This window comes from Pteronotus mesoamericanus, unplaced genomic scaffold (assembly GCF_021234165.1).
Source record: "Pteronotus mesoamericanus isolate MK-2021 breed Mesoamerican mustached bat unplaced genomic scaffold, CSHL_Meso_final contig_56, whole genome shotgun sequence".
Lineage (NCBI taxonomy): Eukaryota > Metazoa > Chordata > Mammalia > Chiroptera > Mormoopidae > Pteronotus > Pteronotus mesoamericanus.
In genome coordinates, this window is record NW_026555201.1 from 21594718 (window position 1) to 21738896 (window position 144179).

At 37.1% G+C, this 144179-nt stretch overlaps 2 protein-coding genes and 2 pseudogenes across 2 annotated transcripts; 1 reads left to right on the forward strand and 3 right to left on the reverse strand.

The window, feature by feature from the left end:
* Positions 1–13972: 13972 nt before the first annotated feature.
* CCDC59 (coiled-coil domain containing 59) lies at positions 13973–22837 on the reverse strand. The gene is made up of 4 exons (XM_054580168.1): positions 22647–22837; positions 21367–21676; positions 18563–18662; positions 13973–16494 (listed from the first exon to the last, which is right to left on the reverse strand). The coding sequence occupies exons 1-4, from the start codon at positions 22798–22800 to the stop codon at positions 16333–16335; spliced, it is 726 nt and encodes a 241-aa protein (XP_054436143.1). The 5' UTR covers positions 22801–22837; the 3' UTR covers positions 13973–16332.
* Positions 22838–22916: 79 nt separating this feature from the next.
* Positions 22917–111551, forward strand: METTL25 (methyltransferase like 25). The gene is made up of 12 exons (XM_054580169.1): positions 22917–23245; positions 45300–45464; positions 45944–46050; positions 52122–52721; positions 55109–55256; positions 77226–77320; positions 80741–80770; positions 85201–85274; positions 94624–94717; positions 108838–108912; positions 109475–109546; positions 111319–111551. The coding sequence occupies exons 1-12, from the start codon at positions 22987–22989 to the stop codon at positions 111409–111411; spliced, it is 1812 nt and encodes a 603-aa protein (XP_054436144.1). The 5' UTR covers positions 22917–22986; the 3' UTR covers positions 111412–111551.
* Positions 32515–36612, reverse strand: LOC129075927 (protein BEX1-like; annotated as a pseudogene).
* Positions 111552–123389: 11838 nt separating the features above from the next.
* Positions 123390–123667, reverse strand: LOC129075928 (60S ribosomal protein L37a-like; annotated as a pseudogene).
* Positions 123668–144179: the final 20512 nt, after the last annotated feature.

Genomic DNA, 144179 nt, shown 5'->3' on the forward strand with positions numbered 1-144179 from the left:
TTGCTCTGGGGGTCTTAACTCAATCAGCCGGACCTTGGGAGCGCCCAGTGGCTTACCTGTCTAAGCAACTGGATAACGTTGCGGCCGGGTGGCCCCCTTGCTTGAGGGCAGTTGCAGCCGCGGTATCCCTGCTACAAGAAGCGGACAAATTAACTTTGGGGCAGGAGACCACTCTATTCATTCCCCATAGCATCCATAGCCTCCTGGCAGGACAGGGGCACCGATGGCTGTCCAACCCCAGACTGACACAATATCAGGGCATACTCCAAGAGAATCCTCGGGTCCAGGTAAAGACTGTAAAAAGATTAAACCCTGCAACCTTCCTGCCGACCGAACTAGGGGACCCAGACCACTGCTGCCTAGAGGTTACTGAGGAGGTCTATGCCAGCCGACCGGACCTGCGGGACCAGCCTCTGCCCAATGCTGACGTGACCTATTTCACAGATGGCAGCAGTTATATGAGAGAAGGGGTCCGAGTGGCAGGGTACGCAGTAACCACGCTTGACCAGGTGGTAGAAGCCAAAGCCTTGCCCTCTGGATGGTCGGCCCAGAGAGCGGAACTCTGGGCCTTAATAAGAGCACTGGAGTTGGCCCGGGACCGGAAAGTCAATATCTACACTGACTCCAAGTACGCCTACGCCACCCTGCACTTCCACGGGGCCATCTACCGAGAACGCGGGCTGCTGACAGCAGAAGGAAAGGAAATTAAAAACAAGGCAGAAATCCTGCGTCTCCTCGAAGCAGTGTGGGCCCCAACTGCGGTGTCCGTCATCCACTGCAAAGGCCATTCCAAACAAGACACCATACCGGCCCGCGGGAACCAGAAGGCAGACTCGACAGCAAAGGCTGCCGCAGTATGTGGTGAGATGGCAGAAGTACAGCCCTCCCTTCTCGGACCCCTGCTGGGGAACCCCATTAACCGTCGGGACTATGAGCCAGCAGAAATGAAATGGGCCCAACAGTCCGGAGGACAAGAAACCCCCGAGGGAACTTGGAGGTTACCTGATGGGCGCGTATATGTGCCCCAGAGCCAGGCCAGCAATTTAGTCAGAAACTGCCACCATCTGACCCACCTGGGTAAGACCTCCCTGGAAAACTTGCTCAAAAGGTATTTCTATTTCCCCAACCTGTCAACCCTGTGCTCAACAGCCTTGGCTCAATGCGTTACCTGCGCAAGGAACAATGCAGCCCCACATCAAGGGGCCCCACCGGGAGTCCAACACAAGGGGTCCCAGCCCTTCGAGGACCTCCAGATTGACTTTATAGAAGTCAAGACCAGCCGAGGATTTAAGTATCTCCTGGTCCTGATCTGCACCTTTTCGGGTTGGGTAGAAGCCTTCCCCACCAAAACTGAGAAAGCTCAGGAAGTAACCCAAATCCTACTCCGGGAAATTATACCCAGATATGGGCTCCCACTCACCATTGGTAGTGACAATGGCCCGGCGTTCATCGCCCAGGTGGTTCAGGAGGTCGCCCGGCTCCTGCGCATCGACTGGAAGCTACACACGGCCTATCGGCCCCAAAGCTCCGGTAAAGTGGAACAAATGAACCGAACTCTCAAGGAAACCCTAGCTAAGTTCCATCAAGAAACCGGCCTGCCATGGACAGACCTGTTACCACTAGCCCTGCTACGGGTTAGGAATGCCCCGAACCCCTCGGGGTATACTCCCTATGAGTTGGTTTTTGGAAGACCCCCACCTATAACTAGAATAGGAAGTCCCAATGACCTTCGACAGAAGGGGGAGTTACAGCAGACCCAGTACTTACAACAGTTGGGTAAGACCCTAGACAGGATCTACGGGGCCCAATTGGGCCAGGAACCCAAACCCCGAGGGAGGCCAGCACACCCCTTCCGTCCAGGCCAGTATGTATGGGTAAAGGATTGGAAAAAGGAACCACTCCAACCCATTTGGACGGGCCCACATCTAGTACTATTAACCACCCCTACTGCCCTTAAAGTTACAGGAATAACCCCCTGGATCCACTACACTCGGGCCAAGGCAGCAGCAGATCCAGACGAGCCAGGACTTCGGAGCCACCGAACCTCCACCTCGAAGGGAGCCCCCACAGTCCGGCTGAAGAGAACTGAAGGACAGTGGGCCGTCTACCCGAGGAACCAGACTCCCGACCCAACCCCAACAGAGTGACCACCGTGGCTTGTGTGATGATGCTAAGACTCAGGCCAATCTCGTCTAGCATCAAAGGGGGGAATGATAAGGGCAAGATGACTTAAGATGAGCAGCCTAGCCAGAGACCCCTCCCAGGTTAACTGTTAATCATTGCTTATCTGTTCCTGTAGCCCGTTTTCACATCCCTTCCTCCGCCTGGGGTAGCACACAACCCCACCTGAATGCTAATCCCTTCCGCCCATCCGTTTCCCGCCGGAATGCTAGGGCTTATAAACCCCTATCTAACCCCGATTCGGGGCTCAGAATTTGGAGACTGCCTCCTCTGAGCCTGCGCGTGTGAATAAAGGCTTACTCCGTTCCCTGAATCGTGTCTTGAGTCTGGCTTTCCGTAACACTTCCTCCCCTCTTTCTTCCCGCGTGGCCTTCACACTGTTCCCCAGAGTCTGTGTCCCTTTGTCTCTCCTGCAGGCCCCTGTCGCTCCTCCTTCTCTCCCAGTTACATTCTGTATTAAATCTTTTAAACCTTCCTGATTAGCTTTGGTAATATGCCAAATAATCCTCTTTGCAAACGAGGAACGAAGCTATCCTGTTATTGACATGCAAACTGACTTCTCAATGGCCCTGCTCAAGGCTCCCATCCCCACCCCCATGGCGGCCCTCCCCGGGGTGGGGAATATATTTTTCCTGGGTACCCCAATCTCTGGACCCCGTTACAAATACACTTTTGGGGGCCCTGGCTGTGCCCCGTTAGAGAGGGAGAGGAGAGAAAAGGTCTGGGAAAACTACACTTTTGCTCCCAGCTAGATTATTGCTTTCTCATCTCTAGAACTAAACCTAGGTGGGAATGTGGTGCAGGGCTGGGACTCTGAATGCTTTTACAGTGTCCCGCTCGTTGCATGGACTTTTGCTTCCAGCTGGCGGGAGACCTAGTGTTCTGTCTGGGTCCACGTCCGGCTTATCCCTTCACGGGCGTCTTTTCTATGTGCGAGCGCCCTATCGGTGTTTACGTGCTCAACCCGTGCCCGCAAGAGGCAATTACTCAAGGGAGAGATCGCAAGACTGCAAGGAGTTTTAGGATTCAAACTGAACTGCCAGATGATATCTGAGGAAGGGAAAAACAGGACAGAAAATTGAAATGGACCCAACAGCCCTAACGAATAGGCGCAAGAGGTGGTCCTAAAAGAAATACCCCTCCCCTTGAACATCACACACACGCAGCCTGACCGCAAAGCGATGGGACTGTTGAGTCCCTTACCGGGGATGAATGGCGCGCCGAAACTCCCGTCCTGCAGGTGTGAGGTCCGTGATGGTGGCTCGTGCTGCTGGCCGATCCAGGTATCTGAGGGTCCCCATTCGGGCGCCATCTGTGACGGAGACAATAGGTTGCAGGGAGCTCTGCAGTGGAGCACGGGGCTCCTGGATCTTAGGGTTACTCTCCGGAGCCAGCTAAGGAGGGAGCGGGGCTCTGAATCCCACACAGCCCATTCCAGGGTTGTCACGGATGGGGGGAAGAAACACGAGTTGTTGCAAACACTCCACAAGAGTCTGATCTCCAAAATATATAAATAACTCACATAACTCCGTTCCAGGGAGACGAACAATCTAATTAAAAAATGGACAAAAGACCTGAACAGATACCACTCCAAGTAGGATATACTTAAGTCCCAAAAGACATATGAAAGGATGCTCAGCATCACTAGCCATCAGAGAAATGCAAATTAAAACCACTTCACACCTGTCAGAATGGCCATCATAAACAAATCCACAAACAACTAGTGCAGGCAATGTTGTGGGGAGAAGGGAACCCTTGTACACTGTTGGTGGGGATGCAGACTGATGCAGCCACTCTGGAAAACAGTTTGCAATTTCCTCAGAAAGCTACAAATGGAGGTGCCTTTTGACCCAGCAATTCCACTGCTGGGATTATACCCTAAGAATCCCAAAACATCAATTCGAAAGAACCTATGCACCCCAATGTTCATAGCAGCACAATTTACAATAGCCAAGTGCTGGAAGCAGCCTAAGTGCCCATCAGTAAATGAGTGGATCAAAAAGCTACGGCACATTTACACAATGGGATACTACACAGCAGAAAGAAAAAAACCCCTACCCTTCACGACAGCAGGGATGGAACTGGAGAACGTTATGCTAAGCAAAATAAGCCAGGGGGTGAAAGACAAATACCAGATGATCTCACCTATAAGTGGAACCTAATCAACAAAACAAGCAAGAAAAATATAACCAGCAACATTGAAAGAAACAAGAAACAGACAGTAATGAGAGGGAAGATGGGAGGGGGTGAAGGGGAAGGGTCAAGTCAAGAAACATGTATAAAGGACCCATGGACAAAGCCAAAATGGGGAAGGATTGAGGGTGGGAGGTGGGGGTGGGTGGGGCAAGGGAAAGTGGTGGTGGGAAAATGGAGACAAATATATTTAAACAATAATAAAATAATTTTTAAAAAGCGCTGAACTCTTCATGTTACCAAAATGATCTCATTTGTCTTACAAGAACCCTATAGGATTGCGATGTCCTGTTATTATCTCCACTTTACAACTGACAAAATGGAAACTCAGAGGGCTTAAATAACCTTCCAAGGCCACCCAGCTAGTTAATAGTGGAGTAGGGAGCTGAGTCCAGGCAGTCTGACTTTACTACGGCATGTACTTAAAATTAGCAAAAAGAAGTGAGAACAGGGAAAAAAGTATCACAAAATGCTGGCCAATGAAAATGAAAACAACACACAATATTTAGCTTTGAGATTATTAGCAGAAATGCGGTGAAGAATACATAATGGGTTTAAATAGCTCTGACTCTCAAGTTATATAAAACATATTTGAACATCAGTGGAAATATTTTTCTCCCTGGCCTTGGGTTTTGAAAAGAGTTTGTTGAGAAGGACTTTGAGTTAATTCAACAAATGTCTCAAATAAGACTGTTTAATAAGAAATGCAGAGGTGGTCCACACAGGGCTAACCTCTGATTTTACTTTTGGGGCAAAGCCCAGGGTGTTATGTTAGGAGTGTTACTCTCTAAATATAAACAATTGGGTAAAGATAAGGAAAGGATAGAGGGACAGGATCTGGGTTTGTATCCCAGTATTTACTGTCTCCATCCTCTGCATTCCTGTTGCCACTGCTAAGGTCCAAGTCCCTATTGTATTGACTGGTTTAATGCATAACCTGACTTGTTTGCTTGCTTCTGGTCTCTCTCCCCTGCAAACTGCCCTTCACAACTTCCAGCCTAATCTTTTCAAGACATTGCTTTTGCAGTTTCACTCCTCTGTTCGAAAATATTTCAGTGGTATGCAAATTGATTACAGTATAAAGTCTAAACCTATTAGTTTGCTGTTTAAAGTCTTTTACAACTAAGCTTCATGTCTTATCACCTTCCATTCATCCAACAGTGCTTCTCAAATTGAAGGACTCATACTCTAGGGGTGTGAAGGGGCTGGCCAGCGCTTGCTTGAGTGTGGGGCGGAAGGGGTATTTTGAAGCAAAAGGCCAAAACCTAGTGTATCTTCCTGAAGTGTCAAGTTAACCAAATGACAATTACTTTAAAAGACTTTTTATGATTCCCTGCCCGGGAATCAGCACCAGAAGGTCCCAATTTGTTTGTGGGTAGCAGAAGAAGTGACCAAAAGCCCAATGAGAGTCAAGCAAGCATCATTGTTCCCTCTTGGAACCCTCCCCAACATACAGAATTGCAACGCAGAGACAGGGGTTGCTCTGCCCTGGAGAATGCCTAAGGCTCCACCTCTTCCAACATAACAGGTGAGCTGAGACAAAGAAATGTGGCCCAAATGAAAGAAGACACCAAAGCTCCAAAAATGGAACTTTGATGAACAGATAAGCAACGTATCAGATGCACAGTTCAAAACACTGATCATCTGGATGCTAACAGAAATGGTTGAGTATGGTCGCAAAATGGAGGAAAAAGTGAAGGCTGTGCAAAGTGAAATAAAGAAAAATATACAGGGAACCAACAGTAAAGGGAAGGAAACCAGGACTCAAAATGATTGGGAGCAGAAGGAAGAAATAAATATTCAACCAGAACAGAATGAAGAAACAAGAATTCAAAAAAGAGAGGGGAGGTTTAGGAACCTCTGGGACAACTTTGAATGTTCCAACATCTGAATCATAGGGTTGCCAGAAGGAGAAGAGGAAGAGCAAGAAATTGAAAACTTATTTGAACAAATAATGAAGGAGAACTTTTCCAATCTAGCAAAGGAAATAGACTTCCAGGAGATCCAGGAAGCTCAGAAAGTCCCAAAGAAAATGGACCCAAGGAAACACAACCAAGGCACATCATTATTACATTACTCAAGAATAAAGATAAGGAGAGAATCTTAAAAGCAGCAAGAGAAAAGGAGACAGTTACCTACAAAGGAGTTCCCATAAGACTATCAGCTGATTTCTCAAAAAAAACCTTGCAGACAAGAAGGGGCTGGCAAGAAGTACTCAAAGTCATGAAAAGCAAGGACCTACATCCAAGATTCCTCTATCCAGCAGAGCTATCATTTAGAATGGAAGAGCAGATAAAGTGCTTCCCAGAGTTTATCGTCACCAAGCCCTTATTATATGAAATGTTAAAGGGACTTATCTAAGAAAAAGAAGATCAAAACTATGAACAGTAAAATGACAACAAACTCACAATTATCAATAACTGAACTTAAAACAAAAACAAACTAAGCAAACAACTAGAACAGGAACAGAATAACAGAAATGGAGTCAGAGGGAAGGAGGAGAGAGGTGAATGGGGGAAATGGTACCAGGAATAAGAAGCATAAATACTAGGTACAAAATAGAGTAGGTTAAGAATAGTATAGGAAATGGAGAAGCCAAAGAACTTATATATACGAACCATGGATATGAACTAAGAGGGGGAGTTGGGGGAAATGCTGGCGGGAGTGGGGGTGCAGGGTGGAGGGGAAAAAAGGGGAGATATAATGGGAGAACTGTAATAGCATAATCAATAAAATATATATTAAACAAAAATTCCCACACCCTGGCTTTTCCATAGCTTGTAACACTGGCTGCTCTCTGTGAAAGCCCATCTCCCAGAAACTGTCCCTAACACTCCTTGATCCTGCTGGAAAGTCACACTGAAACCTGAACAGCTGGAATTCCTGCTGCCTGCCACCCATCAGACCCAATAAGCATGGACAAGGACTGAATCTTTATGGGCACTTTATTCTGATGGCCAGCGATCTGAGAAGATGGCAGGTTTGTACCCAAACAGACCGTCTTAAATTCCATTTTCAACCGACCCTTTCATAAGGAGAAGAAAAGTGTACGAAAGGGGTTTTAATTTGGGGAAAAAGTTAATCACATAAAAAGCTGCAGCATTCTCTCACCTGTGCCCTGCGAGGTGGTCTCTAGCTGTGCCCCAGGCGGTGGTCTTATCTGCGCCCGGGGCACCGGGCGTCTCACCCTGGAGCACAAGGGCTCCGATACCCCCCCCCCCCACATTGCAGCAGCCCCCCTGAGGCCCAAACGTGGAACTGCTTTTGGGCCCCTGGAGTCAGTGTGAGTCATTCCGTCAGTTCCTGGAACGATAGCTTTTTACATGCATTGATTACTAAGCTTATTAGCTAATACGTGAAACTAGAAACTTTCTAATGTTTGAGTCCCTCATTAGCACCAATTACCGTTGTCATTTTCTGGTGGGGAGGCACTTGGCCTAAAATGCCCCCAATTTTCACGTCCTTAAACCACATTGTGATATTGTGATCGGCACACGTGGTATCCTCCTCTAACCCAGGGTTTCGCGTTTTGAAGCTTCACTTACCCATGGTCCACTCTGGTCCTAAAATAGTGAATAGAAAGTTCCAGATATAAAGAGTTTATAAGTTTTAAATTGCATGCCATTCTGAGTAGCGCAATGAAATCTCATGCTGTCCTGCTCAGTCCCTCTGGGGACATCGCCCGTGAATCACCCATTTTCCCAGCGTGCCCACGCTGTATCCACTCCTGCCGGTTAGTCGTTTAGTAACTTTCACAGTATTGCAGTGTTTGTGTGCAAGTAACCCTTATTTTACCTAATAATGTCCCCAAAGCCATTCACATCAGTTTTATTAACTTTTCTTACAGTGCATTGTCATAACCATTCTATTTTATTATTAGTTATTGTTGTTACTCTTTTACTGTACCTAATTCATAAATTAAACTCTGTCAATGTAATAAACATCTAAAATGGTAAGAAGTTTTATGAGTTTATTTGAGCCAAACTGATGACAATTGGCTGGGAAAAAAAACCTCAACGGATTGAGAAAATGCTCCAGAAAATGGCAGTACTGCACCCTGCTTCGTACATTACAATCAAAGCAGAGGACGAAAGCGTGTTACATGAAATTCATTGGTGATAGTTTAAGGAGGCAGGAGAAAGCAGAGCAGGAGTGGAGAAACTTTGAGATTGGTAAAAAGTAAAATGATAGACGTACTTCTTTACATAGGTGGGTATAGGATAGTTAATAGTCAAAATTAGCATGACAATAACGATGCAGGGATTGGTGGTCTCTATTCTGTTGTGGTGGTTGTGCCCAGAGGGGTCTGGAAAAAGGGAAGTTACCTTGACTTTTCAAAGGCATGATAGCATCCATGGAAAAAGAAAACAGACAGGCTCCATTAAGGTAAAGATTGACTTTTGTCAAGGAAGAGTCGAGCCTAGGACATGACTGCCCACCATGAACTGCTTTAAGTTAAAAAGTTTTAATTTCAGACCATCCTGTAGTTACTTGAGGTGTCCGAGCCTAAACATCATGGTCAAAGAGCCCCTTAGTATGGCTTTTAAACCTGTGCATGAATCCTCCCCCACAACCCCATCTCTAACTCCTTCGGCAGGGGCTGCAACTGGGGCAGCTGCTTCCCAGCTCCTTCCTGGGTTAAAGTTATTCAGACCTTCCTGGTTAGCTTTGTTGATATGCAAAATAACCATCTTTGCATATGAACTAGGAAACTATCCTCTTGTTATTGACATGCAAAATGACTCTCAATGGCCTTGCTCCCTGTCTCCCATCCCCCTTGGCAGCCCGCCTGGTTTGAATATTCTATATTTTTCTTGGACACCCCAATTTCTTGATCCCATTACAAATCCCCTTCGGGAGGCCCTGGCTGTGTGCTGTTACAGGTTCAGCACTACCCACAGTTTCAGGCATCCTCTGGGGGTCTTGGATCGCACCCCCTAAAGATATGGGGGGATTGCTATATTTGGTCTTAGTCCCAGTTCCTACCACAGATTTCCTAAAACCCTTGGAATTTTTAAAGAGATTGACATAGATGTCTCTTGTTATGTTAATTCGGTGATTTTTGGAAAGCTCGTAGGTCAGGGGTCCTCAACCCCCTATGTGGCATTCCGCACACTCCACTGTCTTAGCTCCACCTTCCCTCTGATCAGCAGCTGCATTAGATTCTCATAGGAGCTCAAACCCTACTGTGAACTGCGTGTGCAAGGGACCTTGGTTGCTCACTCCTTATGAGGCTCTAATGCCTCATGATCTGAGGTGGAGCTGAGGTGGTGATGCTACTGCTGGGGAGCAGCTGCAAACATCATTAGCAGAGTGGTATGACTGCACAGAGACCATAATATATCAGTTGCTTGCACACTCATATCAAAACCCTATCAGTGAGTGGCAAGTGACAATAAAGCTGTGTCTGGTGGCAGACTATAAAGCCACACCCTCAAGCCCCAGTCTGTGGAAAAATTGTCTTCCATGAAACTGGTCTTTTGTGCCAAGAAGTTTGGGGACTGCTGCCTTAGGTTCCCAACCTAATGATGGGGACCTGGTTGTCAGGGGAACCAACCAGCGATTAGAGAGTTGGAAGTTTTAGTCCCACCCGCAGACCTCTGGGGAGAGGAAAGTGGCTGTAGATTGAGTTTGAGTACCAGTGTCCAATGATTTAAGTAATCATGCCTATGAAATGAAGCATCACACCCAAAAGGAATAGGTTCAGAGCTTCCAGGTTGGTGAATACGTGCAGGTGCTTGATGAATGGTGTGCCCAGAGGGTGCAGAAGCTCTGCAACCTTCCACATACCTTGCCCCGTGCTCCTCTTTCATCTGGCTCTTCCTGAGTTACTGCCTCTTAAAATAAACTGGTGATTTAATGAGTAATATGCTTTCCTGAGTTCCATGAGCAAATTAATTGAACCGAGGAAAAACTCAGGGGAACCTCCATCCACAAAACGCTGCGCGCATAACACCCCTCCCAAAAAAGACTATTGCTTGATGTTGGGAAAAAAACACACACACACTGGACATACTATCAGACACTCCTACTCAATACCCCCCCGACCCGCACGGGCCCCAACCCCATCTGCCTCTCCAACCCTACTATCCTCTCAGGAAAGGGGGAAGCTTCTCTTCTCACCTGCCCCCCCTGCAGCCAGCCACTGGGGCCAGCCGTACCCCCACTCTCTGTCCCAGAAGAGTGAGACCCAAGGAGTTCATTGAGCACCTCTTTTCCATTTAGGAATCTGGCCCCAAACATCAGCTGATAATCTCTTGGGCCAAAACACCCACACAAGAAAGAGTCCTCTGGAATTAATTTCTCCTCCTTCGGCCAAGCCCCCCGCTTTGGTTCAGTTCCACCTCTGCTCTGAGGCAGGCAGCACTGGGGCTCCTTTGAGCTCAGCTCCCACCATTCCTTATCCTAATGTCCATTCCTGCACCCCGAGCCCCACAGGATGCCGAGCCCCCAGCCGACTTAGTTCAGTAGGAGTTTGGCCTGGGAGGAGGGAAAGTGGGGAGCCTGAGATGCCCTCTGAGTGTCTGAGGGGTGTGGTCGGGTATCTTTGTTTCAGAGACAGGAGAGCAAAATCAGGACTTGGGGCAAGCAGAGAGCAAGAGTGAATCGTGTGATGCCAACTCGTTCTATAGAAGGACCTTGGAGATTGGCAAGGTGAGGGGGCAGGGCCAGAGACAAAGTGGGGAGAGCCTCAGGCTCTCACTTACCTGCTGTTACAGACTCCTGGGTGGGACTCTTTGATCCCATCTAGTTTCCCATTCCATTCCCAGATGTGAACTTTTCCTTTCGGGAGAATTTTCCTACCGCATGCTACCATTTCTTCCCCTTGAGCATCATGGTCCTAGTCCTTTTCTCTCCTTCTCCCCAGAAGCCTTTGCTTCATGCTAATGATGTTCTGTGAGCAATGTGTAGACTCAACCCGTGCCTCAGGGAGATGTCACGGAGCCTGTGAGCCCCAGCCTCCTCTCTCCGTGCTCTGCCTCTGCAGCCACTGGCCTCTGAGCCCCATGTCACATCTGAGGTCAGTGCGTTCTCCGAAGCATGGTGCGGGGGCGAGAGCGCTGCCCTGAGGGCCAGGAGCCCTGGGCTCCCCTGGCTCCGTTACCAACCAGCCCGAAGGCCCCGGCTGTGTCCCTCTCCTCGGCTGGTTTTAATACACGCCCCCCTAAAATGCAGGCTCGCGCTACAGTTTCTCTGTGGTCCCAGGGAGCCCTAGCATTGTAATTCTGAGCTTGTAACTGCAGTGCCTCCCACCTGGGCGGCTGATTCCTCAGTCAAAGGCAAGCATGTGCAGCAGTGTAGGCACCGCTGGGGGTTCATCCTGCTTCCCCGGGGCGCCAGCGGGCCTAGGCCTCTGTGACAGGTTAGGCTGTGGATTGCAAACAAGCAAGCTCACGGAATATCTGACCTTTGCACAAATTTTCTTTTAGGCTACCTTGTAAAAAGGAGACTTTTTAGCATTAAAAAAAATCTACATTTCCTACTTCACTGAAATAAAAAACTACAAAGTGGAGTCACATAGGGTAGCTCTCTTGAGTGGCCACCATTCCACTTTTATGTGACTTGCCTGGTCTAGGAAGCAGAAATGGCAGGACAACCTGAGTGTGTCCTTGAGGAACTACACTGCAAGGGGCTTCCCAGAGGCCCATCCGCTAGAGAGCTGAGGGCCAGGTGAGAGCCCTGTGGTCCTTCCACATCCAGTGCCACTGTCCCTGCAGTTTCAGGAGCGGACGCAGATCCCAGCTGGGAGGGCAGGCCTGAGGTCTCCCGAGCTTTTGCCGTCCTGGCTCCTGAGAAGCCCGGGAGCTCCTCCGTGGATCAGGGCTGTGGGCGGGCATCTGCCACAGTGGGGCTCGGTGTGAGCTCTGCAATTGCTTTTGTGGCCCCTCCAGGTCTGGCCTCTGGCACCCAGAAGTCTGCCTTGAGAAGAGAGTCACTGACAGGGTTGCAATCAGCCCCCCTGGAGCTTGAGGAGTTGGCAGAGAGGGAGGAGGAGGGAAGGAAGCAGAGAAGGACTGGCTGAGGTTCCTCTGGCTCTACCCTGTAGGTAGAAGAGGTTGTGGAGCTCATCCTGGGATGGCTCAAATTGCAGTTGGAGCAGTCATAAATTGTGGTGTGGCTTAATTGAGTGGAAAAATACACAGGGTTCTCCGGGTTAACGAATTCTTTTGGAGGTCTGTTAGAGCCCAAAGGTGTAACTAGGCATCTCCTAGCACCTGGTAGCCAAATAAAATAATTATAGGTCAAGCAGCTGGAGAAAGTAGGCAGCCTCCTGAATGTTGGCTGGGCAAAAGCAAACATAAACCAACAGTAAATACCCCAACGATATGAAAACCTTGCTGACTCTGAGTACAATGAGGATCTTTTTGCAGGTGGACATGTGTCAGATGCCATACAGAGTGCCTGAGAAGAGCAGGGTATCGGGGAAAGAGCACTGCACGGGGAATCAAAGACCTGGGTTCTTGTTCTGGTCCTGCCGCAACTGGCTGTGAGGCACTGGGTGAGTTACCTCCCCTCTCTGGCCTAGGCACGGTCACTTGTACACCGCAGGGGCTAGATTAGACCATCTCCGAGGGCCCTCCCAGCCCGAAACTTTGAATCCAATACAATTTCCTTGGCAGTTCAGGAGCTCATCACATAAACAGAGCTGCTGTTTTCCCAAGACGGAGGCTTGCCACAGTTTAATTTCATGATGAAAGTAAAACATGACCAGCAATGTGGTCTGCTCTCAAAGACCTGCCAGGATCAGTGAGAGCAAAACTGTTTTCATAACGCTGGGATGTTATCTGCCTTTGTCACTGTGTTGACACTAATGGTGATAGGCGGGCAGACGTCTGTGCCTGAGCTCCACGCGGGGCCTGGCTGGCCACAGCGGTCCCCACAGTGGGGCTTGCAGAAGAGAAGCCACTTCCACTTAGTGCTCTCCTCGATGAAGCAGTAAACATTAATTTTGTTAAATCTCAACTCCTGAGTACTCTCTGTAAAAGATTCTCTGTCACAAAAAGGGAAGCGCCCACAAAGCCCTTCAGTTGCATATAAAGTAAGGGGTGGTCTTGGGGGAAAGCTCTTGGGCGGCTGTGTGAGCTGCAGGCGGTGCTGCCACTTTTCACAGGGAGCATCATTCTTACTTGAAAGAACAATTTACGGCCCTTGATGATGTAGACCTTGGTATCTGGCAGCCACCTTTTTCAAAAATAAACGAGCCAGTCACTTCAACAAAAACGAATACAAGTATTATTTGCCAGTGACAAAATTTGAGCTTCAAAAGGAAATTTGAATTTTGGAAAATTTGCATCTGCCTTTGGGACCTTGATAGCTTTCCAGCACTTCATTTTTTCCTAATAAAATAAATAGTAACAAATGTATTTTCTTTCATATTGTATAATGAGTTGTGTCAACATTTAAAAGAGCTGCATAAACATTTTCCAAGTAATGTTTATGTTACAAAAGGGTAAAAGATCCATTCAACGTTTAAGATAAACATATATTTTAATATCACAGAATAGGAAAACTTCATGAATAGGTTTCAGATTCCATGTTACAACTAACCTTTAAGAAACCACTTTTTTTTTTTTTTTTTTTTTTTGTAGTGGGAAAATGGAGACAATTGTATTTGAATAGTGAAAAAAAGAAAAGCACTTTTCAAATTAAAAAAAAACCTTTTTTGTCGTTTCATTGTAGTATCAAAGAAAACTGCACATTTTTAAAAGCTATTTTTCCCTTTTCAAACTACATACCTGGGTAAGGCTGTACTTCACATACTTCAATCAAAACAACACATTGCAACAGACTATAGAAGCAAAAATAAAAATTGAACTGTCTTCTATTTAGACATTGAAAAGACTTGAAGAAATGTAAAACAGTGGTTTTCAACAGTGTGATGTTGTCCTCATCCACCCCTTAGGCGCCAGGGAATTTTTTGGTTGTCCTAACTGGGAGCAGGGAGTGCCACCAACAGCCAGTGGGCAGAGGCCAGAGATGCTGCGAAACATCTGCCCCTCCAGGACAGCCCATGACAAAGAGCTCCCTGGTCCAAGCTTTCGGTAGTGCCAAGGCTGAGAAACCCTGATACTGAATAATGCCACTCATACTAAGTTTTTTGCTTCAAAAGTATTGGTGTTAACATGTAACGGGCTTGTTATTTTTAAGTGACTTTATAGTTTTCTAATTTGTTTGAATTTATAATTTAGTTACTATTAATAGATGTAACCCACATAAACAAAAGCTTTTTTGGTGTCTTCAATGACTGATGAGATAATAAAGGATTTCTGAGACTAAAAAGTAAGAACTCCTGATACAGGTAATACAGTGTTATAGTTTACAAAATTAGTTTGTTGAGCAGCCCTACACCTCAGCCACTCTAAAGAAAATTATTCATTGCAGGGCTGCCCACGGACATGTAGTGTCTTTTCAAGGAAGGGAGGTATTTAGAGTGAGGCAAGTAAAAAGGTCAGAGTGCTGAGTAAGAAACAGCAGTTTTAGCCTCTTGTGTGTCAGGTTTTCTGATCACTGCTAGGAATGCCGCTATGAGTAAAATGCGGTCATTACTCCCCAAAAGCTTACTGTCTCCAAGGGGAGACACAGTAACTGAAATTTTAATTGAAATATGGGTGGGAAGAGAAATACATGCATGCAGTGTGTGAGACCAGTGGGGATGAGCCTTAGGTTAGGGTTGGGGGTGAGGGCGGTTGAGACCAGCAGGGCTCCCTGGAGGGACACCTGAGTTGAGTTTTGACAGTAGGAATTTGGTTACTAGCGTGGGAGGGACACCGCAGGAGAAGGTGGTGTTCCAGGTGGTGGGAAAAGCATAATCAAAGGCACAGAAATGAGATAGCACGGTAGATTAGAAAAAATACGAAAGGGTATAGCCAAATGCAGGTTTCCTGTGTTGCTTATTTTAAATGCAGTATTATGTATTGCAAACTTCTAAGCATTGCTTTTCTTGGCAATACAGAACTACCTTTCTTTAGTACGTTGGTTCCTCAGTACCTCCTCTTGCACTTTTAAATGCTGAGTGATCAGCAGAATGCAAGGACTCTCTAAAACCTCAATGTAATTTTAGACTGTATCTATTATTTTAAAAACTTCATTATGCAATATTTTACAAGCATCATTGTACAATCGATTGTCTAAAATGACAATAGTCAAGCCTTTCTCATTTTGCCGATGCAGGGAGGCAGGAGCACTATTTAAGTACTTCATCTTGGCTCACCATTGTACCGAGAGTACACCAGGATCGTTCCAGTGACAGTGTTCTTACAGAGTAACAGCATCTGGAAAGCTTAGTTCTTGCTCTGACAATGCTGGGCTCCCAATATCTTACACTGAAAACTACGTACGTCCGCTTTTGAAATGTTTATAAATACCCGGCTTTCTGAGTTGTTACAGCAAACTCTCCTTTATGAAGACCCCACAGTTAGACAGTGAGGGCGAAAGGTAGTTTCAGCACCTAGGTTCTGTGCTCTCAGGCTTCAAAAAGTCCATTCCCCTGTGACATGTGCTTAATTTAAAATAAAGAAATTAATTACGTCCAAGAAGAGTCTTTGTCTCCACTATTAAAATGAATTTTGAAACTGTTAACAGTTGATTACTAAATTGAAAAATTTCATGGTAATGCTTCATTGGAAGCTCTGCTCCCTTATTTTTCAAACATTTTATTTCATCTGAACTGTATGTGGCACCAAAAATATTGAGTGCTTGAACCTGTCATTCAAATAGAAGATTCTTCCAGTTATTCAGGCCACCCTTCCTTCACAGGCAATAACAAATCATATTATATCGAGTACATACAGAAAAATTTCCTTTATATGAAAAATATTTGGACATTTTATATCTAGTATAGAACAGCAATCCAGTTTATGCTGACAAATTCAGTGAATTGTTAGGAAGTATATTTATTACATATACAAAATAACTCGATAGATCTTTTAACCTTTGACTGAGAAGAAAATGTCCGACTTAACTGTTTTCTTGTATTTTTTTAAGAAGATACTCCATCTGTAAATTTAAGTTTGGCTGGCCCTTTTTAGTTTTTTTGCTCAGTATTTTAAACACTTCCATTTTCTTCTTTTTGTAGCGTCTTTGAGCTTCTTCTCTCTCTTGCTTTCTCCTCTCAAGTTCCTGAAATTATCAACATACATAATTTTCATTAGTAACAAACAGTAGATACAGTCCAGAAATTGCAATGAAACAGGTATTACCATGCAAGCACTTTAGGTTTGTCCCTTTTATTTTCAAAATATTGTGTTACTCATTACAAAAGGTAGTGTACTTTTGCATTTGCACTATAATACATGCTATAACATAAAGTTATTAAACAATTTTAATTATCTGTATGCAAATAAAGTTAGAGCACAGGAGAAGACATTTTTATGAAATGACTTCATCATTTAATTAGACCCAATGAGGAATTAAAATGGACTTTAGAGTTTTTCTAGTCCATGTAAGACTAAAATCTTCATTTCTAGAATATTTGGTATTCTTTTTATTTTGCCATATGACAGATTTCATTAAGGAAAAACCTTTGGCTACATACCATATATGTGCAAAACACTGCACTAGCCATTATGATTTTTAACCATTTAAGAATTAACATGCTCATTTCATGTGCTAGGACAAAGACTCAAGTTCATTTGAGTCTAAAGAAAAATATGTCAAAGCTATATAGTGTACAGACCTAAGAAACACTACTTGAAATGCACGGTAATATTTTTATTAAGTCAAATACAAAGTTAAGTAAAAGTTTTTAAAACTGCATTATGTGCACTGTTTTTCAATTTCCCCTGTAACACATACAGCCCCAAAATGACATAGCCTTAAATTTTTTGGTGACTTGTAATTAACCAAATGTACTTTCATATACATCACAGTACATTTTATTCTTTAAAATTTTTATGCTAGCTTTTTATCATCTTACAGACAAGGAGGCAACGCTCAATGACATGGGAAGTGATTTGCCCAAGAACCCAAATAACTGGTACAGCTACATCTCATATCCAGATCTTGTGAATTCAAAGTCTGAGCAATTTGCTACGCCATTATTGCTTAAACTTATGTTCTCAATATGGTATGATACCTCATTTATTTTAATAAGCACACAAAGGTCTGGAACTTATTTGTGAATTTAGGTATCTGGAGTGTAGTTTATACTTATGGAGTTTCACTAAACAAAGTAAAAAAAAAAAGTAAGTAGTCTTACTATCTATTATGGGTCCTTGTTTAATTTTCTTAATTTTGATTTCTCATGCTGGTTATTAACATTTGAAATCTAAGAGGCTGTCAATTTTCATAATTACAAAGTCCTAGCATTTAACTATGTAAAGGAAATTTCAGAACATTAAACTTTTTCCAGTATAACGGTCCTTACTGTACTTCAGCTGGTATACTATATTTCCAAAGGTGGCAGATTATCAGATGATCGATTAGAAAGAAGCTATGAAACAAAGGTCCACTATTTCAATGGAGAAATGTTTCTGCTTCACCTTAACGTGCCACCAATTTAAGAATGATCATGAAAATTCTGGATGTAAAATTTCCAGAAATTTGCAGATTTCTTAATTACACAAATTCTAAAGCTAAAACAAAAAACAAACAAAAAACACTATGTGCCATCTTTGGGGAATTTAAAGTGATAAATTTTTGAAGCTATACATAATTTTGTTTTCTTCATTTGAAAAGTCTTTTAATTTTGGGTTTCTTAATGATTATAGATAGTAGTAACTTTTTGCTAAGTTAATTTAGTAGGCTTTTTAATTGGCAAGACCAACTCTTTATAGTAAAAAAAACATTTACTTTCCCTCTAGCTTTTACTTGCTTCAATGTAAAATTATGAAAGTCATCTATATTTTTCTTATGTCAGTGTTTCTCAAGTTGTATTATACATAACAATTTCTTGAGTTTCTTGTTAAAAATGCAAGTTCCTGGAACAAACTCTTAGTAAACATTATCCCAGAAGCTCATATGATTAGCCTATAAGCAATATCTTTAAAATCCTATTCTTGACCACCTCTCTAGGGTAATATAAATAATCAAGGAATTTGAATATGTTGAAATTCTCCAATTCTGCTCATGCCATTCACTTACTAAACAAACATTTACAGGGGCATACTATGTGCCCCAAACTAAGAAACAGTTTCTAAATACATTGCATAAATAGGAAAAATGAATCTAAATTTTTTAAAGGTCTTACTTGTTTTTTAGCAGCACGCTTAGCTTGTATCTGTTCATATTCTTCTTGTGCTTTTTGATTTGATGTTTTCTTTTTATTTTTCTTTGGAATTGCAACGAAGCTTTGTAAGATAAAGAAATAAGTAACAAATATTAAAAACAACATAACTAAAATTATGACAAGTTTGTCAACTATAGTACTGTATAGTAAAAATCTAACTAATGCAAATTAATAGAGGGGAAGAGAGAATAGGAAAGAAAGAGGACCTTAATTTCATTAATAAAATATAAAGATAACATTATTAAAAATATAGTTACAGCTTTCAAGATAGATTACAAGGTGGTAAGTGGAGACTCTTGGAGAAGTATTTCAATCAAGGAAAATACAGAAAGATATGAAAGATCCTGGAATGTTAAAAACATTTTTTTAAAACAAAAACCAGGAAACCAGCATATGAATGGCAGGAATGACAGCCTAAAGAAAGCATTAAATTGAAGGACATAATGGAAATTGTGGGAATACGTGAATTTTATCCCAACGTTCTTTGACCACTTAACCTCTACTCTACTTCATCTGTTTAGTCATGTGACCACACCTCCACTGAGAACTGTCCTATCTTGAAGTACTTCTCATCTCTCTGAAGGGTGCCACCCCGCCACTGTTAATTCAGCCACTTAGGCCCAGACTCCATGTCCTCAGGCTATCTGATTCATTAATAATCTTCATTTTTCCTGTCTCTCAACTTTTCACTACACGAACTCCATAAACACAGTATAAAATATTTCAGCAGCTACCTTCTTAAAGTAAACAAATACATAAATTACCCATCGCCAAATTCTAGATCCTTTCTACCAATCTCTCATTCCCCATCCTTTCATAGTTAAGTACCTAGAAAGAAGAGTGAATAGACTAAGATAGTCACTCCACATTCACTTCCTAACTCTGCAATCTGATTTCTGCTCTCACATTGCAATCAAACCACCCATGCCAAAACAGTAATGACCTTCTAGCCGAATATGATCATCACCTCAACGGGCACTTTTCAGTCTCATTTAATTGACCATTCACTACTTTTGAAAATTCCATTCCCTTAGTTTTGGTGACATTCTATGCTCCTGATCCAACTGCCCCATCTCAGTGTGCCACGCTAGAGCCTCTTTCTCTTTTAACTCCAGGTTTTCCCCCACCTGTTTTTTGCTTTGGTCTCCACATTCTTCTTGGATAGTCATATCCATGACCATGGCTTTGGACGCTACATATAAAGGTACAGCTTCATCAGAGTTATCTACTGAAAATCTTCTCTCCACGGTCACTAATGACTGTTTACACCACACATACAAAGACCTGTTCTCAGTCCTGTTTTTCTTGGACTTTTTTAAGTATTTGAGAGTTGACTAATCCCCTACATTGCATTTTCCTATACTGACATGGCTGTCATTGCATTTCCCTCTTTTTCCAATTAAGGCAGTTCTAATGAACTTAAATGATAACTTTTCCCCACTTTCACTTTGAAATAAATCTTAAAAAATATTATTTTTACCTAAGAAGATCAGAATCTTATGCCATAATTAAACCCTCCTCACTTCAATTAACACCAGAAATGATTCATTCTTACATTTCTAATGCTAATTTTTTGCCTGAGTTTTACATCCATCATTCAACAATATGATGGACAAACCTACATAAAAACTGAATTTTTAGTGTCTCTGTCTTCATTCCCAACTACACTCTTTCCTGGGGTCCCAGTTCCTATTATGTTTAGCACAAATAACTCACCATTTTAAAGGACAGAATTTTAGTGAAGTAAACAGTTACGGTCCCACCCTGGCTAGGTAGCTCGGTTGGTTAGAGTGTCATCCCAATACATCAAGGTTGTCGGTTTGATCTCTGATCAGGGCACATACAAGCAGCAACCAACAAATGCAGAAATAAGTGGAACAACAAATTAAGTCTGTCTCTCTCCCCTCTTTCCTCTCTCTAAAATCAATAAGTAATAATTTAAAAAAAAAAAAAAAGTTATGGTCCCAAGTAATACCTGGGTCCTCTGCAAGTTTGGATTGTAGCATTTTTTTTTTTAAACTTGGGATAAAAGCCGAGAAAGCTTTATAAGCTAGCACTTATACAACCTGAAGTATTATGGAGTTATGCCACTTCTTTTTAAATGAGACTAAGTCAACATCCTTTGGGGGAAAAGATAATCTGGACTGCTAACGGCAGTGGCAACAGTAGTGGCTAGCACTCCCGTAGCACTTCTAGCACTTCCCATGTACCATATACTTTCTAAAGTACCTTAAAACAAAACTCATCTAGTCTTCACAGTGTCATGATAGGTCAGGGACACCAGAGTCTGAATAATTCCCTCTGGTGAGGTACAACATGGCAACTCTGAATTAAATACTCATTATTATCATTTCCATTTTAAAGAAGAGGACAGTGGGCACCAACATCTTAAGTCCAGCTCTAGAGTCCATCCATCCATGTTGTTAACCACCACACTATACCGCTCAAAAATTAGTTTTTTTAAAAACATATATTAACAGCAGGCATTAACCACAGTTCCAGTAAGTTAAATGTTCTTGAGGCTGAAATCTAAAACCCAGATATTTTAATTCCCATTCTATTACTTCTTCAATTAAGCTAACCTCGCCTTATTCTATCGTTTAACATAAAAAGAAAGCCTCCATGAAAAAATTTTCACCCAATTACACTATGACTTCTAAAATTTCTCAAATAATAATTCTAATTTCTACATAAATTGTCCTATAATTTTTCATAAACACTACTTACATTTAAAACAAAGGATTTCAAAAGAAGACAATACATACTTTACCCTTTCTTCTTTACACTGTTCTGGCTGTGTCTGGTCAATGCTACAGTGTTCTTCAGATAAAGCCTGGTCACTGTTCCACTGTTCTGCTGGCAAAGCGTGATTAACTTGTTTTGACAAAGGCTGGTTAACTTTTCTAAGTTGCTTCCTGAGTCTTTCCTCTTCAGCTAAATAGAGATGTTTCAGATGATCAGGGTATCGATCTCTGAATTGGGAATCCTGTGAAGTCTGGTCCTTCTTTTCCCTCCATAGCAATTTCTTGTAATTTTGCTGAATCTTCAATTTTCTTTGAAATGCAAAGCCTTGTCCTACATTGAAGAATATCAATCATTAATTACCTTTTCAGAAAATAAGTTGCATGAAAAATGTAGCTGTTAATTTTAAGTGGAAAACGTTTTCATCATCACATTCAGATGCTAGAATTACTTGGTTTTGCTTTGAAAAGTTACTGCGAGAAAACAAGTTTAAGCTAATGGAGTGAATAGTAAGTTGGTTTTCTGCAAAAACACCAGGAAACATTAGTCGTGCAGTCACTTCAAGCAAGAATCTCAAGTAAGGTAATATAATTAAGGTGTTGCACAACTCCAGGTTACTGAACTCACAAATGAAAACAAACTCACTAATTCACCTACAAGACTTAATCTAGGTCTTCAATCAATACTTAAGGAAAAAAACACACCTCACAATTATTATTTTATCTTAGAGAAACAACTACTATACGACTTATTTTTAAAAGTAACTCAACCCAAAAGAGAGAAGCTACTGTATGACTGTCAAAACAGCTGACTGAACTTACTTACTATTTATACATTACAAACGGGATCTCACGGAACTTACCAGACAAGACAAAATGACAAACAACCTAAAGCCAAAGAAAGGATGATCAATAAAAGATTGGAGGGCTGTGGGTGATTTGTAATCATCAAGCATAGGGCAGATTTCAGGTCCTATCCTTCTGTCTATCCTTTTCCATAATACATGCACAGATGAACCTGTAAATGCTCTCTGCTTACGGTTTCGTGGACAAATATAGAAGAAGAGTTCTGATCAAGAACGGGGTCAGTCGGGGAAGATGTTTAAAGACACAGCGTTAGCAACACTGCATCGCCCTCCCACTCGGAGCTGAGACACCCACGGACTCAGCTGGCTTAGGACTGACTTCCTCTGCCCCAAGTACGCCCGGATCTGGTTTCTAAATCCTGCTTCCCTGCTTCGGCAGGCCGCGTATTTTAAGACCTCACAGTCCTGAGGACTTGTAAAGACTGCTTGCTTACATACCCTCACGAACGCTTCCCACGAAAGGCTGCCGATGGTTAGGTCGCCATGTCCTCTGTTTGACGTTTTTATTTTTGAATTCGACCGAGGAACCTTCTTCATTCTGCGTCCCATAACTTCCCTTCTTCCACCTTGCTGCGTGCTTCACTGGCGCCATGGCACACTAACAGCGTCGCCCGAAAACCACCAGAGGCGCTGTCAAAATACGTCATCAGGCCGAAGCAATCAGTCGCCCAACTCCAGCGTGGATCAGAGCTCTATTTATCCGGCCTGTGCCACTTTCAGGGGAGCCCTCGCCTCACCACCAGATTTGCGCCACCTACAGCTCGGGAGGGTGAGCGTCATGGCGGCTTCTTGCCCGCTCCCGGTGACCCAGGACTTGTCCACGTTGCATGCCAAGTTGCAGGGGCTGCTGCAGTTCCTGAGGGAAGCCCTGTCCATTTCCAATGCACATACAGTGGATTTCTACACGGAGTCCTTGTGGGAGAAACTGGTCGACTTGCCTCCGGAAACTGTGCTGGAGGTGCTGAAGAGGTCGACCACGGAGGCAGAGGCCCGGCGCTTGGACGCGCGCCCCCTGGTGGAAGCCGAGAGAGAACCAGGTGAATAGCGGGTGGGAGACCGAGAGGTTGTCCGGAGCCCGCCCAGATTGCCCTCTAGCGGAAACGGAGCACAATTGGATGAGCCGCGGGGCGGGTCCCCGAGGCTAGCCTTTGGGGAAAGCCTAGGTGGAGATCAGGTTACCGGAGGGGCGGTGCGGGCACTGTCCCGGGATCCCACTTTCGTTCCTGGATGCTTGTGTATTTTCTCAATTTGAAGAGAACTAGAAACAGGCAGGGGCGTTCAATCACTTAGTAATTCAGCAATCATTTTTGACTGGGAGGAAACAAGAGAAACAGTGTTCTCACAATACTTTATAGATGCCTTGTGGAAACACTGCAGAATGTAAATCAACACTTAAGACATCAAGATAATTTCTAATGATGATAATGGGCCAAGAAGAAAATAAAAGCAGGCAAATATGATAGCAGTTGTGTGAGGAGGCTCCTTAAACTTAGGTGGTCGGGAGCATGAGAAGACGACAGCCCACAGTGAGCCACGGGAAGGGATTTCAGGACCTGGGAACCGAAGAGGCCTTGAGGCTGGAAAGGGCGGAGCTGACTTAGGTTCTGGTAGAGGCTGAAACCACTAGCTGAGCAGCGGCAGGTGCAGAGGTCTGGGAAGTAGGCAGGGGCCAGACGCGCAGGGCTTTTTATCTAGCTTTGGGAGGATATTAGATCTTAGGTGTGATGAGACACTTTGGAGCCATTTAGTCAGTATAATGACCTAACTTACATTTGAAAAGATAACTCCGATAGTTATTTGAAGAATAGACTAGTGGGGCAAAAGCTGAGAGGCTAGTTAGAAGAGATTTTCAGTACTATTGAATACAAGAAAGAGATGGTTATATCCTGGACTAGGATGGTGGCAATGAAGATCCGGAATATATACTAGTTCATTTGAAAATTGTTTATAAAGTATCTACTATGTGCTTTGAATTTTTGTAGGCTGTGGAGTTTCTTAACCTCAAGAAACTTAGATTCGGCCAAGACTCATATATTTTGGAAGTAGAATGTTGAGAGGACACTAACGGGCTCCTGGGTTTTCTCTTACTTTGCTTCCAGGTGCTCCTAACCTTGCCCATGCTATTCATTGATCATTCTCTGAATGCAAAGCACCACTAGGGGAGTCTCCTAAAATAGGACTTGGTAAATACTGGTTTCCTTCGAGTGATAGTTCATTGTTGAAAACTTAGGCACGTCTTCAGTTTGCTCTCCTAATATCCACTGCTTACGATAATATGGCAACTTGAACTCCAAAAGAGCAGAGACCATGTTTGTCCTATAAACAGATGTTTTCCCAGTACTTAGTAAAATAACTGGCATGCATTAAATACTCAATGAATATTTGTTACATGAATGAATTAATGAATGACTCATAGAGCTTCCCCACAAAAGAAACTTTTTTTTTTTTAAATATAAAGCCCAAAACTTTCATGTGGGTTTAACTTTGTCTTCTTGCAATGGAAGAATTAGATTATTTTACATATTCTAATAATAATAATAATAATTGGCTTAATTGATAGTTATTTACTCTGCAGTACACTAAGCGTTTTCTCTTTTAATCTTTACATCAGCCTTGTGAGATGGGTTCTCTTTCTCTCAGGTTATGAAATTGTAACTTGAGGAGTTAATTTGTCAAAGGCACAGCTCTTCATGGAGTTTCAAACTAGGTCACCTGACTCCAGAGTCTGAGCTCTGCCACCATGATAAAAATCTACTCTGAATTACTTAGGAACGGATTCCAATGGTCATGATTATCAAAACTAATATTTTTATGACACTAATACATTCTTTTTTTTTGTTTCATTTTATTTTTATTGTTTCCCCTTCAAGAATGTAAGTATAGTGTTGTTTACTGCTGTATACCTCGTGCCTGGAACAACGCCTGGTCAGAGTAAGTGGTTAGTAAATATTTGGCAAGTAAGTAAATGAATGAATGAATGAATGACACCACTTATTTACGCTAGGAATAAATTTCTAACATCTTTTGGGAAAACATGTCGTTCAATTTTTGATCTATCCAACAAAGATAGAATCTAGGTTTAATTGTTCACCTATGAAATGTCTTTGGTCCTGCAAACTTTTTTATACAAAATATTCAATTTTACAGATGGTCACTTGCCTATACTGCTAAAAAGAATGAATTTTTATAATTTATTTTTGTAAGGAATTTTAATTTTTTTAAGTAAAGATTATTTTAAAGATGTGTATTTTTCTCTATTCCTATATACAGTCTGTTGTTTGTGTCAGAGAAAAGCAGTAGAATCCTTTGACCAGATGTGTATTTTACGTAAGAATTGTTAGCTACTACATGCAGTATAATTTAGCAGTTAAATTGTAGACTTTTGAGTCTGATATGGTTCAAACTCCAGTTCTAACACTTACTAGCCGCTGTGACCTTGTAGAAGTTCATTCATTCAGTAATTACTGAGTGTCTCCTGTGTGCTAGCACTTTTCTGGGAGCTGGGGATATAGCAGTAAACAAAACCAACAAAAATCTCCACCTTTATCTTGCTTGCATTCTAGAGGTCAGAGTTAGACCCCAAAAAAAAAAAAGTGCCAGAAAAATTAAGTAGAAAAGGAAGGAGTAGATAAGGGGACATGCAGGAGAAAAGTATGTTTGCAATTTTATATAGGTTGTTTCAGCAAGACTTCATGGTGATGACTCTGGAAAAAATCTAAAGAAGGTAAAAAATGAATCATGGAGCTATCTGGATGGAAAGCAGTCCAGATAATGAGAACAGGGATCGCAGAGACCCTGAGGTGGGAGCATGCATGAAGACTGGAATGGATTTCCATCAGGGACTCACAAGGAGTATGGTTTTGTATGAGGAGTTACAAGTAAACACAATTCCCAGAGCTGCTACGAGTTAATGCACAGTGGATGGAAGTACACTAACAGATGTTTGGCACAATCATTTGGTGTTTTACGAGACCGAGTTTTTTCTGAAAATCCTCAGTGTAGCCATTTTGATAGATTTCTCTTGCCAAATGATCTTCTGGCCCAGTCGGAGTCCTGAAAGTTTCTTCTCCGTTCAATAAAAGACCTAGCTGAAAAACAAAATCGTGATTCTCCACAATAAAAAAGATGTTGAACATAACTACATTTCAAGGGCATAAAGTATAGGTGTTACAGATTGAATTGTGTCTCCAAATTTCTTATGTTGAAGCTCTAATCCCCAGTGTGACTATTTCTGGAGGTGGGGCCTTTGAGGAGGTAGTTAATGTTTTAATGAGGTCAGTCAGGTGGAGCCCTAATCCAACAGGAAGAGGAAGAGACAGCAGGAGGGCAACATGGAGAAAAACAATGTGAGGGTATTGTGAGAAGGCGGCCATCTCTAAGCCCAGGACAGAGGCTTCGCCAGAAATGAACTCTGGCAGCACCTTGATCTTGGACTTTCAGGTTCCAGAATTGTGAGAAGGAAAATATATTCATTGTTTAAGTCACCTAGCCTGTGGTATGTTGTTATGACAGTCTGAGCAGATGAGTACAATGGGCTTTGCAGACAGACTACCTGCCTGGATTCAAGTCCTGGCTCCCCTACTGACTAGCTTTGTTAACTTGGGCTTTCACTGTTTGGGATAACTCAAGTATCTACTTACTGGAGTACTATGAAAATTAAATGAGTTAATACATAGAAAGAGTTAAGAATATGCCTAAAAAATAGTAGCACTTAATTCATTCATTTATACAACTCATGTTTATTGAGAACCTTCTGCCTACCAGGCCTTGTTCTGGGCCCTACAACTATGGTTTCGAACACAACAAAGTCCCTGCCCACGTGAAGCTGATGTTTACTGAGGGTGGATACATAATAAACTCTGTATGTAATGTTAGGTAGCGTAAATACAATGAAGAAAAGCATGGCACGCAAGGGGTAGCGATGGCGAGCAATGCTATTTTGGATACAGTGATCAGCAAGGGAAAGCTTACCTATCAAGACAACTTGAACAGAGACTTGAAGACAGTGAACAAGCCAGTCATGCAACTATATACGGAAGAACAGGTACCCAACCTTCAGACGCTGGGTTGCTGGGAGCGCGGCAGAGCTGTTCGAGTTAGACTGGTAATAGATACGGTTTGAGAGGTGGCCTGAGGCAACTTCAGGTAGTGCTTGTAGGCCGTACTGAGGGCTTGGCTTTTACTCTGAGTGAAATGTCAAGCTCTCTAAGGATTTTGTGTGATGGTATGTTGTGATTTATGTTTCAAAGAGATGACTCTGACTACTGTGTGGTGAAGAGCCTATTGGAAGATAAGGGAGGAAGCAGAAAGACAAGATAGAAGCTATTAAAATAGTCCACGGAGGCTTCAGGAAATGGCAGCTTGAAGAGGTCAGGCAATTTGTAGCAGATAACTGATCAATTCTGGCCAGGTTCCTTGGGGTGAGCATCTGAGTAATTAATTTACTATATTTTAACTGAACAATACAGAAAGTGTATACCAGTGATTATTATTTTGTGGAGTTTTCTCATAAATTATTTTTATTGCATTTAGTAGAAAAGAAATTAAAAATTTCTTTTTAGCCATCCTATGTAGTTTTTGTTGGTGGTGATGATGGTAGAGACTGGTGCATTGAAATTGTGCTCATATGTAATTTGGAACACATGGAGCCAGAAAGCATGTTGGAAATAGCAAGTGAGAACAGAGAAAGAATTAGTGTCATCTGTTATGCTCTATTGTACTTAACTTCTGTTTATTCATTTTCCTTATATATTTTATCCTGGGTTACAATTGTGATTATAAGTGAAGGTGAGCAAAAAATGCAAATAAATATGTGGAAACCTAGGATAACTTGTCATCATACTTTGTTTATTGATTATATAAAAGTGCTTTTATATTTTTTTGGATGAGACCATTTAGAGTTTGAATTTATATTCTAATATTTAACAGTATAAACCCATTTCTGTTCTCCACCTCACCCTATCCCTATACCTTTGAAGTATTAAAAAGTTCAGTAAAACAAAGTTCATGGAGAGTACGCTCATCTATGGCATTTCCCCCCTCATTCTACTTAAATTATACTTTTGTTTAGCTAATCAGAACAAACTTGAATATCCATTTTATGTTGTTGTTTGTTTAAATTATGTCAAATCATTAGCCTTGCAGTTATAGTAACCAATCTTCACGGTTTGTCATAATTTAAATTCCTTCCCTGATTCACCAAAACCAAACAAACAAACAAAAAACAACTTGCCTACATGGCTTCAAGACTACTAGGGCTTATGTTTCTTATATTTTTTCATCTCATCACCTCAGTGACCTCTCCTCCATAAACGACTTAACAGCCTTCCTGTTACTCAGGCTCCTGATTTCCCCATTCTTCTGCCTCTATTTCTCTTGGATTTGCTGTTTCCTCTTCCTACAGCAAATAGTTTGGCCCTCTCCTTTTTTAAACTTACAACAGAATTTTAGCAATCAGTCTGAGCTGTTATTCTTACCTTCGGACTCTATATTTCATTCAAACTGACCTTCAATTATCTGTCAAAATGATAGCTTTCGTCTTATTATTCTTCTGCTCAAAAGCCATCACAGGTCCCCATTTTCTGCAAAATAAAGTTCTTCATCTTACGGTCTTGGCTGCTATTGCCTCCACCTGGAACCGCCACTATTAAGGTAGGCAAACAGGGGGCAACATAAAAGAATATGGTTTTCGTGGTTATCATGTATAGTTTTGAATCTTTGCTCTGATCCTTTAGTGCTGCATAATCTTGTGTAAAATAGTTAAGCTTTTGAGCCTCAGTTTTTTTTCATAAAAAAAAAAGGTGAATCAATTCTGCCCTGAGTGGGTAAATGAGATAGATGTTAAAACCTACTCAAATAAGTGAGTAGGCTTAATAAATATTAGTCATCTCCACTGTATTCTGCTCCCCTCAGGTAGAGGCAGACGAAGCTAGTGTCAGAAGACCTACTTCTTTCCTTCTCTAATGCTGATTAGTTGTTTATCTTGCACAGGATGTTTAACTGTAGTCCTCAGTTTTCTAATCTAAGGAAGTAACTGCCTAGGGTGTTCCAATAACTGAGGTGGAAAAATATCCACCCCCTAGTCTCACATGGCTTTAAACATGTCTTATATGACCCATTAAATGTTTATGTTTTTTAATATTTTCAGCAAACATTCTAAAATTGACATATACACAAATGTGGAATTGCAGCTTCTCTTGAAAAATATCAGAAAATCTGGCCATTTTGTTATGTATCTTTGTGTGGTAAATACCTCCCTTTGTGAAGGTGTATCCTCTTCCCCTACCTAGCTTCACAAACTGAAATAATCTTCCTGGCCCCTCACAGAGTTAGAGTTTATGGCTCTTGGTTTGTGGGCTTCAGTCAGTTTGAAAATGAACTCAGGTGTTTGCCTCTCATTTTCAAAAGAGACTGAGAACTGAAAATAGTTATGGATCATTTGACTAATAGAAATCTAGGGTTGCTTCCAGTGCTCAGATCCTACAGAAATAATAATAATTTAAAGTTTTTACTCTCCATACCTTAAGTGTCCCTGCTGTTAAAGCCAGCATGTTGAGGGCCTAGATCAACCTGAATCTTGGGATGAAAGAGCCTATGATAAGTCATTATTGGGTCAGCCAAGTTGATAAATGATTGAACTTTCTACATGGTCTGACTCTAGATCAACTTTAATCATGATGGTGGCTGAATTAGTTTGATGTCAGTTCTCAATTTTTAAGATATATCTTCGACCAAAGTTGAAGGGAGAGAATATGAGGGAGTGGTAGACCATTATCAATGCTTCTTTTGCCATCCTTGCTGTACCCACATACCTTATTCTTCAGCTTCCTTGTCTCCTGATAATTCCGTACATTTTTTGCCTCTCTGATTTTCTGCATGCAGTCCTCCTTGCCTGGAACTCTCCCACCCCATCTATTTAATAAGCATTTACTTATTTCTCATGTACTTTCAAAGCCCAGGTCAAATTATACTAAACTAATAACCAGAATAGTCATCTGTAGATTCTTTTATTCCTACCATTATTAGAGCACTTATCACATTGTCTTATAATGATTTATTGCCTTTGACTCTCTGGTCTAAGTTCTGGTATCTAGTATATACTAAGTGCCGCATAGTAGAATCTCCTTCATTAAATGTTTGTTGAATTTAATATGGCTAAGTAGAGAGTATATAGGCCTTCCAGGTAAGTAGAACAGTGTAAGCAAAGGAGTGAAGATATTTCGGGACAGTAAGGAACACAGGGCAAAATATTCACAAATTCATAAATAGCTAAAAATAAGGTTATAAAAAATATTGTAGCCAATTTCAGGAGACTGGTCTGTTAAATTGTTTGGAATCATCCTTCCTTGGGGGCACAGGTTAGGATCCCTTAGTGATAGTCCCGAGATGAGCGATGTTCCTGGGGCAAGATGGAAATGGAAAGGGGGTGGTAGGGACTATCAAAGGGAAAGGAGGGTGGGGGAGGTAGAAGAAGGTCAAGAGGGATAAATGGTGGTGGAAGGAGACTTGACTTGGGATGGTCAACACACAATACGATATACAGATGTGTATTACAGAATTGTCCACCTGACACCTGCATAATTTGATTAACCAATGTCACCCCAATACATTCAATTTAAATAAGTAAATAGGATGTGATAGTTTTAAAAGATATTGTACAAAGAAAGTTGGTAGTTATTCGTGACTGATATTTATATAGAGTTCAAAGAAATGGAGGAATCAGAGAGAATTCCAAGATTTTGAATGTGGAAGTGTGTTGAACAATAACAATGAGTAATACTGTTAGCAACGTTATTAAAATCAGCTGAGGAGCTGTTTGGGAAAACCATGCATTCTGTTTCAGATATATTGAATTTGACGTAACCCAAGTGGAGCATCTATACTTACAAATAGGCACAAAATTTTACATACCGCTTTAGGTGATTCATAGGGTTCTTTAGCTTTTACACCTCAGGATAAGAGGTTGAAAGCCTTATTAGTATCACAAGATCTGTGCTCATTCTTCATTTTCTTGTAACTGTTTGTTCCTTATTATGTAGATTTTCATATTTCCAAGCATTTATTTAACTAATTTTAATCAAATGCAGAAATAGTTCCTCTCTCTGTGAGGGGAACCAGCACCAGTTGTCAATTACTAGAGCTTAATTCTTCCCTCTTATTTGATTATTTAAATCAAAATGGCAAATTTAAACCTAAAGCTTAGGCTAGCTTTTATAAGTTTATTCTCTATACAGCAGCCACCTTGAATAATAGCCCCTAAAGAATAAAATTGATTTTTATGAATTATGTACGTCATTATAAAAATTAAGTAAAGGACAAGATCTGGAGGTACAGTAGGAGCTAGATAGAGAAAAATGTATATTTAATGCAAATTCCTTTTGCATGTTTCCTTTACTTGGCAAATGATCATAACTGTATTTAGTTATGAGACAGTAGAATTACATACACATGTGTTTTGTATTAATGTTGAAATGTAAGTAATGGAGTTTAGAATAACAAGAAGTTAAACTCAAGTTAATGAATGATATGCACAATGGAAAAAAGTAGTTTTAAGGGAGAGTTGTGACTTAATTTTATTCTCTCAAAACCTCTTTTTAGTAATTTAATTATACTTACAATTACAGTTTACCTGGGACGGAAAAGTCTTTTGTGTGTCTTGCCTCAGTAATAAAAAAACTGAAAAGTCTCTTTTATTCTTGAAAGCCTGGAAGTCTAGGCCCATGTCAATGTATAGAAAAGAAATACTGGTCTTCTCAGTAAGAGATCAATCACAGAGTTAGTTACTAAGATACTGACATTGTTGAGGCACCGTGGGGAGTGGAGCTTGCAGCGGTGTTCAGGAACGACAGTTGACAGAGGAAAGATTTCTGTGGTAGGAACAAGCAAAGAACAAGGAATCGACTTCAGAGCACTCACTGCACTGAAATAGATAACCTTTAAAGTATCCTTTACAATTATAACATCAACTTTCTGAAGTTATACAATCTAGAACTTATTTTGTTTTTTACTAACAATCACATTGATTTATTAACTTTAAATTTATTTTTTGGAAAATAGTTACTTAATTCTTAAATACTTCTAATTTTTTTAAAACTGCTTTATTAACTTCACAACATGTAATGAGCATCTTTCCATGCAATAGGTAAAACTTCCCTGCTGACAGAAACTTATAAATTGGATGAAACACAACATTCAGTTAGAAGCTGGTAAGAGGAGACCCATAGGAAACAACACGAAAAGGTTTACAGCAAGGCACATCACGAACATGTAAGTTTAGGAAGGAGGTGTGTCTCCCTATTAACCAGGGAAAACATCAGGATTCAGGGCATAAGGCAAAATTCATCATGATGGTCATGGTGAGGGGGGTCAGTGCTACCTGCCCGTAGGCTATGACTTAACTGCTTTCCCCTCAGCTTTTCCATCAGCTGTCTCATACCATCCCCAGTTCTTTCCCTATTTTCTTGTCTCATCCTTGCCTGTGGCTCTCCAAGCCTCTGACCCCCATCCCATCTATACTGCAGGAGGGGGTTGCCTAACACGCAACGGCCTGCGATTTCCTCTAGGCCCAGGATATTCACCATCTTCCAAAGGGAGAGCCAAGCGCTCTCCTTTAGTAGCATCTTGCCCCTTTTCATCCTTTTTGTCATTTTCCTGGTTGGTATTTTCCATGTTGAGATTTTTTACTGCTTGTTTTCTTGGGACGCCATTGCTCCTGGGCCTATCCTTGGTGTGTGCTCCTTGTCCGGATTCTCGCCACGAGTGCGCCACTGCGACACTTGGACTCACAAACCTGCTCCCCTTCCGCTGTCTCATCTTGAGACGCCCCTGGTCCACGCGCCCTCAGGTCCAGTGGCAGCAGGAAGCGGGAAGGGTGCGAGTGACCACGGGCTCTGACCTAAATACTTCTAATTTTAAACTGAGTTTGAAATTGTTGAATTTCTAGCTATCTGCTACCTCTTGGTTTTGGTTATTTTCTGAAAAAAGACACTTGATCATAGGAAATTAAAACATTGTAATAATGCAAACTTGAAACTCTTCATCAGGTTTTTAAGGTGTAGTGAAGTTATAACCTATTTGCCAATTTTCACAAAAAATTCGGCAAGAAATACCATTAGTGCTAAAATTCTCTCCTGTACTTTAAAGCTAATTCTATAATGGTGCCCAGTGCTAACCACTGGGCTCCCAAACACTAAGTGAAAACACTTGCTTTCATCCTGTGTAGAATGTAGTACTCAGTGTTGACTACTGGACACCTTTGTTTTATCTCAAGTTGCAGTTGTGCCTTCATTCTAATGATCACGGTCTTCCAAACCGCCTTTCTCCTCGTAGGCCCTGCATTTGGAAACTGAATATCTGTATTGATCTTGGTTTCAAGGATTTTCTAGTAGCCTATGTGATGTTCTAGGCCTAAATATTTGAGCATGTTCTACCTCATAGCCCAATGAAATCCTAAGGGTTACGATACTCAGTTACTTAGTTTGGACATCATGATTTGGGGGCTGCCACTATGTTCTGGATTCTGTGTTAGGATAGTGTTGTTTATGTGTGCACGTGTGCACGCGCATAGTCACATCTGTGTGTGTAATTAAATGTGTGTATATATACATTATGCGTATATATACATATGTATATATATGTGTGTGCAAGGGTGTGTATATTCTTTAAAACATCATTATAAAATAGGTATTTCCTCCTATGTTATAGATAAATCAAGTATTAGAGCAAATAAATAAATTGCTCATGGCCACACAGGAATAAACAGTCTGAAAACCAGAATTCAAACTGAGTTCTTGCTCATTCATTTACTCATTCACTCAGTGAGTACTTACTGAGTACCAAGCATTATTCTCAGTTCTGTAAGTACAGCAATAAATGAAAACCTGTGTTCTTTTGGATTTTACTTGCTTTGTCAGATGGTGTAAGAGCTATAAAAATTTACAGAGGATCAGAGAGGAATGAGAATTGAGTGGGGATGTGGTGTGAAATAGGACTGTCAGAGAAGTTTTTACTGAAATGGTGACATTTGAGCAAAGACCTGAAGGAAGTGAGAGAGTGAGCCATAAAAATATCTGATAGAAGACGGTCTCGGACAGAGTTGAAAAGAAGGGCAAAGGTCTGAGTGAGCGCATCCCATGTGGCATCTCAGTACAGTTCTAACTGGGAATCGCTGATTCCCCCTGGAGTCCACACCGAACTCCAGTTGTCCACATGCTTTGCAAATGATAATTCACAAAGTCTCATAGATGAATCACAAATTGTAACAAATTAGCTTTATTCAGATTCAGTTTTTACAGTGCACATAGCGTGTGTCTCTGAATTGTTTCTTTTTTACAAGTTTATATTTCATTTAGCGAATCAATTTCCAAATTGCTGAGATTTTTGTGTGCTTTATTTTTCTTCAAATTAAACTGTGAAAAGAGGCTTCGGAGTTAAAATACTGTGGTTAGATTTTCCTATTTTTATATTTAATTTTATTTTTTATAAATAACAGTTAAATGTGGAAACTGCTTTTGAAATGTTTACAGGTGCTTTATATAGTCAATCTAATGTTAATATTGGCACAATAAGGACATGCATGTCAATTCTTTATATCTTATAGTTACTAAGAGCATAGTTTACATGTTGAAGTAACATATTTTTTTCATTTTATATGCAGCCATAAATTACCCTAATATAGCTTTGACAAAAAGTTTCATAGCACATAATTGGATGATATAAATTTATTTATTTAATTATTTTTGAAATAACAGTATATATTCTATTTTCTTCCTCATATAAATGATAAGATTATAGATAGATTAAACATTCATAAAATTTAACACAACCCACCTATAATTTTCATAGTTCAGCAAGTCAGACTCTCACTTTGCATTTAAGTCTACTAAGCCAGTAAAAAGACTTGAAGCCTAAAGTCAACAGAATCCAGAGCTTTAAACTGTGTTATTAAATTTGCACTGAATCTAAGTAAATTGCCATTTTAGAAAACATATCTAATTCAACTCAGCCAGCACTTACTGAGCATTGTGCTATAGGAGTGGTTTTTTTTTTTTAATTCTATTTTATTGTTTATGCTATTACAGTTGTCCCTACTTTTTCCCCCTTTGCCTGCCTCTACCCACTGCCCCCCTCCCTCAGGAATTTCCCACACTGTTGTCTGTGTCCATAGGTCATGCGTATAGAAGATCTGTCTGGAAAAAGTCCAGCCATTGTTAATATAACGAGAATGTTTTGCACAACATCAAGGTAACCTGGCAGCCAAGGAGAGTGGACTGGAATGAGTGTGCATGAATAATGATGACTTGACCGTACTAGTCAGGGGCTGTGGTAGACGCTGTTGAGTGAGTACGTGTACTGTGTGGTTGTGGCATTCAAAATGACTGAGCAAGTAGAGCAATGCATGTGCGTCAGATTTTGTATTAAGCTTGAACATTCCTCTGCGGAAACTATTTGGATGGTTCAGAAGGTCGCAGATGGGCAACTGCTGATTGGCAGCTTTATCACGACAGTGTACCCACTCAGGCATCACGTCTGGTACAGGGTTTTTTGGCGAAACATCAAATCACCCAGGTGACTCAGTCCCTGCTCTTACAGCCCAGATTTGGCACCCTGCTGCTTCTGGCTTTTCTGAAAACTAAAATCACCTTTGAAAGGGAAGAAATTTCAGACCATCAGTGAGATTCAGGAAAATACTTCAGGGCAGATGATAGCAATTGGGAGAACCATGTGCAGTCCCAAGGTGCCTACTTTAAAGGGACTGAGGCATCATTGTCCTATGTGCAATGTTTCTTGTATCTTCTTCAATAAATGTCTCTATTTTTTCATAGTACCTGGCTGGATACCTTCTGGACAGACCTCGTATGTTCTTTTGCTACTCTCTCCACCTTTCATCCTATCCCCCATCACCCTCCCTTCTGACAGCCGTTGGTCTGTCCATGTATCTATGCCTTTGTTTCTCTTTTCTTCATTAGTTTATTTTGTTCATTAGATTCCACATGTAAGGGAAATCATATATTTGTCTTTCATTAACTGGCTTATTTCACTTAGCCAAATACTCTCTAGATCCATCCATGCTGTAGCAAAAGGTAAGAGTTCTTTCATTTTTGCTGCCATATTATGTGCATTGAGTAAATGTACCCCAGTTTTTTTATCCACTCATCTCCTGGTGGATATTTAGGCTGTTTCCAGGTCTTGATATTGTAAATAACACTGCTATGAACATAGAGGCACATACATTCTTTTGAATTGGTTGTTTTGGGACTCTTAGGATATATTCCCAGAAGTGGAATTACTGGATCAAAAGACAGTTTCATTTTTAATTTTTTGAGGAAATTCTATACTATTTTCCAAAGTTGCTACATCAGGCTGCATTCTTACTACCAGTACACTAGGGCTCCCTTTTCTCCATATCCTTACCAGCACTTGTTGTTTGTATATATATTAATGATAGCCATTCTGGCTAGTGTGAGGTGAAATCTCATTATGGTTTTAATTTGCATATCTCTGATGATTAGTGATGTTGAACAGTTTTTCCTATGTCCTCCTTGGAGAAGTGTCTTCTCAGGTCCTTTGCCTATTTTTTAATTGGATTGTTTGTCTTCCTGGTGTTGAGTTATATAAGGTCTTCATGTATTTTGGAGACCAAACCCTTATTAGATTGATCATTAGCCAATATGTGCTCCCATACAGTGGGTTCTCTTTTCATTTTAATGATGGTTTCTTTAGCTGTACAGAGCTATTTAATTTGTGTAGTCCCATTTGTTTATCTTTTCCTTTGCTTTCCTTGCCCTAGGAGACATATCAGCAAAAATATTGTTATGCAAGATGTCTGAAATTTTACTGCCTGTGTTTCCTTCTAGAATTTTTATGGTTTCACAACTTACATTTAAGTCTTTTTTCCATTTAGAGTCTATTCTTGTGTATGGCGTAAGCTGGGGTCTAGTTTCATTTTTTTTGCATGTACCAGTCCAGTTTTCCCAATACCATTTATTAAAGAGACTGTCTTTATTCCATTGTATGCTCTTGCCTACTCTGTCAAATATTAATTGTGGGATAATTTCTGGGCTTTCTGTTCTGTTCCATTGATCTATATGCCTGTTCTTATGCCAGCACCAGACTGCTTTGATTACAGTGACTTTACAGTATATCAATAGTTTGATATTAGGTATTGTGATACCTCCAATTCTGTTCTTCCTTCTCAAGATTACTGAGGCTATTCAGAGTCTTTTTTGGTTCCATATAAATTTTTGGAATATTTGTCCTAGATCTGTGAAATATGCCATTGGTATTTTAATAGGAATTGCATAGAATCTATAGATTGCTCTGGGTAGTGTGGACATTTTAATGTTAATTCTTCCAATCTGTGAACATGATATATCATTCCAATTATTCGTATCTTCCTCAGTATCTTTCTTTAGTGTCCTATAGTTTTCTGAGTACAGGTCTTTTACCTCCTTGGTTAAATTTATTCCTAGGTACCTCATTTTTGTTGTTGCATTTTAAATGGAATTTTTTTCTTTCTTTCTCTTTCTGATAGTTGATTAGTGGTATATAAAAATGTCATTAATTTTTGAGTATTGATGTTGTTTCCTGCTACTTGCTGAATTCATTCATTAGGTCTGGTACAGCGATAACCAATCTTTTTGGCACCAGACACCAGTTTCATGGAAGACAATTTTTCCACAGACTTTGGGGTGGGGAGAAGATGACTTCATAGCCTGCCATTGGACGGACCTTAATTGTCACTTGCCACTCACTGATAGGGTTTTGATATGAGTGTGCAAGCAACTGCTATATTATGGTCTCTGTGCAGTCACACCGCTCTGCTAACGATGATCTGTGTTTGAAGCCGCTCCTCAGCACTAGCATCACCACCTCAGCTCCACTTCAGATCATCAGGCATTAGAGCCTCATAAGGAGTGAGCAACCAAGGTCCCTTGCATGTGCAGTTCACAGCAGGGTTCGCACTCCTACGAGAATCTAATGCTGCCGTTGATCTGACAGGAGGCAGAGCTCAGGCAGTAATGTGAACATGGGGAGCAGTGATAAATACAGATGAAGCTTCACTCACTCACCCACTGCTCACCTGCTGTGCAGTCCAGTTCCTAACAGGTCACAGACCAGTACCAGCCTGTGTCCTGGGGGTTGGGGACCCTGGCCAAGTATTTTTTTGGTGACATATTTAGGGTTTTCCATGTACTATATTATGTCATCTGTGAATAATGACAGTTTTATATTTTCCTTTCCAATTTAGATGCTTTTTATCTCTTCTTCCTGTCTGATTGCTATGGCTAGGACGTCCAGTTCTATGTTGAATAAGAGTGGTAAAAGTGGACATCCTTTTCTTATTCCTGACCTTAGTGGGAAAACTTTTAGTTTTTGCCCATTGAGTATGATGTCGGCTGTAGGTTTTTCATATATGGCCTTTATTATGTTGAGGCATGATTCCTGTATTCCTTCCCTACTTTGCTGAGAGTTTTTATGATAAATGAGTGCAGGATTTTACTAAATGCTTTTCCTCCATCTATTGATATGATCATGTGTGTTTTATCTTTCATTTTGTTTATGTGATGTATTGTATTTATTGATTTTTGAATATTGTACCAACCTTGTATCCATGGAGTAAATGCCACTTGATCATGGTGTATGATTTTTTTAATGTATTGCTGGATCAGATTTGTTAACATTTTATTGGGGATTTTAACATCTATGTTCCTCAGAGATATTGGCCTATAATTTTCTTTCTTTGTTGTGTCCTTATTTGGTTTTGGAATTAGGATACTACTAGCCTTATAAAAAGAGCTTGGAAGTCTTCCCTACTCTTAAATTTTTTGAAGGAGTTTGAGAAGGACGGGTGTTAGTTCTTCTTTAAATTATATGCAAAATCAACTGTGAAGCCATCCAGTCCAGGACTTTTGTTTGCTGGGAGTTTTTTAATTAACTGCTTCAGTTTCATTAATGGTTATCAGCCTATTCAGGTTTTCTGATTCTTCCTGATTCAGTTTGTGAAGATTATATGTTTCTCAAAATTTATCTGTTTCACCTATGTTGTCTACTTTCTTGGCATATAGTTGTTCATAGTATTTTCTTACAATCCTTTGTATTTCTATGATATCAGCTGTTACTTCTCTTTCATTTTAGATTTTATTTATTTGGGTCCTCTCTTTTTTTCTTGATGAGTTTGGTTAAAGGTTCATCAATTTTGTTTATCTTTTCAAGGAACCAGTTCCTGATTTCATTGGTATTTTGAATTTTTTTTTTAGTCTCTATGTCATTTATTACTGCTCTGGTCTTGACTATTTCATTTATTCTACTTACTCTGGGCATTGGTTGTTGTTGTTTTTCCAGTTCTTTTAGATGTAGGGTTAGATTGTATATTTGAGATTTTTCCTGCTTCTTGAGCTAGGCCTGTAGTGAAATTTTACTGCCTATGTTTTCCTCTAGGACTTTTGTGGTGTCATGGCTTATGTTTAATTCTTTTATCCATTTGGAGTTTAATCTGGTATATGGTGTAAATTTGTGGTCTAGTTTCATTTGAGATTTTTCCACCCTCTTTAGGTAAACCTGTATTGCTGTGAACTTCCCTCTCAGGACTGCTATTGCTGTGTCCCAGATTTCAAGTTGTTGTTTGTTCATTTTTGTTTCCAGGTGTTTTTTATTTCTTTCTTGATCTCATTGACAACCCACTTATTTTTCTAATAATGTGCTATTTAGCCTCATGTATTTGAATGTTTTTGAGTTGTTTTTTAAAATGAGGGTTGATTTCTAGTTTCATGCCATTGTGATCTGAGAAAATGCTTAGTGATTTTAATCTTGAATTTGTTAAGACTTATTTTGTGTCCTAATATGTAGGCTATCTTTGAGAACATTCCATGTGCACTTGAGAAGAATGTATATTCTGCTCCATTGGGATGAAATATTCTGTAAATATCAATTAAATCAAATAATATGTCATTTAAGGTTTCTGTTTCCATGTTGATTTTTTTTTTTTTTTCATCTGGGAGATCCTGTGATGACAATGGGGTGTTAAAATCCCCTACTGTGCCTGTTACAGTAGGTCTCTTCCTTAAAGTCCACCAAGAGTTTCTTTACATATTTAGGGGCTCCTATATTGGGTGCATCAATGTTTGCAAGGGCTATATCCTCTTGTTGGATCGATCCCTTTAGTACTGTGTAGTGACCTTCTTGTCTCAAGAGACAAGCCTTTGTTTTGAAATCGATTTTGTCAGACATAAGTATGGCTACAGACACTGTACCTGCTGTGTGTGGGCTCACCCTGTCCTTGTCTCTTTCCATCTTCTTCTGTGCTTCTGTTTATAAATTTCCAGGTGAGTTGCACTTCAACTGGTTTTTCAAGATGAATACTCAGCAATTTAGCTGCAAGTCTGGTCTGGGTCTGGGAGCAAGGAGATGGAGCTTCTGACTACTCTGCAGCCATCATGGATTCCCTGTGCTATAGGAGTTTTATCATCAGGGGAAAAATCTCTATGAAACTCTCGCAGGGGCACTGGTGAGAGTTAATAGAGTTGGAACCACTGCGCTGGTAGTGTGTGGTGGGGGGGTTCCCCACAGGAAAGACCTTTTTACAGTAGGATTGATGGGTGGCTGGATATACGGGTTGAAGGCACAAGGAGCCTTTAGAGTAATGAAAATACTTTTATCTTCAGCCCTGGGTGAGGGATGACGCTATTAAAGAGCATAAGAAGTAGAAAGATTTGGCAAGCATGAGAATGTTCAGTTCAGTTTTGAACTTTTTGAATTGCAGATATCTCTAGGACATTTATGTAGAAATGAATACAGAACATTTTTATGTTCTTGTGAAGACTTATTAAGAGGGTGCTGTTGATTTCTCCTTGAAATTATAGGTGTGAGACTGTGCTAGGCTGAGTTATAGTAGCAATAGCGACCTTCACTCTAACCCCTGTAACACAGTAAAACCTCAGGATCAATGCATAATTGCATTACATTCTAAAATATTCTAAGTCACTCGTTTCTTCGTGCTGCAATTATAAACATTAGGGCTGAAATGAGGTTTTCTGCCGCTGTAACGGGCTCTGCAGTGCTAGCGAAGTCCTCCTAGTGGCTGCAGTGATCCTGCCACCACGGAATCTTAGAATTTGTTTCTCCCAGTGTAGCTGGAAGTGCTGCCATCGTAAGTGAGTTGAAGAATTGTTTTTATTCATTCAATCATTCATCTAGTCATTTTCTACTAACTGAGTGCCTGCTGTATGCAAGGTGGTATTGCTTTTCAGCTGGGCATGAAACAGTACCATTGTTTCGTTTCTAAAAGTAGATACCACAACAAAACCTCATCATAAAATTTTTATTTTCTTCTCAGAGACTTATCTGTTGTTTTAAATGTAGAAATTACTTTTTAAAAATTTCTTGAAACCTTAGGATCACTTCTGGTAGAGAGGGAGATGTTGAGAGGAGTAAAGAAAGTGAAAGAGTTAAGAAGACAAACAAAATGAATATGAACTAGTTTAAGAGCTTACATGTATTGACCTCTGCCCGAGGCAGTTCTTGCTAGGCCTGATTCTAACAGATGTGCCCAGCACTTTTCTTAAGTTCTGTCTTGCCTGGTTTCGTTTTTTGCCCACTGAACCTACTGTTGTGGCATGCTAGTCGAATGTGGGAATTAAGAACAAGGTCAAACATTGCCTTGGTTCACATCTTGCTACTTAGTGTCTGTGTGATCTGGATAAAAGCCTCTCTGAGTCTCAATTTCTTCCTCTATAGCTGGGGATAAGAGCACGGTGTAACTAGTTTATAGGACTATCCCATTTAATGTAAGGTGTTTGTCATGGTGCCTGGCACACAGTATATGTGCAATAAATGTAGCAATTAAGCAATAATAATGATAAGTTTTTGTGAATCCTAAGAGTACTCTTGACTTCCTTTAAGTGTTAGGTAACATTCTAGTAAACTAAAACATTTAGTTTTGAAATTTTTAAAAGGATTTTATTTAATAATTTTTAGAGAGAGGGGAAGGGAGTGAGAGAGGGAGAGAAACATCAGTGTGTGGTTGCCTCTCATGTGCCCCTGCTGGGGACCTGGCCTGCAGCCCAGGCAGTTGCCCTGACTGGGAACTGAACCAGTGACCCTTTGGTTCACAGGCTGGCACTCAATCCACTGAGCCACACCAGCCAGGGATAGTTTTGAAATTGAAACATAAATATTATATTCATTGATTCTATTTTATTTTTTGTTTTGAGACATTATTATTCATTCTTATACCTTGACATTTTTATAATCCAACATGTATATATAATTTCTCTATCTTTCCTTGTACATTAATCTCTGCTCTTTAATAAAAAAAGAAAGAAAACTTATTCCTGATTTCATCTTATAGAAAGTAACTTCTCCTCTGGCTATTTGCTCCTCTTGCTTCCTGATGCCAAATTAACCTATCTTATAAGAAACCTCTGCAGAATAATGATATAAGGTGCACAGAAGCTAAGAGTAAATAAAGACAAAGCGTGTAATAAAGCAGAACAGGTACTTCCAGTAGAGGGAGATGTTAGCAAAATAATCAAGCCACATAATATGCAGGTGCAATAGGCACCGAATTTAAAAACAAAGCTTTCCTTGTGTAAAAACATCTAACTAATTAAGAATTAATTAATATAAGCTCAGTAGCACCATGGATTCTGTTTTGCTAGTTGCCAAACCCAAACTCTGTATACAAGTACCTAGGGAAGCACTATGAGGAGTATACACATTGTTACCATTCCACATAGCTTTGCTCACAAACTGTTTCAGGATGGAAGTATAGATAAGATCTTTGACACCTCCCCCACCCTCCTTCCATAGAAGTTATAGGCTGGATTGCTGGAAAACAAAAAAGTATAGATGCTATATATATACTTCCATAATTTGAAAAGATTTTTTTCACAGAGTTCTAGATTTACTGAATAAACTGATGTAGCTCCTAAGTGACATAAACTAATTGATTGAATAAGAACGCTATCCTTTTTATGAAAGTAAACATTATTAAAAAGATAATATCTTTGTAATTTAGATCTCCAGAATTCTGAAATTACTGGGAGGGCTGTAATTAAAAGCAAATTAACAATGTTTAATTAAGCTTGAATTGGAAATTTCTCAAGTACTTTGAGTAAGATAGTTAAATAGATTTGAACCTTTTCTTTTCCAACAGAAACATCACATTTCTTTCTGTTGGCAACATTGTCCAATAACTGACTACTATAATAGTCCCTCTGCACTTTGAGATTTAATGTTCTTATTCTATCACACTCTAAGAATTGCTGCTCTGAAACTTGGGGATGTTGAGACTGCCCTTAAACCTGAGAGTCTCACTTAAGAGTTGACTGAGTTTCCCCTCTGTATCATGCCTAAATATTTTGATGTGGATTTTATTACTTTTGGCTACATTATTAAATTCAGTTTGTAAAATGTCCAAAGAACTTTATGTTATACACAAAATATATCTTAAGTAAATCACTGTAGTAATTTTGCAGTTTAATTTTACATTTAGTTGATTCAGAAATGGAAATAATGTATCTCTGCCAATTTTAGTCTTATTAATTAAATTAGTAAATAATACCACCAGCAACTTAGTAGATATAGATATTAGCTTTAAAAGCTACTATCTTAAACGTACAATTTTAATTTAGAATTCTGCAAGCTTTAATCAGCCTCCTTGCTTTTAACTTTTTCTAAGGAGCAGCATCATTCTTTGTTTTAAGTGGATTTTGATAATTTTCTAAGTAAGTATGGAGGATCAGCTATCATAGAATAGACTTCATAGCATGTAGTATGGTTTTTCTTGTATGACCACGGTTGTTCCCTGGTTGTACATGCTTTTGTAAAGTTAAGATTTTATATACTTCATTTAACTACTAGATGTGTGGCTTTCTTGAGTTATTTAAAAATAATTTTTAATAAATGGACTTCATTGGACTACCCTGTACAAAGACTGTCTTTGAACCACTGTAGACAAATTGGAACTGTTTTTCACCTTTGTTAATAAAACATGTATTAAAAATGGCCATAGGAAAATGAGATTGAAAAAATAAAAAGTAAATTATCAGCCTGTTTATGAGCATTCATTAGATTAGGCCAGTTTATGCTGCAGTAATAAGCCTAAAATCTCAGTGACTAAAAAGAGTAAAGTTTACTTTTCATATTTGCTGCACGTCCATTATGCTTTGAAAGCAGTGACGTCTTTGTTGTAGTCACTCGAGGAGCCGGGCTGAGGCAGGCCCCATCTTTACATGTGCTCCGGCTATGACAGTTAGGGGAAAAAGAATGTGTAGTGAATCTTCAGTACTCTTAAGACTTCTGTCTGAAAATGACATAGTGCACCCTGGCGTGATGTGGCCACACCTGAGTTCAAAAGGCTGTATTATTCCTCACACAGAACGGGGCACTGAATGTTGCAGACACTACAGCAGTTCACCAGACTCTTCTAAATGAGCGAGCGTTTGGGGAACTAGCAGTAACCATATAGAATGTCTGGTTTAAAACTGACCATGGGGAGAAAACAAAATGTTTTTCACCTGATCATCATCGGATTAGCTTAGAGCTCATATTGGGTTCAGTGCACTGAACACATACACCCCCCGCCAACACACACGCACACAACAATTCTATGTAGTTCAAATAGTATAGGAACTGCTTCACAGAAACATTTCTATCACTGGTGGTATTAGCATTATTCTGCATGCAGCGTGAGCAGGGAATAACAGCGTTTCAAGGCATGACCTGCTTTAAATTCATATTTGTAGGTTAGCCAGGACCATTCATAAATTTCATGACTACATTACAGTTTAGCAGGATTTTAAACTTTTTTTTTTTTTTTTGTCTCATGGGGGGAAAAAACGACCAAATTTTATCTTGGAGTTTAAACATATTAATTGTGTAGTGTGTTCGGAAAAAACTGAGTGCTACAAATATCTGACAGTTTAACAAATATAACTGAACCATTTAGAGATATTGCCAAAATTCACACTAAAATGAAAATGTTGTAATTTGTTGTAAATATCCAGTGTTTTTCATTTATTTCTTTAATCTCACACAATTACTATTATTTAATCATTGCAACATTTCCTGGTTTTTTGTTTGTTTGTTTAGGTATTACAGATTTTCCTAAAATATTTTGTGAAACTTCCCAGAAGCTGGTTAGTGTGGAAGCTTTTGCTTTGGCTGCGAAATATTATTCTATACAAAACTTGGGAATATGTACTCCTTTTGAACAGTTGCTTATAGCCCTCCAAGGAAATCAAAAACAGAAAACTGGTAGGTTTGTTTGTGCATGTGTATGTATGTTTTTTAGGCACTTGGAAGCAGTATATTGTTCATATATGTATATCTTTGCAACATGTTTTTAATTTAGTGTTAGACCTTATGTCATGAGCCCAGATAGGCTGGCATGTGCCAAATGGGTTTTTTCATGCACCAAAGAAGACAGAACAACTTCAGGGTGGATCCTCACATTTCTTTTCTTACGTTGTAGTTCAGTTATCAGTCTTTTTCTTGATAGTTAATTGTTTTATGTATCAGGGCACATTTTAATAATGTTTCGTGGGTCTTATTTATTTTATTAATTCAAATTTGATTCACAACAGCTAAACAAATAAGGATCTATTATATAGACATCACAACAGAATATATTTTTTTCATACTTAGTTACAGAAAACTTAGATATCAGCTGATGGTTCCTATAAACTTTTGTTTCTTTAATAGCAGTATTTTCATTTTGTTTTATATTTACTCAGGTGAAAATGTGAAGCTAGATGAGTTTATGAACTTGAAAAAATCTCATGAAGTTCAGGCAATGTCGGAGCTGATTTGCCGTATTGCTGATTACTATGGAATAAAGCAGGTAAGAATATTTTCCTTTATTTTCAGGTTTTAAGATTGTTGTCATGTTTTTGTGTCATTCAAATTCCTTTTTTAACTATCACTATCTAACCTTTAAAATGTCATTAAATAATAGCTGACATGAGATATGTCAGAGCCTTTAAAAATGCACTCTCATTTACCAAATACACTCTAATTATAACAAATCTATACTGAAAATAAGATATCCCTATTAATATTTTGCTACAAATTTCACTCTTTTCAGAGTGGACAGAAGTTAAGAATAACCCCCTTTGATGTGTTGTAACTCCAAGTAGTGGCAGCATCATGATAGCAACGTTTTGTGAAACTGCTTGGCCTGAGGTGTTGTGAAGACCTGGCTCGGGCTGGAGCTGTGATACAGGGCACCCACCTCATTACAGTAACACAAAGAAACTGTTTTAGAACTTGGATTTTTTTATACCGTCAGAATTACAATGCATTCCTGTCATGAAAAATAGCTTTTGTGTAAGGTAGTGATGTATGAAAACAGATGTTAAAATAAAATCAAAGATTGCCTGGGCCTATAAAAATAGTAAGTTATTTTTTTCCCCTGGCTTATAAAAATAGTAAGTTATTTTTCTTATCCCTGTGAGAACATCTATGGGGGTAATGAGAGACTTTCCCTCCCTCAATTTTTATTAGGTGCTAGAATCTTTTCCATGGATTCTTCCAGACTTGAGGAGAGTTTGAGGATGATTAGAAAATTATCACAATGTGGGTTAGGTGTGTGGAGCCACTTGTGACAACATAGATCTCTAGGGTAGGAGCTAGAGGCATGTGCTAAGGTAATAGTTTCTAACCTTTTCTCCAGTGTATATACTGCAGTGTATCATACATCCAGTGTAAACAATACCTTTCAGGATTAGTAACAGGCTCACCATGGTGGTGATACTCAGATCAACCAGAAGATGAATATTAGAAACATAAAACTGAACTGGAAAAAAGATGCCCTTTGCAGAAGACTACATATTTTATAGTAACATTTTAAAAAAACTCTAAAGCAAAATAATGGCATTTTCTTAATGCAAAAAAATTTAAGAAAGAGCTATTAAAGAAGGAATGGAATCATAAACAATAATTTGAGACTAGTTATTACCTCTAGTAGGGGAAGGAGGGAGGGAGATGGATTATGGACAAAATATATAATTAATGCAGTGGAAATACTAATGTTCTAGTTTTCAGGAAAGCTGGTATGTTCATGGGTATAGCAAATGCTGTTGGATGTGAACCCAAACACTCTTGGGTCTTACCATTTCATAGTGTGCCTGCCTGCTTTCTGCCTGGCAGTATCTGCATTTCTTTCCCTGTGGGTATTCTCTGGCTGCTGAAACAAAGCGTGGCCTGCATGCAAGTCCTGGGAATTAATTCCTCTCTCTGAGCAGCCTTGAATCAATGTTTGATACAAGTTGATAGACAAATACATCAACTCCCTGACATTTCAGGTAGATGATTCTGAGGTATGTCTTCTACACTAGTTCTCAGTTTCCTAGTGCATTAAAGCCAAGATGCCCTAAAGTGGTATCTTAATTAATAATGCACCTTTTCTCAGGCTGCCTTCCTTTTTCTTTTTCTATTCTTCACTTCCCTACCCTTCTTTCACCTCCCAAATAAATGATTCACACTTACATCTTTGTTGTAGAATCTGCTCTGTTGTAACACAAAAACTAAGATGAGGGGTATTCACTGTGCTTCATGACTTTACATCCAATTATATTTATTCTTTTATCTATATGAAATATTACCTAATAATAAGTAATTTTAAATTAATAAAGTAGATTTATTTCTAAAGAGCAGAGAAAAAAATTTTGAAATAGCTTAATGTATCATGTTAGGCCTGCTTTAAGGGAACTTTTTCAAAGCAAAGGAGATTGTTCCTAGTGAATGAAATCACCTAAAATAAAGATATTTACATAGTCTTTCTTTCTTTCTTTTTCTTTTTTTTTTTTTTTTTTTAAAGATTTTAGTTATTTATTTTGAGAGCGAGGGGAAGAGAGGGAGAAAGACAGGGAGAGAAATATCAGTGTGTGGTTGAATCTCGCGCACCCCGTTCTGGGAATTTGGTCCACAGTCCAGGCATGTGCCCTGATTGGGAATGGAACCGGTGACCCTTTGGTTCAAATGCTGGCACTCAATCTACTGAGCCACACCAGCCAGGGCACCTTGTCTTTTAAGTCACTTATCTCACTTATCTCATAATAGTTCAGTTGAGAATGGTTCAGTTTGAAAATGTATATTTATACTGCTTTTACTTTTAAAATGAATATTTAATAAATAAAGATTTCATAATGATAGGTGAAAACCCAGAATATGAAATACTTGACTTTACTAGTGACCTTAGTTATCATTAATTGTGATAGAGAAAATTTGGGGAAGGGAAGAATTTACAGAGAATATCAAGGACTTAGTTTGGACCATGTTAAATTTGAGATGTTTATTAAACATTTAAGTGGAAATGGTAGGTAGACTGTTAGATATATGAATATGAAGTCAATGGAAGAATTCTATGCTACGGTTATAAATTTGAAAGTCATTAGCCTAGAATGGTAATTAGATCTCCAGGTCAGTCAACAAAATATACCTCTTCTATCTGTAGTATAGCACCATACTATTAAGAAATATAACCACTATGTGTACCGAAGTGTCTATGAAGGAAGTGTCCTAAACAGAATTAGGAGCCTGTGAAGGTAAATCATACCAGGCATTGGACTAGAAACTCTGTTCTAACCTATAAGATGATCCCGGATGGAAAAGACTATTGTGAGGAAAAGGTAGGAGATCCGGATAGCGGAAATTTTGCAGTTCAGACCAGATACTTTGAAGGCAAAATATTTTATGGCTTATATAACTTTTAATTGTTGTTCAGAATTTTCCATTCTATTGCTAACTCTACATATGTTACTAAAAAGCCAATTTGGAAATGGATAAAAGTCAACTTGGGTCAATGAGATGTAAATATAAGTTGGCTGACAGATTTTCTAGGAAAAGTTACTCATCACTGAAAATGTTTTTAGATAGGATATCATGAAGACATGATCCTGAGCGTTTCTCCAGTCATCTTGCAACCATACAAATTACAAATAAGACAGTCCAAAAGTTTATTTTGCTTTTTAGATTCCACATATAAGCGATATAACATGGTATTTGTCTTTCTCTGACTTACTTCTCTTGGTCCATTCATGCTGTCACAAATGGTAAGTTTTCATTCTTTTTTATGGCCAAGTAATATTCCATTGTATATCTGCACCACATCTTTTTTATCCACTCGTCTATTAACAGGCATTTGGGTTGCTTTTATATGTTGGCTATTTTAAATAACTCTGCAACAAATACAGGGGTGCATATACTAAGGTGGTGTGTCATCGAAGCTCTGAATGGTTCAACCATTCTACTGATAGATTTCCTAAGTTAAATGAATTTTCTTCATTGTTCAGAACTTGAAGTTCTGTTACTTGCCACCAGAATTTTTCTGATTCACAAGTGGAATTGTCATAAACGTAACTGGAAACAAAGTCAGTTACTTCTTGGTAACAAAACATTTAAATTGGTGGGAATAAGTATGCTGATGTTTATATCAGCCTAATAGTTGCTAACGTTAAGTTTGTCATTGACATTAGTGACTATGTTTTGTGGAAGTGAAGGAACATTTTGCTCTTTCTGGAGATTTCAGGTATGCAGCAATTCATTAATAGAGTTTCTACTGTAAAGCTCTTACATTAATGAGTATTGGTATAACTTCAATTTTTTTAGATTGTACTTTCTTAAAATCAAGATATATTATGCTTCTGTGTTTCCCACAGTAGCTAGCCTAGAGAATAACATAAAAAGGGTGTGTAGGAAATTATTTGTAAACTAGTTATTTCTTTAAGAGGCATTATTTATTGGAGTCTTACCTATGAACTACTCAAACCACAAGACCCCTGAATTTTTGAGGATTTAATTAATAATATGCATTACCTTTTCAAATAAGGAGTTTCCTTCGGTGGCTCATACTTATGACAGGGTTTAATCGATTTTTGAAATTAAAGATAGATGTAGTAATATTGGATAATAATATCTTATGATAGCATTTCTGTAATTATCTATTTCTTACAAAGAGGCATGCCAATAAAATAATAATTGTGGTAATTTTTCTCTTATCATTTTTAGTTTTATTCATATATTTTCCAATCCTAGGTGTTTAGTTTGACAAATTTGGTAATTGTATGCCATTGTGTAACCACCACCATAAAAAAAAGATTTCTCTCATAATAAAAAATTTCCTCATGCCCTAGTGCAAATTATTTTCTTCTCCATTCTCAGGGAACTACTGATTTGCTTATAGTTTGACTGTTCTGAAACATTGTATAAGTGGTGTTTTGTGTTTTGACCTCTTTCCTTTACAGCATAGCTTTTGAGTGTCATCAGTGTTGTGTGTATTTACTCTTTGTTCCTCTTTCCTGGTGAGTTGTATGCCATAGTATGGTTAGACCACAATTTGTTTCTCCACTTACCAGTTCATGGCCATTTGAGTTGTTACCATTATTTGGTTACTATGACATTCACTTGCAAGACTTTATGTGGACATGTTTTTATTTCTTTTGGATAATTAGCCCAGAGTGATATTGGTAGATCCCATAGTGAGTGTATGTTTTAGCTTTATGGCAAACTGCCAGTGTTTTCCAAAGTGCCTGTACAGTTTTATAGTTGTGCATATTTCATTATGATTTTAGTTTGCATTCCCCTGATGACTAATGATGTTGGGGGATCTTTTAATATTGGCCATTTATGTGACATTTTGTGAAGTATGTGTTCAAATAATTTGCCCATTTTTAACTGATGGCTTGTCTTATTATTGAATTGTAAGAGTTCTTTATATATTCTGGACACAAACTATGTTTCAGATAAATGATTTGCAAATACAGTATTCAGTAGTTCTTTACCTTTTTAACTATGTATTTTGAATAGCAAAAGTTTTAATTTTTAATGAAGTCTATTTTTTCAATTGTTTCTTTTATAGTTATGCTTTGTACATCCTACATAAGAAATCTTAGCCTCTCCCAATGTTACAAAGATTTTCCTATGTTTTCTTTCACTAGTTCATAGTTTTTATTTAACATTTAGATCTGTGATCTGCTTTTAATTACTTTTATATTTGGCATGTGACAAAGTTCATTTTTCCATACAGACATCCAGTTACGCCAACACCATTTGTTGAAGAGACTGTCTTCTTTATTGAATCACCTTAGCAGTTTTATCAAAAATCAATTATCTATAAAAGTGTGGGTCTATTTCTGAACTGATTAATTTATATGTCTATTTTTATATAGCATAACACTGTTTTGATTACTGTTGTTTTATATTGATTCCCAAATTGTGTAAATCTTTGAACCTTATTCTTTTTCAAGTGTTTTTGTTATTATAGGAACTTTGCCTTTCCTATACTAAATTATAGTATTGACCTGTCAATTTCTTTAAAAAGCCCTGCTGCAATTTTGATTATGATTGCATTGAATCTGTATGTCAGTTTGGGGGAATTGCCATGTTCAAATTGAGTCTGATATTCTGTGAATATTGTATATCTTTATTTAGATCTTTTAAATTTTTCTGTGCAGTTTTATAGTTTTCAGTGCATAAGGATCTTACTCAACCTTTTATATATATATATATATATATATATATACACACATATATATATTCATTATTAATTTCCAATGATCCTGGATTCTGAGACATTGTTAAATTCACTTGTTGTATTAGCTTTTTTGGTATATTCCTCAGGATTTTCTGACACACAATCATGTTAATTATGAAAAAAGACAGTTTTATTTCCAACATTTGTGACTTTCACATCTTTGCCTTGACTTATTACACTGATTACACTGTCTAGAACCTCTTTTAAAAAGTTAAATAAAAATTATTAGAGTGCTTGATTTTTGATAGGAATCAAAAATTAAAATAAAAAATATAACGAGTTGTATAAACTATGCAACCGTTTACTTGCTTTTTAAAAATTTATCAAAAATGCTTTTTACTATTGACTAAAATCCTTTAATTCATTCTGTTTTTCTTTAGATAATCGACCTGGGTTCTGGAAAAGGCTACTTGAGCTCCTATTTATCTTTGAAGTATGGCTTAAAAGTTTATGGAATTGATTCTTCAAATACCAATACTAATGGAGCTCAGGAGAGAAACAGGAAGTTGAAGAAACACTGGCATGTCTACCATACTCGGTCAAAATTAGATGTCAATGAATTGGCATTAAAAATGGCAAAAGAAAATAAAATGCAAGATCAGATTAAAAATCAAGGTGATATTGAGGGAGTGCGTAATAATAGTCCTGCAGATCAAGAAATGATGTCTACATCAGATTTTTTGCCAGATTTTTCAAGCTCTGTAATTTCTGACATCAGAAAACAAATGGAAAATCTACATGTTTATTCACATCGAGAAGAAAATTTGTGTTTTGAAAATGCCTTTTCTCTTATAGACCTTTTGCCTATTAATGCCATAGAACCTACTTCTTCACCCCAAATACTCAAGAGAAGAATGTCGGAAGCAAATAAAGAGAGAGGAAAAACAACATCAGAGTCAAATGAAACATATATATATTCACCTTTAACGTCTTTTATCACTGCTGATTCAGAACTACATGATATTATTAAAGATCTGGAGGTGACTTCACTTTTGAATTCCTTAATTTGGTCTGTTAAACTGCTTTAAGACATAGAATTGTGTTAATAGTAGCTTATTTAACCTACATATCTTATTTGGTTGCATTAATCTAAAGGACTAAGAAAATAAATTATATGTAGACTTTTATGATTCTCACAGTTATCAAAATCTGATAAGGCTACAAAATCTGACAATTACAGTTTGCCAGAATACAGTACCCTCCATTCATTTCAAGCCTTCTAAATCAAACAGAAGTCCTAACACAAAAGCTAGTAAACTAAGTTTTCATTATGTGATTTAGGGATTGTTAAAATTCCAACCTGAGAAAACTCATACATTTTCATTAATATGTGAAGTTAAGAGATATCCAGGGCAATGTTGTATTGAATGTTAATTTTGGTAACCAAATATGCAATTTTTGAAGCAAGTGTAGCTTCTGAATATTCATAAAGAAATTCAACTTTTCCTACACCTCAAGTATATAAAATTATGTAATTGAAAGGGAATATATCTTAAACAAAGGCAACATTGTATATTAAAACACTATTGTAGAGGAACCCCTGCAAATTATTTGGCCTAACACATTATTTTAAAAAACAAAGTAGCCTCTGAATGTGTAATTTTCTACTCATTAAATTTTTCAGAACTTCTTTTTTTAAATTAAATGTGTTGGGGTGACATTGATTAATAAGATTATATAGGTTTCAAGTATACGATTCTATAATATGTAATCTGTATATTGCATTATATGCCTACCAACCAAAGTCAGATCTTTTCTTGTCACCATATACTTAACCTCTTTTGCCCTTTACTAATCACTAACCCCCTTTCCTCTGGTAACCACCATAATGTTGTCTGTGTCTATGAGTTTTTGTTTGTCATCTTGTTTTTCTTATTTGTTGCTTTCAGTTTTATATTCTACATATAAGTAAAATTATATAGTTCTCGACTTTTTCTGTCTGACTTATTTTGCTTAGCATGATACTCTTGAGATCCATCCATGTTGTCACTAATGACAGTATTTCATCTTTTCTTATGGCTGAGTATTATTCCACTGTGTGTGTGTGTCCACACACACCACATCTTCTTTATCCAGTCATCTATTGAAGGCCACGTTAGTTGTTTCCATGTCTTGGCCACTGTGAATAATGGTACAATGAACATAGGGGTGCATATATCTTTGCAAATAAACATTTTCAAGTTTTTCAGGTAGATGTCCAGAAAAGAGTAATATATAGTAATATGATAACTCTATTCTTAATTTTTGAAGAGTCTCCATACTTTTTTCCATAGCGGTTGTACCAGTTTACATTCCCACCAGCAGTGAATAAGGGCTCCTTTTTCTCCACAACTTCTCCAACACTTGTTATTACCTGTCTTGTTGATAATAGCAATTCTAACAGGTGTAGGGTGGTATCTTATTGTAGTTTTGATTTGCATTTTCCAAATAGCTAGTGAAGTTGAGCATTTTTTCATATATCTGATGGTCATTTGTATGTCTTCTTGGGAGAAGTTGACATATAAGTCCTCTGCCCATTTTTTTTTTTTTAATTGTGTGGACATGTTTTAATTTCTCTTGGATAATTAGCCTGGAGAGGGATTTATAGTTCATGTAGTAAGTGTACATTTTAACTTTATGATAAACTGTCAATGGAAAGTGCTTGTACCATTATTATCATCATTTTACAGATGAGGAAATTAAGGCACTAAAGAATTAAAACAAACTTGGTATATTAATCAAGATTCCGTGAGTACTCATTCAGTATGTGTGTACATTAAAACTTGGCCTTGAAACAGTTTGTAGGAGAATGTTTACACAAAGTTGATGTTAAAAAATTTAGAACAAAAATTTTTTATTGAATTCTAAATTATGATATTTGATGCAAGGAATGAACTAAGTAAACTTTTTTAGTGTTGGAGTAGAAATGTTAATTTGGCACCACTTGTTTTTATAACATTTTTTAAAATAAGTTTTGATGGACAATTTGTGAAGAAGTGAATTTTAAAAATTGACTAGTGAGGTATAAATGTGTCAAGGCATAAGTTTGTCCTAGTAATGCATGCTACCTTTGATTAGTTCAATCTTACTTCGGCTATTGTTAAGCAAATATTAGTTATAAAAAGAAAAGAGAAAATTCAAATGGGTGAGTAACTGAAAACAGTAGAAAAATCAACTCAAAAGGTTGTCAGTTGTGATAAATGATCATAGTCATTTTGTCCATAAAGGGAATGATTATTTGTTATGAAAATAAGAAACAATATTTTCTAGGTAGGATTTGGTCATTTTTAAAAGCTTTCATATTCTAATGAGCATTTAAAATCTTTACCTAAAGTGCCTTTTAGCCCTCCTTTTAATTGCCAATATTTTTATTTCTTCTCATATTAAGGATTGCTTGATGGTAGGTCTACATACTTGTGGTGATCTTGCTCCAAATACTCTGCGAATATTTACTTCCAATTCTGAAATCAAGGGAGTTTGCAGTGTGGGATGTTGCTACCACCTCTTATCTGAAGAATTTGAAAACCCACATAAAGGTACAAAGTTCTCCATATCTCAAAATTTCATTTATTTCATAACGATGGCTGCTTTCCATCTCTCCATCTTTGGTTGACATTATTGTCATTTTGAATTAACATTTAAAATAATGTCTGATATTCTTACAATTTTAGTATTGTATCAATTGAAATTTGATGCACAATCACCTTATGCATTTTATTATAGTTTCTTTGATCATTAAGTGATCTTAATGAATGCTGAAAACTGCAAATATTTGAACATTTTATGTGGTTTATCTTTTAGAGAACTTCTGTTTAAAAACACTTAATGAGATAGACATTTACTAAAATGGTAAAACTTACTTTGTTATGAATATAAAGTTGTATGGTTTGCTTTTGTTTTCAAAACCTTTTCCATTTTGTAAGGAATGTTGGTATTTCTCAAGTAACAATTCCTACTGCATGTTGAAGAGTCAACACACTGTGATTTTAAAAAGCTGCAAAACTGTGCAGTTGCACTAAAATAATGGTATTGGAGCTGTGCTCCCTGGACTGAGACGGTGCCTGAAGAACAAAGTACATAGGAAGATTTAAAGCACCCATATACCTTCATCTGGAGCAGCTCTTTCTCTGTTACATCTCTTAATAAGATATGGCTCCAAAACTGCTGGTTCAGATTAGATGGTTTTTTAGTCAATTTAATAGTAACAGTTCTCTTTTCTACTAGTTTAATGATGTCTTTATCAATATCCATTGCCCCTTGCTAAGGATTTTTAAGCCAGGAAGTTGCGTGCATATAGAGGTATTGTTTGTTCTTTTCTCATTTTTAAAATCCAGATGAATATGAAATTTATATTTTTTATTTAGTTGTGTATAAGAGGTAAAAATTATGATTATATAATTCTACTGAAATTTGGGTGAAACAGAGGTCATCATTAGAACTGGCAAAGGTTTATATAAAATAGTCCATCAAATTTGATTTTTTTATGTCAGGGTTTTAAAAATATCCTTTAGGAAAGATGCACAAAAGAAAAATTTTGAATATATAGAGATATACAGAGTGAGAGAAAGAAAATTGGCAAAACATTAACAATAGTTTAATTTAGATGGAGAATATATGTTTTTCTTGCATTATTTATAACTTTATTCAGAGTACAAAAATCCTCAAGATAAAAATTTAGAGAAAATAGTGAACCAAAAAATAGAGAAAAGCATTTATACTGAACTATATACCCATATATTTATACTGTATTACAGTCTTTCTGTGCATCTGTTCTGAAAGAAAGAAAACCTTTCATACAATTACAGTTTTACAGCTTTTAAAATACAAAGTGTGTAGTGTTTTCCTGGACCAACAATAGCATAACATTTTGTGTAGGGGAGGTGCGATTCTTAGTTCAAAAACTTTCTCTTCTGTAGGTACAATGTAATGGGTTTTTGTTGTTTTTTTTAATAATTGGCTCTATTGGGAGTAGGTGTAGACAGTTGGTGTGCCTTTTAATTCAGGGGTATTGTCCTGCAGTATATTTAACTTCAGCTGCCTGCTTCCTTCTTTCCTCTTTATGCTCCCAAAGATGCCTTTTCCTTCCAAACGGCCTCCCTGACTTAGCACCTTTTTAAGACTCTCACCTCTGGTCCTGCTGGGCTCTTGCAGCCATTACACTGTCATTGGGTCTCAGACTTAATGTCAGTAGTTCCCACTATGGGACAAATAATCTCTTTTGAACAAGTGACTAGGAATTAAAAAAAAAAAAAAATCACTGTTTCTGCATTGGCAGCTGCATTTCATGCTGATAGAAGATGATAAGGCACTGTGCTTGGCACTTTATGTACAATAAAGGGATATGGGGGAGGGGTTCATAGAAAGTCAGTAATTTGGGGAAGAAGACACTGAAACAGATGAAAAGCAAAGTTCAGTTCAGTTCAATGAACATTCATTGAATGTCAACTATGTCGCACACTGTGCTAAATAAATAAGGAGGGTGATATAAAAATGGATATCCCATCTTCACCGTCAAGAAATGTAAAAATAGCCCTTAATCCCAAGAATCAGATAATCCCTGTTAATAATGCAACATTTTCTATTTGTAGGAAATGATTTAGAATAGCAAATTCAAATAATATAAAAAGATTTTTAAGAGGAAAGTAAAAAGTTCCCATACCCATATTTTTGGTTTCTTATGTATCTTTCCAGAAAAGAAAATACATACATACCCACTATATTCTTATGTGGTGTCCTGGGAGATCAGTGGAAGTTAACAGACAAAGAAGTAGGAAGGGTATTACAGACAGAATAAACACAAGTTTGGGTGATAATTGTTCAAAATCAAGTTTCCTTCTTTTTGCCCTCCATAGTCACTGTTTCTCTTTGAGTCTTCTGGGAAAAAATAGTTTAACAAAATAACTCCCAATTTTTACACTCGAAATGGAAGCCTCTCAGTTGACAAATTCTCAAGTATCAGTCTTGGCTCAAGCCTGGGTAAAGGCAGTTTCACCTTCTCTGGAGGGGAGGTTGGCGCTGTTCACTGAGTTGACAGGACATTTTTGGTCCCAGGATTCAGATAAGAACAGTGTTGGAAGGCAGTGTTACAACAGTGCCTGGCAGCTACAGACTCTCATTGTTCCTTCTTGTAGGCATAGTCAGTTCTTGGAAAGGCCGTTCTGTCAAAAATATCTTAACCAATAAGAATCATTGAGATTGTCAGGTAAACAATACTAGGCTTAAGTGGCAAAAGTTACTATCTTAGTGTTACTTGCTTTCCCCATACATACCTGAAATGAACAGAAAGTTGGGAGGAAAACAAAGAATAAGCAGGAAGAAACAGGACTGGTGATATGATAAAGTAGGTGGAGATATATGAAACATGAGTAACTTCAGTTATTTTGGAGGTTGAGAAAAGAGTAGGAAAGCCAAAAGATAGGAGAAAAAATGTAGAAAAATAAGTCATAGGAATAACAAAAGAAGTCTCTGTTTATGCTGCGGTTTGCCTTGCTTTGGTCTGTCAGATTTTTTCATCTCAAAAAACAGATAGGGAAGGTAGCTTACTCACTTGTCTCTTTCCCATACTCCAATCTCCATTTTTCTTGCCTTAACATTGGCTATACTAAAAGGAGGAGATATGAACCATCTCTTGCAATTTTTGTCAACACTTTTTCAACTCTGGTTGCCCAGCTGTATCAAATATGTTACTTTCAGTATGTAGGACCTACTTCTGACCTTCTGAAGTATATAATATTTTGAATATAAGAATTTTTATTAAGCTCTATAGGGAATTCTTATGAACAACATAGTTAAAAACAAGGCATTTATTGTGGTTCCATAAGAAGACATACAGAATGCTAGTTGTTTTGTAGAAATATATTCAAGATTATTTACAGCTATTTCAGCCTCTCCCATGCAGAGACTTAGGTGGACTCTATTTATGTACTAAATAGCAGATCTAAGCCAAAATCTGAGCCCAAATGGTCCCAGGAGGGTATAATCAAAGTCCAAAGCTAGGATAAACAACCCCCAACAAATCTTTGAAGTAGAGAGAACAGAATGAAAACCTGGGGAAACCAAACATAGAAGGCTGGAAACCAGGTCATATATGCACAGTGAAATTAAGAGTTAGAAATTAGACAAATCAAGGAGGAAGAAAATCTAGAATGACAAGTGATGTCCAAGATAATTATGAGTATCACTAGCATTTTGATAGCTTACCTGTATTGATAAGCAGGGGCATGTATGTGTGTGTATGAAGGCAGATGGTGGCAGAGTTTTTCTGTACTATTTACTGTGACTATTTAGATAGATGGAATATGGATGTTGTCTAGTTTTGTATATACAACATATGGGGTAGACAAAAGTAGGTTTACAGTTGTTTGAATGGAAAATAATACAATAATTAATAAGTAATGATACAAAAATAAATTTTCACATATGAACAACTGTAAACCTACTTTTGCCCACCCCCATATACTATACAGTACTAGTATTCCTTACTAAAGTAGAAATCCACCACTCTTAACTTTTATCATTATACTTAACTAACTGATGAGGCCAGATGTTTGCATCCACAGGGTTAGCATGTTTCCTGCCATGTACTCAGTCCTAGGAGCCATGGAGTTATATCTCTAAATGATCAAATATGTCCTGTGTCTCTCCCTTCACATCTTACACACCTGCCCCTCAGCCTCGCTTTGTTTGCACAGCTGTTTTTGAGTTTGAATTGGGGCAGTGTTGCCCTTTGGGATGTAAATTTGAGTTATTAATAGTCCAACATAGTATACTAGAAAAGTCTGGTATGTACACTGCAACTTTTTATGATGATATGTACTATGTAAACATTATGCGTTTTACATGAATATGTTTACTCAACATGCTGTGGTAGCCGTAGAGGTGGTCTTTCATGAATGCCAATCTTCAAAAGCGCCTCAAAGCTCTCTGAGCCATTATGAATACCGAAGTTATACCGTGTTTTAAAAACTGCTTTTAAATATTTATACATTATGAGCCAGTAGTTCCTAGGAGAACACGAAATACCAGAAACAGTTTTATTGCAGTGCTTTATAGAATATATATATATATATTTTTCCAAGCTTGACACGTTTCATTGTTTTGTCCTAATATTGATTATTACTATAAATAATTTTTCGATACTTATATTATTTCTTCCCCTAGAAGTGGGAGAGAGAATTTTTTTTGTTGGTTTTTCCCAGGAAGGTAGAAACATGCTGAAGGAAACACTACTGGCTACCTACCCTGACCTACACATCACTTCTAACTGACTGAACTATGATTTTATTTAGGCATCAATTATTGGGAAGCTTGAGTCCTTCTGTAACCTCAGAAATAGGTAAATCAAAATCTAAATTACTTACGGTAATTCCATTACATGGTAATGGATATGAGACACAATTCTTAACAATGAGGCATGAGGAGCATGTCTTCTAGGGGGTTTCCTGGAATTTTTGTTTTGTTTTGCTGTTCTTAAAAGTGAACAGAAGACAAGAATGTCACTTTTTTTTCTCTGCCTCTGGACTTCGTCATCCGTATGTGTTTGTTCAGCCTACTGTGCATTCTTTTGGAAATTGTTAGCGCTCTGAGTCCTGCAGGTCCAGTCTGAGGGATGAAAGGTAATTTTACTTTTCCTGTAAGTTTATCTGATCATTTCAGAGGCTTAGGAGACCAAGAGGAGTAGGGGAAAAGGTGGGACCCTATAGGGTCCCATCAGGTGATATCGTAGAGCTTCTTCCCTGGCCTTTGTAGGAGCCCGTGCAGGAGCAACCCTTGCCATGAAGTAGATTTGTGCTTGGTCTTCCCCTAGCTCTTCTCAGCCTAATGCCGGGGAGTCTTCTAATATTGTTAGTGCCCTCCAAAATACTGCAGATGATCAGAGTCGGTATAAATGGTGTAATCCTTGAAAGCCTTTAGCATATCTTCATGTTTGTTGTTCATTCCCAGCCTTAATGTGTTATGGGGCATTAAGGCAATTCGCCCACAATTCCCTCCATTTACTTTTTTTTTTTTTTTTTAAACCAGGGAAGGGCTGCAGATCATCTTTTAATGGCATCTTTCAGTCTGGTCCTGCCATATTGGTATCAAGCAAATTTGTCACAGGCATATGATATCTATCCTACTGTAGATTGTATCTCAATTTACATACAAGTAGGAATTTTAGGGGAGAAGCTATAACCATCTTCATTGTGTTTGAGGATCAAGAATTGGTTTCATTGCTTTAAATTTAGAGGTACTTCACCTGGAAAGGTGTCTGGAGGTCGGTATGTTGAGCATATTATTTGAAAATTTAACATACTACTTAAAAATAAGCTTATCTTGTATTTTTGAAACCTGATATCCAGTATGTAGTATTAAAAAGCCTTAAAACAGTATTAGCTAGTTCATATTATCATTAAATCATGTATTATATCATACAGAAAGATATGACTTATTTCTTAGTTAATAGTGAATTAATCCTATTATTGCAACAGTGCAATTGCTGCCTTTTAGTAAAGACGTGAAAGTATTTTCTATACCATATAAATTTCTTTAAATCTTTCTATTTTGGAGGATACAGAGGAGTAAAGCATTATACTGCTTTTCAAAAAAACATGTATTTGACTTCCATTTTCAGCACTATGGGAGATGTGATTTTCTTTTCCCCCCTGAGGAACTCTCCTACTACAGTTCAGCTAGATTCTGCCTGAATTAGAACGTGTGTTTTTTTTAATGCATTGTCAAGTCTACGAGTAAAAGGCGGAGGGAGATTCTCTGTGGATCAAGAAAAAATCAAAACCTAAGAGTTAAAAGGAGAGAAGGGGAAGCGGGAGGACGAGGAGTTGAAACCGGAGCACAGAACTGCAGGCCCTGGGTTATAGACAGTCACACTGCAGTTTAGAGACTAATATTGGCCTTTTGCATGGGAGCTGAACCTGAAAAGCCTGTGCTAAGCCATGAGCCTGAGTGAGATAAAGCAGTCTTCATTCAGCTCCATGTAGAGGCAAATTCAAATCCTATGGGGGGACTACTTCCAAATTCAGGCCCTTACAATTTCTACAGATTAAAATCTAACAAATAAAAGTTCAAAACTAAATATAAAGGGTCAGACAAAAGTAAGTTTACAGTTGTTCATATGGAAAATAATACAATAATTAATAATGTAAGAATAAATTCTGTTTCATGTGCTCACAACTGTAAACCTACTTTTGCCCCCCACTGTATGTATGTACCATATGTCTGTGTGTACGTATATTGTGTATGTATATATCCTGTCTGCCCCCGTTCAACAAAAACACCTGGATATTAGTAAATTTTCTTTCTTAAAAGCATTGAAATACTGGACAGGTTCATGGTACTTATTAAAACAATACATAAGAGAATGCAGGAGCCTGCAAAGATGATGGAAACACTGAAGCTATGAAGGGCATTTGTGTACCATGGCAAACGTGAGCTTTGCTTTTATAGCCTTACTAGGGGTAGGATGCAAATGATAAAACCTATACGCAGGCACACAGAAGGGGTCTGATAGGACTCATAGAGCATAATCTCATAAATTGAGACCACAAAGGCGAAGATTAAAGTTAGGATAGCAGTAGTAGGAATAGAGTAAATTAGAAGAATTCCAGAAACTCTTATGATTTTTTTAAATGAGTGGGAGATAAAGGAAAAGGAATTATCGAGGGTTATCGGGGTTTTTGTTTGTTTGTTTGGAGCCACTGGTTAGGTGATCGTGTAACATACAGGAAAGGAAACACTAAGGAAGGACCACGTTTTCGGCCAAAGTTTTGAACATGTTTAATATTTTTCAACCGCTTTATGTATGAGCAATCGTATTTTGGGTAGGTTTTATTGATACAGACTTCTAAATACATGGAAATGGAACTATTGTAGCATAACTGTGTAGGATTTATTTTCTATTATTTTCCAGAAAAATCTGTAAGGTACAGTGGTAGCTGACATTGGTTTTTATGATTTGAGAGTGTGAGGGCCAAGGTCTCTGGAGCTTTTTGACCCTTTCACTTATGGTTACATAATAGCTGCTACTGCTCCAAACATGGCAGCCTCAACGGAATGAACTATGAAGATAGAAGAGCTTCTCTCATCTGAGACAGTGTCCTTTAAAGAGTATTACAGCTTCTAATGAAATCAAGTTCTGTGAGTGACAAAAAAGGAGAAACTGAGTATCGATTGGCAGTTAGTGTTCTCTGCCTGTGTGCGTGTGTGTGTATGTGTGATATTAATGCATCAGTAAGGCACTGGAAAGAGGAGTGTGAGGAATGAAACAGCATGTATATGTAACAGAATGTAATTGTATCCATTATCTACTTCCTTCTTTTAATAATATAACTCCTCTTAGTTTTAGGAGAGCAAATATCACTTAGCCACACAGCTAGAGTACCTATCTCCTATGTAAGTCAAACAGTGTGTGCAACTTATTTAAAAGGAGCTGCTTGCTCCCCATTTTTTCCCCTTTCCTTCTGGCTAAGAAATAGCAGTAACCTTGATACCAAAGTTGCTAGTCCACTCTTAAGGTTGGCAGAAGAGCCCTACCCATCTGGGTCTGGATAACATGCTTCATACTGTCTGCTTCCTCTATCCAAGAGGGAAATAGACTTCTGTGTAATATATGGACCTATGTTCTGAGATCCTTTGTGACATCCTCTCTAGTACAGGTGAACCTGAGGTCTTGTTCCAAATGCTTCTCCTTTGTGGGAAACTTTTACCTTAAAACTGTAACTCTACTTATGCACGATGAATGTATTATACAACAAGCCTACAATAATAGCAACAACAATCAATAACAAATTATATATGACTCAAATTCCATATGAATAGGTATGATTTATAAATTATGTATGACTGTATGTGATTTCTAAGTGATTCCTTCAAGATAAGGAAAAAAGAGAACGTGGTAAGTGTTAAAAGAGCCATTCCAGCTAGAAGGTAAAGATTGTTTCCTGTTAGGAGAGCAAGAGAGGCTCTATGAAGGTAGTAACTTTCAAATTGAGATTTGTAGGGTAGGATTTAGAGAGGCAAAAATGTGGACAGGAGCATTCTAAGTATAAGGAACATAGTGAATTAAGTAGTGGCAGGTCAGTCAAAGATGGATGAATTAGGTTACTACCTAATCTAATTCATCCAAGGTACAGAAATGCAAAATAAGATGGCAGATAAGGGCAGGAGTCAATCCATAAAACCCTCATATGAAAAGTCCATGGAAATGAGAACTTTTGAGCAGAATAATAACATTACCAAGAGAACAGGCATTGCCGGAAACTGTGATTCTCAACCATGAGATTCACAGGGACCCAGCCTAACAGTGGAACGATGGAGAAAAGAGAGTGAACCAGGAATCATGGAGCCAAGGCCAAGGGAACAAACCTAACAGAAGTGTCTGCCCCAGAGAAGGTAGCCAGCTGCTTACATTGGTATTCAAAAGGTTAACTCTGGTCAAATATGAGCAGGCACCTATTTTCAGAGGGTCTTATTGGAAATGTTGAGCACATGCAGAGCGAGTTTCTGATCAGGTGCAAAACTACCCATGTGGATTAATTATTGTTAATCTTTTCATGAGCACTTACTGTGAATGAAGCACTATTCCAAACACTGTACTTTTATTAAATCCTTTATTCCTCATTAATACCCCTATAAAGGAGTACTGTTTTTATTTTGACCATGTTCACATGAGGAAACTGAGTCACAGAGAGGTTGAGTAACCTGTCTAAGATCACAGTTAATCAGTGAAGAAGTTAGCATTTTGGCCTAGTCAGTCTGGCTTTAGAGTCACACTCTTAGCATTCAGCCTCCCATGGAGATTCTGTTAAATTTTAAAATGCCAAGTCTACAACCCAGTGTATTAGCATTCTGGAATGGGTTCCAGTCTTATCAGAGAACTAGAATCCAAACCAGAACCTGAGACAAAAGCATAGCAGACTCTGTGAATAACACGAGGGGAAGCTGCACCTCAGGGATACACAAATGCTGTCTTTTCCGGGGTATATAGAGGCCAAACATGGAACAGAAGACTAATTGTAGTCCTCACCTGTTTTTAAGGACAGTGCTCCTTAAATATGAACAGCTTGATTAATTTGAGTTTAGAAACTGAGTAGGGACATTGACTTTGGCAGAGACTGAGGCAGCTTTGGGATTGGTAAATCGATCCTCACTGACACTGGGTTAAGACCATTTTCTCTGCTCCCTCTCTTGGCTTTTGTGCCCTATAACATGTTTAAAGTTGAATGAAGTGGCCTGGCACTTTTTTCTTTCTCCGGAATATGTTAAGGGTGAGGCGCCTGTCCGGGTGTGCCCCGTGCGTATGGAAGTACTTACTCACCTTTTGTCTTTGGGGCAGCACTTTCCTTAAAGGCCTCCACTTTGTGTTAAGGTGCAATAAGTGAATGTGCTCATTATAAGAAATGTGGCATCTCCTACATTCTGTAAACTAACTTTTTATGTAGGTATCAGCTCTTTTGTTTCCTAGGATTAAGATTCTATTAAACTGGCATGATTTTAATAGCTATATTCTGCTGTAAGTTTTCCTTTTCCACCTTTATAATCTTTACCGTATAATTAACTTCTTCTTCTTCTTACTTTTTTTTTTTTTTTTTGTATTCATTTTCTATTTGTGTGGGCCACACAGGCCTTGAGGGAAATGAGATTGTGAGAGTTTCAGGGTAAATTCCACCTGTGATGTAGGGGGCACTTCTGAAGAACCACACATTGGAAAGAAAGAACAGTGGTTAACCATACCTAGCTTCTAAACCAGAACCTGAGTTTTAGTGCTTTAGACTGTAAATAATAGCAGATTCATCTAATAGTGGCATACGCAATGAAGCCATCAATTTCCTTGCATAACCAAAAGTCAGAAAGTAGCAGATCTAGGGTTGGTGTACTAACTCGGTGACATCGGCACACTGGGATCACACCCAGATGTCGCTCTCCTGGCTGCAGGGTGACTGCTGCCATCCCCCGCGCTCTGTCCTCCTGAGAAGTGGGACTGTGTTAGAGGCTTCCTCCGCACTCATTCTCTGGTCAAGGAGAGAAAAATCTATCTAGCAATTTCTTAGCAGAGTTGTTTCAAGTCTTTTTGTCCAGATACGGTTCACTATATAACTTCTAGCTACAAGGGAGTCTGGAAAAGTGACTATTTGACTTTCTTAGCTTTTGTGGTGAGACAGGCAATGTAGACAGGTGTTAAGAATGACTGTCTGACTGTCAAATTGTTTACTTACAATATCCAGTTTCTTCTTTTCACTGGCCCCTCCTCTTCCTTCCTCTCTTCTGTGTCTTCTCTCTTATGTCCTGAATTTGAGGGTTAAGAAGAATAACATAAGAACACTCTCAAAAAGGAGAGGTGCAATGATTTCTTCATATGTTTTTGTTTTTGTTTTGTTTTGTTTTTGCTTTGGCACCCACCACACTATTTAATCAAGACTAGTTTAGTATTTATTTCTCACAATAGACACTGAGCAACTTTAAGACCAAAAGCTTATCTTTAACATTTTTTTCCAACGCCCATTTTTTTTTTACCATATTATGTGATATGTAGCAAGTACTCAATAAAGGAGTAACACAAAATAAAATTATAAATTACGAAAAAACTGATTCAGCACTGGTTAAAAATAAAGAAAAGCCAAAGGTATTTGATAAGACAGCTTGAGATGAAATAATCATGTTGACAAAAGTAGTTGGGGAATTCTCAGCATACTGGACTGGCTGTGCTCTTCTTAGCAAAGATAAGAAACAGAAGGTCAGAGAAGAAGGTTTACATTCCAGAGACTACTGGAGCAAACCGATGGAAGCACACTACTGTGGCGAGACAGAGGTCTTATTTAATTTGAAATTTACACAAACTCAGATTCCTTTGTGATCCTAAATTATAATTCCTCTCTTTGGTATTCCTTGAGAAGAAACAAAGAGCTTTCAAATATTCATTTATTAACTATAAAGTTTTTATTTCTCTTCCAAGCAGGTGATTTTTAACCACAAAGCATATAATTACGACAAGGTTGTAAAATATATTTGTGTAAGAAAATTATATTTGTTTTGAATAGAGTAGTAGTTTTACATTTTTAAAACTCAGATCTATATTAAAAAAGCATTTTACATCACTATCTACTATGTGTATAGATAATAGACAAAACTGGTACTGAAATTTTACAAAAAGTACTTACTCTTTATTTGTTGTTAATATTTGTTCTTCGAACAGTACTGGCTCTTATACAGTGCATGCTGATGTTTTTATTCTATTTCTTTCTATTAAATTTTTTAAAATATTGGTCACAACCCCACTGAATTGATTTTGTGACCCGTTACTGGGTCATAGCCAGTGGTGGCATGGTTAATGTCTAATGGTTGGCTCTGCCCCGAATAAAAACCCTTATTCAGTGTTTCCCGAGTTCCATGGTGTAAATACACCCAACTTGGCCAGTTTCAAGCTACCAACCTGGTGTCACTGAATGCTGCACCAGAAAAAGATGACACAGTCAGCTTTCTCTGGAGCCACTGCAAGCCGGCTTCATCACACCACTGTCTGTAACCAACCCACAATTTAAACTAAATTTATGTTTGTTTTAAGTAAGTGAATATGCTTATGTAAGCTGTAAATCACCTTATCTGTTAAATGTCCCAAACAGTGTCTGGTGTGTAGCAGATGCTGAATACATTTTTGTTAATGTATGAGTTGCCTTATTTTGACAAAGATAAAAGAGTGTTTAGCCCTTGCTGGTGTGGCTCAGTGGATCAAGCAGTGGCCTATGAACAAAGGGTTTTTGGTTCAGTTCCCAGTCAGGGCTCATGTCTGGGTTGTGAGCCAGATCCCCAGTAGGGGGCACATGAGAGGCAACCACACATTGATGTTTCTCTCCCTTTCTCCCTCCCTTCCCCTTGTCTAAAATAAATAACTAAAATCTTAAAAAAAAAAAAAAGAATGTTTATGTCTCTCTAAATTAGTTTCTTTTTCAGTCCAGTGTTTTACTTAAGAATTTCAGCTTCTCAACTGATTATCACAGGGATTCTTCAGATTCATAAACTTCAGAGTTGGAAGAGGAAATATTTTTCTTCATTTTTAAATTATGTCCACCACATCACCTATTTATTACTTGAATTTTTCCTAAGAATTCTAGCATACAATCTAAGAAAATAAAAAGTTAACAATAAATTATAAGTAATTATATTTCAAAATAATTCTTTGAATAAAATAAACCTTTAAAACCAAATGCATTGTAAATGATTGATTATATTTGAAATTCTTTTCAATGAACTTGTTTTAGTCTTTCTATAAATCATTCATATTTGATCCAGAATCTGGATATTGGGGCCTAAAAACTCCTTAGCAGCTCCTACTAGTTTAAAACGAACTTGAAATTAAAATGAAGACTCTAAAATTATAAGAACAGAGCAATTGATTTAGTAACAACAGCTTTAGGCATTGAGGCTCTCAACACACATTTATTCAACATAGAATGTGCTGAAATTTGGGAGACACTCAGGAAACTGTGTACCCGCCAACTGCCTACTTTGCTAGATACCAGGGATTTCTAGATAAAATGATTTAAAGAAATTTGCAACCCAATGGAAAGAAATATAACAAGAAACAGTTGTAATACAGTATGGTAAGTGCTATGTCCAAGTTATGTGTAAGTTCCTTTGAAAGCATAGAGATAGTGATATCTAAGTGCTCAAGTTGAGTCTAAGAACACAACACAGAAGAGGAGGTACTTTGACTAAAGTTTTACTTCTGTCTCGCAGTGCTGTAGCCTTGGATTAACTTTTGTGGATCATCTGTAAATTAATGAAAAGAAAGGGGTTAAATTAGATGATCTTGGAGGTCTCTTATGACTAATAATATGATTCTGTGACTTGAATGTAGCTTCTGAAATACGCCTTTTATTTCAGTCAAACCTCATGTATGTTTATCACGACAATTAGGTTTAGTTTTAGTATCTTTTTCTTCATTATATTGAGTTTGCATAAACAAATACTCTGCTTTCCTGTTGTGATTCTGCATTCGAATGATAAAGTTTTTGAAAATCATTCTTTTAAATCTATGCCAGTGTAATAATGACCATAAATGTTGTTTTTCCCAAAGTCTTTAAGAAGTAAAATTACATAATAATTGATAATAAATGCATATTTAAGTTTTCAATTACTTAACTATCAATGTTAACACTTTATTAGTTTGTTCAGTAACTCAATCAGAGACTATCAGGAGCTATCCCAGCTTGACTAAGGTATGTTAAGTTCAGAGCAGATACTTAGACTCTCCTGTTAGCATTGTAGATTCAGCTGTTTATAAGCTTTTGTTACAGTATCATGTTACTTCTTGCCATTCAGCTGAGCTTATGTCTCAGAACACTTCTTGCCAATTAATATGGGATGAATACAGAGATTTCTGGATGTACTGGCAGTCTGCACAATTACCTCACACAGACAGCTGTATCTAATCTTCAGTCAGTTGTATTCTAGAGTGTTGGCACTGATTTTACTTATATCATAGGGCATCTTCTTGCTGCCTAGAAGTAGTTAGAAATAGAGTTTTTGATATATTTCCCCCTTGCTTTCTTTAATTTGCACCTCATTATTTTTCATGACTAATATAAAGTGGTTTTTGAAGCTCATACAGATTGCATTTATTCAGTGTTAAAAAAGTTCTTTCTGTGCTTATGATAAATAAAAGAAGTCAAGAATGTAATTAAATCTAAAAAAGAAAATCAATATACCCACTTAAAAGAAGTAGTAAAAAGAAATAGTTTATGCATCAAATATAAGTTAATGTAAAATCAAAGCTGATAGAAATTCTTACCAGAAAGTTGACTATCAAATGAATATAAAACAGGCTTTTTAAAAAAATTAAGTTCCTTAGAGAAAGGGAATAACAGATACCATTCTTGTCCTTAAGAAAAAATTTAAAAAAATAAAAATTAAAAAATTCATTTACTTTTAAGTAGAGTTGGTATGCAATATTATATTAGTTTCAGGAGTATAATGCAAGGTTGGGCTAAAGGAGGTTTACAGTTGTGAGTATGCAAAATTCAGAGTTTATTCTTGTATTTATTAATTATTGTATTATTTTCCTTATGAACAACTACAAACCTCCTTTTGCCCTACCCTAACTTCTATTGTTAATACTGATTTGATTTTTATGTACCTTGAAATGTGATCACCACACTAAGTCTAGTCATCATCTGTTACCATGCAAACTTATAACAATATCATTGACTATATTACCCTTTACCTTTTTTCCACCCCCACTCTCCTCCCCTCTGGCAGCCATCATTTGATTTCTGTTTCTGTAAGTCTAGTTTTGTTTCTTTTTTTTCATTTGCTCTTTTTTTTTTTTTTTTTTAAGATTCCACATATAAATGAAACCATGCAGTGTTTGGCTTTCTCAGATTTATTTCATTTATCATAATACTTGCCAGGCCTACCCATGTTGTCGCAAATGGCATGATTTCATCCTTTTTTTAATGCTGAGGAATATTTCATTGTATATGTATACTGTATCTTCTTCATCCATTCCTCTATCAATGGACACCGAAGTTCCTTGTCTTGGCAATTGTAAATAATGCTGCAATGAAGCTAGGGGTGCATAAATCTTTTCATATTAGTGCTTTCATTTTCTTTGGATAAACACCCAATTGTATGGTGTATCTATTTTAGTTTTTTGAGGAATTTCCTAACTGTTTTCCTCAGTGGCTGCACAAGTTCGCATTCCCACCAACAGTGCATAAGTATTCCTTTCTCCACATCCTCGCCAACACATGTTATTTGTTGACTTTTGATAATAGCCATTCTGACTGGTGTGAGGTTGTATCTCAATGTGGTTTTGATTTGCATTTCCCTGGTGCTTAGTGATGTTTAGCATCTTCTCATATGTCTGGTGGCCATCTGTATGTCTTCTTTGGAGAAATGTCTCTTCAAGTCCTTTGCCTGTTTTTTGAAAACAGGATTAAAAATACTAATTTATATTTCACTAGTTTTATATACAACTTAGGATTTGTATACTTTGGAGCAAATGATCTTGAAAAATATTTTGCTATAAATATGTGTTCTCACATTTTTTTCCCCATGCTAAACAAATTTTAAGCAAGTTGTCAAAATTTTTTCATCATCAGCCTGGCACAGTGAACAAAATTTTCATAGGAAACAACATGATTTATATAATATTAATATAAAGACTTTCTCATTGACTTAATGTTTCAGATGTTCCATATCAAGACTAGAGTCTTGATAAAACACTATAAGGAGTCTACAAGAGCAAGCAGAGGAAACTTGTCACAGAGTGGGAAGCACCATTGGGAAGCTGCCATCACTATGTTTGTAAGGCTAAGACAGTGTTTTCTCTGAGCATTGGACTTTGCCATTCTTATAGCCATGCATGGAAGTACCAAGACGGTAGTATCTAGACTGATTGGGTTAAGGAACAGTGTTTTAATACAGACATGAATATTAAAGTAATATATACATTTTTAACTGGGTGTTTAGTTTCTTTTATATATATATATAAAGTATATATATATAATACTTTACATATTCTTTGATATTACATAGCTGTACTTTTAACAAAAGGGAAGTGAAATACTATTGATTATATAATGGAACCAGAAGTATAAGATAAGTGAGACGCTCTCTATCCCATTAGGGAGCTTGTGATCTGGAGAGGATTCAGAAGGAATTACATAGGACTTTCATGTATGTCTGAGAGATAGATTCATGGTCCCATAGATCTTAGTCATCTGTGAACCTGAATTTGAAAAAAATGAATGAAACAAGTAATAAATGATATACATCTAAACCAAGTGCTATTAAGACTAAAAGAGGGAGTAATTTTCATGAATGAAAACTTTTTTCAAAAGGTGACTTTCGGTCTTCATTTAGAGAGATGAATGAGATAGGGAAGGGTGTTTTTAGAACTTTGTGGAGAAAAGGCTTAGAGGCAGAAACTATTGTGTATGTTCTGGTAAGGCAAATTCATATGGATATGTGACAGAATAAAGTGATAGTAAGGGTGTAGCTATGAAAATATGAAACAAATAGAATAAATAATAAATTTTCTTTAAAAATGAGATATAGTTGGGAAAAAATTAGAGCCATATGATGAGAGCCATGAATGGTATGCTGAGGTCTTAGAATATTATTCAGTGGGAGACAAAATATTTCTTCCATGAAAATATTGGTGTGTGTGTTTAATGCAAAAGGGTTGCATAAATTCATCTATATTTTGAAAAGTAGTATTTTTTTATTATTATAGAAAATAAATTAAGCATGAAGCTAGATTAGAGACAGGGGGACTGCTAAAGAAGCAGCTATCAAAGTCCAAAGCCAGGGTACATTAGCCAAGAATGGTAGGAGGAGACAACAACTTACCAGGATTTTTCAAAGACAAACCAGCTGACCTGGTGACCAGTAGTGGGGAAATGGGTGGGCAGAGGGGCAATGAGGGCTAAAGATTATGGCAAGGTTTTAGCTTGTTTGATTATTGGCAAAAGATCAGATTCATGGGCTCAGGAAGTGAGTTTGGTTTTGCATGTTTTTAATTTTAGAAGTATTAAGCAAATAGTTTAAAATTCTTATCTAGAAATCCAGAAAGAAGTTGATGCTGAAGATACATAGGGATTAAATTTAAAGAAGTAGCTGTTAATTGCCCAAAAAAGAACTTGAAGAGTAGAACAGAAAACTTGCCATAATGTAGTATGGAGCACACTAATATTTGAAGAGTGGGTGAATGAAAGGGCCTTTGAAAAGGAGAACCTGTTATCAAAACCAAAAGAGAAGCGAGTTTTAACAGAGAATGTCAATACTATGAAATTATGGAATGGTCAAATAAAATAATAACCAAGACTGATGATTTTTGTTGACTTCAGAGATGGCATTCTAAAGAGCAGGAGGCCAGAATCATTAAATAAACACTTTTCTTTTGTCCTCCTACCTACAGGTAATGTAAATCACGTAGAGAAGTAACTGGGTAGTGCAGAAATGGAAGTAAATGTTAATCAGTTTTTTAGAATCACAGTCATTATAACATTATTCAAGAGCTTATTATGTACCTAACACTGTTTTAAGCCCTTAGCAGGACTCTTATTTAATATTCAAAACTGTTGCAGTAATTTTCCTCTTTGCAGATAAGGAAACTGAGGTATAAAGAAAGTAACTTTCCCAAGATGAAACAAAGCTGCTAAGTAGGGTAGCCAGTTAAAATAATAAAACATACCTTGATCAAAGCTTCTACCAAGCAGTGCTAATGAATAGGGAAACAGCACACCATAGCAATGCTAATTAAGAAAAAGCTTGGGGGGCAGGGAATGAAGTTAAAAATTAAATGTGAAATTATCATGAGAATATTAGATATGTTTTGCTAGCTTACTCTGACAAGTAATTCTTGAGGTTAAGCTACTTGTTTTATGAACATCTATACCCATGATCACCTATTTTAGCACCTATCTTACTTCTTTCTGTAATGGTAGAGGTTCATTCATTCATCCATTCAGCAAATATATATACTGGATTTGAGATAACATCAGTAAACAAAAGAAACAAAAACCCCTGTGAACAGGGAGCTTACATTCTAGTCTAGTGGAAACCAGGGCATAGGTGGGAGTGGGGGTGGACAGACAATAAACAATAAAACGCTTAAGTAAGTAAATTAAATAGGGAGTCGAGTAGCCTCATTAAATGGTGAGATTTGAGCAAACACGTGAAAAAGATAATTGAGCTACCAAGTGAATGAATAGCTGGGGGAAAATCATTCCACAGGAGTGGACAATCTGGTATATTTGAGGAATAGCAAGAAGCCAGAGTGGAGGTGAGGGAGTGTAGTTGGAGAGAAGAAGAGATCAGAGAGGTGATAGCTTTGGGCAGAAGGTACTGATCATATAGAGCTGTGTAGGATATTACAAGTCTTTTACTGTAAGAGAAATGGGAATCGGAGTTAAACAGTAAGCAAGCAGATGGTATACATCAATCAGGATAATTCGAAGTTTATTTACAATTGGGTTATTTATAAAGATATGGATGAATAGAAGTCATGAAGATAGTGTAGAAATTGGAGGCTAACTCTCCTATGTTCAAAGAGATAAGGGAAGGAAGAAGTAACTGGAACCTTAAAGGAGAATGACTTAAAAGTTGGCTGACTTTACAGGTGACCTTTGGTCAGTAGCAGGCTGCGTCTCAGAGAGGCAGCCAGGAGTATAAATATTCTGTCTTTCCTCCTTCCAGTCTCCTGCCTGGACTCACCATTGGTCAGTCAACAGCTAGATGGCGTAGGAACCAGCTGATATAGTCCGTATGGGTCAGCATCCAGAAGAGTACCTCTAATCAAATGTATCTCTATATGTCCTTTGTTGTGCCTAGTCTTCCACTTTTCCTCAAATTCCAAAATTTTCCAGAATGCAGCTAGTCATTACCAAAATTGGCAATATTCTGTAATCTCTTCTCTAAAATTTCCTTTTTTTCTTTCTAATCGGAACTTAACTTTTTCCTAAGGAAGCATAATTCCATACACCTCAGACAGTGGATGCTTCTGTCTCACATCCCTTCTAGTTAGCCTCCTCATTGCTACTTAGACTGTGTATCATCTAATGCTATTTGAACAATCACTCCAAATTTGAATAGCTTAAAGCCATAATAATTTTTTATTATTTCTCAGTTTCTGTGGGTCAAGAATTTGGGAGTAACTTGGGTATGGGTCTCTTGTATAAGATTATTTTCCCTCTGGAAATATTATACCCTTTTCAATGGACTGTATTTTCCAGAAATACTGTTGCACTTTTAATCTAATTTTAAGTGGTAATTTTTTTCAAAGTTTTCGTTAGATTATTACTGAGATAGGATCTTTCTACTTTTTTCAGGCAAGTAGACATACTTTTTTCCTGGCAGCATAAGGTGAATTGCAGAGCAGTGACGATATACTAATTATACATTTCATTACAAATCCATTGTGTATTTTTTAAATGGGATTTGTTTCACTTTTTTTTTTTTTTTTTTTTTTGCAATAAATTGACTTTAATCTTCTCTTTCCCAGTGTTACAAGTTTGTTTTTTAGGTGTTTGGTTGGGTGTTACAAGTTGGGAAATTGATGGTTAATTATCACTTCAAGTTGTCAGATATCCTGGTATGTTTTTAGAAATTAACTATATCCTGTTGAAAGCCTAGTTTGTTTCTTTGTTGTTTTTTTTTTCTTCTGTCTTTAAATCTCCTAATCACATGGCTTGCTTCCTCATTTTAGGTCTCTGCTTAGCTATTACATCCTCAAGGAAGACTTCTGTAGTAATTAGGATAGAACTATTTAAGTAGTGTACCATGGATGCTTTCTGGGTTTCCTGAGGTACTGCTTCTTGCATCCATTGGGTTTTACCTCAACACTAGCATCATACTCTGTTTATTCCAGGTTGACATACAGATTTTGCCATATTCTGAGAGTGCTGAGCTATAAAAAGTTTGGGAAGCATCAAATCAAGATAAAAGATTTAAATGTGAAATGGTTTAGACTCAAAGTAACAGTGAGAGAGGGCTATTTCTCTTTCAATCCAGAGGTAGGTGATTAGAGCTGGTATGGGAGCTCTATACCAGAAAGTCTTCTAGGAACCCAGAAACCTTCTTCTTCTTTTTTTTTTTTTTTTTTTGCTGCACCCTGTGCTGCTATTGTTTACATGGTCCTAGTTAGCTTGCCACCATGACAGAGGAGAACTGAAGGGGCGTGGAAAGTGTGGTGGAAAGAACACGCCCCATCCCCTCTCCTTTGAGCATGACCTAGAATTTGCACACATCGTTTCTGCCCACATTCGGTTTTCCAAAACAACCTTGTAGCTATCCTAGTGGCTGCGTGGGAGTCTGAGAATTGCATTCTTTAACCTGAACAAGTGAATACCCAGCTAAAAATTCAGCTATGTTATTACAAGGAACAAGGAGAAAATGGAGAGGAGGAAAAATTTTCTTTTATTGGTTAACACTTTTCCTAAACACTCTGAATAAATAGCACAACCTATCTCTCTAAGCCATTACAGTAAGACTTAGGTATTTCTCTTTAGTTGTAAGAAGAAAATTAAATTACTTATAATAGCCCTTTCATTTAGAAGTAATCCTGTCTCAGTTAAACCATAAAGCCTTCAGTAAAATTCAAGCCACTGTTTGGAGTCATCTCGGAAATAGACAGAAGTGGTTCAGAGTCCCTAAGACCTGAATAAGCTTCAAGGGCTCCATGACTCCTGGGCATCTGTAAGTGAAATTTTTTATATTGCTTGATGGTTAGGAGCATGGCCTCTGAAATTAGACTGCCTGGATTTAAACTGAAGCTGTGCCATATGCTAGATTTGCCGCTTAGGCAAGCAATTAACTTCCCTGTGCTCAGTTTCCTTGTCTGAAACAGAGAATAATCATATACCTACTTCACTAAATTGCTGTGGGGACATTTAAAACACTTACAACAGTGTTAACAATATTAAACGCTGTGTAAATAGCAACGTTACTGTTATTTCTTTTCCTGGGAGAAGGTCAGTATCTTCCATCTGATTGTTAATAGGATCTGTTGTAAATCCTAATACCTGAAAGAAACCATTTTCACAAGCTTTTGATCTCTGAAATTTAAACTTTCTGTATTTTAATCCAAAATCATCTGATCTTTCATAGCACAAAAGTTTACTTAATGGAATTTACCTCACTATTTTCTTTCAGACTTTTTTTTTTTTCCCCCAAGTTTTTGGTTCTATTTTACTTTTTAACCTAATATAAAAACTGTATTTATCACAATTTTCTTTTAATTGTTACATTTTGATAAAATTTAAGCCCCTGTTTTCTAGGCTTTAAAATACAAATTGGTTTCTTTTCCTTTTCAAAAACTCTGTTATTAATAGTTCTGCATAAGGGATTTAAACGTCAGCAGGTTACATATGTAACTCTGTATGTTCAATTGGGCAGCTGATATGTGTGATTAGGCACCGAATGTTGATTTTTGTTGTTGTTACTTGAACCATAAATGCAACTGAGCCAAACTGAATCACCGTTGAGATTATTACAGCCTCTTAATATAATGAAAAAGAAAAGCCTATACAGCTGCTCTTTTTTTGAAAAGTGAACAGTGGCTGGAAAAAAATTGATACTTCAACATTGTTAGGAGTGAATTAAAACTGTTCTATATAAAACTGTCAAGTGTCATATTTGATAAATCCTTTTTCTAGAAAGTCAGGTCAGCAGTAAAAGTCCAGTATCTCATTATGTATCTGCTATACACTGAACATAAAAAGTATTTCTATTTTAAATTACATTTGCTAAATCTTAAGTAATTTTGGTGAATTGGTTGGTTTCAAATTGTTGAAGTTTAAACATACACAGCTGTTACTGAGAAAATACCATTTCCATAACATTAATATGCTTTCAATTAACAAACTTGAATGAACTGTTAAACATTACCACTTCCTTGTTGAACTACTGTTTGACTCTCAGTGACTGGTATGCTTTCTCAACAGATTATTTACTTTAACTGGAAAAGGAAGAATTTTATGTAAAGTATCCACATTTTTTCTCATCTGCAGAATGTACCCAAGAAAAGTGGGGATTTCCAATGTGCCACTATTTGAAGGAAGAGAAATGGTGTTGTGGTCGGAATGCCAGAATGTCAGCATGTTTGGTATGATTGTATTTTTGTTCTGGACTGAGAAACTTTATACAGATGTTGTAGAATGTATTACTTAGGGCTAATACCATGCATTAAATGCCAAACTTTGCAAAGTGTCATCATTGCTGTTTTTGTGCATTGTAAATTATGAAAAAAAGGACTTTCCCTTCCATTGTTATTTACTCCACATGCAATATGGTAACAATTTATAGTTATACTATAATTCTATATTATAGTACTTAATTTTTTACATAGTTACTTCAGTTGTCATATTAAATGTACCAACTACCAAGTCTTAAACAGAGAATTATTTTAGTGCTTTATCCACAGCTCTGTGGTATATTTGTAGCAGATCATGTGGTCTCCTGATTTTTATAGAATGGGAAAAATATTAAGTTACCTGAATTATGAAGTAGCTGTTTAGTTAAGTAAAACATTTATTATTGCCTGATTTGTCTAAAGTCCTTAGATGTAGAACATTTGATCCCATAGTCTTCTCTGTTTTGGGAACTATTTTGGTTTACAAAAGAACATATACAAGTTAAACAGTGTATTTTTTTGTCATCAGAAGTTTAAAATATGGTGGATTAAATAATGTGTTTAATGTTCAGCACCAAGGTAAATTATTATTATAGGGCCATTATATCTATGCTAGTACCATGGCAATATGAAAAATAGTGTACCAGTGTTCTAGGCCATGTATCCTAGAATTTTCTTAGAAATCTATGCTCAAATAATTTTTTAAAAATGTTTTATTTATTTATTTCTGGAGACAGGGGGAGGGAGGGAAGAAGGGAGTGAGAGAAACATTAATGCATGGTTGCCTCTCTCCTGCCCCTTGCTGGGGACCCGACCTACAACCCAGGCATGTGCCCCGACTGGGAATTGAACTGGTGACCCTTTGGTTTTCAGGCCGGTGCTCAATTCATTGAGCCACACCAGCCAGGACCAAATAATTTATTTTTATAATTCCTCTTAAAATATTTTTCTGTGAGTTTGTCTTGTTTTTTCATTATATCTGTAAATGATACTTGTTCAAGGTCTTGTTAGAATGCCAAATCATTCTTGAAAGGACTCGGTCCCCAGAATGCTGGCAGCCAGGTGTGCACCTTATGCCCTCTGCAAGACATTGATCTAGTATTTCAATATAGGGAGTCCGACTGTCCTAAGAAAAAAGTCCTAAAGATGTTGGCATCGAGGATTTCACAATGAGACGGGACCTTTATGGTGAAGCCCACAATTAATATTCCTCACTCCTAAGCACAAGGCTTCTAATCAGGTGTGTGATGCCCCCATTTTAGTTATCAGCAGAGAGCTACAAAGCGCTAGGTGTCTAAGGAAGTCCAACATGGAAGAATAAAGATCCAATAAACAAATAGAAAAAAAAAACCAACCTGGAGGTAATGAACACCTTCCAGAATAACTATTAATATCCCAAGGAGATAAAAGAATATACTGTATCCAAAGAAAAAGAATGCTGTAAACAAAAATTCAAAGAACCAAAAAAAAGGAGTTTTTGAAAAATACATTTCAAAATACAGAATTTGTAGACCATCCTGCATCCGATGGAATGCCCCATCCTTAGCTTCATTACAGTTCCAGCCCGCTTTGACTTCGTATTTTGATATTAGAGTGATCTTGGAAAGTGTAAGGAACATTTCTTTTGATGCGTCTTGTTTTATTGCCTTTTACTGTACAACCGATCTGTTCCATAAATATCCAAAGCTTAAGGGGGTTAAAAAAAAAAAGATACCTTTCCAGTGTTGCTTTCAGATAAATTGTTAAGGGTACTAACTAGAAATAACATTTTAATTAGATTAATGAAATCTTGTTAGCATACTTTAAGTCTAACAAAACTGCAAAATATTTTAGATTAGTATGCCCTGAATACTTGATATGTTTTCTTCATTATCTTCATTCATTGGCTAAGAAAAATACTAATGTTTATAAGAAGCTTTTTATCACCTATGTGATTATCTTTTATTATGTAATCAAGCTTATCATTTGTATTTCTAATATAACGTCATCAGCAACACATAACAAAAGTAGCCTTGTGTGTTTTATATTTCTATTGACATCCAATAACTTATTATTAAAAACTTTCTTGTTTCTTTATTCAGTTCAGCTTTCAGCCAGAGCTGTAGAAAAATTTTACCGAAATTAGCACAATGAGTAAATGAAAACTTGTTGTTTTCTTCAGTAATAAACCTGTTTTGGGCCTTTTCTCTTTAATACACAAATTATATGACTTCTCCTGTTTTTATAAAACTCTGGCACTAGATGTTCAGTGAACATAACCTTTAAGTCAGTAGGAAAATTACATGTTTTCTCTAATAGTTTCTGTGAAGCAAATTTTTATACAATGAACTCATCTTCCCATGGAATCTACATAGTATGAAGCATGAGAAGTAAATCAAAGAGCAAGTTTTATGTCCCTGCTCAACTGCTAACGAATGCGATACTTTACCTCATCAATGATCTTGTGCATCTGCAAAGATTGCACTTAAGAAGATATTTTATAAATTATCCTTCAGTTTTAAAAATATATGATTCATCTATATTTAAAAAAAGCATTACTTATCAAAACAGAGATCTGAAGCAAATATAAGTATTTTAAGTTTGAATAGAAAGTATATGCAGATCCATTATGTTTTTGGTACTTTTCTTTATATTTAAAATTAAAAAATAAAATGTCAGCTAAAATATTTTAATCTAAATTGATTGTAAAACTGTGTGAGTGTAGAACTGTATGTCTCTAAAAAATGAAAATTTCAGATGGCTCTATTCCATATTTAAATCTTCCATATATGTCATATATATTAGGTTAATAAAATACAAATGTAAAATTAGCTACATATAAAATTGTAAAAATGTGTATTACTTTCTTTTCTACCTGACACTGGATTATATATGAATTTGAGTTGAATTTGCAGACCATGAAGACCAAAAACATACATACTTTTCTTAAATAAACTTTTACTTATAACCTGTGTCTTTTCATGTAATAAAGGTTATATATTTATTAAAAATTGGAGTAAAGCAGGTTAAGAGTAGTATATAAATATGTCTGTATATATTCATAATAATAGCTTTGGATTTATCTGATTATTTTAGCTACCCTAAAAGTGAGCCAAGAATACATCATTTTAATTCTTTCTTGTTTTCTAAGGCCTTCTAAAATGCCAGGAGTGTATACAGTTGGGGGTGTGTTTGTGTATATGATACATACATTATAAATCAGCCCTAAATTATACGAGTATACCAGTTAACATTCCTTAATGATATTAACACTTTTAAATGTATAAACATACATGTTATCACTTAATTAATCTTTTTAAATGTCACTTTTACAAGCCCTTATACAGTGTGTTTATAAGTCTTATGTGATAAGACTAAATGTATCAGCAGTCTTTGTCTTTTCTTCTCCTAAAGGCACTGGAGCGGGTTGCAGTTGGCCAAGGGGTAAGTTAAGTGTGTATCTTATTAAGCTGGTGAGCATGATAATTTTCTCTCAAGTACTTCTCATATCTGACCTGCTGATGAACTTAAAACCTCTTGGATTTTAATAAATATCACCTCTTTGTGTCACCTCTTCAAAGTTAAATTTATACTTTTACTCTAAGTTTACTTTAAAATACAAGTAAACTTTCAGAAAGTAGAAGTTGAACTTTTAGGAAAATTTCCACATAGTACTCTTCCACTAAAGTCTCATTTCTTCATATTGTATTAAACAGTCTATCAATAGTTCTAAAGAATTCTGTTACTGTCAGCCTTTTAATGGGCTTGGTTTAAGCAAAATAACCATGGTATAGTATTCAATTTACTTTTAACTATAATCCAAAACACATATTTAATTGGTTGTTTTTGTTTCTTTATTGACTTGGTTAGTTATTAGTTGCAACAGCCAAATAGGTTTACACATAGAAACATAAGTTAAATGTGTCCCCAAAATATCCACCTTATGATTCATAAAACATGCTAAGAACTTTTAAAGTTAATTTTAAGAGTACTTTTTAGACTTTCCACAAGAATTTTCTTGTTGACTTAAATTTTAGAAACTTTTCTTTTGCTTCGCTTCAGGTGTCATTAATATGTCAATTTGAAATTTTTTAAATAATAATTTTAAAATAATAATAGCAACAAGTACCATTTACTAGGTGCTTACTCTGGACCAGGCACAGTACTAAGAGCTTTGTTTTTAAAACATCACTATCTATAAATTGATGAAAACTGATTTTTTAAATGCATATTGTTTGCGCTTGGGCATTAGTCTCAAACTACTCATTTTGTCCTCATCAGTAGCTCATTTAGTGACCTTGGACACATGTCATAATTTCTCTGTGGCTTAGCTTTTTTAACTGTAAAATAAGAATGATAACAATAATAGGCATAACAGTAATACTTTCCTCATAGAGTTGTGAGAATTAAATGAATGAAAAATGTAAAATGCTTAAAACAATGTCTAGCACATGGTAAATGCTCAATAAATGTCAACTGTTGTTGCTCTTATAGGTAATTAATAATTATGATTATGAAAATCATAGTTAAATCTAACACAGAGGTTCCCGAAGTACTGTTCAAAGTTTTCTTTATCAATTGAAGCAAAGTTTTCTTTATCAATTATGAGACAGATACTATTACTATACTGTGATACACAAGAGAAAACTGTTAAGTAACCAACACCGAGATTTGAATCTGAATCTGGAGCCAAAGCCTTTAACTCCTACACTGCATATTAGCTTAGTGGTTCCCTAGGAGCCTGGAAGAGGAAAGTGCCTTTCATAATAATGCCCCAATGCATTTGTGTGGTGCTTTCAATTTCCCAAGTGCTTGCTCATGTTTACTGTCAGTCTTTTGAGTTGGTTATTATACCAAACTTACATAACATGATACCCAGCAGAATTTTAATAATGCATTCCAGTTCCCTTAATTAATTGCAGAGTCCTGATTTCCATTTTAGTGCCCTTTCTACAAGACCTGTGAGGTGCATATCTAACATATATATGTGTGTGTATATATATCCTTGTGTGTGTGCGCGCGTGCGTGTGTATATACTTTAATGGTGTACCCTTTCTATTTTCCCCTCCCCCCATTTTAACATGCATTGAAGTGATAAGTTGATTTATCACTTGGGAAGGAAAGAAAGTAAACCCGGAGCCACAGCCGGTTTATTCCTGGAATAGCCAGGCTCAGGCTACTCAACTGTTGACTCCCTTCCCACTTACCACCATCTGTATTTACCAGGATAGATAGTCCTAGTTATTCCAGGAATGCACATTCGAAGACACTTCATTAGTCTTCTCTCTTCCTCTTAGGAAACAGCCATAAAGCTCTTATTTACTCATGGTAACTTGGGAACGATGATTTATTTTATCTGTTTGTAATTTCCTCTGTGTTACTTTATGTTCTCTTCTTAAAATGCACTTCTTGTTTTTTATTGTGGTTTTTCTGCAATTGGTTTTAATAATAAATACACATTTTAAAAATATTTATTATATTTATAAATATACATTTATTTCTAAATTATCTTGGTATAACTTTATATAATTTTCAAAAGCATGGGAAAAGAGAGCTTTAACTATTCTATGAAAGTCGTTTTTATCTTATATAAAAGTCAAATAAATTAAAGTTTCCATCTCTTATAGCTAATCAAATAAAAATTTTATAACTTTGTAAATCACTTATAATACTTATACCAATATTTCACTTCATGTAACAATATATTTCCCCAAATGCCTCGAATTTTAATAGAACAATATAAGAATAGGTGTTACTATATCAGAAGGATTTCAGCTTTTTTTGTGAGAGAGCTGGAAGGATCCAGAGGGAAGTGAGAGACAAATGATAAAGTAGAGCTTTTGGGTACTGCAGAAATGAATTACTCAAATGAAAAAATGTCGAGGGGAAATATACCCGGAGATGAGAAATTTTGAATGAAATGTTTTGGAGCATGAATGTTTGGAATATGAAATGTTTCAAGAAAGGAGAAGTTGAAAAGTCTTAACTTCTTTTAAGATTGTTGTCTTAAGTCAAGGAGTTGTATTTGGAAAAAGATTTTATATAAGAAGTGTGCCTTTTAAAGCTTATAAATTTTTAGTGTGGGCACTCAACTCTGTGTGTATGTGTGCTTTCATTGAGTTATTTTAGGAGTTGGGATGGGGACTTTGGTATTACTAACACCGTTTCCTACTAGAATCACCTTCCCCATTATTTCCACCATCTGGAAATGATACATGTGTTCATTTTAAGTGCTCTATCAGGATCCTACAAGACGGACATTCTTCAGTGACTTAAGAAGGTAGTACCATCAGGCAGAGACCTAAGAAATAATGGTTGACCCTCATTTCCCAATTTGGGGTGTTTTGAGTCTCAGCTCCTGGGGTCTATGTATAGGAACTTGATATTAGATGGGGAAGAGGGATAATAAAGTAGGGTGTTGTTGTTGTTGTTTTTCTTTGGCCTGAGCACACAGGCTAAATTTATTTTGTGCTAAACTCCACCTGAATCCAAACATTCTAGTCGAAAACAGATTAAAATAATAATTTTGGGCTTTGAAGGAAAATAAGAGTTACAAAAGGAAAACTCAGTGAATGTATACATTTCATTCTTTATCTTCTCTTTAAAACTTTACCAGCCATTGGACTATTTTTAGATTTTACCTCATTTGGTTTCTCGAAAGTATTTAATATTGTTGTCCTCCCTCCATTCCTGCTTCTTTTTCTTTTTCTTTTTTTTTTTTTTACAACAAAAACTTTGCATGGAAGGAGTCATTGTTTCTGATATTATTTTGAGTTTGATGTCTTGTACTCTCAACATTAAAAGGTCTTTGGGGATATACATGGAGCTTGAGAAATTTCATAGTTTCTCAGTTTAAAAGTACCTCTTCCATTGCTACAGTAAAGCACTCTTTCTCTATGCTCAGTAGATCTTTGAACAACATGGGTTTGAATTGTAAGGGTCCAATTATGTGTGGATTTTTAAAAAACAAATACTTGTACTCTTTTTTTTTTTTTTAGCCATGGCTGGGAGTACATGAATGTGGAAGAATAACTGTATGCATTGATTTATGCCATTTTATATAAAGGACTTGAGCATCCACAGATTTTGGTATCCAGAGTGGGCCTTGGAACCAATCACCCTCAGATTACTGAGGGATAACTTAAGTTTTGGGGGACTTAAAAGTTATGTGCAGATTTTCAGCTCTGTGGGGGCCATTGCCCCTAATCCTAGCATTGGTCAAGGGTCAGCTGTATATTACTGTTTTTACCTTCTGCTCTGTGAAACTGTCATGCTTCATGGGGGCCCTTGTCTTCATCTACTCCTTCTTTACTTTGGGGAAATCTTTGCACCTTCATAGACACCTCCCACTTTTTTTTTCCTCAGGAAACGAAGCTGTGCCAAGACTTCAATCTCTGATCCTGTGTCCATTCCAAGACTCTTCTCTTCAACTTCTCTTCTCTTCAACAGTAACCTGTGCTATGATCTGTTAGGCCTCAGACATATTTGTAGTGTTTCCTTGCTTAGGGTAGTACCTTCTCTTTCTAGGTGTGAATCCTAGATAATATTATCTCTATTTCACCACCATTAGGACAGACCCACATTCCCTTCTCTTTTGCACACATCTTACCCAACCGCTCTCTTACGCAGAGCTGACTTGGCTGGTTGTGAAAGTTTATATCTACATTTTTAACTGATAAGCACTTCATTTGGGATGTAAGCTCATTTTTCTTTGGTAACATTTTAACTTGGAATGGAAAAATTATAAAATTGTCTCAGGTTTCACAACAAAGTCACATTTCTAACATTCACTTCTGGTCCTAACTCTCTTGTATTGATTTGATTTCTGTTTTTTATTTCTTTCTTGTGCTTATATATGTCTACATTTTTTTCAGCTGCCTACTGAATCACTCTTCTATCGTGCCGTCCTTCAGGATATTATTAAAGATTGTTATGGCATCACAAAATGGTATGAGGATTTTATTTTAATAAGAATAACTGTGCTGTATTGTTTGCGAAGTGGCTTTTAGCCTTCAGGTGATGCAGTCACAAATCTTAGATTAATCATTATTAAGATGGAGGTTCTAATGATTCCTTTCTGCCATGAAAGGTTGTTGTAATAATAAAGTAATATATGTAAAATGTATTTGGAATTTTAGAAGTACTGAAATGTTATATATAAGTAATTCAGTGAATATAATATTACCATTTCAACAGGAGTTGTAGTTAAAATGTTTCACAATGAGTACTGCATAAACACTTACCTAGTTAGAATAGATATTGATCATAAACAACATTTTGGCCATTTGGGTCTCTTCTGGTGGAATAGTAGTCCTACATATGTTTTTGTTGTTGTTATTTCTGTTTTCTCCAAGTAATGCCTTGCTTATACAGAGAGAAAAGGGGTAGGAGAATTTTTCCATAATATTGGTTCAATAACTGTTGTACTCAAGAATATATTTGCAATACTAGCAAGTTTTATGAATGTCTTCTTTCTAATTACAATTTTAGGATTTTTATAGCCATCTGGTTGTAATAGGATTATTCTTCAAATTACAAAAATAGAAGCTACTTAAGTTTAGCTATTATTTCTCTAGATAAGAAAATAAATTTTTTACTGAAAGAATTTATGACACACAAATATCTTTTGCAATATTGTTGGTTTCTACTGTCGTTCTATGTAGATAATTCCAAATCTGTATCTCCATGTCTGTTCTCTTTTCCATATATTTACCAATTTTTAAAATGTCATTAAGTTAATTTCTTATGTTTTACTGAAAACTAGTTCTTTTTTTCAAGCTCACCCCAAGATGCAAGCCTTGTTGAAAAAAGTCACAAAAATTTGCAAATCATGTCCACTAAAATATTGATTACTTGCCTTCTTTTAAGACCTCAAATCTATTCATAAGTTTGTTTATTAATGACTACTTAAAATCATCTGTATTCTTTTCTAAACCTTTATTCTCACTTTAAAATCCAAATCTTGGGGAGAGGGAGGGTGGGTGGAGGTGGAAGAGGGTGTAAGGGGAATAAATGGTCATGGGAAAAAGTACAATAGAAAAATAAACTATTAAACAAAAAAAAAAAATTCAGATCTCTCCAACCTTCCACATTCCTGCCTTCCTTTACTACTCAAAAGATAGATAGTATTTGTTATAAGATGCTTTCATCCCAGAATTTCATTGACCTTTCATACACACTTGGCCCTGTTAATAATTGTTTTTTCCTACAAACTCTCTACCTCATTATTTTCCATTAAGCTGCATTCCTTTAAGTTTCTTTTCCTATTCTGAACACTTGTTTTCTTTAAAGGTTTTTCTTCTAAACTGTCCTGTACACTTGTAAACTAAGTGTACCTATGCATTTTCTAATGCTTTATGCTCAGCTCTCATATCGTATCTCTTTATATTTCCTCTTTCCTTGGCAATTACCCCCACAACAAATACCTTGAATCTTGTATTCAGCTCCACCTCTTCTGAGAAGTTCAGATCTACATTTCTCATTTTCATCTGAACATCTGCTCTTAAGTACCTCACAAATATACCAGATTCAGCCACATCCAAAAAACCAAAGTCAACTTTCAATTCTTTTCCTCTTGTTTCTCCTCTCTTAACTTTTGTCATTTCTGGGAACACCATGACCATTATCAGCCTTTGGAAATCTTAAAACCATATTTGATCTTATGCTTTCCTCATCATCAAACCACACATTCTAATAACTTGCTGAGACTTGCATGTTATTTTTTTTAACCTAATAGTGGTTTATTGTGTGACAGACAGCCTATTATGTTCTGGGTGTATAGGATATAGTGTCCACACAGCAGTGTTTCATATTGTAGGTAGGATGACTTGTGCAAAACTAAAGAAAATGATAGGCACCTACTTCCAATAACAGTAGGCTAGATTTGGCTCGTAATATTCTCATGGTTTCTCATTCACTTGGAAGTAAAGCTAGTATTTTTACTAGGATCTATAAAACCTTACATGGTGTGGCTCCTCATTATTTCCCTGGTTTCAGTTCTACTATTTTTCCCCTTCATTTACGTCTGTACTGATTTCCTCACTAGTCCTTAAAAATACCGGAAGCACTTCTACCTCGGGGCCTTTGCATGCGATGCTCCCTCTGCCTGGAATATCCCTCGCCAGATGTCCACAGGGCTAGCTCACTCTCTTTCTTCAGCTTTTTACGTGTAATTGTCATATGTATGGTAGCCACCACCCTCATCACTCCTCATTTCATATCTGCCCCCTCTCCTCTGCCGTCACCTTTTCATCGACTCTTTTTACTGATACTGCATATTTTACTTATTTGTTTCATTGATCATGCTCCAACTCAAATGATGTTTTGTTCTGTTCACTACAATGATAGGACCAATAATCTGGCTCCAGAGTACCTTAGAAACTCTTCCGAAAGAGGATAAATCAGATTTTGATTAATCTTTAACAATATTCTCCAGATGGTTATCCTGAAGAGCAGTAATGCTATAAAAATACTTTAAGAATTTCTTAATCAAGTAAATGCTTTATGTAATATCACCCTCTTTAAGATTCCCAGCACCCATTCATATTTTAAAGACCGGGAACAACTTGGTGAGAAATGGCAAAGTGTAACAGTTAACTGCATACATAGTAGCCCTGCTGCCTGGTTTTAAGTCCCATGCCTTACTGGTTAATAACACTATGATCTTGGGACATTACTTAACATCTTTTTGCCTAAGTTTTCCCATCTTTAAATTGGCGTTAACAATAGTATCTACCTCAAAGGGATGTTGTGAAAAACAAGTTAATATCTATATGGTACTTAAAACAATCCCTGGGATATAGTGAGTGAATTCTATTACTATTAAAAAGATCAATTTAACTTTGTTGAGGCAAACCAATATTTATCTATTCATAGTACCATTCTTTTCCCAAAACTCTGCACACACTTAATATTTGTAGCACTAAGTGTTTTATGGGGCATACTTTAAGAAATACAGAAATATATTGAAAATAATTCTTATAACTTCTTCTAAGATCTAATCTGTGATTTATGTGATGATCTTTTTGTCAACCTGAAATGAAATCACAATAACAAAATAAAGTTCTTGTGAATGTTTGCTTTAATATTACACATATTGTTGACAGTCAACTATAAAATACAATGGAAGGTACTTCTGAAACATGAATATTTTCTAAAATTCAGCATTTTCTGTTAGGAATAGTCTGGTCATTCTTTAAATCCACACTAGGAACAGGGTGGACCATCCTTCCCCTTTGGTGATTAGTCTTTGCTTTCCTTTTACTTTTGTATATCATATCTAGTTGACAACAAAATTTCCTCTACCAGTCAGTCTCTTTTTTTAGTTATTCTAAATTGAATTATTATTATGTAAATACTTATACATGTAGACAATATAAATGATAAGTTTTTATTTTAAATTCTGAAACATGAGGGGCACAACTTGAATGGAATGCTTCTCCTATTGCAATGGATAGGGATGGCCTTTAGTAAAGGAATTGTTTTGTCTCTGATGCTTTGGAGGGTCTTCTGAGCCCTACCTCTTAGCAATGCAAGATAGTAATATAGGTGAGAGGTGCGCCCTTCTTTTGTCAAGCTAAAGCAGGAGAGGAGCCGTTTGTGAAGGGGGATGTATAAAACAGAATCTAGACCACGGGCGCCTACCCACACAGATGAGTTTTAGGAGTGTGGATATAAGACAGTAGAGGGTCTGGAAATTGATTTCTTTAAAATCAGTTAATTGATAGGTGTATTGCATCAAGGAGAGTACTTTGAAGTTCACTGAAGTTTGAACACGTAAGAATAAATACACAATTTTTTATAAAAAAATTCTGGGGTATATTTCAGGTCCCCACCATATAGTAGATAGTTTTATGTTATGAGAGTGGGGTGGGAGGTTGTTTTGAAGCACTTCGTTTGTTTGCTTGCTTTTTTCAGACAGAGAAACTTGCGCATTTTCCTATGACAGGAGTGAAGACTCAGTCAGTAAAGAGAAGTTGAAAATACTTAAGGAGGAAGAAAAAGATGGCATCCAGATTCCTGGTCTTTGTCATTTTCTGACAGAAAACAATTATATTGACTCTGTTGATTAGCTCATTAATGGATATGGCATGACTTCTATTTATCTTCATATACTTCAGCAAAGATTAAGACCACAGTGAATCTGTAGTGTTGTAAAACACAGGGTCCGGCACAAATAAAACCCCTTTTAAATTATATAAAAATATTTTATTACAAAATCATAAGCATGTAATTCTATAACATAACACTATCACACTCAAGCATACCATGTGATATTTTAGGTGAAATGTTCCAATTGTTGACCATCTCGTGTGAGACATTCACATACCCTGCCAACCACACTCAGTGGCATTGCTTTTGCCGGACTGGGTAAAATGATCGAAGTCTGACTTTAAATCTGTAATGTTATATAATAAGAGAAACGGGATTGGCACTTACTACAAATGAAAATAGGATTGCCCCATGTTCCATTTGTGAATCATCCTATACTACCCTTTTACTCTCCATATTTTAAGTTTTGGCTTGCTTTTTTTAATTGTTTCTTAATAGAATTGCAGTATTCTTAAAACTGTATAGACCCTTCCTTTCTTGCACCTCCGAAAGAGCAGATTGCATTCTGCATCATAAATTGTCTTTGCAGATACTATTTTTAAGGTTGCCCTGGCTGGTGTGGCTCAGTGGATGGAGCACTGGCTTGTAAGCTGAAAGGTCACTGGTTCAATTCCTGGTCAGGGCAAATGCCTGGGTTGCGGGCCAGGTCCCCAGATGGGGTCGTGTGTGCAGGAGGCAACCAAGTGATGTATCTCTCGCACATTGATATTTCTGCCCCTCTCTTTCTCCATCCCTTCTCCTCTCTCTGAAAATAATTAAATAAAATCTCTTTTTAAAAAAAGGTTGATTTGAAGACACTCCAACTTTAGTGATTGGTGCCATGTCCTGCAAAAGTAACCTTTTTCCTCCAAAAGGTCTAAAAGTCTGATTCAGTGTATTTAATCACATATTGCTTTGGTAATATATAAATTGGCATTCTACTTTCTGTAAAATGTATATATTTTTAAGCCAAAATGGTACTTCCCTCTTCTTCCATACTCATGATATTAATAAAGCCAGTTTTATTTTTTTCAGACTTTCTTAGCGGTAGCACTCTATTTTCAAATACAATCCTACAAAGAAATAAGTCCAACATATTTTTGAAAATCAGTTTTTTCTTATATAATTATACTTTCATGTTTTATGGAAAATTGTAAACTATAAAATAACTTTTTGGAGTTTTTAAAGAGTACAGTTTTAAAACAATTGTTGAAAAATACGTATAAAAACAAACTTCATTTTATGTGTTGGACTAATTTTAGTATGTTAATATTTATTCATTTAATTTCTTAATTTTGCTGTTCACAATACTGTTGAAAACAGACATCGTGAAATGCAGTTCCTCCTCTAGTGAAAGCACGCCCTTCTCTGTGCTGCCCTCTGCTGGCCATCATTACTTAGCCCATTGAGTGTAACATTTGTTCACCTCTCTTCCTTTATAAACTGAACGATTTCCAATGACCTGTGGATGATTTGGAAAGAAGACACATACTTCTGATTGGCTCTCACTTGCTGATAAGTTTAAGCAATAAGTTTAGCAATAAATGATTGGAAAAGAAAAAAATAGCCTCCCACCACATATCCACCTCTCACATAGTTTTTTAATTATTAGAATTATTTAGCATGACATAGCTGTATTAAAGCACTACATTCCTTGTCCTTGAGTATAGAAAGAGGGCCTATATAGCTTTTCTGTAAGAATATATATGCATACCCCCTCTTGTAGGATATCTTGGAATCTCCCTAACTCTCTTTGCCTATAATATACAGATTGCTTTCTTCATCTGCAATTTAACAATACTGAGTATGAATCCTCTTCAGGTATTATGCTGGAGGTAATATTGAATAGTAGTTAATATCCCAGATTCTGAAGCCAGACTTCCTTGATTCCATCCTTGGCTTTTTAACCTTTCTTTGTGTTTCACCATCTTTAAAATGGATAATAATTATGACCTACCACAAGGCATTGTAAAGGTTAAATGACTAAATGCAGCAGAGGACTTAGAGAGACCCTGACACATAGTATATATGAAATAAATATTAGCTATTATTTGTTTTATTTACATTTCACTTTTTCTTATATATTTGTTCAATGGTTCTCTATATATTTTAAATTATCTTAGTTTATTTGTATAGTTCAGCTTGCATATACGTTTGTCTACTTAATTAAGAAATAGATATACTGATGGTATTAATACCTTTTCCTGTTATAGTTTAAATAGATGTTTTTGTTTCTGTAAAACATCTTAAAACCCTTTTTAAGATGATGAGCAGGATGTTAATATTAAATGACATCTTTTTCTTGCCACATAGTTAATCAATTTAAAATTCTGTGATATATAAGATATATATAGCTATTACATGATGTTATACATTTAAAAACACATATATCTATGATCTGAGAATTATATAACAACTTTATATAATTTCCGCTTCCTGGAACCTATACCTATCTAAATGGCTATTATTTCAAAGCAGTTTTGAGCAGGTAAGTAGTAAATAAAAATTTTCCCTCTAAGAAAATAGCATGGCAATACAGACAGGAATGAATGGGACAGACTTCAGTCTTAATTAGGAAGTAACTGTAATGATCAAGACATGAGGTCATAGTAAGTGGAATTAAGGTGACTGTCTAGAATTGGAGCTGAAGTTATATATTTAAGGTATATTTCAATGGAAGATTTGATAGACTTTCACATTTAATTAATCATGGTGATTAATATTTAAACTGCCAAGTATAGATGAGCTTTTATTCATTGTTTTTGATATTTGGAGGTGGTGAATTTTTTATTCCCTTGATTTTTACATTATACCTAAATTGCAACCAAAATTGTGAGATGTGATAATCTAACATTGCATTATTTAAATTTAAAACCATCTCATGATATTTTATTTAAACTATAATGAAAATCTGCAGGGTATAAATGAGATCAAGGCAGACCCAGCTCGGCGTTAATGATGCTTGATCAATGGCTGGACTGAAGAAGATTTCTTTGCATTACTGTTGAATTATCACCAGTATTAGCAGATATTGCAATGAAATATGCACTATTGTTTCCGGCCAAGATGGAGGCTTAGGAAGTAACGCTTTGCTTCCTTGCACAACCAAGAGAAGGATAACAACCAATTTAAAAACAATAAACAACCAGAACTGCCAGAAAATAAAACTGCATGGAACTTCAACAACCAAGGAGTTAAAGGAACATTCATCCAGACAGGTAGGAGGGGTGGAGATGGGCAGCCAGGCGGAAGGTGATGGACCACTCTGATGAGGCACGGAGCTGGCTGTCTGGGGAACTAAAGACTCAAAACCTCTGGCTGTAAAATTCTGTGGGAGTTGCGAAGACAGAAGAAACTCCGAGCCTCACAGGAGAATTCTTTGAAGAGACCCACAGGGTCCTAGAACGTACACAAACCCACCCACCCGGGAATCAGCACCTGAAAGGACACAATCCATTTGTGGGAAGTGAAGGAAGTGACGGAAAGGGAGACTAGAGCAGAGTGAGCCAATGGCATTGTTCCCTCTCTGACCCCTCCCCTACATACAGCACCACAATGCAGCAAAGAGGGTTGCCGTGCCCTGATGAATACCCAAGGCTCTGCCCCTTACAACATAACAGATGCACTGAGACAAAGAAATATGGCCCAAATGGAAGAACAGATCAAAACTCCAGAAGAAGACAGACAACAAAAGGAGATAGACAACCTATCAGATGCAGAGTACAAAACACTGGTAGGATGCTCACAGAAATGATTGAGGTCAGTTGCAAAGTGAAGGAAGAAATGAAGGCTATTCAAAGTAAAAGTATACAGGGATCCAACAGTGAAGGGAAGGAAACCAGGACTCAGATCAATGATTTGGAACAAAAGAAAGAAAGAAACATCCAACCAAAACAGAATGAAGAAACAAGAATTCAAAAAAAAGTGAGGAGAGGCTTAGGAACCTCTAGAGCAACTTCAAACGTTCCAACATCCAAATCATAGTGGTGCCAGAAGGAAAGAGGAAGAGCAAGAAGCTGAAAACTTATTTGAAAAAATAATAAAGTAGAACTTCCCCACTCTGGCCAAGGAAAGAGACTTCCAGGAAGTTCAGGAAGCTCAGAGAGCCTCAAAGAATTTGGACCCAAGGAAGCACACACCAAGACACATCATAATGTTATTACCCAGGATTAGAGATAAGGAGAGAATCTTAAAAGCAGCAAGAGGAAAGGAGACAGTTACTTATAAAGGAGTTCCTATAAGACTGTCAGCTGATTTCTCAAAAGAAACCTTACAGGCAAGCAGCAGCTGGAAAGAAGTACTTAAAGTTATGAAAGCCAAGGACCTGCATCCAAGATTCCTCTATCCAGCAAAGCTGTCATTTAGAATGGAAGGGCAGATAAAGTGCTTCCCAGATAAGGTAAAGTTGAAGGAGTTCACCATTACTAAGCCCTTATTATATGAAATATTAAAGGGATTTATCTAAGATACAGAAGACCAAAAACTATGAACAGTAAAATGACAACAAACTCACAACTATCAACAACTGAACCTAAAAATCAAAAACAAAACCTAAGCAAATAACTAGAAGAGGAACAGAATCACTGAAATGGAGATCACATGGAGGGTTATTAGCAGGGTGGGGAAGGGGGGAGAATGGGGAAAAAGGTACAGGAAATAAGAAGCAAAATTGGTAGTTACAAAATAAACAGGAAGGTTAAGAATAGTTTAGGAAATAGAGAAGCCTAAGAACTTGTATGTACGACCCGTGGACATGAACTAAGGAGGCGGGGGGGACAATGCTGGCGGGTGGGGGGATTACAGGGCAGAGGGGGGATAAAGGAGAGAAAAAAATTTGGACAACTATAATAGCATAATTAATAAAATATATTTAAAAAGAAAAAAGAAATGTGGTCTGTTATGTTGAACCCTTAAAACTAAAATGTGTTTTGTAGCACAATGGAAACTTTTGAAAGACCTATTGTTTCCTTTAAAATTGATGCTTTTTAATACTATATATTTACATCTTTCTCATAGTTCTGTCTTCATAACATTGTTTTTCATTGTTGCATGTTGAAGGGATTCTCAGAAGTGTATTTCAAATACTTTATAACATGTAAGTTCAAAATATTCACAAAAATATTACTACATTTTTGTCACAACTGGATATTGCACCATAAACACAGAAGATATTTAAAAATATTTTGTGATTTAATTTTGTTTTACAGTGATCAGCATGTTGGTAAAATTTATTCCAAATCCTCATCCTTTCTGGATTATGTCAGAAAGTCTCTAAAGAAGCTTGGATTAGATGAGTCCAAGGTCAGTATGTGATTACCCATTCTTTTCATAAAAACAAGATAGTTTCTATGGGGTAATGAATTGAGATAATAAAAAATTATTTGCCTTCTACTTTCCTCTTTTTTGTGAAAACATTGTAAATTATATTGATACCAAACTCCCATTACCTTTATTTCAGTTGACCTTACCTGCCAGTGTGGATAGTCTGCAATTTTACACCGTCAGAGATTTCCTTTTTAGGTTTTTGCAGGGGGGGGAAAAAGGCCAATTCTCATATCAAAATACAGTTAAAAAACAAAATAACAGGACAAATGGGAATTATAAGTAAAGCAAGAGACAGTGGTTTTAATTTTGAACTGCTTCTATTTAAAGGTTATATTAAAATTAAAAATCTTAAATTCAAAAAGCCTTTGAATGGGACAGCCCTTGAAAGTGGTAACATCATTAGTCTAAGCTACTAATTGAAAACATTGTCGGAGACACAGAAGTAGGCCAGTTGGCTAGTAGTAATAAGTATTCTAACACTGAGAAAAGTAAATTCTCAATAGGATTTAAATGAGTTATTATCTAAAATATTAACTTTAGCTTGGATCATCCTGGTATTTTGATTGATTATATATTGAAATAAAGAATAAAATATAATTAAAGGAATGAACTGTATTTCGTGAAAGAGAAAACTTACCCAGATATGGTTATGACAAACCTAAAAGGTATTACGGTATTAGTTGTTAAACCAATTATCCATTTACTCCCCAGTTGCTTTATTGCTTAAAGCAAATAGATTGGTACTAATCAGTTCCCCGCCCCCATAAAATGACTATTTAGAAAAGCATTTCTAATTTACAGGATTTAAGGAAGATTAAATGAGATAATATAGGTAGAGGGCTGAGTGAACAATATTTATACATAGTAAATAGCAACTAAAGAGCACTAGTTTTTATTCTGATCTTTGTATACTTACAACTTGTAGTAGTACCTTGATATGACTCCTATATTTTATTTAGTCACCAAAATGAAGATTCTTTTATCTTGAATAAATTAGCAAGAATAGACACTTTTATTGTGGTTATTTTATTTCTAGGTTTTGTAAAAAATATTTTTAATCAGACTGGTCTTCCTTCCACTTAGTCTAAATTAGTGCTTATCTTTATTGCATGTCTCAGTTTCGTGTCTTGCATTTACTATCAAGAACACAAACCTATACATTATTTTCACAAATAAAGAGTTAAGTTTTTACTTAAACTAAAAATGTATTATTTTTTGCCAAAAACCAAATGGTAAAAATCCAGAAAAAATGTTACTTACCCTTTCTCATGGCTTTCTGTGCCCAGATTTGTCTTTAATAATAATCATAGTAAGTGTTCCGTAATATGCTTATTTTGTTCCTGATAAGAATATTAATAATAGTTAATATTTACTAAGTACTTACTATGTGATAGTTCCTATGCTCAGGACATTACGTTATCTTATTTATTCTTCACCAAACCCTTATGATCGATACTATTATGTCGTCCAGTGTAATGATGCAGAAAGAGAGGCTCAGAAATGGCCAAGTCATTTTCCCAGGGTCACAGACTAGCAAGTGAGAGAGTGGAACTTGAACACAGATTCAACTCACATCAAACCTCAGCTCTTCACCACCACTATATGGAGAGTGAAATTAGAAACAAAAGAAAAAAGGGCTAATGAAGATACATGTCACCATGTAAAATCAGTCTTAAATGATTACCTTTATTAGTTAATAAAGGCAGTAACAGTGCCCCTCTGCTTTTCTCATAATACTGTTGATGCTCATTAAAAACAAATTTGTTGAATAAAATTGGTTAGAAAAAGAAAAAGGAAAGGAAAAGGAAGGTACAGAACAACAGGAGGCATTTAAAAGAATGTGCTGGTGAGAGGAAGTAAATAGAGGAGTATATGTAATTTGGGTGTTTTTTGTGTTTTGGGTTTGTTTGTTTTTTTTGACTGTTTGTTTTAATGTTAAGCAAGAGGAATTAAGAAAGTTGTGTTTATCAGGCCAAAGTGGTTGGAAGTAGGATAAGTTATTAAAACCAAACTTATATGTCCAATCCAATGCAAAAATCCTATTATTTTTCTCCCACATCATGAAATATCAGTGCTAAAATAAAAGTTTTGACCACAAGCATAATAAAAAGGCATTTTTGTATAGTTTTATTTATTCATTTTTGTTTTACTAATTGATTTTTTAGAGACAGAGAGACATTGATTTTTTCCACTTACTTATGCATTGTTTGGGGAAAGCCCTAAAAATCTAAATTCAGGATCAGTTCAGAAGAACTGACATGTTGCCGTATTCAAATTCATAAGAGCTTTAATAGAAACTTATATGCACCAGCAAAGCAGCTGTTCCCAATGGTAGCCAGCTGGGACAAAAATCCACACCTCTCCCAGGAGAGGGTCTCTATATTATTGGGGGCCAATAGTAAAACCATGTAGTGGGTAGTCACGTAGACCACCAGAGGAACGATGCATTCCTAAGTTAATAGATAACATCAGGCTGTTACCATACTCTATACACTCATTAACCACCTCCCTGGGAGCATGATATTTTTCTTTGGGTGGCATTCTGGTTTTCTGGTTAGTCAGCGAAACCTGAGGCTAGAGAGAGTTAAAAGTCCAACATTTCCCAGATACCTCTGCTACTGGAACCACATTGCATCTCAATGAGTTGCCCTATAGTATTCATTTGTTGTTTATTGTTTGTGCCCTGACCAGGGATCCAAACCGCATCCCTGGCATATTGTGACAATGCTCTAGCCAACTGAGCTACCAGGCCAGGGCTAGTTTTACTTTTAAAATGAATTAATTTTCACCTCAGATTCTAACTACTAAAAATCTAAATCATTTAACTTTAAAATATTAAATATCCCAAAATATTTAGAGAATCTTTGACTAAATTTATCATCATTTGTTAACAAATGATGTATAATTGAAAGTGTGGTGACTCATTGATAATATTCCTGATCTTTCAAAGCACATCTCTTCATGTTTAAAACTATGTAAGTAAATGAAATTCCTAAAAAATCTCTTAACATGCTCTGGATAAATTTTTAGTTGAAGAAATCATGTTAAACACGTGGAAGTAAAAAGAGACCATTCACAGACAAATCATCTTTCCAGAGGACACCAGAGCTGCATGTGCTAGATACATAAGTGGCTCGTGCACAGCTCAGAGAATTGACCTCTGTAGTCAGTTGTGAAAGACAGCATTGGACATTTTCTCTTAGAGCAGGATTTCTGGATCTCAGGAGTACTGACATTGGATAATCCTTTGCTGTGGGGCTCCCTGGTGCATTGTAGGATGTTCAGCAGCATCCCTGGCCTCTACCCACCAGATGTCAGCCGTAGTAACCTAGTGATAACAATCCAAAAAATTTAATTTAAAAAAGTCGCCAGGCATTTCCGAAACTTCCCTGAGGGTAAAAAATCACCCTAGTTGAGATCCCTTGTGTTTCAGTTTTGGTCACCTGGGTAATTCAATTTGCAGTCATCTGAACGTTCCCCTTATAAACTCCATGTTTAAAAAAGAAAATGCCATCGTATGCCAAGAAGCTTAGAGACAGGAAGGGGGAAAGAATGAGCAGTTCTGTTCTTACATTTTTTTAAGACTTTTTATTCAAAGTGATACTATCTTCGATCTTTGTGTTTAGCTCTAACCACCTACGGGTGATATTGTTTCAGTTCTGCATAAAATATAGGTCTGTTTAAGAAGACAGTTTATATTTTACAGTAAAATTAGGCACAACTGTATACTACTGAAAACAATAAATTGAGACAGAACATCAGCTACCTTATAGCAGCAAGTATACTGTTTATTAGATGGATTTCTTAGAATGAACTGTTACAGTACGATTCTTGTAAAGTTCAATTACAACTTTGTAAAACATTTTCATGGAACTTTAAAAAATGTCTAAAATAACAAAATCCTAGTTTTTATCTTTACCTATACCTTAAAAAATTTAGGTATTCTCAAAATTTATCTTCTGTCCCAAACTTTGTCTCACCAAATTTCAGAAGACCTCCAAAATCATTTTTAAGGTTTCATGTTTTTATCTTCTTTTGTATTACTTTTCTGTCTTTCTGTCTCCTTATCCGTGCATGTACTGCACACACATTTGTAGGATTGTAACTGTGTCAGACCTGGTATTGTTTGCTAGACAAAGCATGAGCTGTAGCATTTGTCCCTATAAGAAGAGGGGAATAAAATTAGCTTATGTTCTCTAAGAGCTTGTGTGTGTGTGTGTGTGTGTGTGTGTGTGTGTGTGTGTGTGTGAGAGAGAGAGAGAGAGAGAGAGAGAGAGATACATAATGAATACTGAAATGAAGAAGTAATTTCATATATTGACTTGATGGGGGGGTTGTACTGTTGAATGGACAAAGTTGAAAACTACTGAGCTAGAGCCTTAATGGAAGTAGATAGAGGATAATTCAGAAAAACATTCTTAGATATTTTCTAAAACAAGCCAGCAAAAGCAAAACTTTTGAGACCAAAATCATTTAGTAATTCATCAACAGACATTTATTTTGAAGAATCTCTCATGTGCCAGGAACAGTGAAAACTGGAGCTACAAAGAGAATTAAGTCATATATAATCTGTGAAAAAAGAAAATAAGAAACCGTAGCATGGACTTGCAATAAAGTACAGTGGAGACATAGGGGAAAGGTGAGACTCCCTCTGCCTGTGTAGATTTTACAAACTACATTGGTCCCGTAGCTTGGTCCTGAAGGATGAGTAGGAGTTGTTTAAGCAAACAAGGTGCGAAGGTAGGGAGCAAGGACTTCATTTCGGGTGTGTGGGGGAGGGGAGTAGCTTGTGCAAAACCACAGAGATGTAAGAAACGTGGTTCTGGACTCAGCGTTGCTGGATCATAAAGCAAGTAGGGGAGGTAGTGGTGGATGTGAGGTTAAACGAGGGGGCACATGTGGAGAGGCCAACTACACAAATCTTTGGGTGTAAATCAGAGATTGATCAGGACTAACCACAGTAGTTTAAATGCAGGTGGAAGGGCAGGAATCATTCCAAAGAATGTCCAAAAACCAATGTAAGGAGCTCATGATCTTTTCTATGTGGTATGTATTCATTAATGATCTAGATTGAATGAATCCCTCTAACCCTAAAGAAACAGTGAATTCCTGTTACAGATTAATTATATAGAAAACTTGTCATCTTTGCTGATATGCGGCACACATGTGCATTATTCCTATAACTAAATTCCTGCTGCCCCTTTCAACCACCAGAGTAATAATTGACTCACCGGAGAGTCATTAGTGGATGTTAAAAACATTGGGTAAAAGATTAGGGGAACAAGATACTTATAGTCTCAAAGTACCTTCCACAGATTACAGAAGTGGGTAAACCTGGTCAACACCCTATACCAAGTGATCAAAGTTAGCATAGCCAATGGAACAAAATAGTATCATCTGCCTGTCTTTTATAGGATGTTTTTAAAAGCATTCGATCCCAGATGTTGCATTGTATTTGGTTGTCCTGTATCTAGTTGCATTTAATCTGGAACAGTTCCTCAAGTCTTTTGTTTTTTTTTGTCTTTCATGACATTGACTTATTTTGGAAAGGCCAGTTGTCTATTTCCTCATGAGTAGATTAAAGTTACTCATTTTTGGCAGGGGTATTATAAAAGGGATGTTGTGCCCTCCCAATGCATCTCTATGTCAAATATTCAAGCTTCATCTCTATATCAAATCACATCATTGAAGAAGTATATTCGCCTGTTTAAGTCCCTATACCAACAGTAGTTCATCATTATAGGGATGCATTATCAGAACTATGATTAAATAGTTTGTGTTTATCAAGGTTTTAAGAAGAAAGAAATATGGCTATTTTATTGGAAGGAATAAAGATTTACTCAGGTTTTTTCCCCCTCAAAAATTGATGGCAGGTATCCCAAGAGTACATAGAAGAAAAACTAGAATCTCTCCTCTTCACAAGAACCCAGAAAGACATAGAGCCTCTCCTCATCAGGGTGAGGTTTTGATAAGAGCAGGATTCAAAACAGTGACTGAGTTAGTGTTACTACCATAGCAATAATTCTTGTTTTCTAATTCTTCACCATTATGTGATTTGCTCCTTAACTACCAAATAATTCACTTGTTCTCCTAGATCATATTTCTCTCTAGATTTTTGCTTAATGATAGGTTGTTTATTCTTGACTATTCTTCTCACCTTCAACACTTTGTACATCGCTTTCAGTAACTTTATCCTCCCTCAAGGGAAAAAAAAGATCTAGTTGATTAATTTGATCTCTCTCATACCTGTTTGGATAGACTTTTTATTCCACACTATTTCATCAGGAAGGCCACTACATTCGATTATGCAATTTTTCCTCTGCACAAAGGCATCTAGCTAAGGGCACAAGTAGAGCTGAATTTCCAGCCCACATTCCATTTACGACAGGTGCCATGGCCCTGGACTGCCTCCACCCAAAAGAAAATGAAGGAGTATTTTTTTCATGTATTTTATTGATTATGCTATTAGAGTTGTCCCATTTTTTTCTCCCCCTTATTCCCCTCCACCCTGTACCCCCTTTCCTACCTGCATTTCCCCTGCTTTAGGTCATGTCCATGGCTTGTATGTGTAAGTTCCTTGGCTTCTCCATCTCCTATACTATTCTTAACCTCCCCCTGTCTATGTTGTACTACCATTTATGCTTCTTATTCCCTGTATATTTTATCCCATTCTTCTCCCTCCCTATCCTCACAGATAACCCTCTGTGAGATCTCCATTTCTGTGGTTCTGTTCCTCTTCTAGTTATTTGCTTAGTTTGTTTTTGTTTTTGTTTTAGGTTCAGTTGTGTTTGTTGTCATTTTACTGTTCATAGTTTTGGTCATCTTCTTTTTCTTAGATAAGTCCCCTTAACATTTCATATAATAAGGGCTTGGTGATGATGAACTCCTTTAACTTGACCTTATCTGGGAAGCACTTTATCTGCCTTTCCATTCTAAATGATAGCTTTGCTGGATAGAGTAATCTTGGATGTAGGTTCTTGGCTTTCATAACTTTGAATACTTCTTTCCAGCTGTTTCTTGCCTCTAAGGTTTCTTTTGAGAAGTCAGCTCATAGTCTTATGGGAACTCCTTTGTAGGTAACTGTCTCCTTTCCTCTTGCTGCTTTTAAGATTCTCTCCTTATCTCTAATCCTGGGTAATAACATTATGATGTGCCTTGGTGTGTGCTTCCTTGGGTCCAATTTCTTTGGGGCTCTCTGGGCTTCCTGGACCTTCTGAAAGTCTCTTTCCTTGGCCAGAGTGGGGAAGTTCTACTTTATTATTTTTTCAAGTAAGTTTTCAATTTCTTACTCTTCTTCTTTTCCTTCTGGCACCACTATGATTCGGATGTTGGAACATTTAAAGTTGTTCCAGAGGTTCCTAAGTATCTCCTCATTTTCTTGAATTCTGTGTCTTCATTCTGTTTTGGATGGATGTTTCTTTCTTTTGTTCCAAATTGTTGATTTGAGACCCAGTTTCCTTCCTTTTACCGTTGGTTCCTTTATTTCACTTTACTTTTTCCTCTATTTTGCAACCATAGTCAACTATTTCTGTGAGCATCCTGATTACCAGTGTTTTAAACTCTGCATCTGATAGATTGGCTATCTGTTTACCACTGAGGTTTATTTTTGGAGCTTTGATTTGTTCTTTCATTTGGGCCATATTTTTTTGTTTTGGTCCACCTGTTATATTGTAAGGGGCAGAGTCTTAGGGGTTCGCCAGGGTGGGACAACCCTCTGTTGCATTGTGGTGCTGTCGGTTGGGGAGGGGCCAGAGAGGGAAAAATGCCGCCTGCTCAACTCTAGGCATGCTTCCAGTCACTTCCCCCACTACCCACAAGCAAGTTAGACCCTTATGCTGCTGATTCCCGGATGGATGGGCTTGTGTACATTCTAGGACCCTGTAAGGCTGGGAGTTTCTCCTGCCACCGCAACTCCTACAGATTTTTAAAGGCAGAGGTTTTGAGGCTTTCCTTTCCCATGTTGGAACCCTGGATTGTGCAGTCTGTCTTGCTGCCCAGCTGTTTCTCCCAGTTTATCTGCACACAGATGTGGGACTGCCTGGTCCGCCTACCTGGCTACAGCTGCCACCGTGTCCTTTCTGCCAAGGCTGCCAGTCTCTGTGCATCCTACCAGTCTGAACAAATGTTTCTTTAACTCCTTGGTTGTCAGACTTCCATACAGTTGGATTTCCTGGCAGTTCTGGTTATTTTTTGTTTTTAAATTTGTTGTTGTCCTTCTTTTGGTTGTGCAGGGAGGCAAAGTGTATCTACTGATGCCTCCATCTTAGCCGGAAGTCTGGGAGTATTTTTTCTAATTCTCACAGAGACACCATATTAGCTCTCAGCTGCCATAAATCACAAATACCCTAAATCCAGTAAGGTCAGAAAGGAAGAAGAGAGGAAATGTGTACCTGTGCATAAGTTGCAGCCCGTGATCCTTTCCCTAAGCAGTGATTTGGCAGGAACACATTAAAATAGGGCTGAGTGTTCAGAGACACTCTGAGTATTAACTTATTTGGTATGAGGCTATTGTGGGATATTCAATAATATAATATTAAGAAGCTTTTTTATCTGTGTTCTGCTATACAACAGTCTACATAATTTCTCTTCAGTTTTTCATGACAGGATGATCTCCAAAGAACATTCACTTCTTTTGTTGCCTTAGCTATCAGGAAGCTCAAAGTTCAATTTATGTTTGATTTCAGCAACTGTCCTTAGCTAGGCTATTTTGGTATCATGATCTTCTCCCTTGAATTATATACCCTTGAGAATTTATCCTTTATTTAATGGCACTATTATTGATATATTTTTGTGCTTCATATTATAAACCACCTCAAACTCTTCTTGAAAAGAAGCATATTATTAATGATAAAGTTTCCTTTAATTTATGATTGTATAGATTTGGAGCAAATAAATCGAGGGGAATAAAACAAGAATTAATAATTAAACATCTTTGAAATGGTGATCAAAAACAGTATGTCAAAGTTATATGCAAAGACCAAGTCTAATAACATTTTAATGCCAAGTTCACAGAAGATAAAAGGATATTTTCATTAAGCAATAGAACATTCTTATGCAATATAAGTCTAATTCTATGTAATAATAGCCACATTGCCCATAAAAATTATCTTTCTTCTCCCTGCTAACCACAGAGAATCATTAGGTATAGAAATGTCTCCCTGAGAACTAATAGCTCTAGGGAGTAGTCGAAGATACCAGTCATTGAAAGAATAGGAAAACCCGTTACACCTTTTACTTACTTTTTATTTAAGGAACAAAATAAGAGATACTTAATTATTTTATTAATATTGTTTATATACCTGGAGATTATTATGCTAAAGTGGAATAAGTCAGTCAGTAAAGACAAATACTTAATGATCTCATCCATGTGTGGAAGCTAATGAACAAAATAAGCTAATGAACAAAATAGAAAAATAGAAACGGAGGCATAGATACTGGAACAAACTGACAGCTGTTGGAGCGGAGGGGAAGGGGGAACTGCATGAAGGAAGGTGAGGGGAGTAGCCAAAGAACATCTGTTTATAACCCACGGACGTGGACAATGGTGTGGAGGTGACCTGGGGGTGCATGGGGGCTGGATCGAGGTGGGCAAAGGGTGGAAAAGTGGGGACAACTGTAATAGTGTAAACAATAAAAATAAAGGAAAACTTCAATCCGAAAATACTGTTAATATAGGAAAAAACACAAATTTCAAAGTCATATTATTTTAGATTATTAGAATTATTGGTATACAAAATCTACAAATGACGTATTTAATTCAAGTGAAAAATATATGTAATAATTTTACTATCTATCAATAGTCAATATAGAATGAAAATTAGCCAAACTTGGTTTTCATGTAGCTTATGCTATTCAGATAGTTGCAAGTTCAATTTTTTTTCCCATTAGCTAATAATTCAGCAGGTATATATTAGAAAATATGGAAAGAACTTTATGCATTACATTTTCCTTTCTTTTTAAGAAAGCCTGTATCTTATTACCCATTCAAGCTGAGGGAGATTAGACACATATATAATTACATAATTTCTAAAAGAGTCATCTTTGTGTGCGTGCTTCAGAAGATTCTCATTGACACTACTCTTTTGAATGATCACATGGATAACTTCCTCTGTCAACCTACCTGTGACTGTCTGGCCCACTGCAGCCTCATTTTTACTCCCTGGACAGGATCAGTTAATGAACTTTATCTCTGCATTCACCTACCTCCTAGCCAAGGGTATATCAGCATTTTCAAACCCCCCATCCCTGCCCCATTTAATGGTGAGAACTAAGTCAACTGGTAACTCATTTTCTTACCATTTAAGGCGTGGGAGGGTTCTCTGAACAATTATATATGTTTCAGATATATATATATATATATCTCATCTCTTCAACCCATTCCTCATTAAGTTGAAGTGTGGTCCACCTTCATTTATCTGGACCCCTTATATAGAGCTTAAAAAAGATAACTTATTAAATACATGGAGGAGAAGGGTCAAGTCTCCCATGGAAAATAATTCCAAATAATTTATTTAAATATTCTATCCTCAAGGAGATATAGCACAACTCCCCATACCTTAAGTATGGGCTGTGCATAGTGACTTTATTTCAAAGCATACAGTATGGAAAGTGGAAAAAGAGGAATTTCACACTGAGGAAGTGTGACAAACATTATCTCAGCCCGGCAATCAAGGTCAACATTAACACTGATAGGTCATACTGAGAGTGTGTGCTTTTGATATAATGTGAGGAACATGGCACTTCTGTGGTCTTTTTTTCTCAAAAACCCAAAGCCCTAGTCTAATTATGAGCAAAACATCTGACAAATCCCAGTGAAGGGACATTCTGCAAAATGCCTGACCCGTACTTTTCAAAACTGCCCAGTCATCAAAATGAAGGCAAGTCTGGGAAACCATCACAACCAGTGGGACTAAATGCAATGTGGTATCCTAGAACAGAAAAAGGACATGAGCTAGAAACTAAGGAAATCTGGATCAAATATAAACTTTAGCTAATAATATGTCAGTGTGGGTTCATTAATTATAACAGAGAGCCATATAGTAATATGTTAATAATAGGAGAAAGTGGATATATGGAACCTTATCTTCAAAATTAATGTGTTTATTTTTTAAAAAACAGTATGAGAAAAGCTTGTTTTTTTTGAACCTTCGCTTTGTGTCAGACATTGTGGTATAAAGCTTTGTTTATGTTAGTTCACCGAACACTAAGGATTACCTTATGAAAGAAGTAGTTACCCTCATTTTACAGGTGAGGAAATGGAGACATAGGTTGAATGGGTTTCTTAAGACCCAAATCTAAGAAATCGGGGGGAAGGATTCCAATTTAGACTGACCAACTCCAGACCTCACGCTCCTCTTTGTCATTCTTATTTACCTTATTGACAGACACTGAGCACAAGAACATACAGCGTTTGTCCAAAGCCAGTGGTCATCAGACAAATAAACCTATGATGAGGAAACGCAAAGAGAAAATTTGTGCTTGCCAATAGACAAAGTAAATGCACATCTGAACTAGGCTGAAGAATTTAGGTTTCAGGTAAAAGTAGAAGAATTTAAGGAATGTTGAATTTTATTGAAGCTTTAAAGAAAAGATGCTTATATCCAGAACTTAGACTTCTGAAACTGCAGACAGGATGAAATTGGTTAAGCGTTTTAAATGTGTTGAATAATAACACATATACTTTTTAATGTATAGACTACACTGAAGTTAAAATCACTGTCCAAAATGATAAGAATTGTGGGGGGAATCTAAAATACCTGAATATGGCTGCTCATTTACTGTATCACCCCAGTTCTTGAGGACTGGATCTCTCCCCTAACCCAAACCACAGCCCACTGAGCTAGATCCCTGTTACACAGCTTAACTCACAGTAATCCCTTTTTCTGGAGCCCAGGCGATGGGCAGCAGGACACAACAGATTTCATGTCCAATATTCCCAATGCCATTCAACGTGCACTTTAACCTGTAAGTTTCCATGTATGTCTTTACCTGTGTATGATCTACGTGAGGCAGCACCTCGATTCTGATGCCTTCCTTTATCTCTAGGGTGCTGGCCCTACCTAGGCTGTCACTAGCTTTAACACTTAACAATGTCATCTGTAAAATGAGACCGTAAATACATGCATGTTACAGATTGATATTAGAATTAAATGAGATAGCACCTTTATTTTTAAATTTTCATATAATCTCTATGATCTGATCAGAACTTGATTGAAAAAGTTGATTAAAGCATGAAGTCATATCTTAAACATTGAATGTTTTACTTAAAAACGTATTAATATACTTTCACTCATCAAAATTTTCATGTAAGAAGAGGGCCATTTGTTTTGATTTTTGAACACAGGTTTGCATATAGTTTCACTATTTGAAGTTTTGCTTTAACTTTTTTGCATCAAAAATATCTTTAAGGTATAATCTACAGTGTCCAGCTTTGTTTCACTTAAAATGAAGCAACAGACTTCCATTTGTTCCAAGAGTTAAGGTGATGTTCTCACCTTTTCAGAATCCACACAACAACTAATAGAATGAGAAACAGAAACACAAATTTCTTTGACAAAATCAGAAAGCATGTTAAATCTCAAACCATGGGTATTGTCAAGTACAGTGAAAGTAAAAATGAAAGCAGGAAGGTGACAAGAGAGCATGCCTAGGGTCAACAGATCAACAACAAAACCAATGGGATACAGTCCTCTAAAGTAGCATATCCTGAGCAACAAAAGCAACAATTCCTAGTTTAGGTGGGGCTTCCATAAATGAGAAACAGAGTATTGGAGAACCCAAGGAATCACACTGCAAAACCATTTTATAGGAGGTGGTATACTGTTTATTCAGGACTGAGAAAAAATTGTGCGTTTTGAGTGCTGATCTCAGATGGCCAGAGATATAAAAACTAAAGAATAACTTGAACACACATAAAATTTTGTGAGATGAGAATTTTTTATGGCTCGAAGTGCAGGCCTGGATCCATTCCAATGTTCTCTACTGCAGAAATTTGGTCCAGGAGGTACTCATTCGAATCAAAGATGAGCAAAGTTTTAAAAAAGATTGTGGAGGGGTGGCAAAATCAGTTTGAGTTCTGTACTGGGGGTGGAGGGTGGGGTGGAGATCATCTTGGAAGGTAACACTAGAAATTGGATGAGACAAAGCCTTCCTTTTTCCTGTTACACTTTTGTACTTTTTAAATTCAAAAGAAATTTAGTGCAGTAAGAAAAGGAATTAGGGGCTTTGAAAAAAAGAGTAAATTTATGTATACGTTTGCAAGAATATCTAAGTACAAGTCCTTTCAGATATTTTATTCTTTTTCCCAGTCTTTCATCTGCTCTGACCACATGTAATTTGACAACATGTTCTTCTGGTGACTTTCCTGTATCCAGCCTTTGACAGGGGCACTCAACTTAGAGAAACAAGTTTTCCTTTTGCATTCGTATTTTATTGATTATATAATATATACTGTTTTATTTTAACAATATAACTAGCATAACAAGCTTAGAAACAAATACAGTTGACTTAGAATTTATAAAGCTCAGTTGGTGGTAACAGAAACATACAGGTGATATAGAAAGTGGCCTGCTAACCACAAGGGCTCACTATGCTGTGGGTATCATATGTTTTAGATAAAAAAAAATCAGAAAGTAATGCTTGTTGATGTATTTATTTAGTTGATATTAGAGGGAATTATCTTAAATATGAATATTTGTCATTGTGTTTCTATTGTCTTTGAATCATTTTGTCTAGGGTTTATAGTTTTAGATACATTGTTTTAAATCTTAATTTTATTCAAAAATTGTATATTGAGCTCCTACTATGTGTCTTTAGCATTGAAACAAGTGAAAGTAAATATTTTACACTACTGGCTGAAATTAAACATTGTTAATAGAATGTTATTTGTAATTTCATTTGTGATATGCTGAATAACCTATATTGGTATAACAGATGCAAGTAAAAGAAATTTAGATTTATATTGAATCGCTTCATGAATTTAGAGCTCTTCAGACACCTAGCTTGTTTTACATTTATTGTGTTTACTTTAGGGTGTGATTGATAGGAAAAAATCTAACTGTTAATTTCATTGTCGTTATTGTTGTTTTATCTTGAAGCTGCCAGAAAAAATTATAATGGACTACTACGAGAAGTATAAGCCTAGAATGAATGAGCTGGAAGCTTTTAATATGGTAAATCTCAGAATTAAACATATTAAATTGGGTTTGTTGCTATCCTTGATCAGGATCCTATTAAATTTTATTATGGGGCCAACCAACCTGTGTTGTTTTTCTGTTATTGCAGAAAAACCATTTAGGATCATTTCCTATTTCAGAACTATATTAGGTGTCAGTAATATAATAAAGAGAACACATGGTAGATTTCTCTTAAAGTATATTATAAATGCACAAAGAGAAGTTTCAGAGTTCTTTGAACACATATTGGTCTCAATTCTGTTATTTCACAAGCATTCCTTTTAATGAATTTCATTTTTGGTACCCCTTTAAAAGCTTTCTATCACACATGCATGATGGCTTTTGGATTCTACCTCAAAGTCATTTAAAGGACATTCTTTTCCTATTATTATAAAGAAAAACTTTTGATCTCTGCAGTCTTCATTTTCTGAAGATGTAAAATGGGTACTGAAGATTTGGTCATATACAAACTCCTATAGATATATTTTAAATATAATTGTTGTTAAACTAGTTTTTGTTTTCTTTTTGTAACACCTTCCAATCTTACTTTTTCCTTTAGTTGAAAGTTGTTCTGGCTCCTTGTATAGAGACATTGATTCTCCTGGACCGACTTTGCTACCTGAAAGAGCAGGTAAATTATATTATTTTTAAATACATAACAAACATCTTTATTAAATTTAGTTGTATGGATCCATTTATATGTAGAAGAAGTTTCTTTCAAATATAACTTAAGATTAGGACATAAGATAATTTTCTCATTATATTTTCAAAGTTTTAGTATTCATTTCATCTCTTTTAAAACAAACATGTGCATGACAGATGTTTTCAGCAATACTGCCATAATAAAGCTTACATTGTTTTAATTGTATGGTAATTACTATACAGTAGGCAGTGAACACAGATTATCATATATGCCATATTGTGTAGCTAAAAGTAATGAAGACCAGACATAAAAGATAATGTATATATGTTACATTTTGTAAGAATTTGCCTTTTATTCCACTTTTGAATTTTTGGACACATGCATTCTGCGTTTAGAAACTTCTTTCAGATCAAGGAAGACGGTGTCTGTTTTTTTTATTTTCGATCTTATTTATCTATGTTGAATGACGAAAAATGTTGTCCTTTTGGTTATTTTTAGGAAAAATGTTTTTTGCACATTTTACTCAGCTTTGATCAAAATAAAGTTTTGTGAACTGTTTAAATTAAACCCATTTGTGGATTCAGGTTATGTTTCCAATGTATAAACCCTTTATTTTAACAATTTTGTTTTCTCATATGTGGAACTTTGCTTTCTTCTTTTCAATAGGCTACTTGGAACAAATGAATTTTAATAAATGTTTGCTTTTGTTCTAATTTGTATTTATATGGAGAAAGACATTTTTAAATATTTAGAAAGTGGTCAAAAAGCACTGCAAAGCTTTGGTTTCAAAGTTGGTGGAAGACAAAATCAGTCCTGTTTCACTAGGTATTCATTGTTCCCCTTTTCAAAACAATTTTTCTTGACCTAAGTATTATAGATAGTAAAATGCTATACACAAATGTTAATAGATTGGTAATGAGATGATAGAAATCATATAAATATTAATTTGTTAACATTTTAAATAATATCTTATAAAATTAATACGTTTCTTTTTAGAATAAAAAATGAAGACTATAAAAAAGAAAATTAAAAGTAACAATAATACCACCTTTCTGCACTATTAAAATTTTGGTTTTCTAGTGTTTTAGTCTGATACATATATATATATATCTATATGGTATACATACATGCACATACTTAATACTTAAAACTGGAATCAAATTATAAATGCTGTTTGCCTCTAATTTGTTTTATTTATTTTATTTAGAATTTTTCCATCTCTTTAAATCTACTACAGAAGCTGAATAATGTTTTGTCATATAATATTAATGCCATGGCTGGTATAGCTCAGTGGATTGAGTGCACACCTGCAAACCAAAGGGTTGCCGGTTCAGTTCTCAGTCAGGGCACATGTCTGGGTTGTGGGCCATATCCCCAGTAGGGGGCATGAGAGAGGCAAACACATGTTGATGTTTCTCTCCCTCTCTTTCTCCCTCCTTTCCCCTCTTTCTAAAAATAAATAAATAAAATCTTAAAAAGATAATTTAAGTAATGCCCGATTTTTATTGGCAGATTCCAGTTTTTTACAATCACAGCAAAGAGTAACTTTGTAGTTCACTCTCTATTTTCTCTTTAATTATCTGTAATTATTTTCTCAGCATAAGTTCATGAAGGTGAAATTATAAATGTTTATTTTATTCAACAAAGAATATTTTTCTTTTTCACAGTTTGTTTTTTATGTAATTTTCAATATTACAATATATACCTCATTTATATCTTCAACAAATGGTCTTATTCCCAAATCACTTATCGATTTGCAGGAAGATACTGCATGGTCTGCACTTGTGAAGTTGTTTGATCCTGTGAAATCTCCCAGATGTTATGCTGTTATTGCTCTAAAGCAGCAGCAATGATTGCAATTGAAGCACGGTATCTGTTTGTGGAATCTATTGCTGATTTTGCTTTTCTAAACATGTATGTCATGTTATATAAATATTTTAAAAACATTGCCTTATATTTGAAATAAGCAATAAAATAATAGCTAACAACAGAACGCTATCATCCATTTTTTCATTGTCAAAGCATACATTTAATAAAATAACTTGTGAAAATTTTGTAAAAGGATTGACCTAAATTCCTGATTTAGTATGTCAGTAGGACATTGTATGCTGAGCCTTGTTTCCTTTTCAATACTTGAGACCCTTGATATTTGCTACATATCACATTTTGCCTTTTACTGATTTTAAAAGAGAGGGAAGGGATAGATATAGGTACAGTAATATTAGTTGTCCTGAAGATTATTTGCATCTTTCTCCACATTTTGGAAAGATTTTCCATGTTATCAGGAGGTAAAAAAAAAAAATCCACATTTAAAGGAAAGAAATACCCAGGAACCAGGCCAGACATAAAAAGTGCCTAATATGAAGCATATTTAACACTGTGTTAATGCCCTTAAAGGAATAAACATTTTATAGTGAGATATTTATTTTAAGGATTCGTGAGGTTTTTCTTTTTTCTTAAAATAAAGGGATGGGTTGGCACTTAATGAAATTACTCTGCTCTGTAAAAAGCCACTGGGTAAAGCGAGAGCGAGTGAAGGAGGGCCAGCCCCGCCAGTGCGCCGCAGGCTGCTTTCATTAGCGGGCACCAGAGGTTTCTTTCTAATGCACTCCAAAGAGATGAACAGCTGGGAAAAGTCTTCCTTGATGCTCAGCTAGAGACTGTATAAAATTCTCCTAAGCAGGAAAAGTAATTGCTTTCCTAAATTTTGGGGTCTATCCACAGAGGAGGAGAATAATTTTTTCCCTTGAGTTTTGACATTAGTATTGATTTTGCAGCCCATATACATGTGAATGAGTGGGAACTTCGTACCTACTAGTATACTGTTGAAATTAACCATTTTTAAAGCTTTTTATTTCAGGAAATTTCAAACATCTAGAAATGGAGAGTAGAATATAATGAATCCCCATGTATGTATCACAGACTTCAACAATTTCAACATTTTACCAATCTTGTTTCATTCGTACACGTGAGCACACACACACACACCGCCATAACACATCCCCCCCGGAGAATTTTAATGCAAATCTCAAAACCAGTTTATTATTTTATTTCAATACTTTCGTATATAAAGTATTACTTTATAATACTTTAACTAAGTTAAGGATTTTTTTCCATAATAACATCTGTTGTCTTTATTCACATATCTGTGATTAGCACAACAAGTATTTTATATCAGTTTGTTCAATTCAGAATCAAAATGGGTTCATACATTTGCATTGGGTCAATGTGTCTCTTTAGGTTGTTTGTTTTATTTCCTCATATTGCTTACTGTATTAGTAGCTATCTCAGAAGGAGCAAAAACCTTTCCAGCCTACTTTCTTTCCTTTCATAATTTTACCTCGTATGTAAAATTTTAAATGTTTCCCTGATGCCCAATATTTATATAACATTCACTTCTCTTTAAAATAAAGAAGAAAAGAATTTTGTATGTGTAAAGCACAGTTTAGAATAGAGAATTACAACTGTTTCAATATCAACGAAAGTACGCAGAACTTCCCTATGTTATAAAACTGTCAGAAATTGTATTTTTCAATTTTTATTAATCGGAGATAAATGTGTATCATTCAAGCATCTAACCAACAGGAAATGCCCGTACAATCACACTGAGATGATAATATTACAGCAAAAATCAAAGAAATACATTTTTGTAGGATTGCAATGTTTGTAGACTTTCATACAAACTACTCTTTGAGAACTCATTTACAGTTGAACCAGAGAATGTGGTGCAGTGGCAGGAGCATCAGTTCTGACAGTTACTTTCTGGGTGAGCTAAAACAGCACTATTACTCTCTCAGAACCTCTTTTATAAAGTGGAGTTTCCTATACTATTTATTTTGTGAACATTTATTGAATGCCTACCATGTATCAGAGATTATGGTAGGCACTGGCAGGATGGAGACAAACAAGATATGTCCCTGTCCTCAAAGATCTCACAGCGCAGTGAGGAAGGCAGACAATAAAATTACTAACTCCGAAGTTCAGGCCTCATGGCTGGTAAAGTCAGAGCATAGAATTCTTCAGGGATTCTTCAAATTGATTTACTTAGGGGAAGGATGACCCAGTAATATTAGTCCCATAGTTTATATTCATGTGAATTAAATTGTTTTGTGGCCTTGGGTAAGTCACTTTATTCAGTATGCCTCAGTTTTCTCATCTCACCATTAATTAGGGTGTTATGAAGATTAAAGGAGCAAAACAATATGTTATTAAACGCCCTTAAAATATTGCTAGACAACTGGTTAATAAACAAAACTATGGTTAATTAGAACTGCAGTAATAGAGGACTCTGCTTTGAGAGCCTTGACAGACTCTGCAGGGAGCATATTGATAGAACTTGGGAGTCTGGGCTCAAGTGGATTGGCCAGAAAAGAGACAGGGATTTGGAAAAGTTCATGACATAATAGTTTTATGATTGGTATCTGCGGCAAGGCAAGAGTCTTGAAATGAGTCTCGGTAAGTAAACTGTTGCTTGATAAGTGAATTCTTTGCCAGGGTGAGCGATTGTTTTTCTGAGACAAATGAATATATGGGAATTTCCTGAAACAAACAATGAAGTTATTTACTGGTTTACAGTTTTATCTTTTCTGGGCAAAGTTTCCCTGTAACAAATAAATAAATATATTAAAACATGTGGTCTTATTTCTTAGACCCCATTGCTTTCGCATATTGATACAGATGGCTGCAGTTCTCAATGTATAAAAGCACTTAATTTCAGACATATAGTGCATAATAGCAGTAGTTGCATTTGTTAAATGCCCTAGAAGGATAGAAATGACATTGTAGGAAAAAGGTATGTTCTACATTCCTATCAAATAATTTACAAATGGATTTTAGTATCCCCATTCAAATCTGGGGGACTGTCCACATTCAAAAGTGGGTTTGATTATTGGATGAAAAGCATTACCATGTATATAGTAGTTAAGTTTCACAGTAATTTTACTTGCTGAAATAATCTATTGTTTATTTCTAGGTAATTTCTAACCATGTATATATATGGTTAGAGTACACACACACACACACACACACACACACACACATTCTGTATCTATAGGCATTGCAGAGACCTAAACAAAAGGCTTTTCCACATTACATGAATCTGAAAATTCTTTGATTTGTGGTTTTAGCCATAGTGCATAATGATAATTATTATTTAACTTATTATTACCCCCCCTTTCAATGTGCATACTTATTCCAAAACATTTGTCATGAGGTATGAAGTTGTTTTCTAGATGGTTATGAGCCAAATTGATTGGCCTTTGTTTTCTTTTATCTTTCCCCCAGCTTTCTACTGCTCTTCTACATTCTTGAAAGTGTTTTTCAGAATACATCTAATCATTTTGTTTTAATCCACTGAGCCACACAAACCAGGGCTTAAACATTTTGTTTTAATCTCCTCAACTTTAGTTCATTGTTCTAAAGCCATTTAAGAATATCATTACCATTGATTCATTATAAATGTGCATAATCCAGAGACATGCTGTTAAAATAGATGCAGGTGGACATCTTTACTATTGGGAATCCTGACTTAATTAATATTCAGGAGGACTAGAATGGATAGAAATTGTCAAGAAACAGAAATGAGTTTCCTGAAATACCTCTGTGTATTCCACAAAAGGACTCTGTAACCATGGTGGATTGCAACTCCCCAAAATTACCAGGAATATTTCTATACCCAGTACCCAACACAGTGCCTGCAATGTAACATATTCATGATGAGTATTTCTTAATGTACAAATTCTATCTTAAATCACTTACCAAAATGTCCTATAGAGTAGTATTTGATGGATTTCTGTCTTCATGTATTATAAAACATTGATTTTTGCTTAGGCACTACTATCCTAGGCACTTTACTAGTATTAACTCATTTAATCCTAAAAACAAATCATGAAGTAGATATCTTGTTAGCCCCATTTTACAGATTATGAAACTTGTAGGAGTAAATATTAATCTTTTCTGAAAATAATAACATCATTCTTGACCTCATACTAATTCTGCAAATCATTTTGCAAATAGGAAAAGCTGACCTGACATTTAGTGAAGGTGAAAAACAAGAGAAAGTATGCAATAGAAGCAAACCTACAGGGCTTCCATATATTGCATTTATGATAGTCTTTAAAATAATTATTCTTACTAAGTTGTTTATTAATAGATACATATTCATTGCAATTTGATTTTTAAACTATTTTTCTCTGTTTTTCTTTTTCTTCTTCCTCTTAAAGCAAGCCCTTTAACATTTGTTGCAGTACTGGTTGGTATTAACAAACTCCTTTAGCTTTTTCTTGTCTGGGAAGCTCTTTATTTCTCCTTCAATTTTAAATGACAGCCTTGCTGGGTAAGGTAGTCCTGGTTGTAGATCCTTGCTTTTCATCACCTTGAATCTTTCAAGCCACTCCCTTCCAGCCTGAAATGTTTCTGTTGAGAAATCAGATGACAGTCTAATTGCAGCTCCCTTGTAGGTAACCACGCTTTTCTCTTGTGACTTCTTGGATTCTCTCCTTGTATTTAAGCTCTGACATTTTAATTATGATTTGTCTTGGTGTAGGCCTCTTTGGGTACATCTTGTTTGGAACTCTCTGTGTTTCTTTGAGTTTTGTGTCTTTTTATTTCACCAGACTAGGAAAGTTTTCAGTCATTATTTCTTCCGATAGGTTCTCCATCCCTTCCTCACTCTCTTCTCTTACAGGTATTCCCATGATGTGGATGTTATTACACCTCATGTCGTCCCAAAGGTTTCCTAAGCTCTTCTCATTCGTTCTTTCCTTTTTTTTTTTTTTTTTTTTTTTTTTTTTTTGCTGCTCTGTTTGGGAGTTTTTTCCTACATTGCTTTCCACATCAGTGATTTGATCCTCTGTTTCCTCTAACCTACTGTTTATTCCTTCCAGTGTATTATTTATTTCAGATACTGTATTCTTTATTTCTGACTAGTCCTTTTTTATGGTTTCTATGTCTTTTTCATGCTGTGGAGGATCCTTATAATCATTACTCTAAACTCTCTAGTATATTCTGTGCCTCCCTTTCATTTAGTTTTTCTTCTGGAGGATTCTCTTGTTTTTTGATTTGGGCCCTGTTACTTTGTCTTCCTATTTTGGCTCTCTCTTTGTGTTTGTTTCTATGTATTAGCTACATCTGCAAGACTGGTGCAGATCTATGTCAGATGCTCATTGTGACTTGCCCTGGGCAACCTGTTAGGAGCTATTGGCAATTTACAGCCTGTGGTTCCCTCTGCTGGGCCTGTTAATGTACAGAAAGAACCAGGCTGTGCACCAAGGCTGGCTTTTATCAGCACTGGGCCTAGGGGAGGGTCAGCTAAAGTCAAGTCTCAGAGCTCCCAGAGATCTGCCTTAGTTGTTAAACTTAATCAGTGATATAGCTTTATGCTGTACTGAACAGCCCAGCTAAGCTCCAGAAGGTGGGGTAGGGTAATTCCTGTAGGGAGAGCTATTGCTTATCCTCAGGCTGATGAAACTTGGAGGGGAGTGCTCTGCCTGAGAAAGGCAGCCTTTGTAGTATGGGGAATGACTCAGCACAGGGACCCTGATGGCTGCTATTCCTTCAGTTCTCTTCCCAGAGCCACTAGCCTCAGGCTCCACCCCCGGCATTTCTAGTCTACTCTGCCCTCCTTCTGCCAGAGCCCAGGGTAAGTGACTGCAAACAGTATGTTGTGTGTTTTCCCTTTAAGAGATTCTCTGTGTCTCCAGGTGTCTCTCCCTGGTCCCCACTGCTTTTCACAGTTGGGTGTTATCTCGGTTCCTGTCCCAGCTCTGGTGCTGTAGGCTGGGGAGCCTAGCTTGGGGTTTAGGCTCCAAACTTCTCAGGAGGAACCCCCCAGATGCTAAAATATCCCTCCCAAACTTCAGCTGTTGCCCATGGAAGTCTAGCCAGCCCACTCACACCTCCTCCACTCTCCCTACCAGTCATGTTGTGGTGAAGTGGTTTCTCCTGCTAATGTTCAGTAGGTTATTCAGGATGATTTCTCTACACTGTAGATGTAATTCCAATTTGGTCTTGGGAGGAGGTTTGTGCAGCTTCCACTTATTCCTTCGCAATCTTGGATCCTCAGAACTTTCTTACAAAGTTGAAAGAGATAAAAGACTGTGATTTTCAGCACAGAATTAAAAACTATAAAGAAATATAAAATGATAATTCTAGAAGTGAAAAAAAATAATTTAGCCAAAATTTATATTTTAGTGGATTGGTTTAATGGAGATTAGAACTGGAGTATGAATTAGTGAACTGTAAAGAAATTCTGAAATAAATATCCAGAATGAAACACAAACTGATTTTTTTTAGAAAAAATAATCAGAAGACAGGAGAAGAAACATAGAGAATACATTGAAAAAAAGTCTGACATACATATAATTGGGGTTTCAGAAGACAAGAATAGAGAGAATTGGGAACTATGGAACTAATTGGCTAAAAAAATTCTTAAAATTTAAAAAAAAACAAGCCAATACATTCAAGCCAATATTGAATGTATTATTTACATTCAATATTTTGTATTATTCCTAAGGGGGAAATTCATAGCATTACAGGCCTACCTTAAGAAACCAGAAAAGTCTCAAAAAAACAAGCTAACATTACACTCAAAGGATGAAAAAAAGAACAACAAACAAAGCCCAAAGTGAGTAAAGGAAAGGAAATAATAAAGATCAGAGCATAAGTAAAAAAATGGAAAAATCCATGAAAGTAAGAGCTGGTTTTTTTGAAATGATAAGCAAGATTGATAAACCTTTAACCAGAGTCATCAAGGAAAAGTTTTTAAAAAAGAAAAACGTATCTAGGCCTATGTGAAAACTGAAACACCAGAGAAAACAAGAAAGTCTAAAAATATCCAGAAGAAAAAAAACCCTCATTACCTACAAAGACATATTATTGGAATGACAGTGGCCTTCTCAACAGAACCAATAGACGCTGGAAGATAAATTGAACAATACCTCCAAAGTGCTGAAAATAAACAACTGCTAACATAGATTTATATGCCCAATAAAAATATCCTTCAAGAATTAAGGTGAAATAAAGACAGCTTCAGACAAATAAAAAACCAGTCTTTAAGAGGTGTCCACTAAAGTTAATACTAAAGGGTATTTATGCAGGATGAAATTTATCTCAGATGATGGGCTAGAAATAAAAGAAAAGGAAGACCAACAAAAAGGTTATATAAGTAAATTCAGGTGTAAATATTGACTATATAAAACAATAATAATTTCGGGTGGGAATTTTAATGTATGTACAACTGAAATTATCAAAACCAGTAGCGTACAAGAGAAGGTAGTAAATAAAGCTAAAATTTTCTAACAGAGTTCCGGTGAAGATGGCGCATGAGTAAAAGCAGTACTTGGAACCTCCCACAACCACATCAAAATTATAACTAAACTACAGAATGAACAATTCAGAACAACCTGAAATCTAGCTAAACAGAAGTCTTATAACTAAGGCCAAACTGAGACCGGTAGGAGGGGAGGAGATGCAGAACAGCCTGGTCCCACACCCATGCGTGGCAGTTAATAATTGGGAGGGATATCTCTATTGTCGAGGTCCTGCATAGCCACATGGTCCTTACCCAACATCAGAACCCCCAGCCCCGTGTTCCATTGCTGGGAGGAGAAGTCCCCATAACTTCTGGCTGTAAGAACCTGTGGAGATTGTGGCTGAGGGAGATGAAGGGCTCCTGGAGTCCCAGGCATACCTCTTAAAGTGCCCACACATGGACTTACTCACACTCACTCCCTCTGAGCTCCAGTGATGGGGCAGCAGCTCAGAAGGCACCAGGGACATACAGGGATGAACTGAATTGTCTGGCTACTTATTGAGAGCTGGAGGGGCAGTTTTCTCCCAGACAGAAGTGCTAGCACAGGCCATTCTTCCTTTTCTCATCCCTCCCCCAACAGAGCCAGCAGGTGAATGCCATATCTGAGTCTCCATCAATCTGGTTCACACTGTTAGCTGTGCATTGGTGATTCCATGAGACCCTGCCCCACACAACTGGTGGGCCCACCCAAGCCATTTCCAGTGGCTTTTCCATATTAATGGCCTCTCCTGGCTCATGCTGCAGACTTTCCTAAAATCTCTCAAACAAGAAACTTCTGGCCTTTGTGAACCTCCCACCCCTTGCTAAGTGGCCCTACAGCTGGCGCTAGTGGCATCCAGGCTCAGTTTGCAGGTTGGCCTCTTCTGCACACCTCCAAGCCTAGCACAAGTAGCAGCCATCTGCAGATTGCTCTTTAGCTCATGAGGGGTGGACCTGGGAAGGGCACAGGCAGTATCTGACTTTGGATCACCCAGAAGGCTTCAGAGCCGGTACACCCTGTGAACTGTTTCAGACCACACAAGATTACAGCCTTACCATCTTCACAAGTGACACACTTATGGGACAGACCCAGGGCACCAAAACCCCACTGAAGCAAGTCCTACTCCATGGGATCCACCCCTGCACAGCAGTTCCTCTCCTATAGTCACACCTGGTCCTCAGAGCCAAACGGACCGGGGATTAGTTTTTCCCAGTGACATGCCAACAGCAATCAAGGCTTAACTACAACACACAGGGTAGTGCTCACAGCCCACACAGTGTGCACCTGGATCGCCCAGCTCAGGTGACCAGGGAGGCTGCACCACCGGGCCTTAAAGATGACTACTATACAAGACAACTCTGCCAACTCAGGGAGACAGAACAGCTTTTCCTAATACATAAAAACAAACATAGGGAAGCACCCAAAATGAGGAGACAAAGAAATAAACCCCAAATGAAAAAACAAGAGAAGTCTTCAGAAAAAGAACTAAATGAAACGGAAGCAAGCAAGCTACCAGATACAGAGTTCAAAACAATGGTTAGAAGGATTTTCAAGGAAATTAGAACTTCAACAGCATAGAAGGACATGGAAACCATAAAAAAGAACCAGACAGAAATTAAGAATACACTAACTGAAATGAAGAATAAATTACAGGACTCAAAAGTAGAGTAGATGAAGCAGAGAATCAAATCAGTGATTTGGAATATAAGGAAGCAGAAAACACCCAAACAGGAAAGCAAAAAGAAAAAATCCAAAAACATAAGGATAATGTAAGGAGCCTCTAGGACAATTTCAACTGTACCAACCTTTACATCACGGGGGTGCCAGAGGCGAAGAGAGAGAGCAATGAATTTAAAACCTATGTAAAAATATAATGATGGAAAAATTCTATCCTGATAAAAGAAATAGACAATCCAGGATGCACAGAGTCCTAAACAAGATGAACCTAAAGAGGCCCACATCAAGATACATATCTGACATGCTAAAGGTTAAAGACAAAAAGAGAATCCTAAACCAATAAGAGGAAAGCAGATAGTTACCAACAAGGGAGTTCCCATGAGACTGTTGCTGATTTCTCAACAGAAACTTTGCAGGCTAGAAGGGGTTGGCACAAAATATTCAAAGGGATGAAAAGCAAGGAATTATAACCAAGATTTCTCTACACAACAAAGCTATCCTTTAGAATCATAAGACAGATAAAGAGCTTCACAAGCAAAAAAAAGCTAAAGGAGTGTATCACAACTAACCAGTATACAAGAAATGTTAAATGGTCTTCTTTAAAAAGAAGAATAAATATATAAAAATATGAATAATAAATACATATACATCAGCAACTTAAATGCAAATTGATTAAATGTTCCAATCAAAAGACATATGATAACTGAATAGATAACAAAACAAGACACTTACATATGCTGTCTACAAGAGACTCACTTCAGATCAAGACACACATAGACTGAAAGTAAAGGCTATAATGAGACAATGAAGGACCCAGCAACTCCACTTCTGAGTACTTATACATAGAAATCCAAAAGACAAATTGAAAAGACATATACATTTATATGTTTGTTTCAGCATTATTTACAACAGCCAAGATATGGAAGCAACCTAGGTATCCATCAAGAGACGAATGGATAAAGAAGTGGAATATGACCCAGCTGTAAAAAAGAACAAAATCTTAAAAAGAAGAAACTCTTGTCTTTTGTGACAGCATGGATGGACCCGATGGATATTATGCTAAGTAAACAGCCAGACAGAGAAAGAAATACCATATGATCTCACTCATGTGTGGAATCTAATGAACAAAATAAACTGACAATAAAATAAAACCAGAAGCATGGACACATGGAGCAGACTGATCTCAGAGGGGAGTGAGGTGAGGACTTGAAGAGATTAGCCAAAGAATATATATGCATATATGCGAAGCCCATGGACACAATGTGGCGAAGGCTGGGGGTGTGTGGGACGGGGGCTTGGTGGAGGCGGGGAAAGGAATGGTTAATGAGGGGACATATGTAATAATGTCAACAGTAAATGAAAAAAGAATGAAATCTTGCCATCTACAATAACATAAATGGACCTAGAGGTTATTATGCTAAGTGAAATAAGTCACACAAAGAAAGACAACTGCCAGGTGATTTCACTTATGTGTGTTGAATCTAAAAAAAAACAAAATAAGCTAACAAGCAGAACGGAAACTTAGATACAGAGAACATTTTAATGGTTTCCAGTTGAGAACAGGGTTGGGAGGGGAGATGGGTTAAAAAGGTGAAGGGATTTAGAAGTACAAATTGATAGTCATAGAACAGTCACATGGTTGTAAAGTACAGCATAGGGATTATAGTTAATGTAATAACTATATGGTGTCAGATGAGTACTAGATTTATCAGGGTGATCACTTTATAAATTATATAAATATCTAATCATGGGGTTGTACACCTGAAATTAATATAATATTGTATATCAACTGTAATTTAAAAACAAAAAATACTGTTCTAACAAGGTCCTTTCATTGATCAGGGTTAGAGTAATCATAAAAATTATTATCAGACTTTGATAAGCATTGTAATATATTAAGGTAACCACTAGAAGAGTCATAAAGAGTATAACTTCCAAGATAATAGAAGGAAAATAATGAAATGATTTTAATTATTAAACTTATTAATTATTATTAATTAAATGGAGCCACCCCAAGAGGGAGCAGAACCATGAGCAACTTTTTTTTCAGTGTGCCTGCCCTCATATAAACAGTGTCAGTGACCCCAAATTCCCCAGTCAGTACCATTCTGGCAGCCCAGTCGTGCATGGGAGAAATACAGTGTTATCCAGCAGGAGCAACCTGCTCACCTGGCTGCCCTCCTGTAACTCATGGGCCTCAGGCTTACATTACAGAAACAAATCTCAGAATTTGGGGGGATGTCAGACTGAGGCCACACATGAGGTAGAGGGTAGGAAGAGTGACCCAAATGGATGAAGTAGGGACTAGAACTCAAACTGTTCCCACTTTTACCTTGGACTGCCCTACCTAGATGGCCCAAGGCACCAGAGGACCCCAGAGAGACCCTTGAAGTGTAGAGTCCAGAACAAAACCTTGCTTGCCTAAGTCTATGGGTGACACTGATTTTCAATCTCTCTCAAAAAAAAAGGTAATACTGTAAAAGAGTAAAAAAAAAAACAAACAAAAAACCAACAATGAATAGGCAGGCCATATAGAAAGGAAATAACAGGATAGTAGGCTTAAATCCAGAAATGTCAGTAATTTTATTAAGTGTAAATTAAATGCTTCAGTTTTAAAACAAAGATTAACTTACTAGAAAAAATAAAGCCCAAAAATATGGTCAAAGACACATGTCTAAAACCTGGGTACAAAAAGTTTAAAATTAATAGAAAGGAAAAGACATATTTGTAAATTCTCATAAAAAGAAAGTTATATTAACATCAAAGTAGGTTTTAATAATGTCAAACAAAAAGTATTCTTTTTTTTTTGTTACCTCAAGTAACCCATTTATTATCGGCTAGCAATGCTTCAAATTGTGGTGCTTCTACTGGTCTTTCGATTCCTTCAGTCTTCTGATGGCAGACTTGACTGTGACAGCAGAAGTGGCGTTGGAGGTCCAGGCACACCAGTGACCATTTTCATGCAAGAGCCACAGTGCCAGGTCCCCACTGTTCGCCTCTTCATCTTGGTTTTGCCACAGAAGGAGCAAGTGTACTTGGCGTGCTGGCTGATCTCAATTTTCTTCACCATTTTCCTGAGGGAGGCGCCATAACAGATACTGTATTTACCAACGATTCTGATTTTCTTGATGCGTTTAGCCATTTTGCTGCAAAGTAGGTCGGATTCCAAGAGCATAAAAAGTATTAAAGTTAAAGAAAAACCCTTCATAAAGAAAAAGTTGCAATTTCCCAGGGAGTTTTAATAATTATAAATTTGTATTTAGCTAGTAACAGCCTCAAAATATATAAAGCAAAAATTAACTACAAGGAGAAATAGATGAATCCATAATCATGCTGGGCATATTTTGATAATCCAATCTATCTGGTGAAAAAAGCAAACAAATAAAATTGTAAAGATACAAGACTTGAACAATGAAATAAGTAAAATTGACTGTTCCCAACCACTACCAAGTACAATATATAATTTTTTCAAACATGCATGGAACTTTAAAAAAATTGACTATGTGCTGAGCTTCAAAACAAATTTTAAAAAGTTGAAATTGTGTATAGTCTCTGACCACAATGCATTTCAACCAAAAAAATTGTTTTTTGTATAAGAAAATTTCCATATGCCTTAAATTTGAGAATCGTCCATCGAAATAACTTTTGAGTAAAGAAATCACAATGGGAATAAGAAAAAATTTAATAGTAATGAAAATAATCGAATTATAATAAAATACACATTAAAACTTGTTAGGTGAGCTAAACTATACAATACCCCAAAACATTAGCTTTTGCATATATTTGGAAAAAATGACTAGACATTAAAAATTTAATAGTGAAAAAAAACACACAGAGAAAGGGTTAACACCTTCGAAAAAACCCAGATAAAAGATTGCATAAACAAAATTGACACAACTCTGGTAAAACCAATCATTAAAAATAATAGAACATTCAGTATTTCAAAAATTTATATGGAACCAAAAACGACCTCAAATAGCTTCAGCAATCTTGAGAAAGAAGAACAAAGTAGGAGGAATTGCAATACCTGATATCAAATTATACTACAAGGCCACTGTAATCAAAACAGTCTGGTACTGGCATAAGAACAGACACATAGACCAGTGGAATAGAATAGAGAGCCCAGAGATAACCCATATTTCTGTAGTCAATTAATATTTAACAAAGGGGGCAGGAGCATAAAATGGAGTAAAAATAGCCTCTTCAACAAATGGTGTTGGGAGATATGGACAACTACATGCAAAAAAATTAAACTTGACCAGCAACTTACACCATACACCAGAATAAACTCAAGATGGATAAAAGACTTAAATATAAGTCATAAGTTATGACACCATAAAAGTCCTAGCGGAGAATCTAGGCAGTAAAATTTCAGATATCTCACACAGCAGTATTTCACCTATATATCTCCTAGAGCAAAGGAGATAAAGGAAAAAAATAAATGGGACTACATCAAAGTAAAAAGCTTCTGCATGGCTAAAGAAAACATCATCAAAAAGAAAAGGGATCCAACTGTATGGGAAACATATTTTTGCCAATGATATCTCAGACAAAGCTTTGATCTTCAAAATATATTAAGAACTCGTATGACTCAGCACCAGGAAGACAAACAATCCAATTAAAAAATGGGCAAAGGACCTGAACAGACACTTCTCTAAGGAGGACATACAGAGAGAGGACCCAGAGGCTTATGAAAGGATCTCAACATCACTAGCCATCAGAGAGATGAAAATAAAAAACACAATGACCTCACACCTATCAGAATGACCATCACTAACAAAATCAACAAACGACAAGTGCTGGCGAGGTTATGGAGAAAAGGGAACCCTAGTCCACTGTTGGTGGGAATGCAGACTGGTGCAGCCACTGTGGAAAACAGTATAGAATTTCCTTGAAAAATTAAAAAATGGAACTGCCGTTTGACCCAGTGATTCCACTGCAGGAATTATACCCTAAGAATCCTGAAACACCAATTCAAAAGAACCTTTGTGCCTGTAATGTTCACAGCAGTGTCGTTTACAGTAGCTGAGTTTTGGAAACAGCCTAAGTGCCCATCAGTAAATGAGTGGATCAAAAAACTATGGTACATTTACACAGTGGAGTACTACACAGCAGAAAGAAAGAAGGAGCTCCTCCCCTTCACAACAGCATGTATGGAACTGGAGAATATTATGCTAAGTGAAATGAGTCAGTCAGTGAAAGACAAATACCATATAGTCTCACCTATAAGAGGAACCTATGAACAAAAACAAACTAGCAAGCACGACAGAACCAGAGTCATGGAAACATGGAACAGTCTGACAATGACCAGAGGGAAGGCAGGAGGGAAATAATGGTGGAAATAAGGGGAAGGGACAAGTCAAAGAACATGTATGAATGATCCATGGACACGCACAACAATGTGAGGCCTGACTGTAGGAGTCGGGGTGGACTGGGTAAAGAGGGCAAAGACGGAAAAGTTGGGACAACTGTAATAGAACAACAAAATATTTTTTAAAAAAATCATAGAACATTTAAATAACCAATATCCAGAATGTAAAAGGGAACATGACTATAGTTCCTAGAGAAATTAGAAAGTTAATAAGAATATTATGAGCTTTATGCCAATATATCTGAACATTTGTTTGACATTAAAAAAACTCAAAGAAATAAAATTTGTCAAAACTGTCTGAAGAAGAAAAATAAAGCATGAATAAACATATAACTGTTCAATTGAATCTTCTATTAATCCTTTATTAAATCTCTATGTTACAATAAAAGTACGTTGTGGATGTTGCATATAATTCAATCTACCGTCTGTTAGGTTACAGCTATGTGACAAGACTATGCTAGATAATAGAGTGAGGGAGGTACCCCATCCCGCAGAGTGCTCCCGGACACTGTGGATGAGGAAATAAATTGTATCAGACATGATTTGCCTGTCAAGAGAGGGGGTGGCGATTCCCTCCAGTGGAAAATGCCCCGAGCCCTTCTCTTGAAGTGACTTTCATTGAGAACGATATGCGCAGGGGTATACAGCATGCCTGCAAGGATTATCAATCAACGCCTAAAGGCTATACTTACAGAAAACAGATAGAGATCACAGATAACAATTGAAGGAACAGAGATTTGCCTCAGGTCAGGGTCTGGTAGACAGGGTAATGCCTATTCAGCCCTAAAACCTGTGAAAATAAACTCATCCTGTGCTCCGACCCCAAACACCAGTACTCATCAACTCAAGGGCATTCTTAGCAAAGTAGGTTCCATAGGATTTAATGCATTCCTTTTCCAGGCCTAATTGCCCCTGGGAACTGCCTGATTCAGATCAGGGCTGTACCTGCCCCTAGTATTGTTTCAAGCCAGAATCAGGTGGGTGGAGCAGAGTCACCAAGAGATAAGGAGACTTATCTTTCTTTCAGATAGAATGAGGACTCCGGCCATTGCAAAGCCAAGGGGTGAGGGTCTTTTGCCCCTTCTCCGTGTTCCCCGAGTCCTTCCCTGATGGCCCCTATGCAACTATGCCTGCCTTAGGTTGCCCCTGCCATCGAGGGGTCTTACCCATCGTTGACTAACCAGCCATCTGCTGGGGCCCAGCAGGGTGATGTGAGGAAGGCAGGGGCTGCACCCCTGCCAGGGGGACAGGCTTTGTCTCCTCTGTGGCCCATTTTCCCAAGGCCTCCTTGCTCAGGTCCAGCCTTGGGGCTCTCTCGCCTGTTGGCGAGGCTACAGTCCCTGAAACCGGGCGGGATGGTTCCCAACAGTAGAGATTGGGGAAAAAGATTTAAAAGCTATGATGGTTTCTAAACTTCAGGAGTTTACAATCTAGTCTTTGGAACACATATAAGAGGCATATGGAAGAGTTAAGATTTAGATAATGACAATTGTTAGAAGAAAAAGAAAGTATCTACATAAACATGCAATACTTTACTATGAACTCTGTACTAAACTGTGCTGAACTGTACACTCTGTCTCATTCTCCCCTTAATTATAGTTTCCCTTAGGTTGTTTTTAAATGTGGTCAGTAGAATGACTTGTTTTCATGGAGGAGGACTGGTTAAAAAACAGTCTGCTCTGTGAAATATGTGCTCCTGTTTACCTGTAACCAAAGGAACTGAAAGGCTCCAAACCTCCCTAGGTGGTTTGTACTTGGTCAGTGATACTACTAGCAGCGTGCATTGGAATTTATTACCTGATGCATTTATCTCAATGTATTACCCCATTAAGTGTGCAGATGTTCTGTCAATGGAAGACCTTTTAAAAAAAAAAAAAAGTACTGTTTTATGAGAATTTTCCAATACACAATTCAGAATAAGAGTTAACACATTTTAGCACAGAACAAAGTAGCATGTATTTATATCTCATGGGAGGAAAAGTCCTTTAATTTCTACTCAGACAGTTATGATTAAACATGTCGAATTTTTTAAAAATGGAAAAAGTATGCAAATTCCAACCTCAAACTCTCCATATTGCTTCCATTTGGTCAACATGAGATTTGGCATTTACCTGCTAATCATCCTGAGCTAAAAGCACATGTATTCTGAGTTAGCTGCCCTTTCAGAAAAAAATATAGTCTTCTAGTACTGCTACAACTCTTAAGAAAAAGACTTGCTGATGGTTTTCCATCAAGCAAAGTATTCTCAAATAATGTGTTTCAAGGGAAAGATAAAACAATTCCAGATACCATTTGATTATAACAACAGACATCGCTGGTGTTCTGGTGACTTCAAAATATTGCTAATTTTAGTAGACAATATAACTAACTTTTTGCAGGTAAATCTCTATGAATAAAGGCATAAGGGTCAGATTTTAAATCAAAAAGAAAAATATAGTAATGTTTTATTTCCACCCAACTCTAAAGAACATAACTAAAAATTGAAAGCATAGGAGCGTTCACTTTAAATGTATAGGATGTTGAACATTTTTTTGTGTGTGTATACCAGCAATTCCTTTAAACGGTCCACATGTACATGACCAGTTTATACTAAATTTAGAGAAGTCATCCCTTAACAGCAGGTTCTACTGTACTGAAGAATGATTTTTAAACATTATGAGCATTAATATTTAGAGTGTAAGAACTGAAAGCTTCTGCAAGGTAAATGATTTTCTTGGATAACTTTTATTAATAGCAAATACTTTTTTTTATCTTAAAAATAAACATTTGAAATTCTTTAACAATATGCTTCATATTATAGATCTCTAGCACAGTTTTAATACCCATTTTTGTTAATGAGATCATTGCTAATGTATTTTTATTCTAATAAATTGGTTGCAGATGGTTAGTGAAGAAAGGGTTTCATTAAAATTGCTGTCATTAATCGCATAGCTCCTACCTTTAAGAGTAATGAAACAATGGCAAATTTAATCAAGATCTCTTTATCTTTCTTTTTTTACATTTTTTAAAGTATACTTTATGGATTATGCTATTACAGTTGTACCAATTTTTTTCTCCCCTTCATCTCCCCTCTCCTGCACCTCCCCATCCTCCAGCATCTGCCCCCATTACACCTTAGTTCATGTCCATGGCTAAGTTCCTTGGCTTCTCCATTTCCTATACTATTCTTAACCTCCCCCTGTCTATTTTGTGCCTACCAATTATGCTTCTTATTCCTTGTACTTTTTCCCCCTATTCACCGCTTGCCCACTGATAACCCTCCATGTGATCTCCACTTCGGTGATTCTCTTCCTCTTCTAGTGTTTTGCTTAGTTTTTGTTTTTGGTTTTTAGGTTCAGTTGTTGATAGTTGTGAGTTTGTTGTCATTTTACTGTTCATAGTTTTTGGTCTTCTATATCTTAGATAAATCCCTTTAATATTTCATATAATAAGGGCTTAGTAATGGTGAACTCCTTCAACTTTACCTTATCTGGGAAGCACTTTATCTGCCCTTCCATTCTAAATGACAGCTTTGCTGGATAGAGGAATCTTGGATGTAGGTCCTTGCCTTTCATGACTTTGAATACTTCTTTCCAGCTGCTTCTTTCCTGTAAGGTTTCTTTTGAGAAATCAGCTGATAGCCTATTGGGAACTCCTTTGTAGGTAATTCTCCCCTTTTTCTTGCAGCTTTTAAATTCTTTCATTATCTTTAATCTCGGGTAACTTAATTATGGTGTGTCTTGGTGTGTTCCTCTTTGGGACCATTTTCTTTTGGACTCTCGGGGCTTCCTGGGCTTCCTGGGCTTCCTGGGCTCCCTGGAAGTCTATTTCCTTTGCCAAATTGGGGAAGTTCTACTTTATTATTTGTTCAAATAAGTTTTCGATTTCTTGCTCTTCCTTTTCTCCTCTGGCACCACTATGATTCAGATGTTGGAGCGCTTAAAGTTGTCCCAGAGGTTCCTAAGCTTTTCATCATTGTTTTTTGAATTCTTGTTTCTTCATTCTGTCCCTGTTGGATGTCTATTTCTTCTATTTGTTCCAAATTGCTGATTTGAGTCCAGATTTCCTTCCCTTCACTGTTGGTTCCCTGTATGTTTTTCTTTATTTCATTTTGTATAGCCTTCATTTCTTCCTTCCTTTTGCGACCAAGCTCAATCAATTCTGTGAGCATTGTGATTACCAGTCTCTTGAACTCTGCATCTGATAGGTTGTCTATTTCCTCATTGCTAAGTTCTTTTTCTGTTCTTTCACTTTTGATCTGTTCTTTCATTTCGGCCATATTTCTTTGTCTCAGTGCACCTGTTACATTGTAAAGGGTGGAGCCTTAGGTGTTTGCCAGGGCAGGGCAACCCTCTTTGCGGAGTTGTGGAGCTGTATGTGGGGGAGGGGTCAGAGAGGGAACAATGCCACTCACTTGCTCCAGCCCCACTCTCAGTCACCTCCCTCACTTCCCACAAGCAAACTGTGCCCTTTCAGGTGCTGATTCCCAGGTGGGGCAGTTTGTGTACGTCCTAGGATCTCATGGGCCTCTCTCTTTTACAGCTAGAGGTATTTGATTCCTTAGTTTCCTGGCCAGCCAGCCCTCCCCCTCTCCCAAGCGGTCCACCCCTTCCCTGGGGTCCTCTCCACCCTGCTGCCCATCTCCACTCCTCCTACCCGTCTGCATGAATGTTTGTTTAACTTCTTGGTTGTCAGAGTTCTGTGCAGTTTGATTTTCTGGTGGTTCTGGTTGTTAATTGTTTTTAAATTGGTTGTTATCCTTCTTTTGGCTGTGTGAGGAAGCAAAGGGTTTCTACCTATGCCTCCATCTTGGCTGGAACTTCTTTATCTTTCTATTATGAAAATTAAAGCTGGATCTCAAGAAGCTTTATTTAGTTAAGTAATTAAATCAATTTACAGAGTTTCTGAAGGTCATAGTACCCTAGTGGAGTTACATCATACACACATTTAATTTAAGTCTTACTTTTTAGATTCTAACCTCTCTTCAAGATGCAAATGTGTAAGAAGGATGGGACAGCTATTTGTTAGGGCCAAAACAGAAATGTTATCTTAGAAAGATAGGAAACAGAAGTCCACATTTCTATAACTTCATAAAGAATGGGGTATATGTTTCTAATCAAGTAAGTTATATATATAAAATCAAAAAAAGCCTCATTAAAAATTTTCTATTTTTATGGGTACTATGCTGGTTGCTTTCACACTTAAGTTCTCAGAACAAACTAATTTAATAACATGCATTAGGATAGAGACTCTTAAAACAGTAGTATAAACCCAAGGAGAAAGCAGGGATACTTTGGAATTGTTCACCCATTCCCCTTTCACTAGGAGTTTATCTTGAAATCTCAATGATTTGATTGCACAATATCTGCTTACAGACTCCTCTTTTGTTCTTTTCTTTTGTTTAGCTCTGTGGTCTCCAAACTTGGGTAGGTCATGGGTTTAAGCCGTAATGCTATATTCAAAATAAAATAAATAAAACAAAAAAGAAAACATGTAAGTATATTTTCCACAGAAATGTACTCTCGTAGGAAGCACATGAGATCTTTCGCAGCTCACTGTTCACAGGCTTTAAGAAAAATTCAGTGATAAGAATCCCATTCACATTTCCAATAATGTATTTTTTTTACTATTGTAGGTAATAGAGTTTATGCTTGGCTTTTACTATTTCATAAGTATAAGATAATTTATAATCAGAACTTAGCAATTTAAAGTTAAAAGTTTCAAATTGAGGCCACTTTTGAAAGAATTGAATACTAATAGTAGTGGTTAATTATAACTTAGGAAGATCAATAAAAACCAAGAAGCTTCCTGTACAACATTTTAACTTTAATTTTAAAAGAAATTTTAAGATTGACTAAAAATAAACCTGAAGATAATTGTTATTTATTAAATACCAAATAATTTGGCGTTTTACATATACATTAAGGGCCACCAAGAATCAGAGAGGGGGTTTCATAAGGAGCTTTATTTATAAATTAAAAATGAAAGCATCAAAGCAAAATTTCAAAACAGCCAACCAAACACATCCACACAAACTGGTGGGCATACAACAATGTCTAAGTTACCAGTACTGATCTTTCTGGGCGCAAGAGTGATACATAAAAGTTGAAAGAAATGATTTCAATAGACAGTTAACACTTCCTTTTAAATTGAAGCCCACTCCAATGACATGCTTCCTCATTGCAAGGTTAATTTCTTCCAGTCATAGAAATAATATGGAAAGCAACTAGTTACTCCGGAAACTCCCTGCATCACTTCTTTTCCCCAGCCAAGGTGAGCTTAGAGTATTACTACTAAAAAAATGCAGTCCTTGGGTCAACAGCATAAGCATCGCCTGGGAGCCTGTAAAAATTTAGAATCTCAGCATCTACCCCAAACCTACTCAATCAAAATGGGTGTTTGAAGGAGATTCCCGAGTACTTCACACTTGAAAACAGGCTTAAAGGGGCTCTTCTGAGAAAGCGTTATGCCCAAGAACATAGAAGACCTTGCCAGGCTCCACAGTGTCTCATGCATTCCAAGGTTGGGGAGCATGCAGATCCCAAGGGTACTCACAGCCTTGCGCGAAATGCACCCGCATCTTGGCTCCTGTTCAAGAGGTCTGTATCTAAGATTAGATCCCTCTCTCTTCAGTCACTGCCAAAGAACAGATAGCAATGATGAAGAGAATTTCACAATTCTCCTCTTCCTTCAGCTGACATTCTTTTAACAGGTATTACTCCAAGAGGACTTACTGATAAATTTTGGGCCTGAATTATGGCCTTGATTTTTGGGGTGACTATTTCTTACACATTACTATGGCTTTATCCTTTTTTTGTTTTTCTATTGTTGTTCAATTACAGTTGTCCCCATTTTTCCCCATTATTCTCCACTGCCCCAGCCCCCACCTTCCACTTTCACTCTTCCCTGCCCCCTAACCTGTTTTCTTTGTCCGTGGGTCCTTTGTACATGTTCCTTGACTTGACCCTCCCCCTTCTTTCCCTGTTGTCCCCCTCCCCCCTCCCCTCTGGTCACTGTTAGTTTGTTCTTTATTTCCATGTCTCTTGTTCTATTTTGCTTGCTTGTTTGTTTTGTTGATTAGGGTCCAGGCAGTGAAAGACTGCCTGGCTTATTTCAGTTAACATAATACTCTCCAGTTCTATCGATACAGTTGTGAAGGGTAGTAGCTCTTTCTTTCTTTCTGCTGTGTAGTATTCCATTGTGTAAATGTACCACAGTTTTTTGATCCACTTATTTACTGACGGGCAGCTAAGGCTGTTTCCATCCCTTGGCAATTGTAAATACTGCTGCTGTGAACCTGCATAGGTTCTTTTGAATTGGAGATTCAGGATTCTTGGGGTATAATCCCAGCAGTGGAATCGCTGGGTCAAAAGGCAGTTCCATTCTTAGCTTTTTGAGGAAATTCCAAACTGTTCTCCACAGTGACTACACCAGTCTGCATTCCCACCAACAGTGGGCTAGGGTTCCTTTTTCTCCACAGCGTCGCTGTTACCTTTGTTGATTTGTTTATGATGGCCATTGTGACTGGTGTGAAGTGGTATCTCACTGTGGTTTTATCTTTTAATTGTAATATAAAAGACAACTTGAAAGTAAAACTTAAGAACTTGAAAATTATATGTATATATAATAGCTACTATAAAACTCTAACTTCTAAAAAAACTACATAGCAATTAGGGACAACTCTTCAAAACACTGTATCCTGTTTTTTTCTGTTTATCTCTGATTACAGTATCCTTTCATACATGGGGTCTTTTCATATTAATAAAGTTAGAAAACCAGTTGGCATTGAAATTTACATAGAATTTATTAAGAAAATCAAGGTTCAGTGAATCTGTTGAGGCAAACGAATCAGGTTCCTGGGCTAAGGCTCAAATTGCCTTAACATATAAGCTGTCATTTTTTACAAATCCATGAAAAATGAACAAGGAATTTGGCTGTTGAATAATATGGTCATGCCATTTAAAACTCTACTTTTTCTCTTTCAAAAAAATGAGGAAAGTAGCCCGGGCTGGTGTGGCTCAGTGGATTGAGTGCTGGCCTGTAAACCAAAGGGCTGCCGGTTTGATTCCCAGTCAGGGCACGTGTGTGGGTTGCAGTTCAGGTCCCCAGTTTGAGGGCGTGCGAGAGGCAGCCAATCAACGTATCTCGCACACATCGATGTTTCTCTCCCTCTCTTTCTCCTTCTCTTCCTCTCTCTATAAAAATAAGTAATTAAAATCTTTTTAAAAGTGAATAAAATATATTGGAAGTACTCATGTTCTTGTCACCAAGTAGTTATGTTCAGTTGGTCCAAATGCATGCATTGTTTTTATTTGCCTTAGCTATCAACAAATTTTTTCTGCCTCTTAACATGATAGGAGAAATATTTTCTCATGATTCTACATTGCTTTTATGATAATCATTTTAATGAATTTATAAGAATCCATTCTAATGAGATATACTATTGTACCTAACACTGCTGTGAATGCCTTTGAGCATATGGTATTATTCTTTTCTTCCATTATTTACCCAGAAGTAGGATTGCTAATTAAAGGCTGATAATATTATTAAATACATTGTATACATTATTAGTTAGGAATTCTGTTTTATTGTTTTTTTTTAAGGATTTTATTTATTTATTTTTAGAAAAAGAAGACGGGAGGGAGAAAGAGGAGAGAAACATCAATGTGTGGTTGCCTCTTGCCCACCCCTTCCTGGGGACCTGGCCAGCAACCCAGGCATGAGCCCTGATTGGGAATCAAACCAGGGACCCTTTTGTTCGTGGGCAGGCACACAATCCACTGAGCCACACCAGCCAGAACTGTTTTATTGTTTTTGTCCTTCTTTTGAAACTGCCAGGGCTGAAGTTCCCATTTTAAGACAAGTATATGGAACCCTCGATTTAGTTCTTCTCATAAGAGCTTCCAGCTTGGGAAATCATTGGTGCTGAAATACAGGCTCCACATTCCGGTTCATGACAGTGAACTGCACACTTTGAATCATCTCCTGTTGGGATATTTGTACCTAAAATACAAGAAAACATAGGCAAGCAATCTCATAATTACTTGACAGAAATCAGCTCAGATAACTAGGCTTCTACATAAATGTGCCAATAAACTTAATTCAAATATACCCTCCAGAAATAAATAACCGGTCACCAAATAGAAGAATAAATACAGAACTACTCTCCATGTTCCATGTGATTATATTTTTTTAAAAATTAAAATTTAATCTTTGTTGCAAACAATTTTTATTCTGCTCTAAAGAAGCCACCTCTAATCTAGTACATGCTAAAAGCATACAGTTTAACTGAATTTAAGAACAGACACAGAAGGCCAATTTAAACAGATGTCATAATCAAAAACATTTTCGTCCCACTTAGATGTATTAGTTAATAGATGTCAAAATGGCCAGCTTGACAGGAAGAAAAGAATGGGGTCACTTTATTGTAGATTTCATGGAATTCCCCCCAGAAGTTCCTCTTATATTCAGTCTAAAGGTGTTGCATAAGCCCCTTTCTGGCAAGCAGGAAACATCATCAATTTCTTCGACAGTTTTGAAAGGCTACTATTCAAATTGCTCTTCTGCCATTTCAGTCTCATGGAAGGTTCCAATATGTGAACATAATTCCAGACTCACTGTTTTCAAGTGTGCTGGCATCTGAGCAGCTTGCTCTCTGAAGGAGTCTTCCTGAGTGGCCAGATCTGTTTTAAAAATTGTAGAGATGACTCCAACTTCATATTTCTCTTATACACATACATACCATTCATATAGAGTGTCCTTGGCAGCTACTCAATTTTTAAAAGGTTTTTAAAATTCCAAATGATTTGATAGATTATAATAATAATGCCAACTAAATATTTATTGAGTGCCTGCTCTGCACTGCATGCTATTCTGAGCAATTTATATTTATTAGCTTATTTAATCCTCACAACAATTCTAAGAGAAAGAGGTTATTTCTGTTGCTTTACTGATGAAATTAAGACACAAAAAGGTCAAGCAACGAAGGGAGAGAGCTAAGGATGGTTAAAATAAAGATTCAAGTCCAGTCATTCTGGTTTGAGCATCAAACTACTTAACCACTACAGATCCTGTCTTACCTCTTGATTATTTGAAGGTCTTTTGCTTTAGTCCTCCATTTTTTTGTTTCCTCTTGGAAAAAGCAAGATGCTTGTGGATGTATAACCCTATAGACCTCAAGCAATTGGTAATCTCTTGGTTGTACTGCCTCTAAATATGTAGGTTTCATATTCTACCAAGCAGATCAAACTGTTTTTTGCAAATGGCTAAAAGAATATTGGGTTTTTTCTTAGAGACCTAAAAAATATTTTATTATTAAAATGAGGGAATATAAGTGTACAGGTAAAGTCATGTATAAAGTGATTTTGAAATTGTGTACAAAATGATAGTAGGTATGTGTTTTATTTATTATATTGGAAAATTAAAGGTGTAAATTCAAGTCACTTTTACAAAATTGCTTAGCTAAAATTTAGAGGTTCTAAAACTCAAAATAAATGACAATATTCAGAGAAGATCACTCAATGACACATCTGGAACAAGACAGACAAGGCCATTCTCAACATCCTTTCTTCTGACAAACATGTAGCTGCTACTTCTTTAACAGTGACTACTCTCAGGCCACTTTAATTTTCCTACCTCCTATAAAGAAGAATTAAAGTAAGAGCAGCCATTGAATTTTCCTAGTTTCTTGACAACCTCTAATTCAAAACTGGACTCCATTTTTTAAAAAATCATTCCTACAATCATGCAGTACAAGTCCAAACCCTATTAGAAGCTTCCTAAAATTCTCTTTTATTGAGGCAGTCTACAGTTTCTGCAGAGTTTATTCCCCCCAGCTGAAGTAAGCAAAATAAATCTAATTTGGACTACAATTTTGTTCCTAGTGCTCTTTGGTCAATGGGCTACAAAAATTTCTACATTCTTTGACTAGATGAAAGACGGTGCTAAGGTACACTGAAGAACAATATTTGGGGGAAAATGGAAAGTTTCATTTTGGATATGTGGTGTGTAGGATGCTTTTTAGAAATTCAAGGGAGTTAAAGAACCACTGGTCTATAAGGGCTTGTAGGACAAAGGGGAAGCCTGGGTAAAAAGTTAGAAGTTATCAACACATAGATGGACATGGATGAGATAACTCAAGGCAAAAAACATAGGGAAGGGAGAATGGGGAAACTTGGACTGAAACTTTAAAAACTCCAATATGAAGGTTCTATAGAGAATGGTGAACAACAAAGGATGTTAGGAGAGCACATCCAGAGATAAAGCAGAAAGACCAAGACCAATTATTGAAAGCATTTAAGATATCAAGTAAGGGACTGGTTTAAGAAGATGAAGGAAAAAAGTGAGAAAGAGAAAAACACAGGTACAAAGAGAAAAAATGAGTAAGTTTCTATCAGTAATAACTCTCAAGGTAAATGGACTAAATGCCCCAATCAAAAGACACAGGGTAGCTGAATGGATAAGAAAACATGACCCACACATATGCTGCCTACAAGAGACCCACCTCAGAGCAAAAGATCTACACAGATTGAAAGTAAATGGATGGAAAAAAATATTCCAAGCAAATGGTCAAGAGAAGAAAGCAGGGATAGCAATACTTATATCAGACAAAATAGATTTCAAAACAAAGGCCATAAAAAGAGACCCAGGGGGGCACTTTATAATACTTAAAGGAAGAATCTATCAAGAAGATATAAACATTGTAAACTTATATGCTTCCAATATAGGAGCACCCAAGTATACAAGGAAATTGTTGGACAACTTCAAAAAAGATATAGATAGCAACACACTGATAGTAGGGGATTTCAACACCACACTGTCAAAAATGGACAGATCTTCCAAACAAAACATCAGTAAGGATATTGTGGAGCTGAATGACGCACTGAATCAAATAGACTTAATGGACATATATAGAACCTTATATCCCAAAGAAGAAAAATACACATTCTTTTCAAATGCTCATGGCAGTTTTTCAAAGATAGACCACATGATAGGACACAAAGCAAACCTCAGCAAATTCAGGAAAATTGAAATAATACCAAACTTTTTCTTGGACCACAAAGGCTTGAAACTGGAAATCACCCTTAAAAAGAAACTTCAAAAACTTGCAAACTCATAGAGACTGAACAGTAGACTATTAAACAATGAATGGTTCAATAATGAGATAAGAGAAGAAATCAAAAATTTCTGGAAACAAATGAAAATGAACAGACAACAGTCCAAAACCTATGGGACACAGCAAAGGCAGTCCTGAGAGGGAAGTTCATAGTAATACAGGCTTACCTAAAAAAGATAGAAACATTTCAAATAAAAGACCTAACACTACAACTTCAAGAACTGGAGAAACAACAACAAATAAATCCCAGAGCAAGTAGAAGGAAGGAAATAGTCAAGATTAGAGCAGAACTGAATGACAAAGAGACAAAAAGAACAATTCAAAGGATCAACCAATCCAGAAGCTGGTTCTTTGAAAAGATAAATAAAATTGACAAGCCTTTAAGCAGACTCATCAAGAAAAAAAGGGAGAGGACCCAAATTCATAATATCAGAAACAAAAGAGGAGAAATAACAACTGATACCATAGAAATACAAAGGACTGTCAGAAACTACTATGAACAATTACATGCCAAGAAATTTGAAAACCTTGATGAAATGGACAAATTTTTAGAAAAGTATAATCTTCCCACACTGAAGGAGGAAGAAACAGAAAGCTTGAACAGACCGATAACAGCTGGGGAAATTGAAGCCGTCATCAAGAAACTCCCGGCACACAAAAGCCCAGGGCCGGACAGTTTCACAGGAGAATTTTACAAAACATTTAAGGAAGAGCTAACCCCTGTCCTTCTCAGACTATTCCAAAAAATCCAAAAGAAGGGAAGACTCCCAGACTCTTTCTATGAGGCCAGCATCACCCTGATCCCAAAACCAGATAAAGACCCTACAAAGAAAGAAAACTACAGGCCAATTTTGCTAATGAACATAGATGCTAAAATCCTCAATAAAATATTGGCAAACCGCATCCAGCAATACCTTCAAAATATTACCCACCACGATCAAGTGGGATTCATCCCAGGGATGCAGGGATGGTTCAATATACGCAAGTCAATAAATGTAATACATCACATAAATAAAAGAAAAGACAAAAACCACATGATCATCTCGATAGATGCAGAAAAAGCATTCGATAAGGTACAGCACCCATTTAGGATCAAAACACTAGCAAAATGGGAATAAATGGGGCATTCCTCAACGTAATAAAGGCCATATATGAAAAACCTACAGCCAACATCATACTCAATGGGCAAAAACTGAAAGCTTTCCCACTAAGATCAGGAACATGACAAGGATGTCCGCTTTCACCGCTTCTTTTCAACATTGTATTGGAAGTCCTAGCCACAGCGGTCAGACAAGAAAAAAATAAAAGGCATCCAAGTAGGAAAGGAGGAAGTAAAGCTATCATTGTTTGCAGATGACACGATAGTGTACATAGAAAACCCTGTAGACTCTACAAAAAAAACTCCTCAACCTAATAAGTGAATTTGGCAAAACAGCAGGATACAAAGTCAATATTCAGAAATCAAAGGCATTTTTGCACACCAGCAATGAAGTACAAGAAGAAGAAATCAGAAAAAAAATACCATTCGATATAGCAAGAAGAAAAATAAAGTACCTAGGAATAAATTTAACCAAAGAGGTAAAAGACCTGTACGCAGAAAACTATACAACATTGAAGAAAGAAATTAAGGAAGACACAAATAAATGGAAGCATATACCATGCTCATGGGTTGGAAGAATTAATATCATCAAAATGTCCATACTACCCAAAGCAATTTATAGATTCAACGCAATCCCTATTAAGATACCAAAGACATATCTCACAGAAATAGAACAGACATTTCAAAAATTTATATGGAACCATAAATGACCCTGAATAGCGTCAGCAATTTTGAGAAAGAAACACAAAGTAGGAGGGATCACAATACCGGACATCAAACTCTATTACAAAGCCACTGTACTCAAAACAATCTGGTACTGGCACAAGAACAGACCCATAGACCAGTGGAACAGAATAGAAAGCCCAGAAATAAGCTCAGGTCTCTATGGGCATCTAATATTTGACAAAGGGGGCAGAAGCATAAAATGGAGCAATAATAGCCTCTTCAACAACTGGTATTGGGAGAGCTGGACGGCTACATGCAAAAAATTGAAATTGGATCATCAGCTGACACCATACACAAAAATAAACTCAAGATGGATAAAAGACTTAAATATAAGTCGCAACACCATCAAAGTCCTAGAGGAGAACATTGGCAGGAAACTCTCAGATATCCCACGCAGCAAGTTTTTCACTGCTATGTCTCCTAAAGCAAGGGATATAAAGGAAAGAATAAACAAGTGGGACCTCATCAAAATAAGAAGCTTCTGCACGGCAAAAGAAAACATCAGCAAAATGAAAAGGGAGCCAACCCTATGGGAAAATATGTTTGCTAATGATACATCAGATAGAGGTTTGATCTCTAAGATATATAAAGAACTCACTCGACTCCACTCCAAGAAGACAAATGATCCAATTAAAAAATGGGCAAAGGACCTGAGCAGATGCTTTACCAAGGAAGAGATACAGAGGGCCCAGAGACATTTGAAAGGATGCTCGGCATCACTACCCATCAGAGAAATGCAGATCAAAACCACAATGAGATACCACGTCACACCGGTCAGAATGGCCGTCATAAACAGATCAACAAACAACAGGTGCTGGTGAGGCTGTGAAGAAAAGGGAACCCTAGTGCACTGCTGATGGGAATGCAGACTGGTGCAGCCATTGTGTAAAGCTGTGTGGAATTTCCTCAAAAAGCTGAAAATCGAACTGCCTTTTGACCCAGCGATTCCCCTGCTGGGACTATACCCTAAGAATTCCAAAATGCCAATTCAAGAGACCCTATGCACCCCAATGTTCATAGCAGCACAATTTACAATAGCCAAGTGTTGGAAACAACCTAAATGCCCATCAGTAGATGATTGGATCAAAAAACTATGGTACATTTACACAATGGAATACTACGCACCAGAAAGAAGAAAAGAACTACTAAACTTCGTGACAGCATGGATGGAACTAGAGAGCATTATGCTAAGCGAAATAAGCCAGGGGGCGAAAGACACATACCATATGATCTCATCTATAAGTGCAACCTAACCAACAATACAAAGATGCAAGGAAAATAAGACCAGCGACACTGAAAGTAAAAGAAACCAACAGAGAAGAGAGGGAAGGAGGAAGAGGTGTGGGGGAAAAGGAAGGGAAGGGGAAAGTCAAGAAACATATAGCAAGGACTCATGGACAAAACCAAAGGGGAAAAGTTGAGGGAGGGAGGGGGCAAGGAAAAGTGGTGGGGGGGAAGGCAGAGACAAATGTATTTGAAAAAATAAATTAATTAATTAAAAATTAAAAAAATAAGATATCAAGTAAGTACAGAATGGAAAAAATCCCTTTGGAGTTCATAACTGATATGAACTTCAGATATGATATGTAGATTATCGGTTAACATATTGATTCTAGAGAGAGACTGAGTTCAAATCCCAGGTGTGTTCCTCACTAGCTATGTAACCTTGGTTAGGTTATTTAACTTACTTATGCTTCAGTTATTCCATTCTTCAGCTAGGGGAAAAACAGTAACTGACCACAAGGGGTTGTAAATAGAGTATAGATAAATTAATAGAGATCCTGATGTATGATAACCTGTCCATAAGGATTAGCAACAATTTCTGCAAAAAACAGGAGACAGCATGACTCCAATAGGATATCAGAAAGAATATCGATATGAATGGTGAGTATGGAGATATAACTAGAGAAGCTGACAGAGTCCTACGCATGGAAAACCTTGAATGCCATGCAAAACAGGTACATTCCTTTCAAGGTATAATAATTCATTGAAGGAGTTTAAGAAGAGGTTTCTGTGATTATATCTCTACTTCATAAAAATTCACTCTGACTGTAGGCCAGTGGATGGACTTGGGTAGAACTGAGCTGAAGACTAAGATAGTAGTTAGGAGCCCATTTCAGAAACCTAAATGAAAAGTAATGCTTGAACTAAAGTGAAAGAAGTAGAATTGGAAAAGAAAAAAATTAAGTCAAGGAGTTAAAGTTATCATGACTTGGTCATCGATTGTATATTGCAGATGAAAGAGATATGAAATCTAGGATACTCACCCTTTATGACCTCCCAAGTTTCTAGCTTGGGTGCCTAGCTAAGTAGTACAACTGTTTACTGAGTAAGAAAGTCTAGGAAGCACAAAGAGGCAAGGGATGGCTTAGGAATTAGGAGGATTATTGTTCAATTTTGGATATGCTGTGTCTGTACATCTAAATGATGTAGGTATCCAATATGCAACCTGGAACCCATAGGAAAATTTGAGCTAAAGATGTCTATGTCATGAGTGTTAGAGTGGTTATTTGACTATCTAGAGAGAGAAGAGCACTTGAAAAAATGTTATTCAAAGAGTTGATCTAAGAAAATCACTTCAGTTGACACAGATGTTAAATGTTAATGAGAATTTAGTAGAAGACAAATGACGGTAACTGCTATAACTTGCTAACTTCTTCAAATGAGATTCTTTTATTCAAGAGTGCAGAATTAATGATGAAATATAATAGTGCAGACCAAGAAGAATGCTCACTCAGTCTCCCAGCCTCTCCTCATGGTCCATGTTATGTGGAAAAAAAAAAAAAAGCATCCTGAATTGGAGAGTGACAAGGAAATTGGTGCCATAAGAGTTGGTCAAGCATCGGAGAAGTAGGTTTTTGGTGAAAAAGGTGATAATATAGGTAGTTGGTTTTCTCTAGAGAATGATTTTTAGAAGGCCTCAGTGGAAAAGGATGGCAGTCCTGGGAGGATAGGTGGGAAGCAGGAAGAACACAGCAGTATAGACCTAAGAGCACAAAAGCACTAGATGACTGGAGGTGCATGTGATTTGTCCACTTGGGTAGAATGACAAGGTGAAGGTATGTAGTTCCGTTTTTGGTGATTCAAACAGAGGCCAGGAGAGGCCTCTGATGGCCCCTTTCTGTGTCTGTATATGATAATTACCCCATTCCAGGTAGTAGATGTTACACACAGCCCACAGCAAACCCTTTTCCTTACCTTCTTGCCTGGTGATCTCTGCTCACATTTCACAAGCCACCTCAAATGTTACCTTCTCTGGAAATCTTCCCCAGCTGGCTTTGGCAGGCTTAATTTCCCCTTCTCCTAGCTTCCATAGTGTATTGGTGTACCTATGTCATTGTAGGTAAAATATTCCCACTCTGGATCCCACAGTGAAATTCAAAAAGCTGCCCATGAATTGCCCAAGGTGACTCGGATTTTCTGACTTCATGATCAGCACTCTTTCATTATTATCACTGCTGCTTTTCTCCCCAGGGAACAGGGAGAAACTTCATAACTAAAGAATTTTGGCCGCTGTAATATTTTAAGGGGCGGGGGGGGGGGTAATTATTTATTTATAAAAAAATTTTTTTTCCCCATCACCATTTATCTCTCCCAGCTGCATCTACCTCCTCCCTCCCCACAATCTTTTGTTTTTATTTTAATTAAGAAAGTATATAAAGGCTTGTGTGAGGCAAGCTTAGCTTAAATTCTATGTTCTGATTACCCAGTGCATTATGCCAAATGCAGACTGGAACCTGAGATTCGGATGCTGGCTTGTCAGTCTAACTCAAATACAGTACTCTGGTTATGAGCATAGAGTGGACATAGGCAGAAAGTTAAGAAATTAGGCGACAATGGTTACACTTAAAAAATAATAGTAACAGTATACCTTGAGTTGGGAAACCTGTACTCTATTCCTGGTTTTACCACAAGCTTTGTGAGCCTGCACAAGTCACTTAACCTCTCCAGGTCTTAGTTTTTGTATTTATGTAATGAGAGAGTTAGAGTCAATTATTTCCAAGACATCTTTTAAGTACCCATGACACCACGGGTTGGCTGGATTAAAGGGCAGAGTGTACGCCGGGTGGACTGCCCCAGGGTGCTGGCGAGGCTGGCAAGAACTCCTGCTAGTAAATCAACATCAAGGATTGCACCAAAGAAAGCTTTGCTGTGACGCAAGGTATTGCCCTACATTTGATTTTCTGTGGGATCCCTTTGGGGGATCTCAGGATCTGCAGGAGCATTACAGGGTTGAGCAAAAATAGGTTCACATTTGTAATACAAATGAATAATAAAATAATTAATAAATAATACTACAAGAATAAACTCTCTGTTTCAAGTACGTACTACTGTAAACCTGCTTTTGTCCACCCTGTAGATTA

Coding starts and splice junctions, on each gene's coding strand:
- METTL25 (XM_054580169.1), top strand. CDS start 22,987: ATGGCGGCTTCTTGCCCGCTCCCGGTGACCCAGGACTTGTCCACGTTG. Junction 45,465..45,943: donor AAATCAAAAACAGAAAACTG/GTAGGTTTGTTT, acceptor ATATTTACTCAG/GTGAAAATGTGAAGCTAGAT. Junction 52,722..55,108: donor ATATTATTAAAGATCTGGAG/GTGACTTCACTT, acceptor TCTCATATTAAG/GATTGCTTGATGGTAGGTCT.
- CCDC59 (XM_054580168.1), bottom strand. CDS start 22,800: ATGGCGCCAGTGAAGCACGCAGCAAGGTGGAAGAAGGGAAGTTATGGG. Junction 18,663..21,366: donor TGTAAAGAAGAAAGGGTAAA/GTATGTATTGTC, acceptor TATCTTACAAAG/CTTCGTTGCAATTCCAAAGA. Junction 16,495..18,562: donor AGCGTGCTGCTAAAAAACAA/GTAAGACCTTTA, acceptor TGATAATTTCAG/GAACTTGAGAGGAGAAAGCA.